This window comes from Mirounga leonina, unplaced genomic scaffold (assembly GCF_011800145.1).
Source record: "Mirounga leonina isolate KUSES-001 unplaced genomic scaffold, KU_Mleo_1.0 Mir_153, whole genome shotgun sequence".
NCBI lineage: Eukaryota > Metazoa > Chordata > Mammalia > Carnivora > Phocidae > Mirounga > Mirounga leonina.
Window position 1 is genome coordinate 42,894,568 of NW_023270387.1, and position 111,895 is coordinate 43,006,462.

Consider the following 111,895-nt stretch of genomic DNA (forward strand, 5'->3'; position numbering starts at 1 on the left):
ATAAATAAATAAATAAATAAATAAATAAATAAATAAATAAATAAATAAATAAAATATAATTGTTTCCGTTCTAAGGTCACCCTGTCCAATAAGAATGATACTGGGCAAGATCTCTTGGACCCCATCTGTAATTTTCTTCTTAGCACTCTCAAAAATTTATATGTAGATACTAACAACTTATTAGATGGCAGACCCCTTAACTGAGAAAGGGTGTATATATATCCTAAATATGTAATATTAGGAGAATAATTATGTATATTTCAGGGCTTGTGTTTGATGGAATATTCAAAATAATAACTATTGTGTTCAGGAATAGATATAATGTTAAGCAAAATAATAGCAGGCATAATTTCTATGCCACAGTGAAGATAAACATGTATGCACATAGATAAAGTCTGTTAGCTCTGTAAGAACAGGAACCTGAGTGCATGTGTGCATGAACACGTGTAAGTGTGAGCAAGTAGACTGGCATACTCACTATAATTGTCCATCAAACCACAGGGCACAACATACTCAAATAACACATGCAGGAGGGCAAAAAGGAACACAGAAACATAAAAACAATTGTCTTCAATGAATTAACGTTGAAATTTGCTTTACAAATTCTATTGAGTTTACAATTAAAAATGTAGGTGACAAAAAATCCTTGCCTCCTAGAATGTTAGAAATAGTCCTCATTTGGATCACTACAATGCATATATCTCAGCCCCCTACATATACACACCTTTCCACCTCAGAGTTCCGATTGCCACGAATTTTCTGATTATCCCACACAGTTTATTTCTTTGTAAATACAAACATGAAGTTACACATATTCTTTTACCATATAACTTGTTTTTATACCATGTATTATGGCCATCTTTCCATGTCTATATTGAAAGCTCTATCTTATTCTTTTTCACAGCTCCAAAAATATTCCATACTATGGATTTTCCTTAATTGACTTAGCTCACCACTCCACTTTTATAAACAATGCTATAATGGACCCATAACCCACGGAACTGCAAAGTTAAAGCACTGCATTTTATCGATATTGTCAAATTGCTCTTGAGAAGGGCTATTTCCATTGTTGAGCCCATCAATAATACAGCAAAATACCTATTTCCCCACATCTTTACCCAAAGTGGGTATTTTTATCACTTCTAGGCAAAAATAACTCAGTTTAATTCGCATATTGAATTAACTAGTAAGAATCTAAATATTTTTATTTCACTTAAACTGCTAATTAATATCCCTGGTCCATTTTTCTATTGGATTTTCTTTCATTATTAATGAAGAATGTATATTTGTTCAAAAGGAAAATTGAAATGCAATCACCAAAGAGCCTTGTTAAATTTATGTCTTTCCCCTGGAAGAAATATCATTTACAGCTGTGCAGAGAAGAAAAACCCTGAGGGGAGCAGAAAGAGTGCGTATTCAAACTTGACAATTATAGTGAGAGCTGGTTTTGCCCTTATTCCTTCCCCATAAGCAGGGGAAACTTTCTATTCATGAAGCCCCAAAGCAGGAAGTTGAGGATTAGAAGGACTCTCAGTTTTCCACTGGGGAGGGAAGCTTCTATGGGTGCTTCACATGCTTCAGCTTGAAGGGATATCAGTTCATCCCTTTGATAGGTGATTGCTAGCTAATGGGGATACAGCAGTATAAAATAGACATGGTCACTGCCCTCACTAAACTGATGGTAAACCTGGAGAGAAAAATAACTCATATTCTTCTTCCTTTTCTTCAGTGGAGGTTGAGGAGTAAGGACAGGGGGATGAATGAGGGGCAAAGGTGGACAGGGATGAGTATACAGGTTGATACATTTGGGGAAACTTGTCAGAATGGGGAGAGACAAAAGATGCAGGGTTGGTGAACATGTGTTTGGGCTATTTACTGAATATAACAATGAAAAACTCTAACATATTATCCATTTACTGAATTAATTATTTATTATTAATTATTTAGCAAAGTTCACCAAAAACAGTCCCTGTGTTTTTTCTCTCTCATTTGGTTCAGTTTTCTGTGGGTTAAACCTCCCTAGCTCTCCTCACCCCATTCCAGAGGTGTTGATGTTTGCATTCAAGGGAGAGACAGTTCTTATAGCGGTATTCATCTATTTAGCTGTATTAACTTGTCAGAAAAGCCAATAGATCCTTGGTGCTTTCCATGTTTGAAGAATTAAGCCTATTTCTGTCTATCCCTAAAAATGGGAAATGTTTTAAAATGTTTTATAAATCCCCACCTAAAATAAATTTCTAAATTTGAAACTGTGATTTCAGCATGTCAAAACTAAAAGAATAAACTTAGTCAAATTCTCTACTTTTAGAAGCAAGACTCAAAAGATTTAAAACTCTTTTCAATTGAAAATATTCTACAGCCTTTCTTGCAAACCTTTTGTTTGAGTAAGATAAAAAATGAAGCAAGGAATAAAAATAAGTAAAAGGGAAATTGGTACAGGGTTTCAATATCATATGTTTTCTTTTTTTGGTTTTTTGTTTTTGTTTGTCTGTTTTTTAGAAAGAGAGAGTGGGGAAGGGGCAGAGGCAGTGGCAGAGAGAATCTCAAGCAGGCTCCAAGCCAAGCGATCAGACACTGCTAATGTTAATCTATGATTTGCCACTCATAAGATGAGAGACCTTGAGTAAGTCTTGTAAATTCTTAGAATCTAATTTGTAAGATGAGCATAATCTTGTCTGCTTAATAAGGTTTTTTTTTTTAAGATTTTATTTATTTATTTGACAGAGAGAGACACAGCGAGAGAAGGAACACAGCAGGGGGAATGGGAGAGGGAGAAGCAGGTTCCCGCTGAGCAGGGAGCCCAATATGGGGCTTGATCCCAGGAGCTGGGATCATGACTTGAGCCGAAGGCAGATGCTTAATGACTGAGCCACCCAGGTGCCCCTAGAAATACTTTTTTGACATTCTTATTTCATATTACCAAAATGCTTTCCAAAAGTTAAATCAATTTATGTTCTCACTAGCCATGTCACGGTGTGTTTTCATAATTATTATTTTTCACTTCTTCCCCATCATTCTTTGTGTTTGCTGTTCTGCACTTTGCACACTTCCTCAAATTCTTCTAGCCTCTATATATGTTCTTCCCTCTACTTAGAATGCTAATAACATATACAACCCCTACCCTGCACACCTCACCTTAAATGTCATTTTCCTCAAAAAATCTTTCCCTGACTTCCCAAACTACCATACATTGCTGTTACCTCTGATGCTTACCTTCGTGGTACTCATCTTCATGTAACTGTGTAATGATTTTATTCTTGGCTTGAATTTAAGTTCTGTGAAAGCAGGGATCTCATTTGGCATGTTTTTCACTGATGTTAGAACAGAGCTTGACACAGTAAACACTTAATAAACACTACTGGAATGAATGCATCTTTTTCTTTCTTTTTTTTTTTTTTTCATCTTTTTCAAAATTCATAACAACAAAGTAAGGTTGGCAGGGCAATTGTTCCTAATTTGACAAGGGAAGAATCACAGGGATAGTTAGAATTGATCTCCTCAAACTCCCCAAGTGAATTAGTGGCAGTGATATAATTATAACCCAGCTTTCCTGGCCCTTGGAAGATACTTTTTTTTTCCTTAAATACTGTCAATGCTTTGGGGGAAATTCTGATTATTTTTATTATTAAAAAATAACATTTTCATGCAAATTGGTTTCTCAGGGATAATTATAGTGATTCTCTAAATACATCACTTTGTCTGTAGAGATATAATACCTCTATATCACTTATTTCCTATTAATGGATTCAGCTGAACCAAATCAGAAATGATATGAAGTTGTTTTTCTGGTCTTTATGGAGCCATGTTGAATTTCACATTGTACAGAAAATGAAATACTTATTTTTGACTTTCAGAGATGTCATGTGAATTATGTGCAGATGAATTTTTTCATTAGCTCTTGCAATAATGCAATAGGTCTGTTGACTAAACTTAAGTTTTTCCAAAAAATATCAATAAAGAAATTGAGACAGGGGCACCTGGGTGGCTCAGTCATCAAGCATCTGCCTTCGGCTCAGGTCATGATCCCAGGGTCCTGGGATCGAGCCCTACATCGGGCTCCCTGCTTGGTGGGAAGCCTGCTTCTCCCTCTTCCACTCCCCCTGCTTGTGTGCCCTCTCTCGCTGTGTCTCTATCAAATAAATAAATAAAATCTTTAAAAAAAAAAAAAAGAAATTGAAACATATCACAATAATTCCTATTTATTCCTATTTATTCAGGTCCTAAGAAACTAGGAAATTCAAATTATGGTAATGTATCTATATCCTTTTATAAGGAGAGGCCAATGATAAATAAGTTCATATGTGAAATTTACTTTTTAAAGCAATTGTCAGTATGTGCCGTATTGTGGTATGATGGTATAATGGAACTGAGCAGGTTCAAGATGCTACTCAATCTGTATATCATAGAACCACAAAATATGAACCAATGCTTATGGTAATGTCCATCAGGAGTAGCCATGCTACAGTTTCAGGAAGCCTTCCATTTTGTAGAGGATTTGGGGACTATCAACTCCAGGTTTCTGATCAGTTTCCCAAAGAGCTGGGAATCTTTGCCCTGAGTCCAAGAAATGGAGCACCAACTTGGCATATGGTCCTGGAAGAGGAAGACACAGTTGATCATGACTTAGGGATAGCTGAAGCAAAATTCCACTCATTAAAGTTTAGACTCAAAAGTGGTTCTTCCTGACTTTCAAAATATTATTATTTTTCTTGGTCCTCATTCTGATTCTCTTAATTTTTCCTTCATGAATTTTTTTTCTTGAGCTTATCTCTTAAATTGTGGTAATTATTATAACAGCTGTCTTCAGCCTCTCCCTGCTCACTATCCCTGCACACCCTGCATTCTATTGACTTGCTTTGAATGATCTTCTCTTCTCCTATTAAGAGTCAACTTTCAGGGACGCCTGGGTGGCTCAGTCAGTTAAGTGTCTGCCTTCGGCTCAGGTCATGATCCCAGGGTCCTGGGATCGAGTCCCGCATCGGGCTCCCTGCTCTGCGGGGAGCCTGCTTCTCCCTCTGCCTCTGTCTCTCTCTCTGTCTCTCATGAATAAATAAATAAAATCTTTAAAAAAAAAAAAGAGTCAACTTTCATTTATTTGGTGATGAGTAATAAAAACTGTGTTCAGTGAATACCTACGGTAGTCTTAACGCCTATAGCTATTCTCATTGCCTACCTATGCCATGAAGAGATTAGATGCCCAATACATATTTGTTGAATGACTGAATGGCCTCTCCCCTGAGTCCTACACCAATATTTCCAGCTTATCAGTAGACATCTCCACTGTGATATTCCACAGATACTTCAAATACATGTTTCCATTTGTCTTTCTTCCCCAAACACCTACTCCACCATCGTTTCCTCTTGCTTTTAGTGGCTGCAACACTAGTACCATGCTGAACAAATATTTACTGGATAAATGTAATTTTTGTGGTTAAGTATTAGACTTCTTCTATTATCTATGGATGACCATTTATTCAGAATATCCTCTTAATCTTCATACAAGTAAGGCAGTGGGTATGGTGGAAGGAAATGGCGTTGAGACTCATACTTTGGGACATACTTTGGGAATCAGCCAAACTTTTCTAGTTCAGCCACTTATTAACTTGCATGGCATTTAGCAAGATACCTCATCTCTCTGTTCTAAAGACTCTTTCATTTCTAAATGAAGTGAATAATACCTACATTATATTACAGCTATGGGGATTAAACACAAGTGTACACAGTGTCTACACATAGTAGACATCCAATAAATGGTAATTGTTATCACACATAGTAGACATCCAATAAATGGTAATTGTTATCATAAAAAGGAATTATACCTGGACATTTTTGCCTCTCCCCATGCTCTCACTTTTAATTTGATTTCTCTGTTCCTCTTAGTTTACTACTAATAACTCTTATCAATATTCTGTACCTACAAGGGTGAGAAGGCCTGTTAAAATCATAAGAGCCAATTAGGAAAAAGTATAAATTAAAAACCCAAAGCATCGAATAGCAGTGTGAATTTGCATCCCAAGCATTCTCTCCCTCTTTGCTCAAAGTTAACTAAGTCTTGGAGCAAGACAACATCCAGGACTGGCAAGCTACCAAGTTTTAGAAGGTACTGTTGAGGCTGCAGGTTTAGGTAGAATTTCCAGAGGTGAGAGCTATTGTGGAACATCTATGAATAGGCAAAAAGTATAGGTTTCAAAGAAGATATAAGATACTTACATGGAAATGTACCAGATAACAAACCAATTAAAATATTAATAATTAGATAACTAAGAACTCTATTAGAATGAAGTTACATTGAGATATTTCAATCACTCTTTCAGAATTGAAAGATGTAAGAGACAATAAATAACAATCATAACCACAGAAAGACTTAATCACTTTGTGTATCAGTTGCCTTGAGTAAAGGAAATGTAATTTTTAATGTTTATTTTATAAATCTCAGCCATAAATTTTGCCACAAAGAAACTAATAAAATTTTAAATGCTGATATTTTACAGAACATAATAAAATAAAATAAAATAAGTTAAATTTGAACTTAGCTACTTAAAACAAGAGACTCCTAAATAACCTATGGAAGGCACCTGGAAACTAAATCTAAATTACAAGCTTTTTAAATTACAAAGGGAAGAAAAAAAGGACTTCATACTGTAACTTGTGGGATGCAGTTAAAGCTTGTCTTAGAAAAAAGTGTGAGCCTAATACACCTTAATTATTAAAGGAAAAGAGTGAAAATGAGCTGCTAAGTACTCATGCTAATAAATTAAGGAAAAAAAGACAAAATGAACCAAATGAAGTTGGAAGGAAAAATTCTTACAAATAAAATATGAAATCAATTCATTAAAAAATGTGACAATTAATCACGAGAAGCCTCACTAAAATGGAGTCAGGAGGTTTTCGCTGTAGCTTGTCTGTCCCAGATGGCAATTTTCTGCTATTCCCCAAAACAACAATTTTTTGCCAGTAAAATAACTGGCAGTTTTATTTGTAAGGTTAATAGTACTTGGTGATCAGAAGTGGCATCCGTAGAAGACCTTCGACAACTCCAAGGCTGGGGAGCAAACAGTTGATGGTACCCACAAGAGCCGATTGGACTCACTGCTTTTTCACTGACCCTGGTGTTGGAGGGTAAGTTTTCTCCTGGGTTTCGAGCTCCATGCTTTGTGTTTTAGCTCGTCAGGCTTTGTTTGGGGTCTGTTTTAAGGTCTTGGTTTTTGTTTTTGTTTTTATCTCAGAGCAATTGTTTGGTCCAATTCCTTTTCAGAATTGGATTGTTCCTGATGGAACCGTGCTGGCCTTTAGTCTGACTCATTTTCAGAATGGGACTGTTGCTGATGGAACTGGGCCAGCCTTTGGTCTACTTTCTTCAGAACTGGGCTATTCCTACTGGAACTGGTCTGGCATTTGGTCTGATTTCTTCTGGAACCAGACTGTTTCTATTGAAACTGGTATTTAGGAATTTTTGTCTTTTCTCCAGAAAAACCTCTAAAAAATGGGATCTCAGTCACCAAGTGCTTTGAGGGTGCCCCCCCCAACTCAGACTTGGGCTGGTTTTATGCTTAAAACTATGGTCCCTCCTCATGTGAATTTCTCACTAAGTGGACTGACTTAGCCAAAAGTAATTTAGAACTTCAATGGCCATTATGGGGAACTTTGGATCTCCCCAAACTTATTCTACTCAAATTAGAAAGTTGTGTTGGGGGAAGCCCGGGGCAGGGGGGTGGACAAGTGAATGGGATGCCTGTTTTAAATGGTACCTTGAAACTTACAGATGTTTTCAGGATTCTGTTTGTGTTTTTGCAAAATACTATTTCTATATTAACTGAGCCAAACCATTGCAATAAGTCAAAATGATTTCTGAGGCCTCTTTTTCCTCCCCATCTTCTCTGTCTGCAGACACATGGTGGCCATCTTGTGCTCGGGCTCCACCTCCAGCATTATTTTCCTCTATTCTCTCTGCTGAACTTCCCTTTTCTTCTGAATTTCTCCTACTCACTCCTCTTCTGAACCTACTGGAACTTGCCTCTTTAAAGTTGAGTTTTCTGAAGATCTAAATAAACCTCAATTTTTTTATGTTCCCTGGACTAAGGCTAAATTGTAAGACATAGTTAAGGAGTTTCTTCAAGTGACTGAGAACCCACATAAGTTTGCTGAAGAATTTAGCATAGTTATTGAAATTTATCAATCTAATTTCTCAGGTTTATATCAAGTAGTCTGCATACCTGTTGGTGAGAATCAGGCAAGAATTATATGATGCTATCCAGAAGGGAACATCCTGAAAAGGAATTAGACAAACAGACTCCTAGCTTTTGGGCAACATGCTAGAAAACTCACTGGAAATCTCCACTGAGCTAATATAATAGCTTTTCCTAAGCCTGTTGATAGGAACAAAATTCAGGCTTACACCAGAAGCCTTGTGAACCTGTCTATTCATGACTATTATGATCAATTCCAAATTGTCTTTTAAAAATATTCTGGTATTCTTTTGGATGTTGACTCTACCTGCTAGCATATAATTCTATTTATTAATGAGCTGAACTAGAATCTTTCACTCTTAGTCAAAAGGACCAGGATGGAATGGGAAGCTGCCCTCTCCAGATTTAGTTACTATGGCAAACCAGCTTACTTGCATCCTAGATGAGCCACCTAAAAGAAAGACTGCTAAAATTATTTTTTCAACTTTGGCAAATGGATGCCACTAAATAAACACCCAAACCTTCTAATTTCTGCTATTATTCCAAAGAGACAGGGCATTGGAAAAAGGATTGTTACAAATTTAAGTGCTCCAGGTACCTTCTAACCAGCCTTTCCTAGTGTCCTCCTAATTCCAAGTGGTGGGGCTTTGAGGAACTGCTCTCAGGAACTCCACTAGGAACTGAGGATTTTTTCCCAATTCTCTCTCTTAATCAGCTTGGAGAAACCACTCCTCAGATTGGGAATGAATCTCTGTCCATATTGACACTGGGAGCTACACTCCCAGTGCTTAACCCCCTGCTATAATGCAGCACCTGCATTAGAGTACTAAAACAGTTCTAATAGTGGGAGTCTAATCAACTTCAACAGGTCCCTGTCTCTGAACCTATTCCCTTTGTCTAGGTCCTTCAATAGATACTCACCCTTTTTCTCCTTAGTTCCTCCGTCCCTATCTATTTATTGGGCTGAGATTTCTTAAAAAGTATCATACCAGAATTTCTCCCAAAAGGGGAAAATAATTCTATAATTTGAAAGTAGTAATCAAAATAGCCAACCAGGGGAATTAAGTGACCATTTGACATCTTTCTATGCTCTAATGACACTATAGTTGAATCTGGGGACAATAATCATTTGTTCCTATTGAATCAGCTACCATCCTCTTTAAGGGCAAAATCTTCAATTGATGTTGGCAGAATCCACAGTGCACTTCCCATGAATATTCAAATAGATCCCCCAAAATCTCTTTCCATAATTAATCAATACCCTATAAATAAAGAAGATCTTCAGGGCATCAAGCTCATAACAGAAGATTACAAGACCCAGGGCCTCAATATCCCATGCATTAGCCCCTCTATTACCCGTATTTTACCTGTGAGAAAACCAAATGACTGAGGATGAAGATTTGTGCAGGACCTCTGAGCAATAAATAACACTGTTATCCCTAGGCACCCTATCATTCCTAACCCCCACATGCTACTAACATCCATTCCCACTGAAAGCAAATTTGTCTCTGTAATTGATCTAGGCAGTGCATTCTTAGTATTCCAGTAGAGGATAGCCAATATCTTTTTTGCTTTCACTTGGGAAAAAGAGAAATACACCTGGACAATAAGTAATGACCTAGGGTTACAGAGAGAGTTCTTATTACTTTTCACAAACCTTAAAAGCTGATTTGGATGATATAAAGTTTCCTATAGGCTCTACCTTGCTTTAATACATAGATGATTTGCTTCCCTACCCCCTTTTTCAAACCTCTTCAAGGAAGACAGCATGTACCTTTTGGCCTTAAAGGGACATAAAGTCTCCAAAGAAAAATTCTAGTTTGCTCAAACTCGGATTAGATACATAAGGCATCTGATCTCAAAACAAGGACTACATTTGGATTCATACAAAACCCCTCATGACTGCTTAATACTGACAGATTAACTTTTGACTTTCTAAGACAATTTACAGTGAAACGCCTCTAACTAATGCAGATCTTTCATGCTTTACTGATGCTTCTTATTTAAAGGGCAAGAAAGGTAAATATTGTACTGGGTACGCTATTGCAACTCTTTTGATGTCATTGAGACAGCTCCTTTACCTTTGGTATTTCAGCCCAAAAGGCTGAATTATACACCCAAGGGTAAAATAGCAAACATATATACTGGTAGTTGGTATGCCTTTGGGGTAGCTCCTGACACTGCAGTATTAGGGAAACAGCAAGATGCCCTTACCTCCATGGAGGATAAAATTCAAAATGGCTCCTATATACAAAATACATTAGATGCCATAATCTTGTTGGCTTCTCTGGTTATTAAGGTTGCCAGGCATTCCCTGGAGACCTAATCCACCTCAGTGATATTTCCAACAGAAATGCTGTTGTCAAGGAAACCAACAGCCAAACTTCTGTCATGGCCCAAAGGGATCTTCTCTCAAATAAGAATTTGGAAAAATTGACAACAGACATTGAACAATAGGCCCCAGAGAGGGAGAAACAATATTGGCAATCTAGTAACTGTTGCCTCAATAAAAAGAGAGAACTCGGGTTTGGACCAAATAACAATCCAGCCCTATCAGAAATTCTAAAATTCTCACTACTTACCACTGTACATACATTACACCATTATTCTACTGAAAAATGATAGTTCTTATGAACCAGTATTGGTGGAGAAATATTAAGAAGGCCACAAAAAGTGCCTATCTTGCTTGTCCCACTTAATCAGAATATAATACTGGGAACCACTTGTGAACATTTTAAATTAAACAACAGATCAGGGGCACCTGGGTGACTCAGTCAGCTAAACATCTGCCTTCGGCTCAGGTCATGATCCCAGGGTCCTGGGATGGAGCCCCACATCGGGCTCCTTGCTCAGCAGGGAGCCTGCTTCTCCCTCTCCCACTCCCCCTGCTTGTGTTCCCTCTCTCGCTGTGTCTCTCTCTGTCAAATAAGTAAATAAAATCTTTAAAAAAAAATGGATCATTTTAGGTTTGGTAAATGGATTTCATATACCTTTCCCCATATCGTGAATATAAACATGTTTTAGTCATTGTGTTGTTTTTTTTTACTGGACCAAAGCTTTCCCTTGTAGACAGATCAACACTTTCTGTGGCTAAAATTCTGTTTGAAAAGATTATCCTTACCTAGGAAATGCCTCTCAAAACATATTGAGTGGGGAACCCCCTTTACCAGTCAAGTTCTTCAAGAAATCTGGGCTGTTTGGCAAGTTTTTATAATACTTCATCATGCATAACATCCTTAATCCTCAGAGTTAGGTGTATTCACTAATGACACTATTAAGACTCCATTGGCAACATTCTCTCATTAGTCCTTCTTAGTTTCAGATCCACCCCCTTGGGAACTCATAGACTCCCACCCTTTGAGATAGTCACAGGGCATCCAATGCATTTGGCCCCTGCTTCCTTTGACCCACAGTTGTTAAAAGGAGCTATACTTCCACAGTGCAAAGGCCTCATTGTTTCTATTAGAAACAGCTGTGCTTTGGTTGAGCGGTCTTTTCCCAGTGTACTGCCTGGGGACAATGACTCTAAGCATCACATGTGGCAACCTGGAGATTTCATCTATTGGAATAGACACTTCCAGAAACATTCTCTGCAGCCTCACTGAAAAGGCCCTCATGAGCAACTGCAAACCAACCCCCGTGCTTCCAAACTCCAGGAAATAGACTCTTGGGTTCACGTGGCACATCTAAAGAAAGCACCAAACCCTGACTGGAGCTGCCCACCAGCTCGTGACCTGGAAGTGAAGATTCCCTAGAATCGAAGCAGAGGACATCTGACGAGACGTTTCCCAAAATGTTCAGAGCAGGTCTGTATACCTTTTTCTCATTGTTGCTGCTTCTCTCTGTTTCTTTGAAAGATAAGGCCCTTGTCTGCTTTTCCCAAACCCTTGTGAAAGTGGGGGGAACCTCTTCTTTTCAAGTAGCCTCAATCATGATCTCTGGACAAGTTAATTTTTTACTTGCTTTTTATGAAGGGTTAGAAGGTTCAGAATTCACCCAAGTCTTCTTTCATCTGAACTATTAACTGACTTTGGAAGCTTATCCAAATTCATGGTCTCTGAATTTGCAATCTTACAGGCTGTATTATCAATAACACATTTGGTTCCAAACAGTTCTTCTAAGGTAACAATACTGTTTTATTTTTTAAACATTTTATTTATTTATTTACAGCATGAGCAGGGGGAGGGGCAGAGGGCAAGAGAGAGAATCTCAAGCAGACTCTGTGCAGAGCCTGACACGGGGCTTGATCTCACAACCCTGAGATCATGACCTGAGCTGAAATCAAGAGTCAGACACTTAACTGACTGAGCCACACAGGCACCCCTGAGATAGCAATATTGTTTTAAAAGATTCTTTGAAGTTTTGCTATTTTCCATCAAGGTTTATCAGCTACTGCTTCATGTTTATACCTGCACTGTATCTTCCCAAATACACTCCGTTAATTCTTTCCATGTGCTCCTGCTGTATCTACTCATCTGCTTTCATGGTTGCTTTAAGGAGAGACTTCTAAAAACAGAGACCCCAGGTTTGCCTTTATAAGGAGATCCTTTCTCCTCTAAGTTGGAATAAGTGTCAATAAATACTTGAGCTGGCTACTTTCAGACCATCATACAATTTGGAATTGTTATGTTACTTCTTCTATTTTGTATAATGATTTTAAATTTTGTATTTTGTTGACTGTTGAACTAAAAAAAAAAAAATTAAAAAGATGTACCCAATGAGGTGAGGTTGGCTCAAGGCTTCAAGATGATCTCCAACACTTATAACCTTGAGAAGATGTACACTTTAGACTGGAATGCCTCAGAGTTTCTCCCTCCTAACCTTTCTGGTTATTCAAATGTGGCCTTGACTGGTTTCCAGTTACAAATACTTTCCCTCTGACAGAGGATATAACAACCAGAAAAGGTCCTTCCTGGAACTGAGGGGCAAAATCATTAAACAAAAAGAACCCAGCTATTAATCAGCAATGCTTTTAAAGAAAGATCTTGATCAAAAGGGGGAAACATGAAAATTAAGGGAAACCTCATCAAAATGGAGCAGGGAGGTTGGCAGGGAAACTAGCTCTCATGCCCTACCACTCTTCATGAATGGCAAATCTAACAGGAAGATAGGGACCTGGCTCATGAATACTACTACTTCACTATCTCAGCAGGAAGAAGAAAGTCCTACCTCCTCCCCTGGCTGCAGACTTGCCTCTGGTTTTTGCTGTAGCTTGCTTGTGTCACATCGCAGTTCTCTTTTATTCCCAAATAAACCCATCTTTTGCTGGTAAAATAACAGTTTTATTTGAAGGTTAACAAAAGCAAACAAAAATCTTACCTGGAACAATCTTTTTCTTTTGCTAATAATTTCTTGCCCCGCCCTCCTTTATAAGAACCTTCCATTTTGTACAGCTTCTAAGAGCGTACATCTACTGGCTAGATGCAATGCTGCCCAATTTGTATACCATTTAATAAACCAATTAGATCCTCAAATTTAAAAAAATAATAAAAAAGAAACCCAAAGAATGTATGGTACAAAGTTAATTCTTTTAAAACTCAAGGTTGCCTGGGTAGCTCAGTCAGTTAAGCATCCACTCTTGATTTAGACTCAGGTCATGATCTCAGGGTCATGAGATCATGCCCCAAGTTGGGCATGGAGCATGCTTAAGATTCTCTCTCTCCCTACCCCTCTGCACCCCCATCCCCGCTCTCTCTCTCTCTAAATAAAAAATGAAATAAAATAATACTCAAAGAGAAAGAGAGAAATCAAGAAGCAGACTCAACTATAGAGAACATACTAATGGTTACCAGGGGCGTGGATAGTGGAAATAGGTGTTGGTGATTAACGAGTGCACTTGTCCTCATGAACACAGGGTGATGTATGGAATTGTTGAATCATGATATTGAGTACCTGAAACTAATATAACACTATATGTTAACTAACTGGAATTAAAATAAAAACTTAAAAAATAAAATAATACCCATTGAATGCTCATTGCTTAACATTTCTTAATGTTCATTAAGAAAACAAACAAGTAAACCAACAGTGATGGGTAGCAAAACATACAATTTTGAAGGTGGTAAAAAATTTTAAGACAAATAAAGTGCCCTTAACATTCATTAGGGAGGAGGGAAAATGCCTGAGAAAGCTGATAAAAATATGAAAAAGAAGAATAAGGATCAAACTTGCTTTAAAGTCAATCAGTAAGACAAAATAAAATAAAGCATTCCATTTTTAATGGGAATTGAATATATTCAAATTTGGTGTTTAAGTTTAGGGGGAAATAAGATTTAATAAATGGTGTTGGTACCATTGCCTGAATGAAAAGACAACTGGACCCATCTATCACACAAGATACAAAAACAGACCTTAGATGCCTCAGAGATACAAAGTTAAAATTAAATAATCATTATTTTAAATATTTCAACCAATTTAAAACAGCTTAATATATTTAAATTTAAAACAATTTAAAAGATTTGTAACTCAGGGAGAAGAGGAGGTTTGCAAGGAGCGGGCAAGGCAGGGGTGGGGGAGGGTTCCCTGATGTTGCTGGTGTCATTGAATTAATGTGAGTTTGCTCCTTGGTGAGTCACAGAAACTATGCCAGGTGGGATTGTCACACAAAGTAAACTTTATTTGCAGCAAATAAGGAGATCACAGGGAATAACTTCCAAAGCCATGACTCCCCATTTATGGGTTCCTTTTATTTAGGATTAGGATGGATATTTAGAATGGGAAGACTTGTCATCATATGTAGAGGCAGGCATAAAGTGGTACATGCATCTCATCTTAAGGAAACATGGCTATACATGCAGAAGGAAGGAAGGAAGGAAGGAAGAAAGAAAAAAAGAAAGAGAAAGAAAAGAAAGAAAGAAAGAAAGAAAGAAAGAAAGAAAGAAAGAAAGAAAAGAAAGAAAGAAAAGCAGCTGTAGGAAGGATATATGTTCAAAAATTCTTATTGCAACATGGCTTGCAGGGGCAAAAAAGGAGTAATGCTAAAATACCTAGAAACAACCCAAATGCCAATTAAATAACAGTTAAATAGATTTGTTATATGCCTTAAGTACCATGCACCTATTTTCCTTAAACAAATGCAATTTCTTGATGTGAAGAGATTTCTGTAGTTTAAGAATGAAAACATTTTTTTTGAAAGCATGTACATGCGTGAGCAAGTGGGAGAAGGGGAGGAGAGAGACTCTTAAGCAGGCTCCACACCCAGCCCAGAGACCAAATCAGGGCTCAAGAATGAAAATTTTTTATTAAAAATGAAATTGGATGGAGGAGAAATGTATAGCATCTGCTCCCATTTCATAAAAATAAACCTCAAAATCCATACCCACATAGCACTTCTATAGTGCTTATTCTGTGACAGCATTATTAAAAGCATTTCACATATTCACTCATTCAACCCTGTGATGTTGGTACTACTATTATCCCAGTTTTACTAGGGTAGAAACTGAGTTAGAGAAGATAACTTCCCGAAAATCACAGATAGTGAGAGGTGGTGCCAGGATTCAAACCATGGCATTCATGATCTAGAATCTGTGCCTTTATACATCATGTGCCCTGCTTCTTATGCATGTTTGTAAATGGCTGGTAAGTTTAGTAAAAGATCTGGAAGTAGACACACCAGGAAGTGAACACAGATTACCTTGCTTGGCAGGGTGCAAATGAGAAGGAAAAGGAAAAGGGGTGTGTGTGTGGGGGGGGGCTTTGTAGCACAATGGCAAAACGTACTTGGTATAATTTTAAATAAAATTTATTGAATTTTATATCTCATTACATAACAGCATAAATATGGTTAAGTATAAGGAACAAAAATCAGCAGTAGCAACTGAAGGAGAACAAATTATACCTCCCCAAAAGATGCCTCTTTGGCATATTATTTTAAGCTGGTCATTTTTAAGAAACAGCAGAAACAGGTGAAGCTCTGAAAACCCGGTAGAAGTTAGAAGAGAGCTTAACAAGGGAAATCTCCATAGAAAGCACAATAATTCTTTTTCTAACTTCTTCAGCTCATATTCCATCAAATGCAAGGATGTCCTCCTCCAATTTTCGTATCTTAACTGAGTAAACCTAGAATATTACCATCCCTCATATATAAAAATGACACTAATGACCCCCAATCAGTAGGGAACATGGCTTAAGCAGTTTTTCCATTCTTGCAGTTGTGTTTGTGGTCGGAAAACCACACTTTGTGCTCATCTCTATTCACCCCGTGACAAAGGACATACATTTTTGAGAGAATCTCAGGGTGTACAATTATTCCAGTGAAGAAGTTCTCAGCACGTGCTCTGAGAACCCATGGGAACCCATGGAACTTTTTCAGGAGTTCATAAGGTTCTTTTTTTCTATATCTGTATAATGCTGGGCGTTCTTCATATTCTTCAACCAAAACAACATATCACAACATATGCAATGTGGGAGCAGATAATACAGCACTTTTCCATTAACCCAGGCATTCAAGTTTGCAAAATGGTAAAACAATGTTACTCTTCTATTTTTTTCTTGTTTTTGAAAATACAGCTACATTTTTTAGAAGTGTGTTACTTTTACTTTATTGTTATTATGCAATAAGTCAATACTTTTTACTTCCAATTTCTAATAGGGTAAGTATTGCAGATATAACCCATATACACAAAAGCTCTTTGGAGTCTTCATAATCTTTAAGAATGCAAAGGGGTCCTAAGAACAAAAAGTATGAGAAACACTATAGTGCAATCAGCCAACCTGGGCAGCATTCCTAAGCAACCCTCTTATTTCAGCCAGGGTAAGCTCTAATTAGCTTGTTTTCATGTACAGAAAGCTAATTAATCACTTACTCCTTCTGCCTTCCTTCCTGCATAGGATCCGCCCTTTCATAAATTTCATGGAGAGGATGAATGAGTGAATATTGGCCAGGCTCTGTCTCAAACTTTGAGGTACAAAAATAATAGAGGTGGCGCCTGGGTGGCTCAGTCGTTGAACGTCTGCCTTCGGCTCAGGTCATGATCCCGGAGTCCTGGGATTGAGCCTCACATCGGGATCCCTGCTCCACGGGAAGCCTGCTTCTCCCTCTCCCACTCGCCCTGCTTGTGTTCCCTCTCTCGCTGTGTCTCTCTCTCTGTCAAATAAATAAACAAAATCTTTAAAAAAAAAAACAAAAAACAAAAATAATAGAGTCCTGCTATCAAGGAGCGTGGATCCAGTGGAAAAAGCAGTCAGTCAGATAATTACGATGAATCACGAACATAGGAACATGGGGTGACATAAGAGGGCTTTCTGCCATCTGCCTCGGAGATCAGAAGGACAGAAACAGCACTCGGGACATCACAAGACCTCAACAAATGGTCCAGTGTCCTTTTCATGCTTGTGGATCAAGCCCTACTTCCAGACAGAAGGTCCCCACTGTAGGTGCCAGGGTGCTGCACCGCTCCCGTTTCTCTTCAGGAGAGACCCTGCATAGGAGTGCAGCTGGCTGACAACCTCCACCTGTAATGACTTCAGGAACCACCTCAGCTTTCCAGTCAGAGCCAATGACCAAAGGCAGCCCCGGGACGAGGGCCTGGCCATTTCTGCCCGAGTCAAGCTCGTCTCTGCTGTGCCGGCTGAAACGATCTCAGAATTGTATTCCTGTGACTCCTTCTCCTCAACCCTCCTTCCTTCCTTCCTCCTTTAACAGAAGTGAAATCTGAGGCTCCCCACTCCTATTCCTCTTCCCTCTCCACTTTCTCTTTTATGGGTATTAGTCCCTAATAAATTCTCTGAGTCTCAGTTTTATTTCCAATAAAATAGATAATATCCTCCTCATACAATTGTGTGATAATTAAATGACCTAATATATGTGAATTATCTTGGTACAATGTACAGTCCTAAATAAATAAAATTACTACGATTATTATGATTCCCAGTGACAGAGGTGTACACGCAACCAAATAACATGCTACAATGATATGTCAGGTTCTTTTTTTTCCCTCTATTTCTAAGATCTTTCATTGCTTTAATATGCATTCCAGAACAGTGGCTTTCAAACTTATGCTCAAGGCAGGGAACTTGGAAATCATGATGCTCTTTGCTCTTCACCGTGAGATACAGATACATTCATGTCCATCATATTATTCATTCATTCAACAAATATTTGAGAATTTATTGTGTGCCAGAAATTATTCAGGGTGCTAGGACTATAATAGAGAACAAGATTTGGAGCCTATGGTTTTCTAATAGAAATAAATACAATAATAAATGCAGTCAGATCTCCATAGAGATCTGTATTAATTCATTTTGTCTTCTCAAAACCAGATGAGGCAGAGAGGGAACACAATTATGCACATTTTATAGACGAGAAAACCAAGGCACAAAAAGAAGTAAAAATAACTTCTTCAAGATCAAGCAGCTGATGAGAGGCAGATGCCATGCTCCCCTCTCAAGCAGTGTGACTTGAGTCCTTGCCAATGTTTAAACCAGTGATTCTCAAACAGTAGCTGTATCAGAAACTCTGGAAAGGAGACTGTTAAAGCACACATTGCTGGGACCTACGCGGACATTTTCTGATTCAGTAGGGGTCAGGATTTGCTTTTTTTACAAATTCCAAGAAGAAGTGGCTGATGCTGGTCCAACTGGTTCTGGGACCACACTTTGGGAGCTACCTCTAAGCCATGTTGCCTCTCTACAAACTTACTTGTTATAATGATCTGAGCACCAAATTCCAGTTTACATATAAAATCAACTGTGTTACAGGGGAACCTGGGTGGCTCAGTCAGTTAAGCATCTGCCTTTGGCTCAGGTCGTGATCCCAGGGCCCTGGGATTGAGGCCCATGACAGGCTCCCTGCTCAGCAGGGAATCTGCTTCTCCTTCTCCCTCTGCCCCTTCCCCACTCATGCTCTCTCTCTCTCTCTCTTTCTCTCAAATAAATAATCTTTAAAAAAATCAGCTTTGTTTCATATCATTTCAATACATGCCAAATTTTTAGGAATGACACTTCCAGGTAAATCAACAGAGGATTATAGTTTGTTCTGCTGGGACTTGACAAAGAGTTATCCAGCATCAACACCAAGGTATGATAGTTGAATGACCATCTGATGAGATATTTATGGTTTTGTTTGTTTGTTTGTTTGTTTGTTTGAGGAAGGGTGCAGAGGGAGAGAGAGATAGAATCTTAAGCAGGCTCCACACCCAGTGCAGAGCCTGATGTGGGGCTCGATCTCACAACCCTGAGATCATGACCTGAGCCAAAATCAAGAGTCTGAGGCTTAACTGACTGAGCCACCCAAGTGCCCTGATATTTGTGTTCTCACTGAAATGATTTCTGTTTTCAGAGAATAGGCACCTTTCACTTTTATCCTGATTCTACAATTTTACATAGAGGTATAAAAAGTATCTGAATGTCTTATTCTGTTTTCCAGTATATTGATCCATGGGCATTTTAGATGATGAAATATGTCTTTGCATTAGAAATTTAATTAAAACATCTTTTTTATTTGTTCTTTATATTAAATTTGGTATATTTTTCTTTTTTTATTAAGTGTGTAACTGGCTTATGTGTATATTTCATTTCAGAATAATAAAGATCTCTATAAAATACTTGTTATAAAAATAAAATTTAGGGCCTGATCAGTTTGAGAATCACTGAGACAGGGCAATATTTTATTTTGAGGGGGAATAGTTTGGGAATTAGCAGATAATTGGAAATAAACTAAACTTAAACTCAAGGTACCTGAGGCTTATTTTTGAATCTCAGTAACTGGCAATGTGACATTGAACAAGTTATTATGATCTCTGGATCTCCATTTTCCAATATTAAAATGAACCCATTAGACTAAAAGGTCTCCAAGATTCCTTTTCAGTTATCATTCATTGAAAAAAGACTATTTCAGGGCACCTGGGTGGCTCAGTGGTTAAGTGCCTGCCTTCAGCTCAGGTCATGATCCTCGGGTCCTGTAATCAAGCCCCATACTCAGTGGGGAGTCTGCTTCTCCCTTTCCCTCTGCCCCTCCCCCTGCTTGTGTGCTCTCTCTCTCAAATAAATAAATAAAATTAAAAAAAGAAAAAAGACTGTTTAAACTTTTTTCACAATTAGGTATGCTACTTTGATTATACCTATCAAAGAAATTTCCAACGGAACTGTTCAACTCTTCAATATTGACAACCTAATAAAAGTTTTAATGTTTTAACAATAACTTGCTTTCCCAGGGACTTAGAAAGGCAGCACTACTCTGCTAGTTTATCTCTAAGTGTGTTAGCTTAATTACATGATGTCAACTTTTAATCTTAAGTATCGGGCTATAAAATCTAAAAGGCCCCACCGCTGCCTTTGCAGTTTGTGCCTACCTTACACAGTATATCCACTTCTGAGCTTTCAAGAGTAACTCCTCTTGCCAAATTGAAATTGGCTTTCAGGCTTAGAAACCAAAGTAAGGTTGTATCAGGAAGAAGAAAATTTTTTTCTACCCTTCAAAAGTTCTCCTGGCTGGGCTAAGAATTAAATTGACATGGACCAGATTAACAGGAGGAAATAAAATGTGATTTTATCTGTACGGGAACCCCACATACGTGAGCAGTTCAAAGCCAGAAAGGTAAAATGAGGTATATACGCCAACTTGAGCTAATGAAGGGATAGGGGCCTGGTGCCTCAAAGGGGAGGGGTAGTATTCACAGGGTAGTAAGAAGAGCAGCTCTTTGGTAATTAGATGTTTGCCCTGCCATACAGATGGGTCAGTCAGAAAAAACGTATCTCTGGTAATAACTCTCATTCTGACAAAGATCCCCATTTAGATTCTTCTAGGTAGTTGCCGGGCAAAACAGTTTCTCTTGACCCTCTGGTCTTGATTGCCTTCAGCCCAAAATAGTCCACATGCGTAAGTGGCACATTTTGAGGAGACCTGCTCTGAACCCCTTCACTTATGTATTTATTTTAACACCCCAAGACAGTTTGAGTGTTTCTGAGTCGGAATCTAGGGAGACAAAGGTGAATCATGTGAATAACGTGCATATTTACTTGTAACCAGTGTGATAAGGGCAAAATACATGTGCCCTACAGGGCAGGGACACAGAAAAGTCTATTTTGTTCATCACTTGCCCTCGATGCTGACACAAGGCCTGACACACACAATGGGCTCTGTGAGCAAAAGGAGCCCCAACTTCCACGAACAGCCAGGAAAGTCAGAGGAGCTCTCACAGAAAAGGGTGATATTTAAACTAAGCAAAGAGGCACTTGAAAACAGTGCTACCTAATAATTATTGGCAGTCAGACTGGCACACTGGAACCTGCTCATAAGACCAGCTTTCTCCCACCAGCTTCCTTCCTCATTCTGGGCAAGTTACTTCCTCTCTCTGAGCCTCCTGCTTTTCATCCGTAAGAGGAGAAGGGCTGGAGCTACATAATCTCTTACAGCTTTTGTGCATGTGTGTGCGTGTATGTGTTAACTAAATCCTATCAAGTTTGCAGGAGAGGAAAAAAACAACGAATACACAAAAACTGCAAGTTTGCACTACAAATGAATTCTCTTGTGGATAACAAACAACATTAACAGGAAACTAGACAAAACCAAGCAAAAAAGGGTTGTGGGGGAAAAAAAGTTTTCGAAAATGGAAGGAAGAGCAGTTCTCAAACAGCTAGGGTGACTGGGGGTAGCAAGTGAAATTTTTCCGAGGGGTTGCGGGAAACTGAGTTGGTGAGGACGAAGTGCGGAAAAAAGCAAGTAAAAGAAAACCTCACTTGTTAGACCTCTCCCACTCGGACTCACCTTCTGTCTATTCCCCCTCCACCCCTCGCCTCCCTACTTCAGTCTCCCTCCGGAGACTCTGTTTCCGCCTCTTTCTTATCTTTGGTCGCCTCCCCGCCCACACACATTCCCTCTCTCGCCACGTCCCCCGCCCCCCAACCCCCGCCCGTTACTTTTCAAGGAGCAAAGTCACTGTGGCTCTTAAATCCTATTTTGAGACGCCCCATGGTCATAGAACCTGCGCCCCGCTTCTCTCCGGGCTCAAGGTCCAGCCGCCCCCATGGACGGAGCAGCACGCACTCGGGAGGCCTTACCTGCGGGGCGAGACTGCTCCCGAGCGCCCCTCCCCCGCCCGCGGCGCCCCCGCCCCGCCCCGCGCCGCCCCGCCCCCGCCAGCCTTGGGTTTCCGGCAGCTCCGGCTATTTTCAGGCACGCGGTGTTCGAATCGTCTAGCTTTCGGCCCTCTGCTGTCTGGCTACGGATCTCGCCTTTTCCCCTCCGGAGCCCCCCCCCAGCATGGGTCCCTGGCCCCGCTTGCTGCTGGCCGCCTTCCTCCTGCTCTTGTCCGGCGTCGGCACCGCGCACTGCGACACACCGGCCAACTGCACTTACCCTGACCTGCTGGGCACATGGGTCTTCCAGGTGGGCGCTGTTGGTTCCCAACGCAACGTCAACTGCTCGGTCATGGGTAAGCCGCCGGCGCCCCGGGACTCTCCCCCTACCCGCTTTAGCCCGGGACTCGTACTTTCCGTCCCCGACCTCTTCTTTCCGCAGCGCCCACGTGGAGCGTCCCCACCCGGGGCCGGTGCCAGTGGGAAGCTGGGTACGCCTAAAGCCCCTTGGGGTGCCCTTTGCCGCTGTAGGTCCAAGAAGGCAAAGTTCAGCAGCTGAGAGCTTCTAATTTCACGTTTCCTTGGTTATTATCGGACCTAAACACTTTCTTCAGGAACTTTTTAAACCCCCTTAGTTTTGTTTTTTGGTCAATTTAGTTTGGAAAGGAATTGAAACCGTGCAGTCTTCTGATCTCCCTGTCTAATCTTCATTTTTTTTTTAAATTTTGCCCATGGAAAATGAGCTCAAACACTGGAGAGTATAGCAAGAAAAGTTTTTTTTTCCCCTTCCTTTTGTTAGCTTGTGGGAAAGAGCCCTTATGCCCAGCGTTTTTGATTTACATGTGTGTTGATGCTACTAGTCCCAGAAAACTTTTGGTATGGCTCCACAGTGTTTCATGTGTTGCCGGGAGATATATAAAAGTTGTCCCCCCCCCCCCCCCCCGCTTCTTCTGTTTTTTTTTTTTTCTTTAATAACTCTTTAGCCTCCCCCGAACAGATTTTTTGGCGGGAGCCTGTTTGTGTGTGCTTTTTTTTTTTTGGAAGGCTGTCAATGAATATTTAGTGTTAGAACACCGCTGGGATATCCCATATGCCCTCAGATAACATAGCTACACTGAGGACAAAGAATTTAGTGAAAGGAGAAGAAAAAAAGCAATCCCCAGTCAAAAGAGGCACTCTTGTTCTGCCCAAACCCTTACCACACTGTGGCATGTGCAGAGTGAGTGAATCTCTCTGCTGCAATTTACTTGTCAGCAGGAGGAAGATTGCCAGGTCATTTGTTACTAAAACAGACCTATTCAACTGTCTAACTCCAGATGACTGTGTGGCATTTCCTAATCCTGGGCATTATAAACACCTTCTGTTTTAAAAGTGTAATGTGGAGGTCCGAAGGAGAGGGAGATCAGGATTGGCGCTGTTTGTCACATGCAATCTCCTATTTCAGAGCATTAATCTGAAAAAAACTCAAAGTGTGAAACCTCCAGATGGACACAGCAGAACCCTTTCAGGCAGCCTCTGCCTATAAGTCATATCTTTGACTTTAATCTAGTAAAGACACCCACAGATCTGCACCCCATCTTCTGGAAGTTGAAAGCTTAGTTCCTATCAGCACGAGCTAGCTTTATATGATAGAAATCTTGAGTTTGCTGAATACTGTGGAATGATTCAGATTCTGAGGTTCTGAACTGTAGAGCCATTGAGGAAAAAGATACCCCTTTTCTTCTCTGAAGAGATAATTTCTTTTGTCCTTATAATCTGATAGCAGATCCTTTTATATTTTATATTTCCCTTTTTTTTTTTTTTTTGATTAGCTTCTTGTATTCTACCCATTTGTGTATCATTTTAAACATCCCTTATTCCTCCTTTTCCTTAGTGGACAAATTTCTTCAGTGTTTGGATGTTCTGGGAAGGTAAGGGCTGTACTTTTCGGGGTCTCTGCCTGATGGGCTACTTGACATATCTCTACCTGTTGAGCCTTTACATCACAGGCTTGCCTGAGACTCTGTGGGAGTGTGCAGAGGGAAGCAACAGGATGGGGACTGATATCTTCATGGGCCAGACTTGTCCAAATCGGTAGCATGAAAGGAAAGCTGCTTAAAAATAATGGAAATTGTAGAGGAGATTTCCCCTCCCAGTTGAAGTCCAAATAATTTTCCTTTGTTGTGTGTTTTTTTTAGGACCACCAGAAAAAAAAGTAGTGGTGCATCTTGAGAAGCTGGACACAGCACGTGATGATCTTGGCAATACCGGCCATTTCACCATCATTTACAATCAAGGCTTTGAGATTGTGTTGAACGACTACAAGTGGTTTGCCTTTTTTAAGGTTAGTTTTGTTGGAAATGCATTTGTATTTTCAGGGATTTGATATCTGAAGCTTCTTCTAATCAGACCCTCAGAATTTTGATTTTTAGATTAAGAAGATAACCAGAAGTGACAGCACTGGGCACCTGGGTGCCTCAGTCAGTTAAGTGTCCCACTCTTGATCTCAGCTGCGGTCTTGATCGCAGGGTCCTGAGTTCGAGCCCTGCCCTGGGGCTTGGGATCACGGGGCTGACTGATTCCCTGCTGCTGCCCCGCATCACAAGAGAGTGTCCTACTGCATAGTGCTAGCCCAGGAAAAGATCAATATTCAGAGTCTGGTTTCTACTGAATGTGTATAGCTTTCACACCCTCGTAAAGTCCAAGATGGTAAGTTGGACCGTTGTAAAGTCGGGGATTGTCTGTTAGAATGTGCTCGATATGTTAATGTGAAGAACTCCTTTTACTAAGCTGAGACAAAGAGATGGAGAACTTGAGTTACTCCTTGGGCTAAAGTAAAAGGTAGCGCTGCCAGTCCAGCTTGTTTTCGTCTTTCACTGGGGAAGAAGTCTTGTCCATTCTTCTATTCTAATGCATTGCTTCCAATTGCAGATACATTCTAGGATAAAATAGTTTAGCACACATTGCAGTCCATCCCAGATATCCATCTGAAGTTGGAACTTCTCCTGCTAGCAGAGTGTTAACTGGTTTAAGTAAATTGAGGACACAAACCTGAGACTAGCTGTTTCTTGCTATAAATAGAGTACAAACAAACACAGACTTTTTCATGAAGTAGGCTTTACAACCTTTGGAACATCTGCTAAGAGTTAGCCAATTGTAGGATGCATGGGAAAGTGGGGATGAATCTCTTAAAAATGATGAAAAACAAAGCACCAACAAAAGCATAACCTCTAAATTTATTGTGATTTCTCTTGTAATTTAATAACTACAATATGGTGTTACATCTAAGCCAACTATATTTCTTAGAATAGTAACTCCTTTTTTTTTTTTTCCCTCCCCCATGAGAATCCCTTTTTAACATGAAAAAGGGAAAGAGAGAACAAAAGGAAAAATTCTCCCCTCTTGCCTGGATTGGCTGCTCTAATAATCAGCTGGTGGGAGCTGATCAATCCATTCTGGCTGTTGAGGGCAGGCTGCTCATTTTAGTAGTTGGAGCTCATGCTTGACCATTTAAGAAATGTTTTAATATTGGGCACCTGAGTGGCTCAGATGGTTAAGCGTCTGCCTTTGGCTCAGGTCATGATCTCAGGGTCCTGGGATCGAGTCCCGCATCGGGCTTCCTGCTTCTTGGGAGCCTGCTTCTCCCTCTGCCTCTCTCTTTCTCTCTCTCTGTCTCTCATGAATAAATAAATAAAATCTTTAAAAAAAAAAAAAAAGAAATGTTTTAATATCACTCCTAGATAAAATGTATTTTAAAAAAAAGACAGTATCTATATGAATTTTTAAAGTTGTAATACATTGATGGTAAGTATAATTCATTCCGAATATAATTCTTGGTCTTCATATTGATGAGCCCAGGACTCTGTAGACCTTGTAGGTACTCTGCTATAACCCTTCGAAAGTTCTTTGCCTTCAGGTTGAGAACAACTTGCCTATGTAATTGATGGACAAGGAGATATTCAAGACAGTTGTTCACTATAGACTCTACCCTCCTTCCCCCTTGTCCTTTTTTGTTTGACACATACTAGGCACTTGGTCGAGAATTTGTTTAAAAAAATGAAAATGAATCATTGAAGTAGAATTCTGTTGAGAAATAGGTTGAATAAAAAATTATTTAAGTGTTAGATGGGAGTTGTATGTAAGTATAGATGAGTAAATAAAATAGTTTTACCCAAATGGCTTAGAAAATTTTTCATTCTTCCCTTCTATGTTGGGCAAACTTCTAAAGTCACCGTTTAATTCCCTGAGCCATAACCAGAAATAGGTCTGGGCGGTTTCCTTATATTAATACCTTTCCATCAGTTTGTCTGCTCTCAGCTTAAAGAAGAGTCCAAAGCTGGTAGAGACAGAGGCAACAGCTGGTGGCTGGAGGAGGAATCCGAATACCTCTTTGTATTTCTCATTAAATCACAGTGTAAGCAGATTTGGTATTTTTCCGTAGCCTCAGAACGTAAGTCATAGGTCAGTAGAGAGCCACTTTATAAAGTCAAATAAGGTTATCAGTATACTCAGCCACACGGGAGAATCGCTATTATACACTGTTGTAGGCTAGAATCCTACCTAATCACAGGCTCCTGGATGGCATTTTCTGATTAGGAATAAAAATAGGAAGAGTGTTCTTCTGTTAACTGATTTCAGTATATTTCTTCAAGTGCCTATTTAACCAGAACCATTGTCAGGGCTGTTTTTGTGCTGAGAAATCAATCACTCTGACTGGATGATAGTTAGGCCTTGTGATGGGATCATAATTTCAATAAACAGAGTAAAATATATATAAGATACTTGGCTTTAAAACTTCTCTTAACCTAATCAAGTAGTTCTAGGTCAGCATGTTTTGCAGAGTGATAAAAATCTATGTTCTTTTAGCAAATCCAGCTGACAGGGTAATGGGGAACTGAATTTTAAAAAATCTAAGAAAAATGATAGAGTGGAATGGACTTTATTTTTTTAAAAATATTTTATTTTGTGAGAGAAAGAGCACACACGCGTGGAGAGAGAGGGGCAGAGGAAGAGGGAGAAGCAGGCTCCCGCTGAGCAAGGAGCCTGATGTCGGACTTGATCCAGGACCCTGGGATCATGACTGAAGGGATCATGACCGAAGGCAGGTGCTTAACTGACTGAGCCACTCAGGTGCCCCTGGAATTGACTTTAGATACTAGGAAAGGCAAGCATGTTGGATGACCCTGGCTAACACAAGCAGCTTGCTGGCTTTAACCAGAAGCATCAGGGCATTTCCTGCAGTGGTGCTGGGTAAACCAAGTTGGGTTCTAACTCAAGAAAAATGCAGACCTACTGAAATGAGCAAATTACGTGTGGCTTTTTCTACAGACTTAGAAAATAGCTTTGAAAATCAAAATTATTTTTATAAGTGAAGAATTACCAAAGCGTAAGCAGTATTTGTTATTTAAAATGTCTCATGTAAACTACAACATCAGCCTACCACTGTTAAAGAAACATCTGACATTTTTGCCATATACATCTATCATCTTTATTTTGTGTACTGTTAGTCTACAAATCAAGTGGATTTCCATATCTCTCCATTGACTCATACCAAACCCTACCACTTGTTTCCTTTTGCCCTCTTCAGATTTGCTTTCATTAGAATGCACATTTGCTTTCGATTGTCTGTTGTTGCTGCTAGAGTTTGCCCAGCAGGTGATCTTTGCAGAGTATTCTGTTAGGCTGCTGGTCCACCTTTTCCCCAGACTGTCCTACAGCTCAACAGAGCAGACAGCTTCCACAGCATTCTCCCTGCATGCCAACTTTGGAGCAATTGTGATACAACTACTATTGCTAGGAATTTGCTTTATTAAGTTCTCAGGCCTCACCTGAGGGCAATTTTCATGATTTAAGGTTTGTAAGTTCTTTTTTTTTCCCCTTAGTTTTATCTGCTTGAGACATTGGGACTGAATGGGGATCATCTTTTTTTGCATATGACTTCAAGCTAGATAAAAGCTTGGAAGGAGATAAATCTTGACACTGAAAGTTTTTGGATAGTTTGAGTTTGGCAGGAAGCACTAGGTATATATTCTGAGAAGGTAAGTTTTTCTACTCAACTTCCATATACATTCAATTATCTGAATGCTTTGAGGGGGTTACAAACTCAAATGCATTTAAGGGCCCACCCAGGCAGATACCTAAGCATTTGAAATGAGCCTCATATAAAATAGTAAAGAGTAATTAGACCTATGACAAAATGGAAACTTTCTTAGAAGCATTCGTATTCAATTTTCTTTTAAAACTATGTACTGGCCAAAATAAATGACAGTATTATCTGCAGGCTGGTTTCTAAGAGTCATCAAATTTAATAGCTTTACCATTTGGTTATAATCGGCAAACCCAACAGATCTCCACCGCTTGAGAGTACCTGCAGATTAAAAGCAGCCAGCCTCTTAAATGAAAACCAAATGTAATGAAACGGGATGTTTAATTATGGCTGACTTGGTGTTGGGTGGATAAATGATTTGTTTTATGCTTTTATGTATTTTGTTCATTTTTTATGATGAGTATGTATAAAGCTCCTCTGCACACCATCTAATCTAATTGCACAGAGGAAGAAAGTCATATGAAAGAGACTTAAGTCCCAAAGAACACCCTCAAGTTGAATAGACTTTTAGCCTTTTTCTGCTTCTCATTTCACTTTCTCCGAGAAAGTGAACTGATTTCATTTTGAAGATTAAGCCACTCAAGGGCTGAAGATGTGTAGAACAGAAACTAGATATATGGCTGAAAATTTTATCTTATGACCATCAAGCAAATTTTGTTGATTTTTGTTTGGGGCCCACCAGTCTTAGTAGAACTCTAAGCAAAAAATATTTCCATGGGTGTTTGTAAAGCAGGTTGGTACTGAAAATGAGCCGTAATTTGGGAAAAACATACCAGAGGATTTAGAGCCCATCTTGTGTGCTAGTGACTTATAAATTTCCAGCTTGTCACCAACAGCCAGAAATGTCAATCATGTTTCTACAGTTAAAGATTTGGGAATCTTGTCACATTTTTTTCACTCTGCTTTCTGGGTTCACCTTTCAGAATACTTGTTTTTCGGGTAATTTGCTTGTTTTAATATAGATTCAGTATACTGAGATCCAGATTTTGTCGTTTTTTAAATTTTAACAACTTGGGGTTTTTACTCTGTGTTTCAATTTAACAGTCCATGCCTAATTTTGTTTTCTTTCATGGTGATGCTTAATCTTAATATGATGACTTAGTTTCCCATTGTGAACTCTTCATAGGATGTCACTGATTTTATCAGTCAGTTGTTCATGCAGCTGGGAACTGTGAGGGTACATGATTTGAGACATCTGAGGAACAAACTGGGTGAGCTCCACTGAAATTTTTAACTTCTTAAAAGCCAGCAATGTTTGTTGATTCATCTGGGAGAGAGAGATGGAGACTGGAAAGATTAGGGTTTTTACACACATTTCTTCTTGAGCCTGCTTATTTGCTATTTCTTACCTGCTGGCACTATTTTATGCGAGTGATCTTTCACTTTATTCTCTTTGCACACATCAAATTGGTTCTCCCAAGTCTGATGCTTCTAACCTAAGCAGACCTGAATCCTAAAAGATCAAGACTTAGTTAAGAAAAGGTCAGCCGAAGGTTGTTTCACTTCCTTGAAGTAGCTGTGCCTCTTGGGGTTGCTTTTTTTTTTTTTTTTCCCCTAAAAGGACTCAAGAAGGAACCACGTGAGGCTCTGACATTTTAGGTCTGTCTGCTGGTGGAGAGGGTGGCTCTTCCAGAGAAATTTGCATACCTGCCACTCTTCCCTGGGAGATTCCCCCATTTTTTTTCGAACTGGCTGCTGCTCAGAACATAGACCACTGATGAAGGAAAGAGGAACTTTTTCACTCTTTACATTCTCCTCACATTTAGAAAAGATGTTTAAATCATTACTCTCATTGGATCCATAAATTTAGAGATCTTAACGTTTTTTGGGCAAAGGGTGGTTAGAGAGTATAAAGTTGATAGGGACTTAACCATTCCTTGCATTTTAACACAATATTATTTCCCCTTTCCTTACCTCCTTTACGAACTCCTAAGTACAGAAGGGGGATATAAAAAAGGGAACCAGGAGCAAGTGTTGAAAGCTCCATGGCTTTATCCTGTATCAGCGTTTTCCATACTGTTCATGGCCCAACAGTGGCCCACACATCTGCTGAGTAGGAATTGCTCATCGGTTCTGTTCATTTCATCTTGTGAAACTTTGGAGGTGGTTTCAAGCAGCCACTATGAATGGATCAAAGTGGAAATTGGAGGTGAAATTAATAAGCTTTTCTTTTTTCCCTGAATTCCTAGTAGTTGAATAAGTATAGATTGTGTTGAATCATTTCCTCTATTTCAGAACTTCTCAGACTCTTTAATGTATTAGAGAGCGGTTGCTTAGGAAGATAAAATAGGAAACTTTCCCCAAAAAATGAGGTCTTCTCATTTTTTGTGCAGTTTACAAAATTCTGTCTTAAAACTCTCATTCTTCCTTCTAATTAGGGGGATACCTCTATTAGAAGATTACCACCACCCCCCACACCGCTAGTATTTGCTCTGTAAATGAGATAAATAGCCTTGTACCTGGAAATATGGATCAAAGCAGCATTAAGCCTCCCTGTAGAATTTGAAAGGTATACGTATGTGTTAATGTATCTGGGTTGCTAGATTAGCCTGTTTCTTCTAAGTACATTTCAAAATTATATTAGATTTATACAGTGGTAGTTAATTTCAAATGCATCTGCATGTGCTTCTTGAGCATGTTGGCTGTGTGCATGACACATGTTGCTTAAGCATTCAGCTTTTGAGAATGGCAAAATAGCATTATTGTGAATGTCTTAAATAGCATTAAAAATATACCAGCATTTCAAATACTAGTACTGTCTTTATTTATGTATTTATTTTTATTTAAATTAATATGATTAAACAATCATAAGAGACAGTATGATCCTTGTTGGCTTGTAACTCTAGTTTTTATTGTCTTTTAGTTGTTACATAGAGCATCTGTTGAGGGGCTCTTTCAAAACAACAGCCAAGCACAGTCTTTGGGGCTAAGAGGCAGAGCAGCATTCAGCCATGGACCTGCCTCCCTCTAACAGGTAGCAGAGGCCTCTGACAGCTACATTCCCTTCTGGAGTCTTTCTGTGCCTGTAAAATGCTGAGCAGTCCTGGTGACCTACCTCCAAGGCAGCTGCCCTCCGGAACATTTCCTTGGAAAGCAGCAACCGCCATTTTGAAATGTGAACAACCAGAGACTACACAGGAAAAAGGAAAGAAAAGTCTGGAAGTCTTAGGTGGCTTCACCAGCCTTTGAATGAAAGGAAAGATGCGCAACTCAAGTTTTTCCCTTTGAATATTACTCTATTGAAATTATTTTTTCCAAACTGATTAGGATTTGAATTTTGTGTTTAATTTTGTTCATAGTGCAAATTTTATTCCCAGTTAAATTATCTTCGTGTGTGCCTTCTTTCTCTAATTACCTTGAGGAACCCCAGCACCTAATGTAAGGAGAAAATGCTTCAGGATAACTCGAGATGCAGATATGTTATTGGTGGAAAGATGGTTTTGTGGAGGACTTCGTTGGGGGAACAGGTTTGCTGAGATAAGTCAAACTGCTGAAAGCTATCTTTGCAGATCATAGGCCTGCATTACCCTGGCCAGAAAGATGGGGTGATTAATACTTCTTTTTTTTTTTTTTTGCCTATTTTTTGATTAGATGCCAGCTTTGTACTAAGAACTTGATGTGCTTTACCTTACAAGAATCTTTTGAAGTAGATATTACTAGCTTCATTTTCTAGATGGGGAAAATGAGTCTCTTATAATGCTTAAACTCACATGGCATCTAATTGTAAAATGACAAGGGCTAGTCTCTCAAGCCTAAGGACCTCCTTGGGGCTAAAGAGTAAAAGAGGGCGCCTGGGTGGCTCAGTCGTTAAGCGTCTGCCTTCGGCTCAGGTCATGATCCCAGGGTCCTGGGATCGAGTCCCACATCGGGCTCCCTGCTCGGCAGGAAGCCTGCTTCTCCCGCTCCCCCTGCTTGTGTTCTCTCTCTCGCTGTGTCTCTCTCTATCAAATAAATAAATAAAATTAAAAAAAGTAAAAGAAAAGCCATTTCACAAAGAAGTAATGGTACTTGGAGTAGCATTTCAATAGATTTTCTGGTGAATCCCAGTTTGTAAGCATCTTGAAGGCTAGTTTAATAGAATTAATTGCATTGCGTTGACTCCTTTTGAAATTTTAGGAGAACTGGCTTAAAGCTTACATTTCCTTACCAAATTAGGCTATTCCCTTTCTTTCCTAAACCAGGGTCCTTTTCAAAAGGAAAACTTACCTTCTTTCCTTTTCTAGTCCTCCAACTTGGGAGGAGAGCTTTGTAAGCTTCAAATTAATTACAAATTAAGTACCCTTGCCAAGTTGACTTCTTGCAGTTACACTATTGTTCACACTGATTGCTATCTTTCAGCTCTTTCCTACTAAACAATGGACTGTTTCCTGCTCAGTTCAGTAAACTGAAAATGTGGGGCTACACCTAGTCCCTGTTTTCTGGGAGGGCTTTTCTCCTGTATCTTTGCTTCGATGGAGGAATCTCTAGATACCGGATTTTTATCATTATTTTATTGGTTTAGATAATTTTTTATGACCTCTGAGAGGCACTGGTCTGCTATTCTGGGCAGGTCATGTCTTAGAAAGGTGAAGTAACTGTACACGTGACTGCTTCTACCTTGGTACTTTCTTCCATCCTACCTCTGGACCTGATCATTCGTCACTCAGGACCTTGATGCGGCCTCTGTGAGACCCTCCCCAGTGCTCTCCATTTGTGGGAGAGATGCCGTTATTTGATTCACGTTGTGCTTTGCAGTCACCTCTGCTCAGGTAGTACTGTTCTAACTGCTGTAGACATGGAGTGATTTTGATAGCACGTTTTCACCTTCTTCCAGATTGAAAATCTGTCGATCTCCCTGTGTGTCTTCAGAACCCAATTACCCAGGACTTGATAAGTGTTTGGAAAATTGACCACACTTCTCTTGTCTCTTCAAAGGCTTTTCACAAGTATTATCAGCTTGCAAAGAATTAATTCTATAGGATTCTAGAAGCACAAATCAGGAACGATGCTATGTTTATATTTTTGGTTCTGTGTTCTAAAAAATAAGGTTACCCGTCTCCAGAGTTCTAAAAGAGTGGTGTATTTTCAACCTAATTTCCAGGATGCGAATACTGACAAAGCAGCTAATGTGTATAAGAATGTATTTCATATTGAATTTAAAATCACCTCTACTAAAGTCTTTTTTTTTTCTATATCTCTGAGCAACTTTGCACGTAAATGTTTTGATTATGGAGAAGACTTGGTGGGTACAGAATTATAGATATTTGTGTTAGGAGGCGCCATAATATAATACTGCTTAGCATTCTCTGTCATAATTGTTTGTCTTCTCTAGTCTTTAAATTCAGAGGGCAGGAATGTACTCTGTATTATTAACCATTTTGTTCCCTGTATATAGTGTGATATGTGATAAATAGACCTTTAATAAATGTCTGTAGAAGAAAGAAAATCGAATAATACTTGTTTGTGTTGTCTTCTTGTTTCATTGATGTGTTTCTGGGAGTATTGTTACCTTTATGTACTTAAAGCCTGTGGTGGACCCTCAGGCCATATTTGTTGAATGACATGGTAGAAAACAATTGAGACTTACAGATTTTATTCGGTTTGTTTACATTTTAATTTTTGTGTGAGACTGTCGAGGTCAAGATAGGGCTCAAAGTTCTAACTTTCAGAATTACTCAAAACTGAGTTAGCTGTCAGGGTAAATAGTGAGCTTTATGACTGCAGTGGTTCCCCAAAGCCTGGAGAAGCAACAATGGGAATGAGTCTGGAGTGCTGTAGATTATGTCCTGCCTTCCCCTGTCTTTTTTTTTTTTTTTTTTTTAATATTTTATTTATTTGACAGAGAGACAGCGAGAGCAGGAACACAAGCAGGGGGAGTGGGAGAGGGAGAAGCAGGCTTCCCGCCGAGCAGGGAGCCCGATGTGGGACTCGATCCCGGGACTCCCGGATCATGACCTGAGCCGAAGGCAGACGCTTAACGACTGAGCCACTCAGGTGCCCTTCCCCTGTCTTTAGAACAGTGAGAGGCACGAGCCAAAGGTTAGATTAGGTGAACTCTCAGATTTCTCCCAGTCTCAGTTTGTTTATGAGAGAGGAAGTGAGGAATGAGCCAAGGGATTTTGACTACTCTGTTGAGTGATAAACTGCTGTTTTAACTAGTTCTGGGATGTATATTTTCTTTTAAACTGAATGTCTTTTAAGCACTGGAAACGAATTTATGACTCCATTTCCACATGCAAATCCAGCTGCCAGTTCCTTCAGTAAAATGCTTAAGGGTGTTTTGTTGCAACCACTATAATGGTTTCTTGGCAGTTTCAAAATTCTTTGAAATTCAACTTTTTAAACAAATGGTTAAATCTAGTTAGAAAACCAGAGCTAATCCTTGAAACTGACAGAGGGAAGTCTGTTTCTTTATGAGGAAAACTGGTACTCTTGGGTAAGTTTGGCAAAGTATCAATTTAGTAAAATGTGCCTTGTTTTGTTTTGTTTTACTCACACTCTAGACCTGACAGCAAATGAAAGCAGTTAATCTACATTTACATAGATATATACAAGAAACAAAGGGCAAAACTCCAGTAAACATTTTTTATTAATCAGTATTGCTGGAATGTAATATCTTTATGTATATGATTTACCATTAAATCATTCAACTTCATGCCAGATATTCTTTTCGGAAATGGTGAATGGTCTTGATGGATAAGATCTGGTTCTCCAAATTTTTTATTATGTATTCCACAGTGTGTAGAGGTACATTTAAGAAATTATGTACATGCAGTACTATACTGATGTTTGCTGTCAAACACATGGCATAATATTAAATGATTAAATATTTGATTCATTTGGATCCTGCCAAAATATATTTCATGATGATATCCTTTGAAAATAATACAAAAGAATGTATTATCATAATCAATTATCATGATAAGAATCTGTTACCTATGATTTTCATACTGAAAATTTTCAACATTTGGAAGCACAGTTTTCTACTGAAAATCTTTAAGAGATTTCGGTAGTTTTGATCCATTTTGTTAAAAGTATGAAAGTGTCAAAGTTTAGTAACGTTTCAAAAAATTGCTGTTTAGTATTAGGGTTGATGACAATTTAATGGGCAATTATTTAAATTGAAGTATAGTCCACACAATGTTAGGTTAGTATCAGGTGTACAATATAGTGATTCAACAACTCTATGCATTATGCTATGCTCACCACAAGTGTAGCTGGACAAATTTTAACTGAAACATTTGCTTTATTGATAAATAAGATGAAAAGCTGAATACTGCAGTGATGGAAACATTTTAAAACATCTGATTTCAAAAACTTAGATTTTTATGAGGCTGACAACTCCTACTAGGAATAGGGCAAATGTAAGCTTTGCCCTTTGCTTATGTCTGCTTAAATTTATTTGCAAATTCTGGTTTCTCTGCAAGTATTTTAAGCCATTTGTTCATATTGTGAGAATTAGCTTAATTAAAGCAGGTAAGTACATAAATCAGTTTAGGTAGGCACGTGTAAAAGGGAAGATGCCATGTCCTAACCATCACATTGGTAAGCATGCTACATGGCAGGTGAACGTCAGACCTTGAAACTGAGTGTCAGTGTCAGTGTTGCTTTGGTTATTAAATAACAATGGAAGAGGGTTTTCAGTTTTATTTATATAATTACAAATGTAAATAAAAATTCTATTTTTCCCAATATTCCAGTGGATCATCTCTTTGTCTCATTTTGGAAGCCACTGGTTGACAGGATAGGACCTGTATCAGCCGTTCAGTTGACACATTGGGCATAGTGTTTAAGTTCTTCCATGGCAAAGATAAAGTCTTAAGACAACTTTGTATCCCCCATGATAACAGGTAGTAGTATTTATATTGTTGCTTTTTGAGTGTTTTGTAACGTTTTAAACTCTTCACACTTCAATGTTCTTTATCCTTCATAGGAATCCAGTGAAGTGTAGGTTTCGTTCCCATTATCAGGTGAAGAAACTGGGGCTTCTTAGTCGTGGCTTACTCAAGTTTACATAAATTATAAGTGGCAGAATAAGATTTAAAGGGCAAAGTCCTTTTTACTAAACTTTTTTTCTCATAGTGCATCACATAAAGTATTCAAATATTTGCCAAGTATATTATTAATCAGGGAAACAGTGGAACAAGTTGATTTGAAACCTCTCAGTGTCAAAAAGCAGTTGGGAGAAAATCAGGGTAAATAACTTAAGTTCTAAAATATCCCAGTCTGTTCTTTTTCAGATGGTTAATATTACTAGGTAAATGTAAATAAAATGAGTGGGAACTTGAGGAGGGGTTTGAGAGTGTTTGGCAATCCAGCAGTAATTTTGAAGAAGCAAGTGGATAGCTATGGAATACTAGTAGTTTCCTAACCCTAAGGGCTGGCATGTGGAATTTCTTTACATTTTATGAAATTATGTATTTGTTGAAATTGGCATAAATGAATAGAATCTTAAATTATACCATCTGTGCAGACTGTATTCAGACACTGATGTTTACATAAATGAAATAAATTAAAACTCTTAAATTTGACTACATTTCAAGCTGGATAGTGTGGCCAAAACTTCAACTTCTTGATTGGTAATAATGTCAGAAATCACATAAGAAGTATTTAATAAGAGCAGCAAAAAAAGATACCATGAGAACATTCCAGTCAAGAAAATAACAGAGCACAGAGTGTGGTCCTCTCAGGTTGGAAGGTCGTGAGCACTTGGCTTCTGGAGTGGTAAATCCCTCCTTTCTACTGAGTTCAGCACAGTGTTATTAACAACTCTGTCCTACCTTTTATAAGGTAATTTCAGGGTCTCTCTGATATCTTAGAAGCACCACACTTCTCTTACAAACTTCATATCTTCTGAGTTTCTTGTGTTACAGCTAAACGGGACTTGGCATCTGTTGTTCTTTCTATTCTATTCTTCATTCATTTATTCACTCATTCCATAACTGATTGCTTCCTAATGCCAGTTTCCTAGTTCCTGAATAAACAAAAAGTCCTGTTCTCACAGTGTTTGTTTTTGAGGACAGAACAACTTCATAAGCTGCTGTGAAAATTAAATGGGTTAGTATATATAAAACAGAATCTATGAGGTGGAATCTTTTATCATCCTGATTTTATGGATGAGGACACAGAAAGGATAAGTAACCTGCTTAGGCTCACATGGCCAGTAAGTGGCAGAGCTGGATACAGTCTAGGCAGTCCAGCCTGAAAAACGTCCTAGACCTCTACCCACCTCTCATCAAAAATGGTAAAAAGACTTAACAAGCCAAGGCAACATAAATACTTGACTGGTGGGGAGGGACAGCTACCTGTGAGGGCTGCTAGAGAATGTAGGTGGCCCTTAAAGGGCTTGGACAACAATTTGGACCTGACTCAGGGGAGTCAGTTAATCTTCGCAACTTTTTTTTTTTGAAGGAAACAATGGATGAAGCAATGATCCAACCACCTGTGAGCCCATATTTGAATTCTCTCTTCTCCATTTACTTTGTGAAGCCACTTTTTTTTTTTTTTTCATAAGAGGAATGCCTGTTATCCCAAGGAATCATTTTATGGCTCAAATGATACAGACAGAAACCCTTTGCAAATTGGGATTTTTTTTTTATTCTTATGTTAATCCCCATACATTACATCATTAGTTTTAGATGAAGTGTTCCATGATTCATTCTTTGTGCATAATACCCAGTGCTCCATGCAGAATGTGCCCTCCTCAATACCCACCACCAGGCTAACCCATCCTCCCACCCCCCTCCCGTCTAGAACCCTCAGTTTGTTTTTCAGAGTCCATGGTCTCTCATGGTTCATCTACCCCTCCGATTTCCCCCGCTTCATTCTTCCCCTCCCGCTACCTTCTTTTTTTTTTTTTCTTAACATATATTGCATTATTTGTTTCAGAGGTACAGATCTGAGATTCAACCGTCTTGCACAATTCACAGCGCTTACCAGAGCACATGCCCTCCCCAGTGTCTATCACCCAGCCACCCCATCCCTCCCACCCCACCCCCCACTCCGGCAACCCTCAGTTTGTTTCCTGAGATTAAGAATTCCTCATATCAGTGAGGTCATATGATACATGTCTTTCTCTGACTGACTTATTTTGCTCAGCATAACACCCCCCAGTTCCAACCGCATTGTTGCAAATGGCAAGATCCCATTCCTTTTTGATGGCTGCATAATATTCCATTGTGTGTGTGTATATATGTATATATATATATGTATATACATATATATACGTATACCACATCTTCTTTATCCATTCATCTATCGATGGACACCTTGGCTCTTTAAACCTTTGCTGCATGGCGTCTAGGTATCTCCTTTCTGTGTTGGGCAATTGACCAGTATGTTTACTTCTCTAGCTCTTTGTGAGAAGAAAAAAGGGTATGAAGAAGTGGTACACAGTATGGGGAAGAACCCTTGGGTCTAGGAGCCCTTGGTTATAAATTCTCATTTGACCACCTTCTTTAGGGCTCTTTTTTTTTTTGTCCCCTGAGACTGTATTATCTCTTTGTTTCCTTGAGCCTCTAAGATTGATGAGTGACCTGTGAAGTATTTATAAAGCATGAAGTGACAGGTAAATGTGGAGGTGCTGTTGTGCTGTATGTCAATGAGGAATCTCGAGTCCTTAAACAGATCTGGTAAGAGAATGCAGTGAAACAAGTCATGCTATGGTGAATTTTTTCCCCCTTTCGAAATAACAAGTCAGCCTTCCTGTCACAGGGAAAGTTCATTTGGTGTTAGACACAATGCTTGTAACTATGACTCAGTTGTGTCAACCAGGTGCACAAAACCACACTGATGAAAAACATGGGGCCCAGTTCTTGCAACTTGAATGCCCCTAGCTCTTTTGGTATGTAGGGAAAGTTATTTCATCTGTGATCTAAATTTCTGCCTAGATGGGGAAGTATCCCAGGCTTCTCCAGCACGGTTAGCTTGTTGAACCGCATGATGTCATAATGAATTATTTACATCTGCTGCTTTCATCGAATTGTGAGCCTCTTAAGGTCTGGGCTGGGGCCACCTCAGTACATATGTGTGGGCATGCCTAGCACATGCACGATGCCTGAGAAAAATGTGACCAATCAATACTTGATAAATAAGTGAAAGAACTTAGCAAAACACAAAATAGTTTTTATAAATAACAATTTTTTTTTTTCTAGAAAGTGCAATCCTAATTCCAAACAGATGAGCCTTAGTAGCCTCTAACAACACCTGACTATCCCTCAGGGGTGTCCTCTTCTAGGACTTTGTAGGCTGTGAGTCTCATTCTTAGGAAATAAAAGTATTTTTTTTAAGTGATTAATTTCACAAAATTTATGTAACACTCTTCATTTTATAAACAAGAAAATTCCACCCAGAGACCCATTTCACCTTTTGTTTCCATTTTTTAAAAACCATATTTCAGAAAAGTTTTATGTATTTGTATTCAACTTAAGCACTGTCTTGTAATTTCTTTTTCTTCTTAACATAGGTTTGCTTTTTTTATGGTTCTATAGAGGGGTTGATGCACTTTTTCTTATAAGACCAGATAGTAAATGTTCCAGGCTTTGTGGGCCTGTGTTCTCTGAGGCAGCTGCGCAGTCCTGCTGTTGTAGCGTGACCACAGCCATAGACCGCGCAGACACCAGGGGCCTGGTTGTTTCCAGTAAAACTATATTCACAGAAGCACGCAGGCTTCTCTAGCCCTACTTTACTTACCTCTCTCCTACAGAACTCCTATTTATCATGTAGAATGCTGTATAATACTATTTGAGTTATTAATTTACTAAATTATTTTTATACATGAACATTTGGGCACTTTTGTTCTTGATTTTGTTTTTAGGTTTTCTGTTCTCTTGCGAGGAGTGTCTTCCTATATTTAGCATTTTTTTTCATTTATGTGTATATGACAGTTTCTATGAGGTACATTTCAAAGTCTTGTGAGACTGCTTTCTAAAACCTCAAGGGTGAGGGAGCCTTGGCTTAGCCCCGCCTGGCCTGTCTGACCAGCTCACAGCCAAGAAGGGAACATGATCGAGAGCCTGTCCCAGTGAGAAACGGAATACAATGCTAAGGGGTTTAGGTTACATCATACGAGGTTACCCATATTACTGTGTTTTTGATCTATAAAAATAGCAGTTGAGTGTAGTTTTGAACAATAAATATAAATTTTAGTGACCTTCTCATACAACACACCCTCTAATGTCACAGCTCAGTCATATCCTAGGCCTCTACTCAGTGTTCCTCATCCTGAGTTGGGGCTTTGGCAGGGACAGAAAGAGTAGTGAGCTGAACTCATGCAAGTGAAGATATTCTTAGCCAGAGGTAGATAGACAGGCCTCACAATATCATGAACCACAAATACAGGTGCAAAGTGTAAATATCTATGAGTAGTCCATAGTAACTTATCCTGTGCTGGAGAGCTTAGTATGGTGAAGCCCAAGATTCAAATCCAGCTCTTTGGGATTGTAAAGCCAGACATGTTTAACTCCATTCCTAAATAGATGATTTAAATTCAGAGAGTCAGATGCAATAAGGTAATTTTACTTGATGTATAGTTTAGCCTATATATGCCTCTAAACTCAGGGTTTCCAAACCACAGGCCTATTTTTGTTTGTTTTGTTTTTAGATTTTTATTTATTTCAGAGAGAGAGAGAGAACACAAGCTGGGGAGACAGGCAGAGGGAGAGAGGGAGAAGCAGACTCCCCGCTGAGCAGGGAACCCAATGCAGGACTCTATCCCAGGACCCTGAGATCATGACCTGAGCTGAAGGCAGACGCTTAACTGACTGAGCCACCCAGGCACCCCTCACAGGCCTGTTTTTGTAAATAAAATTTTATTGGTACACAGCCTAGTTCATGCATGTCTGTATTCCCTATACATCTTTTATATGGCAGTGGCAGAGTTCAGTGGTTTTGACAGAGGCCTTATAGTTTGCAAGCCTTAAAATATTGATTTTCTGGCTTTTAAAAAATAAGCTTGCCAACCCCTGCACACAGGTGAAGTACTATCTGTCATATTAATTAGGAGTTTGCAAATGATAGCCCATGAACCAAAAATAACCTACTGTGTACTTATGGAAAGTATTGCAACACAGCTGACCACTGTGCCAGTTTGTTTATGTGTTGTCTGACTGCTTTGGGCTTTTGTTCCATTAGATTAAGTCAATGCATGAAATTGGCCCAAGTCCCTCCTCATTGAAATTTAGTGTGATTTTTTCCTTTCTTCCTCCCAAAACTCTGTGCTCTCATTCTGGATTATGTGTCCCTCCTCCATGAGGAGATGTTATAATGTGAGTGTTTGTAAGCTCTGGAGCTTAAGTATGAGTTCAGATCCCAGGTCTGTCACTTTGTAGGTGTTTTTCAGTATTAACTTTCAATGCGACAAAGGGCCAGATTCGTGAAATTAAATGGAGAACATATTTAATAATCAGGTTCCTCTTAGCTCCCCCGTAATCAGAATGTCCTACTCAATGGTGAGGTTGACAGAAGAAGGGATTTTGTTGTTGTATGGAAATGTTTCACTCTTTGTTTTGTAGTTTGCCGGAGTCCATCTTCTGTGAGTAGAAAAGTATAGTCTGACAGCCTGAGCAGAATTTTGTTTCTGCCACTTCACAGCTCTGTTTCCTTAGGAGTTCTGTAGCCTCTCTGAGCTGGGCCTCCACTCCTTTGCTGGTAAAATGGGGTTATGGAAGCCTCATTCCTCATAGGCTTCCTGTGAGAATTGAAGGAGGGAACTTTTGTAAAATGCCTGGAATGTGGCAGATGCTCTAAAAATGTTTCTTTCCCTGCTTTTGATTCCCAGAAGTGTTTTCTTATGTAAATTTTGTTTGGCGCTCAGTGATGGTAATCATAGAAAAGTTTATTTCGCATCCTTTTCTAGGCAAATTCTCAGAATGTAACCTCTCAGGGTGAAGTTTTTATTTTGGTTGGCAGGCTGGTTCCCAAGATGAAATGAAAAAGGAGCATCTTGACTGTGAATGAGAGCCAGGGAAATGGACCTGAGAAATGAACATCAATTCACTTGATGTTTCCTTCCCTGTTTTGATTGCAGTATAAAGAAGAGGGTCACACAGTAACCAGTTACTGCAACGAGACCCTGCCTGGATGGGTGCATGACGTGCTGGGCCGGAACTGGGCTTGTTTTACTGGAACCAAGATGGGAGCCATCCCTGAGAAAGTGAAGGTGAACACAGCACACTCTGAGAGGCTCCGGGAAAAGTGAGTCGTCACCAGTGGGAGATACATTTAGTTTTGTTTTAGAGTATGTAGCAGTATGTGTCTAGATTAGTTCTTGGAAAATTTTTTTTGATTATATAAAATTTATTTGACTTACAAACAGAAGCCATGTTCTATAAAAATTCACTGGTGTTGAGTAATGGAACTGAGAGGAGAAAGTATTTTTTTCACAGCACTCCGAAAGTAATGGACCAGTAATGGCTTTAAAGGAAATTTATATGAGAGACTATAGAATTGCAATGACTAATAAAGAAAAATAATTTTATTATTGCCATGTGATAACATGTAGTAGAACACTTGTAGATACAAGTGTTTATGTTGCAACAAATGTAGGTGATACTAACTGAAATAAATTTTACACAAGGCAGTGAATAACCGAAATAAAAATTTTTAGTATTGATGGAATGTAGTAGTTTGCTGGGGCTGCCATAAGGAGCCCAGACTGCGTGACTTATGCAATGGAAATGTATTTTCTCACAGTTCTGGAGGCTACAAGTCCAAGATCAGTGTCAGCAGGTTTGGTTTTTTGGGAAGCCTCTCTCCCTGACTTGACATGGCCACCTTCTCCTGGTGTCCTTACACGGCCTCCCTCTGTCTGTCTTGCTCTCTTTTTCTCATAAGCACACCCAGTCATATAAGGGTTGGGACCACCCATATACCTCATTTTACCATAATTTCCTTATTAAAGGTCATATCTCCAAATATAGTCACTTTCAGAGGTACTGGAGGTTAGGACTTAAACCTGTGAATTTTGGAAGGACACAATTCAGCTTACAACATGCAGTTAATGTTTTTGTTAAGTGAGATTCAGTTTAAGTAACTGAACCACACAAACAAGAGATTTCAGATTTTATTCACTTGGAAGGAAAAGATAAATGGATATTAATGGTAGCAACTTCTTCCTGTTTCATTTAGTTTGTCAAATCCACTTGAAAGGACACATGAATAAATCATCCCAAGCCAGGCCATGCTGGGAGTGAATGATTCTGTAGTAGAGAGGTTGGGGACAAGAGTTTAAAGAGGACAAATTGTGCTTGTCTGGGAAGGTACTCACCAAGATCTAAACTAATACATCCCCTCCATTTTGAATTTACCTTTTAAATTGCTTGGCTTGGCTTGATCCTTGAACAATACATTTCCTATTAAACTGTTCACTTTTCACCCTACCATTTAGGAGGTACTATGTACTAATGTGTTCTTTTTGATTATTTCAAACATGGCCTCATTTAATGAAGAAGCTACCAGCTGGAGTGTTCAGACCTATGTTATTGCACCTATAAAGTGAACATTGGGGACTAAATTACCTTCAAGGTCCCTTTCACCTCTTAATGATCTGTCATCCCATAGTAAAGTATGTTATTTTTAATTTCCTTGGATCTTAAACACTGAAAATAAGTGTTTAAGACCTACCTTGTCATTATTATAATGCACATGTCAGTGTCTGATATTTGCTAGACGTCAGTGATAAAGCAAGGGAAGTAGGGCTGAGTTACTATTTTTTGAATATTTCAAAATCAATAGTGACTCATCAGTAGAAAATACTTCAAAATATACATTTACAATTTAAAATTTTACCCCCTTGTCTAAAGAGACAAACAACTGTAACTTGTTTTTGTTGTTGTATGAGTGTTGTCAGAAATATGATACAGGCAGTTTTAAAATCTCTTTAGTAAGGGTACTTCTCTGGTTTCATACTTTGCAACAAGAAGGGAAGAACTTTGATAAAAACATATGAACATTCTGAATATAGTTGCACATTTTTCTTATTATCTTCAGTGCTCCCAGGTTTTTTGACTATATCAAAATACTTCCTCAGTGAACATCTAAAAAAGAGAAAGAAAAGTTCACAGTATGGCTAGATATACTCAGATTAGGTGTATCTTGCTTTGCATAATTGGAAAGTCTTAGATAATGAGTCACACTTGAGTGACGGAATCTTCTCTAGTAGAAATAATACGGTGTATTCTGTAATTCCTAGCACCTGGCACATAGGTTTGATACATGTTTGAATTGTGTGACTAATCAACTCCCCCAATCTTTTTGCTTTGTAAACATGTTCTTTGTGTTGGATTTATTTGTATCTGTACCCAAACATTTGATAACAGGGAAACCAGTCCTTCTCAAATTTTAATGTTACTATGACTCAGCTGGGAATCTTGTTAAAATGTAGATTCTGACTTCGGTGGTTTGGATTGGATACTTAGAGGGCTTTCAGGTGCTACTGCTAATACTGGACTCAAGAACCGAATTTGAGTAACAAGGATATAAGCCCAGGTCCAATGTGATAATTTTTTGCATCCTATGGTAATAATGTTTGCCATGTTATATGTACGTGATACACAGTTCCTGCCGTCCTCTCCTTTTATTATTATTATTACAAAGTTAGAAAGGTTGCATTGTAGAAATTGTAGAGGGTGGAGAAAGGTGGTGATCCTGCATTGTCACTCAGATAACCATTTTTGGCATTTAAAAAAGAGTATTTATAATATAAATTTCACAAAACGGTTAATTCTATCTAAACTTCCCTGATATCCTTTTTTTATTATGTTATGTTAATCACCATACATTACATCATTAGTTTTTGATGTAGTGTTCCATGATTCATTGTTTGTGTATAACACCCAGTGCTCCATGCAGAACGTGCCCTCTTTAATACCCATCACCAGGCTAACCCATCCTCCCACCCCCCTCCCCTCTAGAACCCTCAGTTTGTTTTTCAGAGTCCATGGTCTCTCATGGTTCGTCTCCCCCTCCGATTTTCCCCCCTTCATTCTTCCACTCCTGCTATCTTATTCTTCTTTTTTTTTTAACATATAATGTATTATTTGTTTCAGAGGTACAGGTCTGTGATTCAACAGTCTTACACAATTCACAGCGCTCACCATAGCACATACCCTCCCCAATGTCTATCACCCATTCACCCCATCCCTCTCACCCCCCACCATTCCAGCAACCCTCAGTTTGTTTCCTGAGATTAAAAATTCCTCATATCAGTGAGGTCATTATGATACATGTCTTTCTCTGATTGACTTATTTCACTCAGCATAATACTCTCCATTCCATCCACGTGGTTGCAAATGACATAAACTTCTTTGATATCCTGCCTTATTATTTAATGTGGTGTGAACACTCTTCCATATCACTTGTTAACATTAAAAATAAAACTGCCAATTATTTTACCAGCAAAATATGGTTTTATTCGGGAATAGCAGGGAACTGCAACTGGAACAAGCAAGCTAAGGCAAAAACTGTAGGCCAAGCTGCAGAACAAAGGAGAAGCAGACTCTTTTTATAGAGGAAAGGTGGGAGTTGGGAAGGCTCTTATAAACAAAAAGTCCATTGGAACCAACTGGGAGTTGGAAGTATAGTGGCTTCTCATTGGCTGAGCTGTGGCGATCTCTCATTGGCTGGACTATGTCCAGGGGAAAGTTGTGACTATCTCTCATTGGCTGGGCTCTTCCTCTTACTGGGATAGCAAAGAAGTATCCACATGCAAGGTCCCTATCTTCCTGTTGGATTTGTAACTGATGAAGAGTGGTAGGACATGAGAGCTAGTTTCCCTGCCAACCTCCCTACTCCATTTTAGTGAGGTTTCCCTTAAGTAATAGTCACACACTGAATGATGTTCTGTACATTTTTACTGAATAAACTAGATAGTAAATGAAGTACCATTATTTCTTTAATCGTTCCTTATCTTAAAACATTTATTTAGGTTATTCACAACTTATCACTATTATAAAAGTGTTTCATTGAGCATCCTTATACATACATCTTAGTTAACTTGAATTTTTATTTTTATAGGAGTCATTCCAATTCCAGGCTGTTAGGATAGGTGTGCCTCTCCTCAGGCAACAGTGAAGGATGCTTTTTGGACCCTCCTCATAAGTTGTCTCTTCATGTATGAACCAAACCCAAATTTGCTTTGGTGCCAGAAAAACTGACTTTTGTTTGAACAAAAGATGTCAACAGAAACTACTATAAACAACAGTTTGTTTGAAATATGAAGATCAAGGAGGAGGATGCATTTCAGAAGCCTGATAACTTTAGAGCCAGATTAAGGGGATTTTTCAGATCAAAAATTGATTACATTTATTGCTAGAGAGTCTGATGCAGTTACTCATGGCTCCCAAGGATTCTTGAGGTGGGATATTGGGGGCATACTCTGAATGCCTCACTACAAAATGACTTGAGTCCAGTGAAGTTTCATGAGGATTAAGAATATTTCAGGGATCCTTAATAGTTTGGTTTTTGTTTTCTGAAGTTGGATTATTTTATCTGATCATTTCAGTTTATCTAAATTTTGTGTTCCGAACATGTGATGTTTGACTATACCATTGACTGTTATAGAAATTCAGTATTATATGACCCCCCCCCACTGATATACTAAAAATGTAGAATAAAGATTATTTTGGAGATTTGAATAAAGTGGTTCAGTTGCATTACCAAAAATATATATATATATATATATATATTACCTTCAATTACATCAATAAAGAGGGTAACTGAGGCTACCTTATTTTTGTTGGCAGCTCTTCTAATAAGCTCTACAAATATAACCACGAGTTTGTGAAAGCGATCAATACCATTCAGAAGTCTTGGACTGCAACCAGATACACGGAATATGAGACTCTCACCCTGAGAGACATGATGAGGAGAGGTGGTGGCCGGAGAATCCCAAGGTAATAAAGCATATCCCTTTATCACTTCGCTAATAAAGCTGTTTGTGTTGAATGCCACCCTCCCTTCCAACCTGCTCTCCCTGGTTTGCCCACCATTTTATTAGTCATTGCAACCTAAACTTTTTAGGGTATCTTTGTTCCGACTGTCTCCCTCTCCTTTCCATAGATCTCTGGTGCTCTCTGAGTCCTGTTTATGGGTCTTGCTTTCACAGCATCTGCCATTTCCATCATTCCCTGGCCATTTCTATACACCAGTGTAGGGTTTTGTCATTTCTGTGCTGCATTATGGATCAGCCTTCCACAACCTGTCTCTCTAGTCCTGTCTGTTGGGTCTCTTTCCCTTCCAGCCCCCATTCTCAGCCATTCTCTAAAATGCTAGTTTCACCTTCCTGTATCCAGCTATGGCTGTGCCACTACCTGTTATCTTGTGAATACATTTAACCTGGTAACCAAAGCCATCTAAATTTGGCCATGCCTATACTAGTACCATGACTTGTTTTCAAGCACGATGACACACAATTACCAAAATCTTTGCTTTCAAGTTACCTCTATTCATGCTGCTCCCTTTGCTTCACGTATCCCACACATTGCCTACAATAACTGTCAGATTTGTCACCTGTAAAAATCTCAAAACCCTCTCTGTTATAAGGTCCAGCAAAAAAATTGCTTCTTATACATCAATGTACCTTTACTACCCTCAGCCAGAATTGACACTTACCATCTTTAGCTTACATACCCCATGGCATACTTCTTACTTTAGGAGATGGGGTCAAAAATACCTTGAATTTATATAGTCAGGAATTTGGCAGGTTTTTAAAAATTTCCTCCAAACTATAGCTGGATCTATCAGAATATATGGTCCCTTAACATGGGTTAAGTGGCCAAGGATAGTCCTGTTCCGGGAGAAATTGGTATAACCAAAGGGCAGAGAACTGGAAACCAATAAGGAGTCACTGGGACTCAATAAGGTGGTTAGGCAGGTTATTTTCCCTCTTTTTTTTTTTTTTTAATGATTTTATTTATTTATTCATGAGAGACAGAGAGAGAGAGTGAGAGGCAGAGGGAGAAGCAGGCTCCCAAGGAGCAGGGAGCCTGATGTGGGACTCGATCCCAGGACCCTGGGATCATGACCTGAGCCAAAGGCAGACGCTTAACCATCTGAGCCACCCAGGCGCCCTATTTTCCCTCTTTCCCTTAAATTGAAACATTTTCCAGTTTCCAGAGAATACAATGATTATTTCTTAATATCTATAGAGTTTTTGGTTCAGATTTTGTTTGAACAGGCCACTAATTGATTAATTAACTAAAATACATTTCTAACTTTTACATTTGCAGGCTAATAATCCTAACGTTCTGACATTTTTCAACTACGAGGCTGTATGGGGAATTTTCCTATCTCAACTGATAGCATTCTCTCATTATTCTGCCCCTTTCTCAAAAGAATCTCATACAGTATTTCTCAAAGTGTATTCTAAGGAATTTCTAGTCCATGGGACGCTCTGGTTAATGGAAATTAGGAAAGGGAGCATGTTGTGTCTCTTCTCAGGTTTGCTAAAGTGACGGAGTTATACTGTGCATGTGTGAGACAGAAAGTCAAGAACTGTTCAGTGAAAATCCAAAGGAGTGTGAGAGGAAGAGGTGTCAACATTTGGTCCTGGAGCTCCCACCTGAAAGATCTGAGCCTTAGACACGATTGCTTGGCAATGCATCATGGGCCATGCTGCTTTTACCTTTGACGCCCTCCACCCAACCACTTTTGTTTTAGGGAAGGGCTAGCTTTATGAAGGGCTGTTTTTAAGGCTAAGGCTCCATAGAAATTTAAAGATCGAAGATAGAATTGAGTGAAATGGGAAATACCGAAGCAAACATTGTGGTCTGGCTGCCTGGTTTTCATTAGCATTTTTGTATATGAATTGGTCCTCTTAGAAGAATCCAGTGACATTATAGAATCTCTCAAAGATTCTTAACGTGAGGTTTAGGGAGTCATTGAGACCGCCAGAAGTGTAGAAAAATGTATTGGGTATGGTCATCTCCCTGAGTTCAGGGCTTTCACCAGATTCTTAAAGAATCTAGACCCAAATGATTAAGAGCCTATATATAGTGTACCGGTAATGTTTGCAGTCTTGTCTGTCTCACCAGTTCCTCTTTCACTCTTCATTTTCACATCGAGATTGATTGTTTTGTGATGTTAAACTCTTTGACAAATGTCACACAACTAGTAAGTGGTGAAACCACTTGTAGGAGGTCAGTATGACCCTAAGATACCTGCTCTGAAATTACATTTTGCTACCAAACTTCAATTCCTTCTTTATCTTTCAAATTACTTAGTGTATTCTTAAGTATATACAAGACAATTGGTTAATATCTGTTGATTGATCAAATCTTTGGCCTCTCAGTGTGAGATCGCAGAAACTCTTTATTCAGTTCTAAAATTGTTCATACCCTAATTTTTACTTATAAATCTTAAAGGAAGTATCCAAGATTTGTTTCTTGGTTTGATTTTTCCCTTGCCCTATGTATACAGTTTTCATGGTGCATAGCTTTTTTATGTACCTTGGTTATTCCATGGGTATTATCCAAGTTGTATGTTTTATAACATTACAACTTCTTTTTATTTGTGATTCTAATTGTTATTTCGTGTCTCTTAATGCTGTCCTTCATATGGTCAAATATCACCGCCAAATATCACCTCACGTTCATCTCTGTGTCACATACAGCTTCTAGCAATGTCCCTGGCTTAGTTAATATTTTAGTGAAAGTTGACATTTCTGTATGGAATGTGCTATTTTTATAATTCTCAAGGTTATGATGGCTATTAATATGTGATTCTTTTTTCTCTCCCTCTATTTTAGCTCCCTTCCATTGTGTCCTAGCCTTGACTTACAGCCTCTCTAAAGCATGTGAGGAAGGGAGCTCCTTGGGAGTAGTTGCAGAGGACACAAAGAAGTCCAGAAAGAATCTTTACCAGTGACTAAATTGAAACCTGATATAAATCACAGGATAACCACTGAAAAGTTAGAACAGTGCAGTCTGGCTATTGCCAAGTTGAATGAGAAATCCAAGTAGATACAGGATCAGAAAGATACACATTATCAGGGTATAATAGTAGTGTCCTAACTACAGAGTTGATGGAGCCTAGGAGTGAGTTTTCCTTGGGGGTTGGTGAGCCCAGGCTGCTGTGGGAGCAGTCCTTAAATTAAGAGGGAAAAACTCCTGAAGGGATTTCTTCTAAACAGGGGCAACAGGCAGTTTCGATAAAGGGAGCAGCACAAAGACCTGGAACACTGAAGTCATGTAGCCGACTTGGGAAGCACCCAAGAAGTCTAGTGTGTCTAGAGCTGGAATGCTGTTTGTTTTTCATTGCTAATACGGAGAAGCTTGTAGAACAATTTTCTCATTTCCAGACAATGTGTCTATCCATCGTTCCAGGCAACTCTGCTTTTCATGTCTTACTTTGCAACCATATTGTGTAGGCTGCAGGTCGATAATGATGAAGCATTTTTGTCTGTTGTTGATAGAGCTGGTCAGTCTACTTTATACTTAGACCTCTAATTTCTGTGCCTGCTTCCCTTCTTTTCCAGCTGCCGCATCATCACTACCAACCATCTCCTGAGTCAAACTTCGGTAGTTCCTCTCTTTTCCTTCATAGGCCATCTTTAACTTCCCATGTGTCTACTTTCTTGGCCAAAATCTGTTTAAGAAAATGCAGCTATTTAAGCATACTTAAAATAGCATCTCTGTGATGGACAGAACCAGTGTCATTTCATAGAAGAAAGTTAATAGATCCTGAAAAAGACACAGATAATGAAAGCCATTGACAAAACTTAGTTGTAGGGTGCCTGGGTGGCTCAGTTGGTTAAGCGACTGCCTTCGGCTCAGGTCATGATCCTGGAGTCCTGGGATCGAGTCCCACATCGGGCTCCCTGCTTGGCGGGGAACCTGCTTCTCCCTCTGACCCTCCCCCATCTCGTGCTCTCTCTCTCTGTCTCATTCTCTCTCTCAAATGAATAAAAAAAAAAAAAAAAATCTTAAAAAAAAAAAAACTTAGTTGTATAATTGACACATTGCATAATGGACATGTTGTGTAATGGAAACTGATGAGACAAGTGGTTTTTGGGCCTGAATCTAGATTCTAGGCAGCCACATAGCTGAAGTCACAGAATTAAAGGTGAGGAAGTCATCCTCAATGGAAAGACTCTATATTGAAGTCAGATGTGTATTTCCATCCCAGGCCCAGACCCGCACCCCTGACCACTGACTTACAGGAAAAGATGTTACGTTTGCCAGCGTCGTGGGATTGGAGAAACGTTCATGGTACCAATTTTGTTAGTCCTGTTCGAAACCAAGGTAAAAAAAGTCTGATTTTTAATTTATTCATTCTGAAATGTTTATTGAACATTTACTATGTGCCAGGCTCTTGGGTAGATTCTGGGGATACAGAGATGCAACAGGCATGATCCACTTTAGTAAAGAAACGGAATATATATGGCCAACGGCCACCTCTTCCTTTTTGTATCCATCATAGACTTGGATAATAGATAATCTCTCCAGCTGAGCCCAGCATTCTTGAGTATCCTTTTCAAAATACATTCTAGCTAGCTAATGAAATTAATCAGTAATAGGTAAGACAAACTCCTCTGCCCTCCCCAGTAGGAGAGACTCATGTAGAAACAAAGGGTTGCATAGAATTAAAATTGGTATTCCTTCTACAAGTGGTTTGGTGGAATCCTTCTTTGCTACTTGTCCGCCCACTCTCCACCTCCCCCTGGCCCCCATCTTTTAGTTTTTAGTTACTGTAAGAGCCCAGAAAAATGGATCCTTTAAATTTTTTTTTCTGGTAAAGCAAATTTTTTGAGCTGTTAAGGACCTTTTTAATTCACTTTATGTCAGAACATGACATACAGTGCTAAGTATTAACTCCGCTTCCTGAATGGTGGCCTTGCACAGCCCAGATTTACCAAAAGTATCACTCTAATTGCATTTTACCTGTTATTTTTGGAAATTTGATCCAGTATGAGTAGATTTAATAACTCTTCTTCTAATAGTACTCGATAGCAAATTATCTTGTTATCCTAAATTTTAGCCAACAGTGACTTGGAGAATCATTTATACCATACTCAGGTTTATTCTAAGCTCATTTTGAAGATAATTATAGTACACATGACTTATTTGTTACTATAAAATAGGTGTAGTATTTGCTGTCTGGAAACATTCTGATTAGTGTCTCCTGAGAGGATTATAAATTAATAACACCCAAAGATAAATTGTCCTTCCCCTTTCCTAGAAACTCAGTGATAATCAGTCCCTCTGACTGCTCAGCATTCACCACCAGCCCTTCAGTTCCATGCTCACTGAATTCTTGCCAAGTGTTCTGAGCATGTGGAGCTTTGAGCAGGTCTTGGAGCAGCCAGAGAGCTGCATTTCTGTCCTACAGATGACATCAGAGATCTCATCTCTTTGTCTTTGCTTTTACAAGTTCTTCTGGGACTCTTCAGCTCTAGAGAAATTATGGATCCTGAAAATTCTCCCCTGCCTTTCCTTTCCTGGGGAGAGCTTCTTTGGAAAGGAGGGTTAGGAAGTGAGAGAACTTTGAAGGTAATTGAGGAATGAATGGGAAGTGAAATTAAAGGGTTGATGTTAAGAGAGGATTAAAATTTACTCTGTCATCAAACAGATTCCCTGTACCTATCTGACAGGATTAAGTAAATAATGCATGTCAAGCATTGATTATTGAGAGCCTGGCACGTGGCTGCTTTTGCTGTATTACAGAGTGTTTATAGAGCATCTAACGTGTTAAGATTTTTTTTAATGGCTGGGGATACAAAGACGACTGTGGCATGGCTCTCGGCCTAGGGACTTGCAGTTTAGCAAGATCTGCAAGCAAATATTAAAATACCATAGGGTAAATACTTAATAAAATGTTTTTTTTTAATTCATCAGGAGCATGGGAGAAGGTCAAAAGAGAAGTTTAGTTCCACTCACTTCCCGAAAGATACAATTGACTGGTGACAAGACAGTAATTCAGGGGGCAGAAATTAGACTTTTTTTTTTTTTTTTTTAAGATTTATTTATTTATTTGAGAGAGCGAGAATGAGAGAGAGTACATGAGAGGGAGGAGGGTCAGAGGGAGAAGCAGGCTCCTCGCTGAGCAGGGAGCCCGATGCGGGACTCGATCCCGGGACTCCAGGATCATGACCTGAGCTGAAGGCAGTTGCTTAACCAACTGAGCCACCCAGGCACCAGAAATTAGACTTTTTAAAGCCAAATTCTTTGACATTGGTTTTCTTGTAGCTTGGCAAAAGCTATTGTCTCTGATGTTCCATATTGTTTGAGTGCTATAAATCTGATTCGTACAGATATGGGCAATTTTTAAAGGTTCCTCTTTTGACTTCCTTTTGTTTTTTTTTACTTTAGGTTGGGGAAAAATTAGTTATTTTCTCTTCTTAAATACAGGGCTACTTGGAAATTTCCACTCACTTTAGGAACACCAGCATTCTAGAAAACCCAGAATTCAGAATTACCCAACTTAAGGGAATTCACAACTTTTCTGTATTCAGAGAGCAAATCAAGATTAAGGAAAAAAAGAAATATTGGGAGGACAAATGAGGTTTTACCTTTACACTTGAAAGCAGCTTTAAGCACCAGCCATGTAGCTAGATCTCTTCCAAGTGTGAGAGGGAGGAGAAGCTAGGAAATTGGAAGATTCGGGCTTTCTGGGTTCTTCTCCCCACTATGCTGTCTATATTTATGATTGTATCTTCAGGAGAGAGGGGGAGTGTCTCTCAGGTCACATTAGTTAGGAAGTGCAGTGTTTTCCTACTGCCTAAACTCTAGTTCATTTAAGCCTTGTTCTAAATATCATCTGTACCCTTAGAGCTGGAATGCAGAGACCTCACACTCTGTTCCACACTGTTCATGTTACACACAAGATAAAAAGAGATGCCAGGAAGGTCCAGTGACGTGCCCCAGGGTCCCACGGCCAAGTGACGGGCTGAGGATGAAGACTCCCAATTCCTTACTCTTAGCTCAGCATGCTCTCCCCTGTGGGGAGCTGCAGCCGAACATTGTTAAACCACGTGAGAATCATGTTTACCTATTGGGGACTGTGGAAATGTATTTACTGCAGACCTCTGTCTGGGTCAGATTCCCTTATTCTTTATTACGCTGTAGTCTTCTTAAGGGATAATAGTCCTTTTACAATCTACATTCTGGCCTTGACTGTTTGAAAAGAGGCATTAATTTCCTTGGCACCTGACACCTTCTGGGAACATTAGTGGCTTGAGGAAGGTCATCTCTTTACCTCATTCCCCTGGTTTCTCTGTTCACAGCACATTCTGAGTCCTTGGATGTACACGTGGCCTCACCCTCCCACGGTGCTGGATGGTCAGATGAGGAGGGTTCCATGCTTAGTAGCAAGAGCAATTATTTCTGTGGCTGCCGTGGTCCAGGAATGCTGGATGACCAAAATGGGGCCATTTCCAGATACCTGGGGGGTTATTTATTAGAAGGCACATGAAAGGAACACTGGCTTTGTCAGTTTACTATTGCTGATCTAGTTCTTTGACACTATCATTTGAAAGAGGGGTTCCCAAGGATAGTGTTACTTGGATGGTTCCAAAAACAAAATGTGCCAGTTAACTTTGGCATGTTTAGTGACTATATGATGGGGAAGAAAATTTGAAAATTCTTTAAAGTAGATGCAGACCTATGAACTGAAAAAAGCACAAGCTGCATTAGGAGACACTTAGCCACTAGCACCTGCCATCTGTTAGTTTTGGGACTTTGGACAAGTCATTGCTTCTTTCTGAGTCTCCGTGTATACATTATCAAGTCAGTAGTACACTAGATGAATTCAAGATCCTCTCCCAAGCGTTTGTCCTAATCTTCATAATTTAGGTGATCTCTTGGCAGCAAAAGCAGTAGAAGGTATGGATAAATCTGAGTTATTTATAGGGAGAAGTTTGGGGAACATCTGAAATGGGAGAGATGAAGGGTAATTGAACTCTGATAGACCCTAGTCCAGGACCTGTGGTGGTGTTGAACATCGCCAGAGGGCTCCCAGTAGGTTCTGCCTCCCTGATAGCTTAGAAACAAGGAAAGGTTGACTGCTTCCAATGAAGTCACTCTTTTTCCTGGATGTAAATATGTGTGTACTTGTTCATAATTTGAGTCTTCTTTCTATAAACATACATGGAGTTTCTTCATTGCATCAGGCACGTAGATGAAGAAGGCACATGTCCTATGTATGCTCAAGGAAATTCACAGTTTAGTTTGAGGAAAACAAGATAAGTAATTCAGGAAGAGTTTAGGATGTTGGAGGCTGAGCATACAGTGTCCTGGCTTTCGTTTGCACTCAGGGAGAAGCATGAATCGACATTACCTAGGGAAGGGAAAAACAGTGCCCTGATGGTATTCTAATGCATTGTGTTCTTTTGAATACTTCTCTCTCTAAGGAAGGCAGTACTAAATTACTAAATTCAGATTTATTAAAGAGAACAAAGTCAACACACTCTTTACGTAGGATGATTTTTTTTCATGTAATGCTATTAATCTTATTGTATGTGCATAAGGGAGTGCTCACCATTCAAATTTGGTAAATAATATATTAGTACATTGAATAACATCAATTGTGTATAACTACATTTAATACCAATGTTTGGATTTGGTACAAGCATATCTCCATGTAGGATTTATATCAGTGGTAGAGGTAAAAGAGGCTCTATAGTAATAGAGATATTAAAATTATGTTCATTTTTTTTCTAGAATTATAACAAGTTGAAATCCCAGCTTTGTTACATGCATGCCATATTTTCTTAAATGTATGTATGTATTTACCCACATCTGTTGAGGAAACACAGAAAGATAATATTGTCCATATATAAATTACCTCATAATAAAACATTCTTCCTTCTCTTGAAATAGCAACTATATTCCTAGCATGTGCTTCTTAAGTACATTTATTTTGTCTTCAACAGAGCATCCAGGTATTAAAGCAGTTCTCTTTTCCCTGCTCCCCAACCTCCATGCAGCTATTCTTCATGTTCTTCTTTACTCCGGGGGACACTTTTCAGGGAACCACAGCTGCACTGCTCTTCCCCTTTTTCCCTTAGCACCAGTCTGTTTTCAGTTTCACTACCTCCATCCTTAGTTTTACTTCCTCATTGGCCACCTTAAATATCATATCCATCATTATAATTTTAATCTCACCATTTATAATTATAATCTCTTACCTTTCTTGGACTTTGTTATATTTTGCCTCCTGGACCGTGGGTAAATTGAACTTTTTCTAATATGCCCATACCTGAGCCATTCTTCGGGTTCGTTCCCCCCAACAAGTAGCTTTAGAAAATAGTGCTCTTGAGGGGCGCCTGGGTGGCTCAGTCAGTTGAGCATCCGACTCTCAACTTTAGCTCAGGTTGTGATCCCAGAGTCCTGGGATAGAGCCCCGAATCCTGGCTCTGCACTCAGCAGGGAGTCCACTTTTCTCTCTCCCTCTGCCCCTCCCTGCCATGTGTGTGTGCTCGCTTGCTTGCTCTCTCAAATAAATAAATCTTTAAAAAAGGAAAAGAAAAGAGAAAGAAAATGCTGCTCTTGAGATACTGAAAAGCTCAGCTCACATGTATTCCTCCATAGTTGTCTCTGAACTGAAAGGCTCCACGTGCTGTGGACCTATATTATTTCTTCATTATCAAGAATACTATCAAATGCTTTACAGAGACCAGAGGAGTTTTTTGGGTTTCGTTTTGTTTTGTTTTGCCTCCTAAAATAGTCTCAAGGAAAGCCCCATGTAGTAACATTTGTCTTCTGGTGAAAAAGCTGAGATCTTTGTTTGCCTATAAGGTTAACAGTATTTGTCCATTGAATCTTCTATATTGGGCTGATCCTCATGAACAACAACAGCAACACTCAATGTAAATATATTACTGTATCTCTCCACTCAGATTTGTCTGTGTTTCTTTGCAAGTGCTTCAAAGTTCCCTTCGGTTACATATCTTTCCTTTCGATCACCAGCATCATGTGGAAGCTGCTACTCGTTTGCTTCTATGGGTATGCTGGAAGCAAGACTCCGCATACTAACCAACAACACGCACACCCCAATCCTGAGTCCTCAGGAGGTGGTCTCTTGCAGCCAGTATGCTCAAGGTGAGTGTTATATTTCAGGCACTGTTCACCGGGGTGCAGTTTGCCTTTGTCGGCAAAGGTAAAAGGATGGTGTAGTACAAAGCGTTGTGTCTAGAGTCGGAGCACGTGGGTGCAAGTTCTGGAGTTCAAGCTTTATCACTTACTAATGAGTGGTTCTCATGGAATTCACTGCACCATTCAGCAAAATGTCAGTAGTTACTATGTATTGAATGAGCACTAGCTCTTTGGAGCCTTTTATGTACATTATCCAACAACGCCCCAAACCCTGAGAAGTAGATATCCCTGTTTATTAACAGGGGACAGACATGAAGTTGTTCTATAATATTTTGAAGGCCACATAGCTTCTAAACATTAGAGTTTCAGTTCCAACTAAAGTTTCACTCCAAAACCAAATTCATATTAAAACCACACTCACACTGGTTTCCCTCTATGAGAAAGTGACAATTCTGTCCTTGGGCTTTCAGAACAGGCCCTGTGTAATGATGCAGAAAGCCCAGCTGCAATTGATTTAGAGCAAAACATTCTCATTTTAAAGTTTTCTGCTGTCATCCCCAGATCTGGCCACTAGAAAGTGAAACTGCTTAGGAATGATTATTTGCCATTGGGCCTTTTAATCTTTCTGAAATATTTATTAAACACCAACAGTGTGACTTCTAGGCCCTGGGGATTGAGTATCAAAGACAGTCCTTACCCTCATGAAGCTTAGACTGAAGTGAGTAAAGGAGAAATTAATTAAAGGAACATTGAAGAAAAAATATAGGATTATGAACATGTATAATACGGCAAGGACTGGGGGAGGGTGATGGGGACCGGATTTAGACCTTGTTCATAGGAGGTGGTCAAAGAAGACTTCCTTCAGGAAGAGCCATGTTGTGGTGTCTGGCTATTTAATAATGATTATAGTAGCCAACTTTTATTGCTTTTACATGAAGTAACTAATTTAATCCTACAAGGAAGGTTCTAGTCCTATCTATATTTTACAGATAAGTGAACAGAGGTGCAGAGAAGTTAAATTCTTTCCACAGTTTAGGATTTGAACCTACATGGTCAGGCTTCAGAGCCTCCCCATGTAACCACTATGCTATAGTTACCTACCACACCAGGTGCCAAATAACTGTCCGTTCATGAGATGGGGATGAGAGGATAGTTGGCTAGAGGGCTATGGATGAATGAACGAAGTAGCATTTAAGCTAAGAACAACTCCTGAGTATAACAAAGAATTAATGGAGTAGAAAAGAAAAAAAAAAAAAAAGAAAAATGGGACCATTTCTTCTGTGCCCCTTTCTAATAGAGGAGTAATAATAACTGTGTGTGTTATTCCTCCTCAGGCTGTGAAGGTGGCTTCCCGTACCTCATCGCAGGAAAATATGCCCAAGATTTTGGGCTGGTGGAAGAGGCCTGCTTCCCCTACACAGGCGCTGATTCTCCGTGCAAACCGAAGAAGGACTGCCTCCGTTATTACTCCTCCGAGTACCACTATGTGGGAGGTTTCTATGGGGGCTGCAATGAGGCCCTGATGAAGCTCGAGCTGGTCCATCATGGGCCCATGGCTGTTGCTTTTCAAGTCTATGATGACTTCTTCCACTACCGCACAGGGATCTATTACCACACGGGCCTGCGAGACCCTTTCAATCCCTTTGAGCTCACGAATCATGCCGTTTTGCTGGTGGGCTATGGCACTGATGCAGCCTCTGGGATGGATTACTGGATTGTTAAAAACAGCTGGGGCACCAGTTGGGGTGAGAATGGTTACTTCCGGATCCGCAGAGGAACCGATGAGTGTGCCATTGAGAGCATAGCCATGGCAGCCACACCAGTTCCTCAATTGTAGGGAGCAGTTCCCAGCCTTTTAAATTGTAAAAGTCACAAGAGGAGGGCACCTGGGTCACTCAGTCGGTTGAGCATCTGCCTTTGGTTCAGGTCATGATCTCAGGGTCTAGGGATCAAGCTCCAGGTCGGGTCCCACACTCAGCGGGGAGTCTGCTTCTCCCTCTACCTCCCCTGCACCTGCCTTCCCGCTCATGAGTGCACGCACACTCTCTGTCTCTCTCAAATAAATAAAATCTTTAAAATAAAAAAAAAATCGCAATATGGCAATGATTATTACGTTTTTAAAGTTTTTTATAAGTGTTCAGGTGATAGAGATTATAGAATTCATATGTGTGCTTAACAGGTTTCTCCATTGACCCTTTCAGTTAGACTTATGGTTATTATTTATGTAATAAGTATTTTGAAAACAAAGAATTTGAGTGTATTTCAATTAAAAAAACAAACTATAAACCTTTATGATAAGGGGTATACTCAAATAATGACTAGTTAACCCTAAAATTATTCCATGGATATTTGATGAGCTAGAGGCCAAAAAGAGAAATTAGTTTTGATAAAGATCTGGATATTGATTAAACTTTCTTTTGGTGTATCTTGCATCTGGAAGTATTGGTCAGCCCTCACTGGGTGAGCATTTGTAACTTAATTAGTGGGAAGTTAACAGTTTAGATTTGGGCTGATCTTGGATCTCCAAGGGATATTTCACAGTGATACGAAATCTCTTTGCAGAGTTAAACAGATGGCATCTATTAGAAATGATGTGACAATCAGGCAGATTAGGTGGTCGGAGTTCTAAAACATAAGCAAAATCCACAGGCCTCTTGGAGCTGGTAGGGACTGTAGAGCTCATGGGATATATTCCTCTCTTTGCACCAAAAGAATGATTAGCTTGGAAAAGGGCACGTGACTCGGGTCAGGTCACACAGGTAGTGACTGGGTCCGGGTAGAACCGAGATCTAAGTTCAGTTCTCCTTGAGTGCCTTAGAGACTGAGTCTCAGCCCTTTCCACCAAAAAAATCAAAAATGACTGGAGATACTAGGTGTATCCTTGGAAATTTCACATGTTAAGTGTCAGAGTTTTGTCTGTTGAAGCCTCGTGGACTTTTTGTATTGCAGTTCACTACAATGACGTCTTTTCTCTCCTTGCTGGAATATGCCCCATGTGTAAGGTGTGGCTTCTTGGGTGTCCTGGCGCACTGCCACATACCTTTGACTCTCTCACCACATGGTGACTCAGAAGCAGACGCACTGAATGGCAGGCAGAGCCAGGGCGCTTGTCATGTGGAAGGCCTCCAAGGAGCTATGAATGCCGTCTGAGTCTTACTTTATTTCTCACTTTCCTTGCTGCTATTGTGAGAGTGTAAATAGACTTTGAAATCAAGCATGAATTTACTTTTCACTAGAACTTCTAGAGATATTACCTGTCAGCTTAACCAATAAGCTATTATTTAACAGGAGAGCAGAAGCTCAACCCTGGTTTTCCACCTGCATGGCTGTATGCTCACCCCGTTGGGAGTAAGTCATGAAGATGCAGGGCGCCCGACCTTGTGCACAATTTCATGAGAACCCTGGCCGAGCTCATAAGGAGAACCATTGCTGATATCATTCATAAAACACTTTGGGAAATATTGAAAGACTGTCTAGCGGTGTGAACCTAACTGGTGATGGGAAACAATTCTCACAAGCATGATTAGTTGACAAGCAATGGTTCGAGGAGACCCTAAATTTCCTGACATTACAAGAGGGATTACCCAGAATGAGAGCTCAGGTTCCACTGCACTTCAACCTGAATTTATCTGCTATGGGAGTCTGCTTTTCCTGTCTCTAGATGACAGATCACTGCTTCATCCCCAGTGGCAGAATTCATTAAAGATGGCGACTAAATGGAACATCACGGTTCCTCAAGCTGTGTGATTAAACTCTTAATCTGTAGAAAAAACAAGTTTCGTAATCTAAAACTTTCTATTGGGGCTAATAGAACATAGAATCAGAGTGTGTTGACGGGTTGAGCTCTGCAAAAAATGGAATGGGAACTCTGGCTAAGCTCCCCAAAGACCTATCCAGGAGAACAACAGTGTTGTATGTGTGGAGACACCACCACCCACAAAGGAAAATAAAGTTTTAGTTGGGCAGTCAAGCGCAAGCATGGCATTGACTTGGGTGCCTGGTGCCTGGATCAGCTTTCTGGCTCTGCCTCATATTAGCCATAAAGCCTGAGGCAGTTTCCTTAACCCACATGTGCTTCAGGTGCCTGAACTGCAGGATAGATAACCCTCCCTGTGTGAGCTCTCCCTCTAAATCCTTGCTGTTGCAATGACGGAACCAAATAGATTTGCACTTTCGGACGCCACTGTTTGCCTTACTTAAGCTCAAGCCTTTCACCATCCCAAGTAGGGAAACCGAAGTAGATTCAGATAATGCAGTTTCCCAGCCAGGCATACTTGCTCACTGACCTCTAATTGACCTCTAACCACCAAAGCCAAGAACTGGATAAATCTGAATAGTAAGAGATATACATGTACCTACTTCATAGAGTTTTCTGAGGGTTAAATGCCTTTCTAATACATAGAGCATGTAAACAGTGCTTGGAAGATAGAAGGGAGTATGTAAATATTAGTTATTACTCAAGTCTTCCTTTTCTAAATTCAAATTATAAAATAATTGTTTGCTATGAGGAGGCAGCTAAGACATGTTCTATTAATAAACAAGCTCTATGAAAGTAGAGGAGGGGCTTATGAGATTTACTCTTTTAAGGAAGAAAAGAATCTACAGAAGAACACTAGCATAAAGAAACAGAAAAACCTTCAAAAACTTGAGGGAGATCATTTTGAATTTTTTGGTACAGAGGTTTTTTTGTTTGCTTGTTTTTAAGATTTATTTATTTGAGAAAGAGAGAGCATGAGCGGGAGGGGCAGAGGGAGAGGGAGAGTCCCAAGCAGACTCCGTGCTCAGCGGGGCTTGATCTCACACCCCTGAGATCATGACCTGAGCCAAAAGCAAAAGTCGGACGCTTAACCAACTGAGCCACCCAGGCACTTCTTGGTACCGAGGTTTTTACATCCTTCACCACATGATTGCCTCTGTTGCTACCTCTGTGGAGAGAAAAACAGTGAGAGGCCATCAAGTTTGGAAGGCTATGGCTGAGAGAAAAGTCACTGCAATTTTGAAGCAAAAAAGACTAAGGTAAATCTAAGGTTGTAATATGTTTATTTTCCTATTTTGGATTTTCCAGTAAAGATAAGGTAAGCATAACAGAATCACAAAATTTTAGTGCTGGAAAATCATCTGGTTCATCTCTCATTAAAATAAAAATGGGCTTACAGAGGGGAAGTAGCATACCTGGGACTCTAGTTAATAACGCTAAGTCTAGATTCCACTGAACCCAGAACGTTCTACTGTTCCTGCTGCCTCCCAATTACAAAAGGAGAAAGAAATCTGTATGTTGTGAGACACATAAACTCACCTTGTTCTGTAAAATCATTTCTAAGTTGTTTTCTAGCTTTCAGAAATCCTATTATTTCTCAGGGGCAAGTACTCTAAGCTTCAGCCCACGTGTGGTGGTTTGGAAGGCTTAATTTAACAGTTGTCCTCTAAATACAGCGATATTAATATTTCTTTTTTTTAGATATTAATTTTTTTTTTTTAAGATTTTATTTATTTGACAGAGAGAGAGATAGCGAGAACAGGAGCACAAGCAGGGGAGTGGGAGAGGGAGAAGCAGGCTTCCCGCTGAGCAGGGAGCCCAATGCGGGGCTCGATCCCAGGACCCTGGGATCATGACCTGAGCCGAAGGCAGACGCTTAACGACTGAGCCACCCAGGTGCCCCGATATTAATATTTCTATGTCTTAACTGTAATATAGATTTATTTTTGACCTAAAGGTAAGTGGAAACTTCCTGATCATGACTGGAAAGATTTAAATGTATCAAAGTCTTTTGCTCTGACAGGAATTGGGTGGACTTGAAATTGAATATTGGTAGTGGGTCAATTAGCCACTGGGCCTTCGTTTCATCAGCTGTAAAACATTGGCCTCATTGAACCGTAGTTGTGATTGAAAGTGTGAAATCACCTGGACTGTAAAATAATTGAAATCTCAGCAGACCCGCCTGTGCTACAGAATGTCCTCGTGCTGACAGCTGACCAAAATCTCAGGAGAGAAACTAGCCTTTGGACAGAAAATGCAACCTGTGCCTTTGCTGGTTTCCTCCTTTTTCCCTTCAGAAGTCTGTTTCTCAAGATTGCTTTTCTTTAAATGCTTTTTAAGAGTTGGCAGAAGTGAGAAATTTAACCTCTACTCTTCCAAATTTGAGGATGTGATGCGGATCCAAAACGTTGAGTTGTAGCTTTCTGTCCTAAAAGGCATATTTGTTTTTTGAAATTCAGTTCTACTGATCGTGAAAAGGGGAAAGAATATGATAAACTCCAAACCCCTCAAGTTGAGAAAAATGAAAAGCAGACTTGTTACCTTCCTCTAATGCAAGGGTAAGTCTAAAGAGATTGAAATCCTAGCAATCAAAGGAAAAGAATTAAGCGGGAGAAACAGCCTTCCCCTGCAGAAATGAGGGAAATGCCACAAGGCTAGGGTTGTGCTTTAAAGTATAATTGAGATGATTTATTTTTTTTCCTGAAATGTATTTTCTGACCCTTCAAAAGTATTGAATAGTTTCAGTATAGTTTAAGTGTTAGAAAATGAATGCCCTTAATACCAGATTTTTTTTTCTTCTTTTTTTTTCCATTTTTTTTATTCTTATGTTAATCCCCATACATTACATCATTAGTTTTAGATGAAGTGTTCCATGATTCATTGTTTGTGCATAACACCCAGTGCTCCATGCAGAATGTGCCCTCCTCAATACCCACCACCAGGCTAACCCATCCTCCCACCCCGATCCCCTCTAGAACCCTGTTTGTTTTTCAGAGTCCATCGTCTCTCATGGTTCGTCTACCCCTCCGATTTCCCCTGCTTCATTCTTCCCCTCCCACTACCTTCTTCTTCTTCTTTTTTCTTAACATATATTGCATTATTTGTTTCAGAGGTACAGATCTGAGATCCAACAGTCTTGCACAATTCACAGTGCTTACCAGAGCACATACCCTCCCCAGTGTCTATCACCCAGTCACCCCATCCCTCCCACCCCACCCCCCACTCCAGCAACCCTCAGTTTGTTTCCTGTGATTAAGAACTCCTCATATCAGTGAGAACATATGATACATGTCTTTCTCTGTTTGATTTATTTCACTCAACATAATACCCTCCAGTTCCATCCACGTCGTGCCAAATGGCAAGATCTCATTCCTTTTGATGGCTGCATAATACTCCATTGTATATATATACCACTAGTTCTTTATCCATTCATCTGTCGATGGACATCTTGGCTCTTTCCACAGTTTGGCTATTGTGGACATTGCTGCTATAAACATTGGGGTACATGTACCCCTTCGGATCCCTACTTTTGTATCTTTGGTGTAAATACCCAGTAGTGCAAAATGCTGGATCATACGGTAGCTCTATTTTCAACTTTTTGAGGAACCTCCATACTGTTTTCCAGAGTGGCTGCACCAGCTTGCATTCCCACCAACAGTGTAGGAGGGTTCCCCTTTCTCCGCATCCCCGCCAACATCTGTTGTTTTCTGACTTGTTAATTTTAGCCATTCTGACTGGTGTGAGGTGGTATCTCATTGAGGTTTTGATTTGGATTTCCCTGATGCCGAGCGATGTTGAGCACTTTTTCATATGTCTGTTGGCCATTTGGATGTCGTCTTTGGAAAAATGTCTGTTCATGTCTTCTGCCCATTTCTTGATTGGATTCTTTGTTCTTTGGGTGTTGAGTTTGATGAGTTCTTTATAGATTTTGGATACTAGCCCTTTATCTGATATGTCATTTGCAAATATCTTCTCCCATTCTGTCGGTTGTCTTTTGGTTTTGTTGACTGTTTCCTTTGCTTTGCAAAAGCTTTTTATCTTGATGAAGTCCCAAGAGTTCATTTTTGCCCTTGCTTCCCTTGCCTTTGGCGATGTTTCTAGGAAGAAGTTGCTTCGGCTGAGGTCAAAGAGGTTGCTGCCTGTGTTCTCCTTTAGGATTTGGATGGACTCCTGTCTCACATTGAGGTCTTTCACCCATTTGGAGTCTATTTTTGTGTGTGGTGTAAGGAAAGGGTCCAGTTTCATTCTTCTGCACGTGGCTATCCAATTTTCCCAACACCATTTGTTGAAGAGACTGTCTTTGTTCCATGGGACATTCTTTCCTGCTTTGTCAAAGATGAGTTGACCATAGAGTTGAGGGTCCATTTCTGGGCTCTCTATTCTGTTCCATTGATCTATGTGTCTGTTTTTGTGCCAGTACCATGCTGTCTTGATGATGACAGCTTTGTAATAGAGCTGGAAGTCCGGAATTGTGATGCCGCCAGCTTTGCTTTTCTTTTTCAACATTCCTCTGGCTATGCGGGGTCTTTTCTGGTTCCATACAAATTTTAGGATTATTTGTTCCATTTCTTTGAAAAAAGTGGATGATATTTTGATAGGGATTGCATTGAATGTGTAGATTGCTCTAGGTAGCATTGACATCTTCACAATATTTATTCTTCCAATCCATGAGCATGGAACGTTTTTCCATTTCTTTGTGTCTTCCTCAATTTCTTTCATGAGTATTTTATAGTTTTCTGAGTACAGATCCTTTGCCTCTTTGCTTAGATTTATTCCTAGGTATCTTATGGTTTTGGGTGCAATTGTAAATGGGATCGACTCCTTAATTTCTCTTTCTTCTGTCTTGTTGTTGGTGTATAGGAATGCCACTGATTTCTGTGCATTGATTTTATATCCTGCCACTTTACTGAATTCCTGTATGAGTTCTAGCAGTTTTGGGGTGGAGTCTTTTGGGTTTTCCACATAAAGTATCATATCATCTGCAAAGAGTGAGAGTTTGACTTCTTCTTTGCCAATTTGGATGCCTTTGATTTCTTTTTGTTGTCTGATTGCTGTGGCTAGGACTTCCAATACTATGTTGAATAGCAGTGGTGATAGTGGACATCCCTGCCGCGTTCCTGACCTTAGGGGGAAAGCTCTCAGTTTTTCCCCATTGAGAATAATATTCACTGTAGGTTTTTCATAGATGGCTTTTATGATATTGAGGTATGTACCCTCTATGCCTATACTCTGAAGAGTTTTGATCAAGAAAGGATGCTGTACTTTGTCAAAAGCTTTTTCTGCATCTATTGAGAGGATCATATGATTCTTGTTCTTTCTTTTGTTAATGTATTGTATCACATTGATTGATTTGCAGATGTTGAACCAACCTTGCAGCCCAGGGATAAATCCCACTTGGTCATGGTGAATAATCCTTTTAATGTACTGTTGGATCCTATTGGCTAGTATTTTGGTGAGAATTTTTGCATCCATGTTCATCAGGGATATTGGTCTGTAATTCTCCTTTTTGATGGGGTCTTTGTCTGGTTTTGGGATCAAGGTAATGCTGGCCTCATAAAATGAGTTTGGAACTTTTCCTTCCGTTTCTATTTTTTGGAACAGTTTCAGAAGAATAGGTATTAATTCTTCTTGAAATGTTTGGTAGAATTCCCCTGGGAAGCCATCTGGCCCTGGGCTTTTGTTTTTTGGGAGATTTTTGATGACTGCTTCAATTTCCTTAGTGGTTATAGGTCTGTTCAGGTTTTCTGTTTCATCCTGGTTCAATTTTCGTAGTTTATGCATCTCTAGGAATGCATCCATCTCTTCCAGGTTATCTAATTTGCTGGCATAGAGTTGCTCATAATATGTTCTTATAATTGTTTGTATTTCTGTGGTGTTGGTTGTGATCTCTCCTCTTTCATTCATGATTTTGTTGATTTGGGTCATTTCTCTTTTCTTTTTGATAAGTCTGGCCAGGGGTTTATCAATCTTGTTAATTCTTTCAAAGAACCAGCTCCTAGTTTCGTTGATCTGTTCTACTGTTCTTTTAGTTTCTATTTCATTGATTTCTGCTCTGATCTTTATGATTTCTCTTCTCCTGCTGGGTTTAGGCTTTATTTGCTGTTCTTTCTCCAGCTCCTTTAGGTGTAGGGTTAGGTTATGTACTTGAGACCTTTCTTGTTTCTTGAGAAAGGCTTGTATTGCTATATACTTTCCTCTTAGGACTGCCTTTGCTGCATCCCAAAGATTTTGAACAGTTGTGTTTTCATTTTCATTGGTTTCCATGTATTTTTTTAATTCTTCTTTAATTTCCTGGTGGACCCATTCATTCTTCAGTAGGATGCTCTTTAGCCTCCATGTATTTGAGTTCTTTCCAACTTTCCTCTTGTGATTGAGTTCTAGTTTCAAAGCATTCTGGTCTGAAAATAGGCAGGGAATGATCCCAATCTTTTGGTACCAGTTGAGTCCTGATTTATGACCTAGGATGTGATCTATTCTGGAGAATGTTCCATGGGCACTAGAGAAGAATGTGTATTCCGTTGCTTTGGGGTGGAATGTTCTGAATATGTCTGTGAAGTCCATTTGGTCCAGTGTGTCGTTTAAAGTCTGTATTTCCTTGTTGATCTTTTGCTTAGATGATCTGTCCATTTCAGTGAAGGGGATGTTAAAGTCCCCCACTATTACTGTTTTGTTGTCAATGTGTTTCTTTGCTTTTGTTATTAATTGCCTTATATAATTGGCTGCTCCCATGTTAGGGGCATAGATATTTACAATTGTTAGATCTTCTTGTTGGATAGATCCTTTAAGTAGGATATAGTGTCCTTCCTCATCTCTTATTACAGTCTTTGGTTTAAAATCTAATTTGTCTGATATAAGGATTGCCACCCCAGCTTTCTTTTGGTGTCCATTAGCATGGTAAATGGTTTTCCACCCCTTCACTTTCAATCTGGGGGTGTCTTTGGTTCTAAAATGAGTCTCTTGCAGATAGCATATTGATGGGTCTTGTTTTTTAATCCAGTCTGTTAGCCTGTGTCTTTTGATTGGGGCATTTAGCCCATTTACATTCAGGGTAACTATTGAAAGATAGGAATTTAGTGCCATTGTATTGCCTGTAAGGTGACTGTTACCGTATATTGTCTGTGTTCCTTTCTGGTCTATGTTGCTTTTAGGCTCTCTCTTTGCTTAGAGGACCCCTTTCAAGATTCCCTGTAGGGCTGGTTTTGTGTTTGCAAATTCCTTTAGTTTTTATTTGTCCTGGAAGCTTTTTATCTCTCCTTCAATTTTCAATGACAGCCTAGCTGGATAGAGTATTCTTGGCTGCATATTTTTCTCATTTAGTGCTCTGAATATATCCTGCCAGTCCTTTCTGGCCTGCCAGGTCTCTGTGGATAGGTCTGTTGCCAATCTAATGTTTCTACCCTTGTAGGTTACATCTCTCTTCTCCCGAGCTGCTTTCAGGATTTTCTCTTTGTCTATGAGACTCGTAAGTTTTACTCTTAGATGTCGGGGTGTTGACCTATTTTTATTGATTTTGAGAGGGGTTCTCTGTGCTTCCTGGATTTTCATGCCTGTTTCTTTCCCCAAATTAGGGAAGTTCTCTGCTATAATTTGCTCCATTATACCTTCTGCCCCTCTCTCTCTTTCTTCTTCTTCTGGGATCCCAATTATTCTAATGTTGTTTCGTCTTGTGGTATCGCTTATCTCTCGAATTCTGCCCTCGTGATCCAGCAGTTGTTTATCTCTCTTTTTCTCAGCTTCTTTATTTTCCATCATTTCATCTTCTATATTACCGATTCTCTCTTCTGCCTCATTTATTCTAGCACTTAGCGCCCCCATTTTTGATTGCACCTCATTAATAGCCTTTTTGATTTCTACTTGGTTGGATTTTAGCTCTTTTACTTCTCCAGAAAGGGTTTCTCTAATAACTTCCATATTTTTTTCAAGCCCAGCTAGTATCTTTAAAGTGATGATTCTGAACTCTAGATCTGACATCGTACTAATGTCTGTATTGAGTAGGTCCCTGGCAGTCGGTACTACCTCTTGTTCTTTTTGTTGAGGTGATTTTTTCCATCTTGTCATTTTGTGCAGAGGAGAATAGATTAATGAGAGAACAAAATGCTAGCAGAGTAACCACGTCCCCAGAAAATATACTCTAAACAAATCAGAAAATACCTGAAGCAGTGGGATAAGAAAGGGAAAAAGAGAAAAAAGAAAAAGAAAAAAAGAAAAAGATAAGGATAAAAACAAAAACAAACAAAACAAAACAACAACAACAACAAAAAAACCAGAATGTGATCAAATATGATCAGGCTGGTATATAGATCAGTGCCACTCACTAGATTTGGGGTGTATTTTGGTCTTTTAGAAGAAAGTGCCTCCCAAAATTTTAAAGAAAGAAAAACATATATGTACAAAAATAAGGGTTGATATGGTGAAGGGATGGAATATGACTGTAAAAATGGAAATTATAAAAAATTTTATAAAAGGAATTGATAAGAAGTTGTTTGAAAAAAGAAAGAAGAGGATTTATAAAAAGAAAAAAGAAAAAGAAAAAAAAGGGAGAGGATGTGATTAGGGGAATAGAAAACACCATATACTGGAGATTTAGGGTATATTTTAATCTGTTAGAAGAAACTATCTCAAAATTTTAAAGAGAGAACAACTTATATATATAAGCCAAAAATATGGGTAACTACTATGAAGGGATAGAATATGACTCTAAAAATGAAAAATAAAAATGTTTTTTTTAAAAAAAGGAATTGATAAGATATTGGTTGAAAAGGGAAAAAGAAAAATTCAAAAAGAAATAAAAAGACAAAAAGACAGTTAAAAAAAAATTAACTTTAAAAGACTAAAGAATCATGGTAAAAAAGCCGTGAATCCTATGTGCAGTAGTCCCCTAGCGCTGGAGTTCTGCCGTTCTCATTGATCGGTAAACTTGGTCTTGGCTGGCTGTTCTCGCTGATCTGGGGAGGGGCCTGTTGCCGTGGTTTCCAAATGTCTCTGCGGGAGGCGGAATTGCCCCGCCCTTGCCCCCTCCCGGCTAAGTAATCTGCTCGGGTTTGCTCTCCGGGGCTTTTGTTCCCTGCGAGCTTTCCGTACAGCTCCACCCCGGAGGAGCCGAGAACTCGGGGCCCCGCTCCTCAGTGAGCCCCAGAGAAAAGCTGTCAGTCACTCCCGTCTCCCCGGTCTCCGGCCGCACTCCGTGCTCACCCGGCCTGTGACCGCGCGTTTCTATCTCTGGCACCCGACCCCGGGTGGAGTCTCCAAACCCAGCAGATCCCTGCGGTGCACTCCCGCCCGGCTCCTCCCGGGGGAGGAAGGTGAGTCTCCCCAGATCTGCCGCTTGTTGGGTCCCTGCTCCAGGAGCAGGGGCCCGACAGTGCCGCGGATCATGCCCTTAATACCAGATTTTTATACCCTTGTTCTCTTTTGTGGGGTTCTGGAGAACTTAAAAAAAAGAAAGTTAGATTTTTCCTTTAAATTAACTATTCCTATGGCATCTTAAGAAATGCACAGTATTCCCAAGAGGCAGTAGACATGATCCCAGTTCTGCAGGCTGAAATACAGTTGAGCAGTAACAAGAATGAGTCTATGGAGAGAAAGTAACCAAAGTAGCATTGTGCTCTGAAAATACTGTGAACTTTGGAAGCAGACAGTCCTGACTTTGAGTCTTTGCTGCTCTAGTAGTCGTTATTTAGACCTTAGTTCAGTTAGTGCACAGAGATTTCTAGCCTTCAGTGTTTATGTGCTAAAAGGCAATGGTAATATTCACCTGTCTGGTCTATGTGCAACAAAGCATAAAAGAAGCAATAAGTGTTTGTTTATATATTACCTGCCCTGCAAAGAGTTTAAAGTGCTTTGTAAAGGTAAAGGTGCACTACAAAATAAGTTCAAAAGAAATGAGCAAATGGAAGTAAAGGAAGATAAAGGTAGGAGAGTAGGGTATGACCATGAATAAAGTCTGTACAGAGTCTAACACATTGCCTGATACATGAAGATCACGCTTCAACAGTGGTTCTCAACCAGAGGTGATTTGTCCCTCAGGGGACATTTGACAATGTTAGCAGACACTGGGGTTGTCATACTGGGAGAGGAGATGCAATCTGCAATGAAGAACCATCTGGCCCAAAAATGTGAGTGGTGCCAAGGTGGAGAAAGCCTGCTCTACAACACACTCATTGCCTGACACATTTTTCCCAGCACCTAATGGTAGTATAGACTTTGGAGAAGGGAGAGAGTTCCGGGGGGCTAAGTTATCCCAGAAGCTTCCAGAGAGTATATGAAATTTGAGCTGAGCTGTGAAGAATCAAGAGGGGGGAGTAAAAGACATGCAAGGCCCAGGCAGTGGGGAAGATTGAAGAAATGGGAGAAGGTAGGGCATTTCTCAGTTTCAGGACGACAGACTGGGCCCATTTTATGGTAGCCTCCACCCTATAGGAACCCGCCGCCATGATTTGAAGAAGATATTAGACTTACTAAACACATAGCCATGTAGTAAGAATGGAGCTCCTTAGTAGACCAGAAGTTGTTGAATCTGTATTTTGAAAATGGAGGGAGCAAACGGAAAGATAGAATGATAATCGGAGGCCCAGGTATATGAGAAAATTCTGCCATAGAAGGTGAACACCCTGTCTCAACTCACCAGACTTTTAACCAAGAAAAGAAGTAGATTGTGGTATTTGTGCTTAAAAAGAGCATTTCTTTAAAGCATTGATCCTTTGCCCTTGCAAGATCAAGGACCATGGACCCTTCTGAGACTGATAAAATGATGGATTCTTTCCCCCTCAAAGCAGCACACACTTATCCTAAATTTTGCATAAAATTTCAGCAGCCTCTTGGAGACCTATAAGCCCCAGCATAGTGAAGTATACTTCTGTGTATATAGGTGCTTTTTCTCTCAGCAAGTAGTCATCCCACAGTGCAGATATTATCCATTTTCTTCCAGCTATAGCCTGGGAGGAACTCTAAAAGGCTCAGCATGTGGGGTGTGGGGGGCCTGTATCCGGTGGATAACTCAGCTTGCAGTCATAACCCCCCTCTCGGTCAGACGCTGTTTGGACACTGAGCTCCCCATTTGTTCTCCGAGCCCTAGTGGTTCTTTTGGTTCCAGCCCCTTGTCTTGGTTTCTCTGGGGTTGGAACCTAGTCTTACTCCTACTATCGGTGTCTTGAGAGCAGGACTCTGACAGCAAAACCCCACCTGGCAACTACAGTCCTTCCACCAGTGGAGAGACTCTTCAGTTGCTTGCTGCCTGCTTTCAAGAATTCTTCATTTTGTGCAGCGCTGGATGCCCTGTGTCTGTGCTCCTGCCATCCACATGAGCAGCACCATTACTTCCTTTCCCCCTGAACCCACTGCTGCCCCCTGCCCCCCGACAGCAGCTTCACCTAGGAGATATCTTGGTGGTTCACAAACTGGTCCCCCATATACACAAAGGGCAAGGAAAGACTGAGGAAAGAGGAAGGCCTCTCCGGACTGGTCAGGGGCAGGTTTAATAAGCAAGAGAACTTACAAGGCTTGTCTGGGGCAGCCAGAGGATGAGTAGATCTCTACACCTCCCTGCCGGCATCTTAAGAGGCCTTACCTGGGTTTGGGCATGTATACCATCCAGGTGGTCTCAATGACACCTTACTCAAGGCTAAGGCATTAGAAGAGCTCCCAGGCAGAACGCACATTCCAATGACAGGGGAGGAGGTGAGGAGATTCTAATTGCCCGGGTCTAGCTTGAGGGTCAAACAATGGTCACCTCCTCGCCATTGTCTCTTCCAACTTAACTCTAACTGCCAGATGTCCTTGATTTTTGCACCCAGTTGTTTTTTTTTTTATTGTTAATAATAGCTACCATTTATCAAAGTCTTATTTTGTGCCAGGTAGTGTGGTAAGCCCCTTAACAAAAAGACAAGGGAGAGGGCGCCTGGGTGGCTCAGTCATTGTCTGCCTTCGGCTCAGGTCATGATCGCAGGGTCCTGGGATCGAGCCCCACATCAGGCTCCCTGCTCCGTGGGAAGCCTGCTTCTCCCTCTCCCACTCTGCCTGCTTGTGTTCCTTCTCTCGCTGTCTCTCTCTCTGTCAAATAAATAAATAAAATCTTAAAAAAAAAAAAAAAAAGACAAGGGAGAGTAATAGGGACCATTTCCTGAAAAGTCAACACCATCATTTATTGATCCAAACATTTTGATTATGGAACAATGGGGCGGTCCCCCAACAGAACTGGGGAAGACAAAGAAAAGACATCTTGAGGGAGGAAGTATAAAGCAGAACTTCTAAAACAGAGAACCAGCTTCTAATCCCAAGTAAATGGATGAGCTCTGTGATTTAGGGCAAGTTATTTAACAGCTCTTATTCCTTATCTGTAAAACAGAATCTTTACAAGGAACTGAATGAGACATTGTATGTAAAGTGTTCACTTACTTCTCCCTTGTCTTTTTGTAGGTAACTATCCCTAGCACTAGCCCTGGGAGATGAGAAGATTCCTTCATCGTCTTAAACCAGGATGAATAAAAGAAGGGTGATCTCAGAGGCAGAGAGGTTAATCAGGGATGAGCAGAAAAAGGTATGACATATTCCCTTTTAAACATGGTGAACTTCAGCTGACCACTGCAAAAGCAGTAAAAGCTTTTCCTTTTAAAAAGCATCTCACCAGAAATGGGAAGGCGATTTTTTATAAGGATTTGGCAAACCTAATGTTTAGCAGATTTGCAACAATTGCTATAGGCTCAAATGAAAGATATTTTCTGGTAGCACCCTTGGCCCTCCGAGAGTAGATCATTTTACTTGGAGTGCAATGGCAAGGAAGGTATTAAGGACAGCCACATTTCTTCAAATATGAAAAATAAATAAGTAAAAAAAGAAAGGTGAGTGAGGCCCTCTGCTATATTTCCTATACCTCTGGATGTTGGTTAGAAAGACATCCGCCCAGGGTGGGTTCACGGAATGCATTTGGGTTCACTGAAATTTGAACATTAATTTGGGCACTCAGTGATCTCTTTCTGTATATTTGAACTACCCACCTGTTGGGCTTTTGAAGTTTGGGATAATGAAAGAAGCAAAAAGAAAGAGCCCCTGAAGTTTTTACTTGAATTTTTATTGAATTCAGCTCAGAGCCCTGCAAAGCCCAAGGAGTGCTTGCCTTGGCAAGCATCCAGAAAACATCTTTTAGGAAGAGCCTCTCCACTTTGGTTTGGAGCAACTTTCCACAATTAATCACAGCATTATTTACAGTTATGTAAAGTTGGAAACAACCTAGAGGTCCAACAAATAGGAAATGGATCATTTATAGTATGCAAGCTTGACAATATTATGCAATATTAAAAACAACTCTGCTGCTGACATACAACATCAGATGTTTATAATATATACAGAAATAGTGCTTTGTTGTTCTGTAAAATGCAAATGGACATATATGCACCTTTAAAAGGGCAGGAAGATTATAAATGAGCATTATTTCTTTATTGTTTTTGTTATAATAGCTTAGTTATAAATACCAGAAAATGCAATCAAAATTTGCATGACCAAGAAGCCCTCACAGGCTCAAGTCTGTTTCCCCTCATAAAAAAGCCACTGACTTTTCATCTTACCGCAAATAGCACATTATTCTTTCCTTCTCTTAACAGCTGTGCTTCTTCAAAGAAATTTCTTTTCCCTTCTCACTTTGTGTTTTCTCCTCAGCCTGTAGAAATCTGCCTTCTGCCGGGTCACTTCTTTGAAGTTGTTCACATCAAAGTAAGCAGAAGACACCTTGTTGCTAAAAGCAGTTTTCAGTCTTGATCTCAGCATTTGATACTGGGTCATGCTTTCCTTAACCTTGCAATTCGCACCATTCAGATCTCTCTTTCTTTACAGTTCTCATTAGGCTCATGATCCCCCTTCTTTCCCTTAACTTTACTCTTCCTCCAGGGGCGCCTGCGTGGCTCAGTAGGTTAAGCGTCTGCCTTTGGCTCAGGTCATGATCCCAGGGTCCTGGGATTGAGCCCCACATTGGGCTCTCTGCTCAGCGGGAAGTCTGCTTCTCCCTCTCTCTCTGTTGCTCCCTTCTTGCTCCCTCTGCTTGTGCTCTCTCTCGTGACTGCTCACTCTCTCTCAAATAAATAAATAAATAAAATCTTTAAAAAAATTTACTATTCTTCCAGCTTCTATACCAATCTCCTTTTCCCCATTACTATACATTATCTTTTGTTGAGCTTTTCAGTCAGCATAAACCATCCCTTTGCTGGTGAGTCTCCAACATAGTTCCCATCTCCAGAGCTCGTGTATTAGTTATCTCTTGGGGCAAAACAAATTACCCGGAAGCTTAATGGCTTAAACTGACACACATTTATCGTCTTACGATCGCTGTGAGTCAGGAATCTGGGTTCAGTTTCACTGGGTTTTCTGCTTCCTGGCTTCTCACAAAGAGTGAGAAGGGTGTCAGCAGGTGGTCTACATTCTCATGTGAAGACTCAGCTGGGGAAGGCTTATGCAGTCAGTGGAGGCAATATTCATTTCCTTGCATAGTTTTGGATTAAAGCCTTTAGCTGCTTGCTGGCTGTTGGCCAGAGAGCACCCTGAGTGCCTTGCCATGTGGGCCTCTCCAGCACGGTAACTGGCCTCATCTAAGTGCACAAGCTGTGAAGGCAATGGAGAGAGCACCCTAGCAAGATAGGAGTCACAGTCTTTGTAACCTAATCATGGAAGAGACATCTCCTCAATGTTCCTATATTCTGCTGGTCAGAAACAAATTCCTCAAGGTGAGAGTTTTACAGAAAGCCTGAATACCAGGAGGTGGGGCTATCTGGGGCCAACATAAAATTGCCTGCCATAACTCTAAACCAGATATCTCACTTCCTACTTGTACATCGATGTACAAGTCCCGTTAGCAATAGTAAAATCCCAAATCTGAGTATATCATCCTTTCCCCATCCCCAAAGGAAGCTCATCTCCATCCTTTAAGGGCACTGCCATTCACCACGTTTCCAAAATCAGAAATAATAGGCACTGTCATTGATTCCTTCTTCTTCCCCACCCCCAACATTCTATTAGTCATGACCTCCTACTCATGCTCACTTCTGAAGATGTATTCTATCTGTGCACATGTGTCGGTCTTAAGCTCCCATGAGTTGTAACTTGTGTCATTGCCTCAGCCTCCTGTGTCCCCTCCTATCCCAGCCTTGCCCTCCTCCAGTCCTCACCATGGCAATGGTCACAGTGTCACACCCCTGCTTAGTCTTCAGCTGGCTCCCCATAGCTCAGAAATATTTAAAGGTGGACAAGGTGAAGAGTCTGAAAATGCACCTTCAGTAAACCTGTGGTTCTCAGAACGCCAGGCTATAGAAGTTTAAACTCAGCAAAATCTTCTTGGCCTGTTGGGATATACCAAGCTGAATGACAAATATTGTGAGGGGAATAGCTTTGTATCTGACTCATATCAAAACTTCTTGGTAGGGTGTAAGTGGTTTATTGTGGTATTGCAAGCATGTAGGATGTAAACTCAAAACAGTTGTATTTGTTTGCAGTAACTTCTATCAGCTGTTCTTTAAAAAATGATCTTCTTGGAGGGCTGAGTCCCTTGAAACTGTTTTAGTCCTGTCCCATAACTTTCCAAGTATTTTCATTTATTAAAGTTTCAGACCCATCCTAAGAAACTCAGACCTATTTATTCTACCATTTCAGCCTCTCAGAGTCCCTGCTGATACTTGGGATGGCAGTGTAAGAGAGGGAAGACATTCCTGATTAGGTCCTGGATGCAACAGGGGCCTGCACACATCAGTTCGGAGCCCTCATCCCTCCCCAAACCATCTTCAGTTCTAGCTGCTGGGAATGTAGATGTTGTGGTCTGCTTTAAACAAACCTCCTTTTTCTAATGTGGCCACGAGGTGGGGATGGCTAAGAGTGACAATGGCATTTTCTCTTTCATTATAACATGATTAGTTGTCACATTTTTCAAATATTTCCCCAACTGCCACCGTGTCCTCCCAAGTGTTGATGCCAGTCCTGGAATGTTTGTCTGGGAGCTTGTCTGTGCAGAAGCAGATTTGGGAATACCAGCTAGCAACTGGAGACCAGCCCCCTGTGCTTATTTCAGTAGGTGCTGCCCATGCCTTCAAGACATAAGTCACTGGATTCCCTAAAATACTCCTCAATTTTCTGGGCCTGGAAAAGAGTTGATACTTGTTATCCTGACAGCCCCATTCAAAAATGAGATATGAAAAATAACATTTTCATGGTGACATGTGGGAAAGAACTATAAAAACCCTTAAGACGTGGTTTGGCAAAGATATTTTTCCAATTCAAAAACGAGTAGTGTTTCTGGCACTTGCTGTAGTACTTTGTAGCTGGCAGCTGAATTATCTTGGTCTCTGGCCAAAACCCTAGCTTCAAAAGCTGATCTTCAAATCTCCTGTGTTAAAGGATTCAAAACATGTAGTGGTCATTTACATGTCAAAAATAAGCCATTATATTAACCTGCTTATGAGACACTGTGCTGGTGCAAATGGCCGTAACAAGGCACAATTACCTTTTGCATGGCAGTGTAATGTTTATATAACATAAGTTATATGTAAGGTTTATATTATTCTTCCAACAACCTATGGGATAGGACAGGTTGTAACAGCCCATTTTATAGATATAAAAACTGAGGTTCAGTGAGACTGAAACCCTGGCTCAGGGTATTTGGAAGAATCGGTACTTGAGCCCACAGCTCTAGACTTGAGCCTGTTTTCTTTCCACTTTGTTACATTATTTTCAATGTTTATTATCTGAAATGCAGTGTAGTGGACAGTGAGTTAGTAATTCTGCTTTTAACTGTGCCTGACAGAAAATTATATACCACCCTTAACCAATAATGACTTGGAGGTTATTTATACCTTCCTTAGCATTAGTACTTTTACAGTATTTTTGAAGGTAATCATCCTATTCATGACTGATCTGTTATTATAAAACAGGTGTGGGCTTGAGTGTCTACCAACATGCCCATAAGTAAGTATGTCTTGGAGTCATAAATATGTGTTGATGCCCACATCACTATCTGGAAATTCACTATCCTCTAACCCATGACCTCATATCATTTAGTGCTTTGAGACCTCTAAATGGGTTCTCTGTATTGAGGCGAGGACATAGCTTGCCCTCTATATTAAAAGCCAATCGCACTAACTCACTGTCTTTCAATTTGATGATAATTCTGGCTGAGTTCAATCCTGTGTGTATTTGCTTCCCATCATCCCTGGTTCTTTTTCTTGGGGAAAGGAGATTAGAAGTCAGCAAGGGAAGAGGCAAATGGAACCATGTTATATAAACCTGTGCTTGGGAAGCAATCTAGGACCTCAGAGGTGGGTTGGTGTACAATAAAGGAAGCATCAGTCCAATATATGGACTCCAAGGAAACATGGTGATGAGATCCAGACAGCATTGATATCTAAGGGGACATCTTCTGTAGGTGATGGAACATGACTATGGGAGTCTCCTGGGCACAAATGGGGGCCCTAACATGGTTCTCAATTTTGGCAAAAGATTCCTAGTTAGTGCCTGGATGCAGTAGGTAGGCATAATGTCAGGACCCAACAAAATAATGGGTAAGCATGATATCTGGACCCAGGAAACTGGGCCAAGACTCTGAGAGGATAACACATTCCAGGAGAGTGAGTGTTCAAGGTTCTGGGGAGAAAGAAAGGCTGACGCTTTGGATTTTAACCATATTAAAGAGCCACCCCTGCTGGTGAAGATAGGGTCATTGGGGAGGACAATTTTGTGCAGGGAAATAATATAATCAAATTGTTATTTTGCTAACATTTTTATTTGTTGTTAAGGAAGAGTTGAGGAGGGATGACTGCAAACCTTGAAATCAATTGGGAGGCTGTTGGTTTCTTCAAAGCATTGTCTGCCTCATCTTTACCCTTGTCAGACTTCTTTTTCCAGAAATCCTTAACTGTCCCTCTTACCAAATCATTGAACACTCATTTTCTGTTTCTGTATCATGCTTCCCTAATGAGATTGTAAACTTTGGTGAATTTGATACACTTAATTTTGCTTGCTTATAGCATTAGGTTAATGAAAAAGAATCAGAAAAATACATGGGGGTTTTGCAGTGAAAAAGACAAAGTATGACAAAGTATGGCATGAACAGAGAAATGGAGGTACCTTGTGCTTAAGGATATCGATGTGTCAAAAGGGAACAGTTGATTGATTCCAATAGCAGGCCGTTATCATGTGGGCAACTTTTTGAATCACAAGTTAGACCATCTTTCTTACATTTAAGGTTCAAAGGTATATTATTTTATTTCTTTGTCATTCAACTTGTTTGTATTTTTGTGTGTTACTTTTAAACAGTAAAAAGGTGGGTTTTTTTTTTTAATCTTGCCTGGCAATCCTTGAATTTTGCTAGAGTACTGAATCCATTTATACTTAGTGTAGTTACTGAAACAGTCGAATTTGAGTCTACCTTCTGTTTGTGCCATCTGCTCTGCACCCCCCTGTTTAGTTATCCTCTGTGCATGGCAGTCCTCAAATTCCCCATGGCAGTGAGGGCTTTGTTCTAACTGGTAAGAGGCCTGGAGCGCTGGCAGGCTCCTTGCAGTTCTTCTGCAGACTTGGGGGAGGGGGGGCGACGTGCCTGCCTCTCAGGAGGAGTGATATCTTGCCCTTCCTCCCTCTAGCCATGACTGCCTTCTCCTACAAGCAGGCCCCTCTCAACTCCCACTCTTCACCCTCACTTAGATAGCCATATACCTTACACCACAGAGAGTGTCTTTTTTATTTCCTCTTCTCTGTCCCCAGTCTTTCTTGCGAGCACTCCGTGAAGGCCCAGGGAAAGAGTCAGTGAGGGAATGCCGAGATCTCCATGCCTCAGCATTTAAAAAGTAATTAAAATTCCATCTAGTTTTTTTTACCCATGTCTATGGCAGCTCCCTCTTCCTCTCACTGCCCTGCCAAATGCGTGTCAGCTCTCTCATCTGAGACGCTCAAGAGGCTCGTCACCTTGTGCTTTTCAGTTCCCCAGGCTACCCTGTGGCTTCTGTTTTCAAATACATTTAAAAACTTCTGTGGTTCTATATAGTATCTGGCTTGTTCTCATTATTAGAGTGGAAACAGAATCGTCCTCTGGCTTTCTGTATCCCAAGGAAATGTAGAACTCAGATGATATATTTTCCACACTTCGCACATTTGCTGGCACCTAATTGCTGCTCAAAAAAATATTTGTTAGTTGAATGATATGAATAGTCCCATCTACTATTTATACATCTTTAAATTATTGTTTAATTTAATCTGTGCTTACATTCAGAGATTGTTTTAGAGAGAAGCAATAACATAAACTCTAAAAAAAATCACTCCAGCATGTCATGTATGTAGGTACACTGATGAAGAGGAAAAATAATTCTTCTGTTGTGCTGGATAATAGCAAATCAGGTCAAAGAAGGAGGAAACCTGCAAGGCAGGCCTTTGTGATCATCAGAGATACTCTGGGATAACCTATTCTAAATATGATTACAAAATCTATTAAAGAACAAAAATGCTACTATCCCTGTAGTTCCTTTGTGGTGGGTTATAAACCTCTCTGCCTTTTCCAGACAGATCCTTACCTCATGCACACACATAACGTGCCTTACTTCATCAGACTTTATTTCTGTGGGGAATACTTATTATGTAAACATCATATTGATCTCTGATAACTGCACAGACATTCTGAAGTGTGGATAGGGATATATTTAGAGATCATCCAGGGGTTATATAATGGAGTAATATTCCGTATAATACCATCTTGAAGAATGGTCAGCGGAAGTGACCGGATCACTGCAGAGTATCTAGGTCAACAGCCTCACCTCTGAAAAATAGGCTGGTTGCTAAGGAGGGAAAAGATGGACTTCTTTCTTTTTGTAACCAGAACAGCAAGACTTCATATCCTATAAAAGCAAAGATCGACTAAAATATCATGAAATAGACCTGGGTTATGAGAAATAAAAAAGCTATTTCTTGTTGCCCTGAGTCTATTACTTACTATAGAGGGAGACCCTATGCAGACTTTGAGGGAATCTAAAACATAAAAGTAAATTATTAAAAAGTACAAGGAACCAAAGAGCATTCCAAATTAAATGAAAGGGAACAATTTTCTATCCATGTTGTCTGGAACTGAATTTGTTTAAACACAATATATCAAAAGAAAAATTAATCACTAAAGTATGCAGGCATCTGTATGTGTATGTGTTTATATATGTGGGGATGTATACACATGTGTGTTTATGTGGGGCTGTGTGTGGGAGAGAGAGAGAGAAGAGAAATTGAGAAGCGAAGGCCAAGTGCTGAGAGAAATCTGGTTTTCATCAGTTTACAAATAGAAACTGGGGCTGTGCCTAGTATGAAGATGAAATATTTTTGAGTCCACTCAGCTTTCTTCAAGTTGCAATTGTTAGGGTGTGGGACTTGCAGCACATACATACTTGCTTTGCACCCCTGCACTTCAGGATTGTTTAAACTCAGGCCTCAGGTAACCCTCTGGAGCTCACTCTCAGTCTGACCCTGGAAATGCTGAATATCTGACTGATCTCTTCATGAATCCAAGGCTGTTTTATCTCCAGTCTTGGTCTGCTGTCAGTAATTCAAAAGTCCTTAGTCCTGCCATTAAGCTAGGTTTTGCCTCATAGGAGAAAAGAGGGAGAACTAATACTTTCTGAAAAACCAGCATGTAGGGTAACCTTGGTCTGAACCCTTTAAAATCATCAAATGGTTTCAAGGCTGTGATATATTTATCTGGGTTATTTTGAGTCACATATATTTCCAGTTTCTTGGCACAGAGTTATTTTTATGCTCAATTTTACTAGCAATGCTGGGAGCTAACCTTTGTATCCTCAAGTATTCTCAATGTTATCATCTAAGTGATATTTATAAAAACCAAATCGGTCTCAAGTTGTTCCTAAAATTTCACTGGTTGAAACCGTTATAAGATCACCACTTTCTTGGGGTTCAAATTTGACCTGAGAGTCAGTGCAACCGAGAGGTCAAGAGCACAAACCCTTGAGTCAGGGGGACAAGCTTCAGTTTCAGGTTCTACTACCCACCTACTCACATCTCTGTCTTTTTGATTCCTCATCTGGACAATGAGGGTAATGATAGCACCCAACTCATACAGTTGAGCAGAATATTAAAGAAGATAATTTACCTAAAGCCATTCAAAAATTGCCTGGCACACAGTGAGTGTTTAATGAATGCTAATTAATATCACTGTTGACACAGAATGCAAAGCCCTCTGTGGTCGGACCCTTACTTGACTTCTAAATTTACTGTGGCTCAGGAAGTGGGCTAAATTTCTCCATATACAATTTTGTCCAATATTTACAACAGTCATATTGGATGGGTATTACCCTTGTGTTTAGGCATAGAAAATAGGTATTTCAGCAGCAGCAGCAGCATTATTATAATCATATTTGTCTTCATTGTGTATTATCATTCCAACTTTATAGAGAAAGGAATCCCTTTGTATGGACTTGAATAATTTAAACAGAGCACATCAATCTGAAAGGGAGAGAGAGAGACAGAGAGACAGACTTGTTAGCAGGAGCAGAGATAAAGAAACAGATGATTCAGTTTTCTACTCCTGGTGTCAATATCTTCTTGAGACGCATCAGCACTGACATGTTTCTGAATTTGCCCTTTCTCCTTATATTAAAATCCCTGTTTTGGCTAAAGCTACTTTTCCCTTGTAAATTAAAAAAGCTCTGACTGCTACTATGTAGGAGAAGACAGAGGATGAAAGTCTCAGAGATGGTGTGACAAATGTTCTTTGAACCAGGTACTAGGTTTGCTGGAGAAAGGCACATGAAACAGAGACGTCAACTCTGTATGCTAGAAGATAATTAAAAGGATAGCCTGTTTTGAACCTTAAGAGATCCTGTTCGTCCTTCCCTTAATTCAGTAAACATGTCTCACCACTTTATATTTACACGTCTAAAAGTTGCTACTGAAGGGACTCTATCCATATCACTAAATATTTTCTCAAAGCGGACCTGAAGCCTCTACTTTTAGACATGAATTTTTATTTCGGTCTCCCCTGACATTGAGCTCCGTGAAAAATTCACACGCCTAGGAGGTGGGTAGCAGGCTGCTGATGAGATAAATGCTGAGATGGACACTCCGAACTGATAAAGTCTCAGAGAGAAACACAATAATGCTGGAACGTGCCCAGCGTCCCCGAGGCACCGAGGCTGTGCTTGAGGTCAGCAGGGATGATGGACCTTGTCAGCAGAAGTGAGCTCTGTCGGTATAGTCAAACTCACATTCATGCCTCTTGCCCCAGATCCCATCACAAACCTCCACTCTGCCTTGTCCCATACAAAGTGTTTTCAAATGTTATGTCAGAGGAGTTAAAGCTGAAACTCCTCATGGAAAGTCCTATTGTAAACCAGATACTAGTTTTGGAACCAACTATTGGTAGCTCAGAATTAAGCTGTACTCTTCTTTTTTTAAATTTTTTTTTATTTTATTATGTTATGTTAATCACCATACATTACATCATTAGTTTTTGATGTAGTGTTCCATGATTCATTGTTTGCGTATAACACCCAATGCTCCGTTCAGTACATGCCCTCTTTAATACCCATCACCAGGCTAACCTGTACTCTTCTGTTCCTTCTTCCCATGCCTCCCATTTTTGCTTCTGTTACTCTAGTTTCATATATATCCTAAAACTCCAAAGGAACAAAATTGGTTCAATATAATTTTTCAATTCTGAATGTGAAAAATCTTCAACTTAAACTCTGTGATACTGAAAAAGGTGGGGTTTTTTCATTATACAGAACAAAGGCCAGCAGAATCAGTTAAGAAAACATTTAATGTAAGCTTCTTATTTGTTTAATGCAAACCACACCCACCCACATGGTTTGCATTTAAAAGTGCATAGATTAAGAAGTATGATGCAATACGTTCACTCCTGGTTATATTTATTTCAAGTATAACACTGTGTATCGATGTTTTCAGACATCCCAGATCTCAGGAAATATAAAATTTCAGTTAGTTTTGTAAAACAAAACTCTACTTGATAATGAGATTTGGAGGATCCACTGATGTATTTTAAATAAAAATTTCATAAATAGAAAAAAATGGGGTTAAAAATGCTAGCACCCAATTATTTAAATATAGGACTAAAGGTAAACATCTGTGGGAGGTATTGTATATTTTAAATAAAATGATACTGATATATGATGATATATCAAAAGAATGGGGTAGAAGGAAAGAAGAAGGAATAATACGTAATTGAACTAATTTCTCACCTATCACAGATGGTAGTTAACAGAAATTCTAAAGATGAAAGAACACTTAAAAAATATGACTCTAACATCTCAACTTTAAAGGCACATGTAATAAATAGCAATATATTTTAGGAGATAGCTCTTGTGATATACAAAGAATTTAAAAATACAGTACTTCTCTTGGAGTACTTAATTTTTTTAAAATAAACTCTGCTTTAGAATAGTTTGAGAGTTACAGAAAAATAGTGGAGATGGTACAAAGAGTTCCTATCTACCTCCACAGCCAGCTTCCCTATTATTAACATCTTACATAAGTATGGTCCATTTGCCAACATTGATACATTCTTATTAACTTATGTTCATAGTTTAATTCCTTAATTAGAGTACCTTAATTTTTATTTAATGTCTTTTTCAATTCTAAGGATGCCATCTAGCATATCACATTACATTTAGTGATCATGTCTCCTTAGGCTCCCCTTGGCCATGACTTTCCTTGGTTTTGATGACCTTGACAGTTTTGATGAATACAGGTCAGGTATTCATAGAATGCCCCCCAATTGGGATTTATTTGATGTATTTTTATGGTTAAGCTGGGGTTATATATTTGGGGGAAGAAGATCCCAGAGGTAAAGTGCCATTTCCATCACATTATATCAAGGGCCCATACTGTCAACATGATTTATCCCTGTCAGCCTTACTCACCTGGCCGAGGTGAGGGCTGTCTGGTTTTCCCACTGTCAAGTTATTCTTTTTCCCATTTTTCATACTTTACTCTTCGAGGGAAATTACCATACACAGCTCACACTTAAGGAGTCAGGAATTATGCTTCACTTTTTTGAGGGTAAAGTATCAACATAAATTATTTGGAATTCTTCTGCAGAGGAAATTTATCTATTCTAATCTATTCTATTGATTGATTGATTGATAATTTATATATGCACTGAATTTCCATATGCACTGAATTTTTAATAATGTGAAGATATCAAGAATAAAGTCACTTATTTAAAAAAGGAAGGAAGGAAAGAGGAAAGGAAGTTTACAAAGAGAGAATTCTGCAACTGAAGTTGCAGTCCTTCACACAGGTGACCTGGTCAGATCAATCTCTTCTAGCTCTATTTCATCACCTGTCCTGAGAGAGTTTAGAAATCTTTTAATTTACTGATCTGTGGTTGACAGGGAAGTGTCAACATTCATAATAACTGTTTTTTTCCAATACTGCCTCCTAGTGTAGTACTTTTGAAGGCATATTTAGTAACAATTAGGGTTCCAAATATAAAAGTTGAAATTTAACCCCCAGTATAGTACAAGTAACTAAATATAGGTGAATGGCAAATAAAAAATTATCTCCTTTCTCTCTTTGTGTCTCTCTCTCTCACACACACACACACACACATCTAATTTTGCTTATCTGGAGGTAATGACATATTTTACAACTAAGGCTAGTCCTTTTTGGCTTCAATTTTTGAGAAGCATTTTGATTTCAGAAACATTAAAATATGGAGAGGGAGTGCATCATAGAATTAAGACACTGTGCTATTTATCATTTTTAGCAAAACAGGGCTAAATCACGAACCAATGACAGACATATAGATTGGAGTCTTCCACTTATGCCACAAAAACATCATTTTTATCTAGGTTTCTAAGAGCCAATACTTTCTATTAATTAGCCGTTCATTCTCTGTATCTATAATTCATTGATAATTGGAATTTTTCATAGTGAATTAAAAGCAACCTTACAACATATATCATCAAAAAGTAAAACCCTTACAAGATAGATCATGAAAGAATAATTTGCCAATTTGTTAACATATGCTTTTGTGTTTTAATTACTTGAAAATTGGCAATTCATATGAACCACATTTGGAAAAATCCCCTCTAAGTGTAATCAGAGTAGTAAAAGCAGGAAAGTCTTGAAATAAAGCAGGTTAAAGCTCTCCCTAAATATACCTTTCCATTTCTTAAGATAAAGCAACTGAGACTTAAAGAATAATTTCCTAAATTCATGGCAAAATGAAGAGTGAAATCCACACTTCCTGTCTCTGTGCCCAAGGCCCTTCCCACTTCATTGTCCAACCACATGCATTTTCTTCCTTGACCTATAACAGGTACCTAAAGATCTGCAGTAAATAACTCATAATTGAGAGCAAACATTATATGGTTGGTCAAGGTAAGCTCAGCATCCATAGGATAATATAGGAGGGATCCAATTTGCCAGTAGGTTCCATGATCCCTGTCCCAATCCTCCCTGGTTTATCTTTGAACCTACTCCCCGCTTAAAGCTTATTGATCAAACCTACTCCAATGTATACAGGTGGGTTGAGAAATAGAATAAATGACCTGTTTCATTAAAACAACAACAACATCGTAAATCAAATCTTAAAAAAAAAAAAAAAATCGTAAATATTATCAAGAAAAAAATATTATTTTAGCCTAAAAGCTTCCTTCTGGAAGTCCAGTGTCTATTATGGAATGTTCTGCATTCTAAAAGCTATGTTTGTTTTCGGTCCGTTTTAAGTGGAATATTTTTCACCCTTCTGAGTAGGGCAGACTAAGGCTTTAATTAAGCAAATGTCACATGGGAACTCTGGCCCCAAAAGCCTTTATTGGCCCTAATTAGCAGATGCAGCTGTAGACTCTATCAATATTAGATGGTCTGTTTATTGTGTCCATTTATATCACACTCATCAGGGAGCATGTAGAAGACACCCCAGAATTATCAGCTTTAATTAAAACTAGCTCAAATGGTGGAGAAAATATCCCACACAAAAGTGGGTCAGGTAAAAGAGGAAGATTAAAAAAAAAAAAAAAAAAAGGCATTAGCCACAGCATACTGAGAATATTACCAAGGCTTCTTTGGGAAAACTGGAGGAGGGTATTTGATGATCTGATTGTCAGCAACTGCCTAGAGGAGTATAAGCAATTCAGGGCTGGGCTGAACTATACAGGTAGGGGAGCCCCTGAGTCAGAATGTTTTCCTCTCCTGCCCAGGGCTCTGGAGTGACTCAGAGTTTTTCATTCTAACTAGACTGGAAAGGAGAAGTGACACATTTGTTTCATCATATTCGTTGAATTCATCATTCAAGGATTTATATAAAGCTAGATTTGGAACCTCCTAGAAAGTTATTCTGCATATCTTAAATACAACAAAATTACTATTATTTATTTCAATTTCTGCTGTGCTTTTTAAAAAAAATTTATTATATTATGTTATGTTAGTCACCATACATTACATCATTAGTTTTTGATGTAGTGTCCCATGATTCATTGTTTGCGGATAAGACCCAGTGCTCCATGCAATATGTGCCCTCTTTAATACCTATCACCAGGCTAACCTATTGCCCCCCACCCCAGAACCCTCAGTTTGTTTCTCAGAGTCCATTCTGCTGTGCTTTTATATATCATTCTTTTTTTAAAAAAGATTTTATTTATTTGACAGAGACATAGCAAGAGAGGGAACACAAGCAGGGGGAGTGGGAGAGGGAGAGGCCGTCTCCCCTGCCAAGCAGGGAGCCCGATGTGGGGCTGGATCCCAGGACCCTGGGATCATGACCTGAGCTGAAGGCAGACGCTTACGACTGAGCCACCCAGGCGCCCCTTTATATATCATTCTTATCCTCACAACTCAGCACTGGGTCTTGGCATTTTTCCAGATAAAATATCTTAGGCTCAAAAAAAAAAAATTAAGTCCTTTCTAAATGTCATAGGTTTAGTACATGATAGAACCAGGATCTAAACTTCTGTGTGATTCCAAAGCCCAGACACCTTTCTCTGTACTATAGGGCTTCTCTATAGTAGTCAAAAGAATTTAGGATTTTGGCCAACAACATGTTAACATAAAGGAGCTGTAATTTTTGAACAAACACCAACAAACTTGAGTTTAAGCCCTTTCCCATTTTCTTAATTTCTCTGAGCCTCTGTTTCTTCACTCACCAAATCAGGATAATAAATACTTCCTGAAAACTGGATTATATGAGATAAACTTTGTGAAAAGATTTTGGCCCATGGAAAATTCTTGACAACCATGATTGCTCATTCAGTTCTCACTGATCATTCCATCATGACCCTATTTTGAAAGACGCTTTGAGATGATAGGTTCTACCTATCTCTTTGGAGTGTCATTGGCTTGCTAACATAGAGCCCCTTTGAAGGATGAGATAGACTTAGTGCTCTAACAGAAATATAAGTTTTGTTTGTTCTTTTTCCCAAGGAAACAATTGCTGGAATTGTGATTTCTTCAGTATAAAAATTGTGAAATTTGAAAGAAGCGGTGATCCGCCAGTAACGAGAAAGCTGTTGCTGTTTAGAATAGGCTTTGCAGGGGCGCCTGGGTGGCTCAGCCGTTCAGTGTCTGCCTTCTGCTCAGGGTCCTGGGATCGAGCCCCGCATTGGGCTCCCCACTTGGTGGGAACCCTGCTTCTCCCTCTCACGCTCTCCCTGCTTGTGTTCCTTCTCTCACTGTGTCTCTCTCTCTGTCAAATAAATAAATAAAATCTTAAAAAAAAAAAAAGAATAGCCTTTGCAGACTTCTCCAGTGAAGTCCCCTTAAAGGCACAGCAGAACCCACTTGTGTCTCCATGTGGTTTGAGTGTTCTACAGTGAGCATGAGATTTATTTAAAGGATATACTTGTATTTTTAAAATGATGCAGTTTTTTTCTCCTTAATACTATGCTTTTTTAATTGAAAACCATTAAATGATTATGCCCCTAAGAAGTAGGTAAATGTCCCTGAGAAATCCTGCAGAAACTCCATGCTCCAGTCTAAGAATTACTGGCTTAGAAAGTATTTCATCCCATGTAGAAATAAGCCAGATAATGATTTTTGCCTTCCAGGAATTATTTCTGAGGAGATTGCCATGAAAATAAATTCCATTTTGTCATTAGACCTAACACAGGGCGATTATTCCTACATGAGGACAAAAGAGAGGCAAGAGAAAAATAATTTAGGTTCTATGCCAGCTCTGCATTTTTTACAAATGTCCCTGCTTATATATTAGAATATTAAACTTAAATACCTCACTGTTCAAATGGAAGCACAATTCAATGAGAAATAATGACAAGTCACAGTCTGGGTGCTTCCAGTGTTATAACCTATGCCATTTGCTGGTTTTATCATTTTTTAAGTAATGTCTATGCCCAATGCGGACCTCAAACCCAGAGCCCCCAGATCAAGAGTCACACATCCCTTTGCAGATGCTGTTCCTGCAAACAAATGTTTACCCCAGACTCTGTTTACTGGGGAACCCAGCCTATGAAAAGGAGAGAGTTGACTTCCTTCAATCCTCCCCTACATGGTGATTTCCCAAGTTTCATTAGACACCATCTCTGATTTTAAATGTGAAAATAAAATAACAGCTATGTGAATCTGAACCATCATTGGTATGTGGATAGGTAACCGTAGTCAGCACAGTGATTATTTCTCGTTCAACTAGTTTTAGTGACAGCATCTATTATGCCTCAGGCACTTGACTGTTTGAAATTACAGATGTAGTCTTATTACAGCCATATGGTGTAAGCATTATTATACCTGCTCAAGAAAGGAAGAAACTGAGATTTATTCCCTTGGTTCAAATCGTCGTGTTAGCCTAGTGTGAAGTCAGAATTTGAACCCAGGCTGTCTTTCCCTGAGTCTAGTGGTCTCCAGCTAGCCTGTGAACCTTTGTGCTGCTCACACGTATTTGCAGCTCTCTGCCTCTGAGCACAGGGCAGAATTACACTTCCCGGCTCTCCTAATGTTAAGCATGGCCATGCCCCTTGTCTTGGTTGAGGAAATGGGAGAAGAGAGCTGATGGCTTCTTGCTTTGTTGTTTTCCACTGCCACAAAGAGCAGTGACATTCCAGGTGGCCATGGCTCTGCCAGTTTGTGTCCCTGAGTAAGGACAAGGTGAAATAGGACTCCCAACACAACTCAAGAAGGGCATGGAACATGAGTGAAAAGGAATCTGCGTTAAGTCACTACTCTCCAGGCATTATTTATTACCACAGCATAAGCTAACATTATCAATATATGAATTATGACTAAAGAACAGATTATTTTTCATACAAAGGACAAAAGGTTATTGAGTAAAATGCATAGCATAGGCAATTACCCACTGCCATGCACATTTGTTGGTGCTTCCTCAGAGTCCGTTCACCTCCTCAGAGGGGGCCCTGATTTTCCATTGCGGTATTTACCTTCTCAGCCATTCAAGGGATGCTGAGTGAAGGTCCAACTCCAGAGATAAGTCCAGATTGGCTGAAGCCAATCCTACCTTCCTGGCTACAGTGGTGGTTCAGAATTGGGCACAAGCCTAACTTGGGCACTAAGAGCAAAACCCAGGACTTAAGCAAGAGGTATTAGAAGAGACCCTTTCTCTCCCTCTGAACTGGGAACAAGTTTGCTGAATCATGTGGCTATCTGAGGGCATCCCTTGGGGGCAAGGGGTTCCCCTTTCATGGAATGAAGATGAAGGAGACTCTGGAGAAGGGATCAAGAAACCATATTTTTGTGACCCTGAGTAGCTGGGTAGATTGTTACCTAAAATGAGCACTACTTCTGGACTTTTAAGTTTTGTAAGTTCTCAGATTCCTTAGGTCTCCTTGAGTCTGATTTTCTGTTCTGACCTATAAACTCACAATCCCACTGCCCAGAGAGAACCACTGTTGACATTATAGGTTCATTCTTCTTGTACATTTTATTGTATTTTATTTTTTTAAAGATTTTATTTATTTGAGAGAGAGAGAGAGCGCATGTGAGAGAATGAGTGGGAGGAGGGGCAGAGGGAGACAGAGAAGCAGGCTCCCCACTGAGCAGGGAGCCTGATGCAGGGTTCAATCCTAGGACCCTGGGATCATGACCTGAGCTGAAGGCAGACGCTCAACCGACTGAGCCACCCAGGCGCTCCTCTTCTTGTACATTTTAAGGCACCCATATAGATAGAATTAATTTTCTTTATTTTTTTACTTTTATAAAATTGAGAATATATATATATACATATGCTCTTATGAAATATTTCAGTTGATCATATTGTTACCTTTTTTTTTTTTTCCTGTCAACCAAATCTATCATTATCATTTTAAATGACTTCATAATAGTCCATTCTGGAATATACCATAATTTAACAAATTTCCTACTAAGGAACATTTACATTTTCTCCATTTTTCCTATTATAAATGTGCCATTCTTATACACTATTTTTATTATTTCTCTAGGTCCTAGAATCACAGTGATTCAGGTGCTAGATCACAGAGTATGTACATTCTTAAGACTTTGATGTATTTTACCAGATTGTCCTCCAAAGAGAACATATAATTTATATTCCTATCAGCATGGAGATTGGTATGTTTGATGGGTAGAAGTAGGTGACTCAAGGTAAAATGCTGGCTAAAAAGAAAATATTTGTTGATGGAGTATTTATTGTCTATTATTTATATGCCACGTTAATAGGTGCTGGAGATATACTGGTGACCAAGGACTCCTCAACTTGGTTCTCTGTGTTCTTCCTTCTCCAGTTATGGCAGATTTGAAAAAAGGTCTAGCTTTGTGAATGAATGAACTAACATCACACATCATGATGTTACATAAACGAGTTACATAAATGACATTAGAGGGAGCAGCCTGGAGACCGTGGAGGTGCATTTTCGCAACCATCACATATGGGACATCACTATGGAATAATGTTCACCCACACTTTTCCTTCCTTTGCTCTCCCCTGTACTGTGGCCAGAAGCCTGGAAATTTTATTTCCCAACTCCCTTGCTAGTAGGGTTGAGCAGATTATTTCCATTTTTTTAAATTTAAGATGTATTAATAGAGAATTGCCATATTTGCTAGAATTGAAATGTCTTTGATACTAAAATTTATTTTATAATGTAATATCATGGAAGGGCTTTAGGTTTTGCAATCATGTAGATATAATTTAATTTGAATCTCTGATCTACCACATACTTATTTAATGACCTTGAGCTTTAACTTCTCTCTCAGTTCCCATTTATTCATCTATAAAATGAGGCCAATAATATTTGTGTTATAGCATTGATGTGACGGTTTGATAAAATAAAGTCTCTAAAGCTTTTAGTAAATTGCCTGACACATAAATGATATCAAATAAGTGTTTTACAGAAAGTGGTCCTCTTACCCCTGCATCTGAAAACCATTATTAAAAATATAGATTCCTCAGGCCCATGCAAGACCTATTGAATTAAAATCTTAGGAACTGATCTGAATTTTTAACAAATTCCTTTAGCATTTTTCACTGAGCTTTCAAAATTATTATACTAAGCAAATATTAAATATTTCCATCACACATACACAAGTGTGTGTGTGTGTGTGTGTGTGTGTGATTCATATAGCCAACAATCCTTCAGTGAGGTTCTTGAAATGATCTTAGAACCTGAAGTATCACCCACTGCATTGTAGACGCATCAAAGTGAGCTTAACAGAGGACTTCAGGGAATGCAATACCCACTTCAAAGCAATAGCATCTAAAAGAAAAACCTTTATCAATTCTTTGTGTCTCTAAATATCCCATGACTAAAGAGATCTTTGCTGATGAGAATGGTGCAGGGCAGTCTGGGACTTGAAGACTGGCTGGAATCAGATGCCTATTAATAGCCAGTGAAGATCAAGGCAGGGACACTTCCATCAGAAACTCATGTGAGTAAACAATTATAACTCCTGAAATTTTCTGGTGGAATTCTAGGCCAAATTGTATTTTTGTCGCTTTTAGCAACAGAAATGCCTTTGATGCCTGCTGGTTCTCCTTGGTTCTGGTGAGTGACTTTGGAGCTGTGTGTCACACTCCAACCCCCTTATCGCCATGTCACTCTTCTCTACTTCTCCTCTCCTCCTGCGTTTGTGTTTACATATGCCTAAGAATTTACAGACCAAAAAAGAGAAGTTGAAAATAATCAAGGCTGACTCTAGTTCCAGTTAAGTGATTAGGCTTTCTTGTTCAAGAACAGGCAATAAATGGGGCACCTGGGTGGCTCAGTCCATTAAGCATCTGCCTTCAGCTCTGGTCAAGATCTCAGGGTCCTGGGATAGAGTCCCACATCGGGCTCTCTGCTCAGTGGGGAGTCTGCTTCTCTCTCTCCTCCCCACCTATGCTGTCACTCTCTCTGTCTTTCTCAAGTAAATAATTAAAATCTTTAAAAAAAAAAAAAAAAAGAACAGGCAATAAAAAAGTACTTTTGACTTTTAGTTTTGTGGGGGGATCCATACTCAATAGGACTCTGCAGAAGAGGGCAGCAAGGATGCGGGCCAGGGCTGGCAGTTGTGGCCCAAGACCAAGGTGTGAAGAAGAATGGGAGCTGAATTTAGCTAGGAGGGTCTGCAGTCTGCCCAAAGAGCTGCCTTCCAGGCAGAGAGGGGGATGAAGAGACTTTACTACAGCTTAGAGCAGGAGTAATAAGGGGAGCACAGCTCCTTCAAGCCACCACACAGCCACAGGGAGCAAGGGCAGTAGGGACACCCCATACACCGGTCTTGTTTCTCCCCTGCTCAGATTTTTGATGCCTGCTGGGCACCATTTCAGGTCCATCTAAGCCTCACCTCCCTCCTGCCCTGCTACTGTTCTTGTCTCATAGGAAGGAAGAGAGAAAGCAACCCATACCAACAGTCTTTCAGGTAATTGACATTGGATTTCCCCAAAAGTTGGGTGGATGGGAGAGTCTTCAGTGAATCCTAAATAAAACTGAGGAATCTTTACAAATGGGACATTACTTGCGCTTTGAGTGTTGAGCATGGAGACATTTGAACTTAGGTTCTGATCTCATCACACTTGCCTGAGTTAAACTGGGGTCACCTGGCCCACCCCCATGCTTTGATGTCTGCCAGACATTGAAACAGAATGTAAATATGAGGCAAAGCTGTCACATTCTGCTTCAGCATTGACTTGGGGGAATAAGTTCCTATAGTCATCACTTAGAATATGAAGTGGGACTCACTCTCAGATTTGCCTTCCCTCCTTCTGTGCCCTTTATGGAGCCAAATCCAAAAACACAGAGAAGAATTTTCCACTGTTTTTTCCACTGTCAGTGAACTGGATTTTCATGTAGAACTATGTCAAGTCATCATAAGCACTCGAGAGTATCAGTTGCGCTTTATTCTTTCATGAGCTACCTCCTATGGCAGGTCCTGTTGGGTACCCCATTCATTGCCCCCACCCCTCCCTGGTGCTCACTCCCTTTCTAGTACAGGCCTACACAGTTCTTCTGAAAACCCCTGTGATTGAGAATCACACCTGGGAGGGCCTCCCCTAGGCCCCAGATACCAGCAGGCCAGAAGTGCCAGGAGTTAATGCACCAGGAAATAGCCCTCAGCCAAAAAGAGATAGAAACTAGCAGACAAATGTACATCTTCCTTGCCTGTAGTGGCTAGGAGGTAGTAACTCTGTGCCATGTTCAAATCAATATTGTCTCCCTAAGTTCCTATTGAGATTGAGCCCTAGTTGCCCCCAACATTAACTTGCTTGATATTGTAAACTTTACTGGCTTTCTTCCATTTCCTACCTCCTACTCCCACTTTGCTGTTGGTGCTTCCCAGTATACTATTTGCACACAAATATTTGTCTTGGACAGTGCTTCAGGTATCATTTAACCAGAGACTCCTCCTTGGTATAGAAAAGAGATGTAATGAATACTTCACAGGTGACTAGGATGGAAACTAAAAAAAATTGAACCTAGCCATGAAGTTCCATGGGGCTGTCCCATGAAAGGAGTCTGCCAGCCATCCTCTCTCACAGGGGACATTTATTGCCTTGCAGAATTTTCCCCGATCAGAGGCCTTGCTGATGTTGCCAGCACAGAGAGTAGATTCATCTGTTGGCAAGATCATATCAAGCAAGCTTACAGAGCTGAGATACAAAACTCAAATGCCGATTTATGAATTTACCATAAGAAATAATGGCCATAGGAAGTGGAATACTCAACCTCCAAGGGCCCACTATGTTCTGTGGCTAGAGGTTGACCTACATGGGATTCCAAAGAAGCAGCAGAGGTTGTATGAAAAGCATGGAATTGGGCGCCTGGGTGGCTCAGATGGTTAAGCATCTGCCGTCGGCTCAGGTCATGATCTCAGGGTCCTGGGATCGAGTCCTGTATCGGGCTCCCTGCTCAGAGGGAGCCTGCTTCTCCCTCTCCCTCTGCCTCTCTCTCTCTCTCTCATGGATAAATAAATAAAATCTTAAAAAAGAAAAGAAAAAAGAAAAGCATGGAATCAGGACAGAGGAAACCAGAGTCACCCAAGGTCTAAAGGCGTTAGACTCAGACACCCCAACATCCACACTGGTGAGTAAGGGCAATAGTGCCTATGAAAATAGGAATCTAAACCTCCTTGGCAGAAAATCCTTCCAACCATTCCACACTGGCCATCCCCTCATGAATAGGACTTAGCAGACTATTGGCCAAATGTGAAAAATCCTCCAGAAAATGCTTACATGTGGAATGCCTCTGAGGTTCTCAACCTCTCCTTCTGATCTTCACATTCTTTCTTTAAATGTTAATAAATTCAATCAGATACAAACCAGTTCTGGTGGGCTGTAAATTATTCAGACTTGTTCAGTGATTTTGCATATGTCAGCCTTAATTTTAATTTCCAAGGGGCAAACTCATTTCCCTAGTATTTAGTTTGAGGAGGGCTGATAAAACTTCAGGGCCCACTTACTAATACTGCCTGCCACCTCCAGGCTGCATTTCCTTTGGCCTCCACAACCCATCTTTGAGGTTGATATTACTGTCTTTACTCACAAGCAGAAGTTCAGGCTGGCCAATTGACTTATCTAGGGATGGAGCTGGATCAAGCCCGCTCTTCTAAGGTTGTAACTCCTGCCCTTTCTGCTTTGTCATGCTCCCCACAGGTTATGATGGAGAAGCTCCTATTTAAGAGGTGGGTTGAAGAAAAGCTTTCACTTCTAGAACAAAGTTTGACAACTCCTAAGGGTCCGTCTAGCTCTAACAATGTATGATGCTGGAATGCTCCTGATTTTCCTGAAATTCAGAATTGAGACCTTTTTCTAAATATTTCTGACAAAACTTAATTGTGTTTGGTTGTTCAGGGACAAAAAACCATGTCTGAGTTATCGTTCTAATTGCCTCAGTTTTTCAGTTCATCGACCTTAGGATCATGTTACTCATTCACGCTGCTCACCATGTCTCCTTGCGTCTGATAATTGACGTTTCACGGGGAATGAGAGTAACTTTCTAAAGATTGTAAAAGATCTAATTACCTGTATTGACCCTGCCCAGAAGCAGCCACAAACAATGCTGTAATTAACTAAGTCTGGCTATCAATGGGAAACGTGTGGGTGATTTTTATTAGCCAAGAAGAAAGACAAGCTCAGTAAACTGATGGTAACTTATATAACATTCTGAAATTTGTTGCATGCTTCTCTATCTTGCATTTTATCTTTCTTCCTTGCTTCTGCCCTTTTGCTCCTCCACCTGTCCTAATTTAAAAATGTTTGTCAGTTACAAAATTAAATAGATGATCATCAAAGAAAGTTTGCAAAAATACAGGCAAATGGAAAGATAAAAAAAATAATAATCCATTGTTTTACTCTTTAGAAATGACCACCGTTAATATTGTAAATGCGTCTTTTTTTTTTGGTGTGTGTGTGTATGTGTGTATGTAACAGAAACTATTTTTTGTTTGTTTGTTTTAAAAAATATCAGTGTAGATGCCCTTTGGAGATTCCATCTATTTCGATATCTCTCCTTCCCAGAAGGGGTGAGTTTAGACAGGCCAAGAGGAGACAGCCAGTGGAAGGAAGACAAGTATGCAAGCAAAGGCTGTGAGGAGTGGGAACACAGAGTAGCAGGGAAAAGTCAAACAGTGCAGCAGGGCTGGAGTTTGAGATGCTGAAAAAAGACTGGTCAGGAGATAAGCCCTGCATGCCACACTAAGGGATATGGACTGTAACAAGAAGATCACGGGGAGGAGTTCAAATTGGGGCTAGTAACATGACCAGAGCTCTAGAACAGTTCCTGGCTCCTAGCAGGAGCTCAGGATCTATTTACTGAGTGAAGAAATGGAAGACTCAGTGGCAGCTATGTTGAAGTTGGGAGGCACTAAAGTGAGGGAGAGGCAAGGAAGCCCGTTGGGAAACTCTGCCTTCCTAAATGACTCAAGGTCTGAACTAAGGTTCTGGAAATCATGGTAACAAAGACAGAATAGATTTTAGGGAGGTGAGATAAAGTTCCTCTCTCTCCCTCCCAATGTTCTGCCCTTTCTAGATGGGTAGGATCCCCTCGCGTGGTACCCCATGTTCCTCTGCATAAACCTCTGTTACCTGGCTTCTGAGATTGAATAGAAAGTTTTAGTTCAGTTGACTCTTAGGTGATTAAATTAACATGCAAAGAGTGTTGGTGGCTTTAAATGCACAACTATGTATGATAAATTTCTGTCCTCCAGGCATCTACTCTATTAAATTACTATAGATCTGTGTTATCTGCCAGGTCCTTGCCTGAACTAGAAACAACCTATAACTATATAGTAAAATTTGGACATTCTAAAGTAAGCAAAAGCTTAACTCTTGGTGTAATACAGATTTTTAAAACTGATTTTATACATTTCAAGCCATAAGGTTTTGTCACTCCCTGTGGTTATTTTAAATCCACTTAATGAGGGAACTGTGAGCAGGGCCTCAAGGCACAGACATTTGCTGGAAGAAGCTTGTAATGCAGAATTCTCTAAACCTTTTAGGTGGTGCACACTCTTGTTTTTTGGTTGTTCTTTATTATTATTTTTTTTTTTTTAAGATTTTATTTATTTATTTGACAGAGAGAGCCAGAGAGCACAAGTTGGGGGAATGGCAGAGAGAGCGGGAGAAGCAGACTCCCCACTGAGCAGGGAGCCCAACGTGGGGCTTGATCCCAGGAACCTGGGATCATGACCTGAGCCAAAGGCAGATGCTTAACCGACTGAGCCCAGGCACCCCGATGATTCTTTATTATTACGTGTTTTAGATGAAATATATATATTCATGTGTATTAGAATAAATTTAACCAGCATATCAAACTTGTGATTGCATGGATGATATGGCTAAGTAAAAACTAACTTAGTCAACTAAGAAAATAATAATGCAGATACTACTCAGATACATATAAAGATTATGGATGTGCTGAATGAATGACAGGAAATAAGCAGTTCTCAAATGCAAGCGGTAGGACTGATACTTCCTATATTTCTTAGTAAATTCCAGTCAATTTTCTGTAGAGTCAAAGTTAATTTGTTTTATATTATAGTAATAATTGTTTTATTATTATTATTATTATTATTATTATTATTATTATTATCATCTACCTTAGGCAACTAGGAAGTTTTTACCCATTAGATTTGGGTGTGTATCTCCTCCCTCGTCCATGCTTCACTCTACTGAGTATCTACCACATCTGTAAAAGGCGTTTATATGCTGTATCATTGGTTTATTGTCTTTCATGTTCACAATGAACGTGCAAGAAAGGCATTGGTATTACCATTTTGGAGATGAGGAAACTGAGGGGCAAAAATGTTGGGCAAACCTCCCAAGATCATATAGCTAGTAAATAATGAAGCTAAGAGTTCTACAAAATCTTCTAAATCAAATGTCTGTGTTCTTTCCACAACACACCCTGCCTCCTCACCAACCCATCCTGTGGAATGCTCAGGATTTGGAGATAGACATGCTATAGCTGAAGTGGAAACCATAGAACACAATTTACCCGAGGGAAAAAACCCAGGACTGGATCCATAAGAAGAGAAGCAACATTTAATAACAGTCTTTGAAATCTGCATCATACCTCACTGGTTACAAGCACTGTCAAATAGAGTGCCTTCTGAATACAACCACATGCCATGGAAGAAACACAGACCAGGCTTAGTATTCTCAGTGTAGACGAAGAAGCAAAATTTTCTCAGGGAAATTACAGAGGCTTGCTCAACGTTACAGGCTAATTTAAGGCAGATTTCTGTTTAGTATATAAGGCAGGATCCTTCTGAGAAACACAATCCGCTATTCCCAGTCTGTGACACTGTGTGGTGTTCCTGCGCTCTAGGCAACATGCAGCTGGCTTGTAGTTCTGCAGAAGGCCCACTGCAGGCCTGGTGGGAGCAACTGCCCCAGACGGATTCCCCCCACCAAGGAGAACAGGACAGACGGCTGGCACAGGAGCCACACTGGGCCCCACACGTGGTTTTTGGTTGGTCGCATCAAATATCTTGACTCTTGTTGGCGTAGAGCCTTACATTCTTCATCCATCCATCCATCTATCATCATCACCATCATCATCACTACCAATATTGGAAGTTGCTTTGTGGCGATACTGTGGTAAGATAGGAAGTTATAAAGTCAAATAAGACTGGTTCTCTGCTTTTAAGGATCTTGTGGTACAAAGGAAGAGATAGATGTATAAAAATAATTGTACTATAAAATGGACAATCTAAAACAGTGGCAGAAAGATGGCTGAGCCTTCAGGATGGAACAAGCAACTAATGGGGAGGGAGTGTGTGATGTAGGGAAAGAAAGCTCCATGAAGGAAGAGTTACCTGAAGAATGAGTAGTTTTGGGTGAGGAAAGAGAAGGGGCTTTGCACAGGGAATGAGGTTTGTACTGAGGCACAGAGTTACTGAACATGCTGATATGTTTGGACAAATGCACATGCTTCTAAATTACTGGATTGTAAAATATGAGGAAAGAAGTGTGGAAGTTAGGAGACAGAAACAGCATAGGCCCAGAACGATGTCCCAGCCAGAAGGAAGCCAGGAGGACAGCTGATTCTAGATGTGCAAAGTTGAGTTTGAATGTGCATCATTTATAGAAAGTAGGGAATGTGGTGTGTGTGTGTAGTGTCAGGGCTTGAGATACTGAGAATGAATATAGAGGGGAAAAGAGGGTCTCAGACCTATTAGGAAATTGAAAGACAAGTTGCTGGCTCTTTCAAGATTCTTAGCTCCTTTTACATTGTTTGCTCTTCAGTGTCTTTAATGATTTTCTTTCATTTTTTTTTTTCTTTTAAAGAAAGGTTTTTTTTATTTTTTTTAAAGATTTTACTTATTTATTGGACAGAGAAAGAGAGAGAGTACAAGCAGGGGGAAAAGCAGAGGGAGAAGCAGGCTCCCCGCCGAGCAGGGAGCCCGACACAGGGCTCAATCCCAGGACCCTGGGATCATGACCCGAGCCGAAGGCAGATGCTTCACCAACAGAGCCACCCAGGCGCCCCTTAAAGAAAGTTTTAAAGTAATGTAAGTATATGTGGAAAACAAAACAAGGGAAAGAGATATAAGTCCACATATATATCACCTACAATCTTGTTCACTGTTCCGGTAACAAGTTTGTGTATTTTTTTTCCTATCTTGTTTTTATATCCATTGATAGAAAATTAAAGGAGAGAGAAAAGAGTCCCCCATAATTTATTATGACAGCAATTTATCACTTATTTCTTAAAAGAAATAAAAAAGAAAGAGGCAGGGTCCAGAGGACCTAAAAAGAATCAGTGGCGTCACCTGTTCATCCCTGTATTTGTTCTCCAGCTCAGTGCGGGTCTTCTCACAGGATTAACCAGGGGGATGGATATGACTTGTGAGGGGTGCTAGTTAAGATGTAGTCAGTAGTTTTGCTGTAAGAAACTCCCCTCTTTCCTTGGTGTTCTTGAAGAAGCTAAAAGGTTGGATTGCAATGCATGCTTGTGATCAGCAGGCTGTGCATGGCGGGCAGCAATGCTGCTTTTCATGGGCTCACTTCCCACGTGGCATCACAGGAAGGGGAGGGGCTCTTCTCCCACCTAGGTCCCCAGGTAAGGACATCAGAAAGTGAGACTGGCTTCATTACTTCTAAAATCTGCTTATCAAAACCAGGACATAGTGATTATTGTCTCAAAAGTTTGTCTTGTTTGGTGAGACAAAGCTTAATAACACTAGGAACTAAAACATTCTCTTATTTAGAACTTGCTGAGCACAGTGAGCTTATTAGGTTTGCTTTCTTATTCTAGTATATACCGTGCATGAAAAATGACATTTGTTCTCTTTTTTTCCCAAGGGAAGTTTTTATGCATATATAAAACACTTTCAAAAATAATTAATATAGATTTATATCATATTTTTAGAAAGTTATTATACCTTAAGTCTTTTTCGTGTTTTTGCTTATTTTATATATATATACATACACATTTTATATATATATATATACACACACACACATATATATACACTTTCAGATGGCTATATACTGTTTTATAATTTATTTATTGTTCTCCACTATATGATCTTTATTTGGCTTCCAGTTTTTCACTATTATAAATTAACCTCTGTAAGCAAGTAGCTTTTTCTATAGTTTATTTTCTGAGCTTTGAGTCCAAGGAAATGAATAATGAACCTAAGTATGTAGTGGTTAGGAGCACAGGTCTCAGAGCCAAATAGACCAGATACAAAGTCTCGGCTTCGACGTTTACCATGACACAATTTGTTCTGTTGTTGTTCTTGACATTTTCTTCTGAACTGTTGTGACAATATTACTTAACACACAGATTTGGTTGTAATAAATAAGTAAAGTAATCTCTGTATATGGCAATTTACACACTACCTGGAGTACGTAAATGCTTGATCTATATTTTAATTTTACTAGATTACAGAAGTGCTTCTCAAATGTGGTTTAACAACATGGTTGGCAGTAAAAAGTGTGAGAGCGCAATCAGCTTTGGATATTATCCTTTCTGGAAATTCTATAGGATAACTTTTTTTTAACTGCTTTACTTTTTACCTTCAACTTGCAAATTTTGAAAAATGAAGATACCAGAAGCCTAATTAATCCTTTTATATGGAGCGTCTCTATTTGGAGTGGCTACTACAAATTACATATAAATGAAGGCTCTCTGTCAGACCAGCACTCTTCAGCTATAGAGATGAAGACATATATACTCACTTTAGTTTTCATTTAAATATAAATATATTTGGGAGGAATGAAGCAGCATAGAAACAGCGACCATCTTTAAACATTGTCATGTATATGCCAGAGATTATGCTAGACATGTTAGACATTTTTTTTTTTTTAAGATTTTATTTTTATTTATTTGACAGAGAGAGAGACAGCCAGAGAGGGAACAAAAGCAGGGGGAGTGGGAGAGGGAGAAGCAGGCTCTCTGCGGAGCAGGGAGCCTGGTGCGGGCCCGATCCCAGGACCCTGGGATTATGACCTGAGCCGAAGGCAGATGCTTAACGACTGAGCCACCCAGGCGCCCCAACATGTTAGACATATTATTTCTAATATCACAACTAGTACTGTTACAGGATTTTTGTCATTTTAGTGACTAAGGTTCTTGGTCTCACTGCTTCGAAGAATGAAGAGGTAGACCAGATGAAGAGTGGTGGGCAGCAAAGCAAAGTTTACTGAGCAAGAGTATAAAGCTCCCAGAGAGGGAAGGAGGTCCCAGTGGGTTGCCCCCAGAGTTTCTAAGTTTAGGGGTTTTTATGAGCTCTTTTGTGGAACTTTCTTAAACAATCAGGGTGTGCTGAGTCGTGTCAATCAGGGCTTTGGTCACGTATCTATCTACCTATTACATTAATGTCCATGTGCTGATGGTCTTTTTTTGCTGACATCTGGGGGCTTAGGTCTTAATTGCCCCTTGCCCGTGATATTGAAAATGCTTTCGTGGTTAACTGTCTTATTTTAGGACGTTTTGCAGAAGTCGTTTCTGCAAAGGCTGCAAAGCAGAATGTCAGTGTGGCCCTGTCTAAGCTGCAAAACAGGATGTCAGTGCTGTTTTATCTTAGCTGTCCTGCCTCTGTATATTCTTGCTGGGGACCCTGGCCCTGACTCCCTACCTGTCCAACTCACTCCTAACATTACCCCCCCCTTCCAAAAAAGTGACTCTAACTGCCATTAGGGAAAGGAGGCGACGAGCCATCTAGCTGTTTCCTGCCAGTCGGGGCGCTGGTGAACGCAGTCAGGGTTTCATCCCCAGAGGTCTGTCCAAAGGTCCCTGGTAGAAGTCGGCAGCGGCTCTCTCCATCTGTGGCTGCGTAGGCAGGCCCATCTGTAGCCTGATGGACTCTAAACGAGACCAGACAAATCGGAGAAAGGCATTTAGAATACAAGAACCAAAAAGAAGCAGGAGGAAGATGACTAATAGCAGGGCCATTAATGGCCATCGCCAGTGTAACAGCTGTGTCCTGAGGGACGTCCATGAAGGGGAGAGGTCCTCTATTCAGGCCAGCAGGTTATCTGAGGAATCCAAATGAGAGACCGTCTGACCTGTGTTGTTGATACAGAAGCAGCATCCTTCCCGGGTGGAAGGTGCAGGAGTTAAAGCGGAGCAAGTTTTTTTTTGCATGACTGCACCCTGCAGCGATAGTGCCTGGTACGGCAGAAGTGGCTATCCATGAGCCAGTGACTGTCATTAGTTGACGGGAGGCTTTGGATATTACAGGGGGTGTATACAGTAAAATCTTGTCCCAGAGTTCGTTTCGTAGCCTCGGGGATCGAGAGAGCCGTGAATGCCACCGCTCCAAGACAGGCAGGCCAGCCATAGGGCACCAAGTTAAGTTTTTTGCTCAGATGTCCCACTGGCTATTGAGTGGGCCCTCTGACTTGGGTCAGGACACCCAAGGCCATTCCTTTTCTTTCTGTCACATACAAGCTGTAATCCTTCCCAGTAGGGAGTCTTAAATCAGGTGCATTGAGTAATGCCTTCTTGAGATCCTTAAAGGCTTTTTCTGAGTCTGAGTCCCATATTAATAGGTGAGTATTGGCTGCTTAAGTGTCTCTGATCAACCGATATAGGGGGTGTGCTATCTCCCCGTGTCCCGCTATCCAGAAGCTGCAATACCCTTTTATGCCCAGGAAACCTCTCAATTGTCTTAGAGTCTCAGGGAGAGGGTAGGAAGCAATAGGCTGGATTCTGTACTCTCCTAGTTTCCTCGTTCCTTCAGAAAAGATCAAGCCCAGGTACTTGACAGAGGTCTTACGTAACTGTGCCTTGGACTGAGAGGACTTCTACCCTCTGACACCCAGAAAGTTGAGGTTTTGAGTACCAATTTGAATGCTCTACTCAGAGGGGGCACACAACAGGAGATCATCCACATATTGTAATAGGACATAGTTCTCCGTGGAGAAGTCTGTGAGATCTTGAGATAGGGCTTGTCCAAATAGGTGAGGACTATCTCGGAGTTTGGGGCAAGAATGTCCATATTAATTGAGTGGCTGGGTTAATAGGATCTTCAAATGTGAAGAGGAACTGAGAGTCTGGGTGCATTATAATACAAAAGAAGGCATCCTTTAAGTCTAAGACTGCAAACCAACTGGCATCAGTGGAGATTTGAGCCAGTAGGGTGTAAGGGTTAGGAACTATGGGATGAAGCCCAACCACAGAGGTCCTGAACCAGTCTCCATTCTCCATTAGGCTTCTGCACCCCCAAGATCAGGGTGTTGTAGGGACTGGTACATTCTTTTAGGAGTCCCTGCTATCCGAGGTTATTTATGATTTTTATTAGGCCCTTCCTTGCTTCTGGTTTTAGAGGGCATTGTTTCTGACAAGGGAAAGTTGTGGGGTCCTTAAGGTGTATGTGAACGGGCATTGCAGTTAAGGCCCGACCCACTTCTCCCTGAGTTGCCCAGACTTGGGGATTAACATCAGCTATTACCAAGGGAAGGTAGTTGCTAGTCTGTTCAGAAAGCTATTAATATAAGAGTTCCTAAATTGGCCATGATCTCTCTCCCCAAGAGAGGAGTGGGGCTCTTAGGCATTATTAAGAAGGGGTGGGAGAAAATTAGATCTCCCCAAGTGCAACCCAGTGGGCAAGAAAAATCTGGTTATGGGCTGTCCAATAATGAGCTTAACAACAATGCTGCAGTTGGACAGTTGGCCCCGGGGTGGAGAATAGAACATAAAAGGTGGTTCCAGTATCTAGAAGGAAAGTGATTGGCTTTCCCTCTATTTCCAGAATTACCCAAGGCTCTGGATTTTCAATGGCAAGGTGTTTTGGAGGAGCCGCTGTAAGGAGCCCCGTCAGTCCTTCTTGGGGGTGCCAGTTGTCTCAGCCCTTGCAGATTCAGATCCCCAATGGCATTCAGATTTCCAGCACCTCCTCCATATAGAGGACAGGGATTCTGGGGCTTTGACTTTTTCCCATGAGGGCATTCTTGCCTCCAGTACCCTGGGTGGCCACAGAGGTGGCATCTGGTACGTGAGCCTTGGGTGGCCGAGTGGCCAACGGCTTGTAGGGCCGCAACCAGAGCCACAGATTTCTTTTTCAGCTTCTTTTCCTGTTCCTTACTCTCCTCTTGGTCCCAGGTGTAAAAGACCCGATTAGCAGCTTGTAAGGGCTCTTCGAAGGTCCCCTCAGGGCCAACAGTCAACTTTTGCAGCTTTTTTCGAATATCTGGGGCTGGCTGGTGATAAATTTTGTCTTTAAGAATAATCTCAGCCTCGGAAGAACCTGGGAAGATAGCTGTACATTTAATGAGAGCCTCTCTCAACCTTTTTAAGAAAACTGTGGCGTTTTCTTCTCAAATTTGGGTGACAGTTAGTAACTTAGCATCATGTTTATCAACAGACCAAAAAATCCTTAGTTTCTTTGGAGTCAGAAGTCAAAAGCACAAACCTACGTCCAGTAATTAAGGCTTTAGCATTTTAACCTATTTGGAAAAGATCTAGCTGTCCAATGAATTCAATCCCACTTATCATCCAAGCAAAACTGTAGAGTTTCAGGTTACCAGTGACTTTGAAATCTACCTTAACCATTACTCATGAAAACTTTGAGACAGACAAGATCATCTTTTTGCTAACAAATTGCAACAAAAATAGCACGAGCTTATTGCCCTTCAGCAAACCTAGATAGAATAAAAGTTTTATATTTAATAGTGATAACTTTAAAGACATATTTATCTTAATTAAACCAACAAAACTTATATTAGTTTAAATACCAAATTATATTTCACCTGGATTCTCTTTTAGAAGTCAACCAGTTTGTTCTCTGTGGTCAATTTTCACCTGAGACAATGGTGGGGAAGTCTGAAGTGAGCAGTATATGCAGGCGGCACCCAAGGTGGTGCAGAAACAGAAGGAGGAGGGGGAGACAAGAAGAGGCAGAGTGCTGGGATGCCTGGGTGGCTCAGTCAGTTAAGCATCCTTGCTCAGCGGGGAGCCTGCTTCTCCCTCTGCCTGCTCCCCCTGCTTGTGCTTCTCTCTCTCCGACAAATAAATAAATAAATAAATAAATCTTAAAAAAGAAGACGAAGAAGAAGATGAAGAGGCAGAATGCTGCCAGAAGGCAGAGAAAGAAGGTTCCCAGTTCTAAATGTCATCAGCTCAGACAGATGAGCAGATGCAGATTTTTGTTCATCTGTGTTTTCACCAAAGTGGAATTTGGCAGTCCATGTCTGGCCAGAGAGGACAGGGAACTTCCCCAAAATGAGGGGAGTTTAGGAAGCTGCTTGGGAATATTCCGGAAAGTCCCCATCCTGAGGGAGACTAACCAGAGACAGTTGGCTCCAAATCCTAGCCACAAACCCAGGAAATGAATGAGGGAGAAACCCCCAAAGCACCAGTAGGGGTTTCAGGATAGGCAGACAGGTAGAGGGAACTGGTCCAAGACCCAGACAAGCAGGTATTTCTTTGCCCTACCCCCACCCCCCACCTGGTGGGTCATGAAAGAGAGTGGCCAGGAGGCTGGGATTAAGCTTCTACTGCTGGCACAGGCCATTATTTTCCATAAGCCCAAGAAACATTGTACATAAAGTACTTCCTCCCATCCTCCCTCATGTTTGCAAAACAAGTCTAGCTGTAAAACGATATTATAATTGATAATTCCCTCAGACGGCCAGGGCTCTTTTTCCAATTTGTACTGTGGCCATGCCTCAGTACAAAAGGATATGAGTTGGGGCACCTGGGTGGCTCAGATGGTTAAGCATCTGCCTTCGGCTCAGGTCATGGTCCCTGGGTCCTGGGATCGAGCCCCGCATCGGGCTCCCTGCTCAGCGGGAAGCCTGCTTCTCCCTCTCTCATTCTCCCTGCCTGTGTTCCCTCTCTCGCTGTCCGCTGTCTCTCTCTGTCAAATAAATAAAATCTTAAAAAAAAAAAGAATATGAGTCATTTTTTCTTGAAGTTTTGCGGGTCAAATTGGTCGCAATTGTTCAAGATGCATCCCAGAGGCGTATTGCCTCTAGCCAGGGAGTTACAGTTGCCCATCTATAGAAACAGAGGAGAAAGGCGTCCCTTATGCCCCTTGTCTATAGGCTGACAGGGAGGCACGTCCCTGATTATGGGCTGGGCTGCTAAGCGACTGGCAGCCAACACCCGGGTCATCTCTGCGCGGTGCTGGGACTAGTCACTCTTACCCAGGCTTGGCACTACCTCCAGAGAGTGACCCCTGTTTCCCTGGCCCTTTCCTTGTCTGTCTTCTCTTTTCCTGCCCACGCGACTCAAGGGGTACTGATTGTGACCAAGTAAGACTCCTCTAGGGGTAGATGGATGTGCCTGACTCCTTTTAGTCCATTGGAAGTTAGCATGACAGTCATAGTAAAAATGCACAGTGTGGCCTAACCATAATAGGAGATTAAAAAAGGCCAGCTGTTGGAGGGACAAGATAGGGCGCCCCCAGGGAGGGGGAAGTAACATGGAAAGAGCCTCGTCCAAGTCTTGTCTTGCAATTCTTTCATAGATATGACAGCCAACGGGGAGTCCATTGTAATTCCCATGGGGGGTGGCAATAGGGTGGAGCAGGATGGCCCCAGTGAGGTGAGGAAGTTGACTTAATGGTACATCACAGAGATCAAAACTCAGGAATGTTGGATTGTACCCTCTATTTAGGCAGAAACAACAATCATGCCTCTGCGCAGAGAAGGCAGTGCCTGCGCTTTCCTAATAGAGGAATCAAAGGGTGGGCTTCCTGAAGTATTGTCTGGACCAGGATCCTGAGGTCTCAATGGCCTGCCCATCTGGTTAATATGAAGACTCCTTCCATCTGACTAGGTAACTGGGGTAAGGGAATATGAGTCAAAGATGCCACCAAAGGCAGGATGGCAGTGACAGAAGGCTGTTCCTCACCATGACAGGGAACTGTGAATATGATCCCTTGGAGGCCACCCTCAAGAGGATGTTCAGGGAGACTGTCCTGGGTTTTTCCCCACTCATTCTCCTTGGGGAGAAATCAGCTGAGAAAAGAGTGGTTGGAGGAGTTTCTCTCTGAATGCCCGGATGGGCTTGTAAGGAACCAGCTTCCTCTGAGCCTTTGGGTGTCCACCAAAGAGTAGCCTTGGTCAGGACCCCTCAATTACTGCTTGGTTTTTCCCAGGTTACCCACATCTTGTGATCTGCCGCAAAAGGAATTTTGAGTCCTCACCAAACCGACATTCCCAACTGATGTTGGTGGATCAGTCTGAAAGGAGCCCAGAAAACCTGTCACCTGAGACTTGAGAATGGCAGACGTGCTAATCACTCTTACATGGCTGATGGGTGCCTGTTGTTTTGATAAGCAAAGGGAGAGAGAGAGAGAGAGAGACTTGCTCCCCACTACTCAACGGTAGATGTCCTTGATGATGGTGAAAATCCAGGGTGAGCCCCCAGCAAATGTTAGTGGATTTGTGTCCCCTTAGTGCCTGTGGTTCTTGATTGCGCCACTTCAAAGAATGAAGAGGTAGATCAGATGAAGAGTGGTGGGCAACAAAGCAAAATTTACTGAGCAAAAGTATAAAGCTCCCAGAGAGGGAGGGAGGCCCCAGTGGGTTGCCCCCAGAGTTTCTAAGCTTAGGGGTTTTATGAGCTCCTTTGTGGAACTTTTTTAAGCAATCAGGCTGTGCTGAGTCGTGCCAATCAGGGCTTTGGTCATGTATCTATCTACCTATTAGGTTAATGTCCACATGCTGATGGTCTTTTTCTTTTTTTTTTTTGCTGACATCTGGGGCTTAGGTCTTAATTGCCCCTTGCCCGTGATATTGACAAATGCTTTTGTGGTTAATTGTCTTATTTTAGGACGTTTGCAGCAGTCAGTTCTGCAAAGGCTGCAAAGCAGAATGTCAGTGTGATGTGGTTTTGGAATATAGGTGAGGTTCAGTGGGGGTGAGGTCCAGAGCCAACGACCACGAAAGAATTCTTGAAGAGTCTTTGGTGCAAAATGGTGGTTTATTAAAGCATGGGGACAGGACCCCTGAGCAGAAAGAGCTGCTGCCCCGGGATTGTGAGGGGTGGCTGATTATATACTATGGGGCTGGGGGAGGTAAGGAAAAAGGAGATTTTTTTTTTCATTTTTTTGGAAAAAGGAAGGGTTTTTGTTGTTGTTTTTTTTTTTTGATTTTTTATTGTTATGTTAATCACTATACATTACATCATTAGTTTTAGATGTAGTGTTCCATCATTCATTCTTTGTGCATAACACCCAGTGCTCCATGCAGAATGTGCCCTCTTTAATACCCATCACCAGGCTAACCCATCATCCCACCCCCCTCCCCTCTAGAACCCTCAGTTTGTTTTTCAGAGTCCATCATCTCTTATGGTTCGTCTCCCCCTCCGATTTCCCTCCCTTCATTCTTCCACTCCTGGTATCTTCTTCTTCTTTTTTTTTTTTTCTTAACAAATATTGCATTATTTGTTTCAGAGGTACAGATCTATGATTCAACAGTCTTACACAATTCACAGCACTCACCATAGCACATACCCTCCCCAGTGTCTATCACCCAGTCACCCCATCCCTCCCACCCCACCCCCCACTCCGGCAACCCTCAGTTTGTTTCCTGAGATTAAGAATTCCTCATATCAGTGAGGTCATACGATAATTGTCTTTCTCTGGTTGACTTATTTCGCTCAGCATAACACCCTCCAGTTCCATCCACGTCGTTGCAAATGGCAAGATCTCATTCCTTTTGATGGCTGCATAATATTCCATTGTATATATATATACCGCATCTTCTTTATCCATTCATCTGTCAATGGACATCTTGGCTCTTTCCACAGCTTAGCTATTGTGGACATTGCTGCTATAAACATTGGGGTGCACGTACCCCTTCAGATCTCCACATTTGTATCTTTGGGGTAAATACCCAGTAGTGCAATTGCTGGATCGTATGGTAGCTCTATTTTCAACTTTTTGAGGAACCTCCATACAGTTTTCCAGAGTGGCTGCACCAGCTTGCATTCCCACCAACAGTGTAGGAGGGTTCCCCTTTCTCTGCATCCCCGCCAACATCTGTCATTTCCTGACTTGTTAATTTTAGCCATTCTGACTGGTGTGAGGTGGTATCTCATTGAGGTTTTGATTTGGATTTTCCTGATGCCGAGCGATGTTGAGCACTTTTTCATGTGTCTGTTGGCCATTTGGATGTCTTCTTTGGAAAAATGTCTGTTTATGTCTTCTGCCCATTTCTTGATTGGATCATTTGTTCTTTGGGTGTTGAGTTTGATAAGTTCTTTATAGATTTTGGATACTAGCCCTTTATCTGATATGTCATTTGCAAATATCTTCTCCCATTCTGTCCGTTGTCTTTTGGTTTTGTTGACTGTTTCTTTTGCTGTGCAAAAGCTTTTTATCTTGATGAAGTCCCAATAGTTCATTTTTGCCCTTACTTCCCTTGCCTTTGGCGATGTTTCTAGGAAGAAGTTGCTTTGGCTGAGGTCAAAGAGGTTGCTGCCTGTGTTCTCCTTTAGGATTTTGATGGACTCCTGTCTCACATTTAGGCCTTTCAACCATTTTGAGTCTATTTTTGTGTGTGAAAAGGGAGGTTTTGAAAGAACTTTCATATGTTAAAGACCACTCACAGGATACCGGAGGCCTTGCCATTGTCAAGTTAAGGTTGTTTTTCCCTCTAGCGAGGCAGTAACATGAAGATAAGTTGGGAGCTTCTGGAGGAACATTACACTCTGCCAGCTTCAAGGATCTGTCAATGGGCTGCCGGTTACAAGGACATTTAATTGTATCTATTTTTCCTTCTGGAAGCTAGGTTATTGATAGAAATGCTTTGTTCTTGTAGATTGCTAAGACATTTGCAAACTGAGGGAGACTTATGTCTTATAGGATTGTGATCCCTATAAGTTTAACTATTTGTTTTCCCTAGCTTTAGGGAGACAGGAATGTTACATATCTCCCATGGGGAGGGGTTGTGGGGTGTCAGCTTCTACTTTGTCCTCAGCTTGCCTTCTGTTCCCTCATCAAGTGCGGTCCTGTCTAAGCTGCAAAACAAATCTTAGCTAAAAAAAAAAAAAAACAGAACAAATCTTAGCTGTCTCAACTCTGTATTTTCTTGTTGGGGACGTTGGCCCTGACTCCCTACCTGTCCAACTAACTCCTAACGCTACTACCTCCTGTCTTACCTCCATTTCTCAGATCCCTGTGTTTGTTTGCCACGTTCCCTCTCTAGGACAGCTGCATGACAGAATGGGGACCCTGGGAGAAGGGATCAGATAGAACTGAAGGGGTGGAAAAGCTGCTTCTGATAACCTGTCTCCATCAGTTTTGTTCTGCGGTCATCTGATCCCAAATCCCTGTAACTCCTTGTTCCGATTGTGCCCCTGAGGCAAGGCGGACTGCACTGCTCTACCCCTTACAGACTGGGGTAGGAAACGTGCCTCTAAGACTACATGGTTTGTCAGTGGAAAAGCTACTGAGAGTCCTTTCCACCCAGTCTGCACAAACCCCTTCCTACAGTTGAAATAGACCCGTAATGTAAGGTCTCGATTCTACAGTGAGAAGTGGAGCTACTTTCATTCTGATGCACTGT

At 40.3% G+C, this 111,895-nt stretch overlaps 1 protein-coding gene and 1 long non-coding RNA gene across 5 annotated transcripts; both read left to right on the top strand.

Moving 5' to 3' along the window:
* The first annotated feature begins 22,276 nt into the window (after window positions 1-22,276).
* On the top strand, window positions 22,277-59,382 carry CTSC (cathepsin C). Of its 4 annotated transcripts, none has more exons than XM_035009414.1 (7): window positions 22,277-22,558; window positions 24,380-24,525; window positions 42,293-42,459; window positions 47,007-47,156; window positions 51,388-51,503; window positions 57,168-57,299; window positions 58,628-59,382. In XM_035009414.1, exons 1-7 carry the CDS (start codon window positions 22,387-22,389, stop codon window positions 59,128-59,130), a joined length of 1,386 nt encoding a protein of 461 aa, XP_034865305.1. In that variant the 5' UTR covers window positions 22,277-22,386; the 3' UTR covers window positions 59,131-59,382. The 4 variants fall into 4 exon arrangements, 3 of the variants coding, with proteins under 3 accessions (XP_034865305.1, XP_034865307.1, XP_034865306.1); XM_035009415.1 differs by having other exon boundaries at window positions 22,331-22,512; XR_004680035.1 differs by lacking the exons at window positions 42,293-42,459; window positions 47,007-47,156; window positions 51,388-51,503; window positions 57,168-57,299; window positions 58,628-59,382 and adding exons at window positions 29,414-29,498; window positions 30,666-30,796; window positions 31,151-31,664.
* A 2,914-nt stretch (window positions 59,383-62,296) lies between these two features.
* LOC118013462 lies at window positions 62,297-76,593 on the top strand. The gene is made up of 3 exons (XR_004680036.1): window positions 62,297-62,309; window positions 73,465-73,585; window positions 74,701-76,593. It is a non-coding gene; the product is annotated as an uncharacterized LOC118013462 (long non-coding RNA).
* The last annotated feature ends 35,302 nt before the right edge of the window (window positions 76,594-111,895 follow it).

Bases quoted from the DNA above. Each gene is read 5' to 3' on its own strand.
- CTSC (XM_035009414.1), top strand. From the start codon at position 22,387: ATGGGTCCCTGGCCCCGCTTGCTGCTGGCCGCCTTCCTCCTGCTCTTG. The intron at 42,460-47,006 runs GTGAGTCGTCAC...TTTTGTTGGCAG, and splicing joins TCTGAGAGGCTCCGGGAAAA to CTCTTCTAATAAGCTCTACA. The intron at 47,157-51,387 runs GTAATAAAGCAT...TTTCCATCCCAG, and splicing joins GGTGGCCGGAGAATCCCAAG to GCCCAGACCCGCACCCCTGA.